We start from the raw sequence: 144,179 nt of genomic DNA, 5'->3' as shown, positions 1-144,179 counted from the left end.
ACAAGTTCTTTGAAATCCACACACCAACACGTGCTCTTCTCCTCAAATCTGTGCTAGGTATCTCGCGGTGGGAGAATCCTCTTCTATTGATGATGATGATGGTAGTTGCTAGGAGACATGGTGCTACTAGAGAGCTTGGTGGTGATGGTGTATCCGATGACTCGGTTCTTGAATCCATATCCTATATGGACAACAAACATGCCTTAACATTTTTTCCAACCATTAGTACCTTATCATTTCTAGCTATGAGAAATACTTTAATGAATATGAGATTCTATTTGAGTATGCTAGTTATACAAACCATACTTTGCATGCTGTAAAAAACACTTTAAGGAATATATAATGTATATGAGAATCTATTTGAGCATACTAGTTTCACCACCATTGTCTTGTACGTGTTTTCTCGCTCAACACAAATCTAGATGCACACACAATGCTAGACCGGTTGAACTTCGGTGTTTCAATAGACATTGTTTCCCCATATCCTTGGAACCTGGTTGACCTTAGATTATTTGTCTCTTCTACTCATTGGTAGTATACTAAATTTGACATACTAGGATAGTATTTCTGCACTGTGCTTCTCTCTATGCCGATCTGCTTTTCTACGCTTCTCCTCATGGTAACTTTAATAGTCTTGTATCCTTATTAGCTGGCCATTGCTGGTCTTTGCACACTCGACTGATATGACTAGACACTAGTTTGTTAACCACCTTTCATTACCTTGTTGTTGTCTTGATCATCAGTGCAAACTAAGTATTTTGCTTCTCTAAAAGTGTCGGATTAAGTCTCCTCGCCTTCTCCTTTGTGACTATTTACCCACTCCCATTGTACAAAATAATTTCTACTTGAAGAATATTTAATATTTAATGTTATTCTTTGTTATATCACATATGCATCTTGAAATTCATTGTATTTTTAGACATCACAAATGCTCAAACAATAAAAAATATTTGAGACATTTGATGACTCAAATATTTTTTCCAGATCTAGCATTGTTTAGCAACTCAATTTGTGTCGTTACTTGCATCATTTTATGACTAGTCCAATATGAATCTGGTAACAATCCAAATTCAAAAAAAATTTGTGCAAAGTTTGGTATCTGTAATATTGCTTCCTATCAGAGAACATGTACTTTGTTACATATGGATTTCCATAAATAACTGGTAGTTTAACAATATTATCATCAATGCATAGAAAGTTTTTCCTGAATTGGTTTGAAAGATACAGTTCAAACAACAGCTTACCAAGATAATAAACTTGTTTAATAAGCAATACTAATCTGAATTGCAAAATGCTATAATAGGCCCAAGAGAAAATGAATCTAGACAGACTCAATTTTTAATGAGTCTCAAATGAATCTAGATAGACTCAATTTTAATGAGCAATCTTCCAACTACTGTAGAGGGAAAAGGAGGAAGATTTGCAAAAATTTGCCAATTGCCTTAGCTTCCAAGATGGTGGATAGAGAAAGAGGTCTATTTGACAATTTAAGGTTAAAGTTGAAGGGTATTGAGTTACTTGTATTTGTGGTTTCCTTTTTGATGCTACAACCCATGTGGGTAAATGATGGCGTTAGCTTGTTTTGCTACTACTTCCCTATAAGGGTGAATAGCTTGTTAGAGACTCAATGTAATATCTTTTTGAAAAAGTAATATATGATCATACTTTATGACCCAAAAAAGAATTCATTGATGTACTCCTGAAAAGTCTCCAACATGAAGCGTTGAAATGTAGTTGGTGCACTTTTCAACTTGAATGGCATTACTTTGCTGAATATGCCCTCATTCAATGATGAAGGTCATCTTCTTTGGTCCTTTTTGGCTAGAGTGATTTGGCTATACCCGCTATACCTATCCATTGAGTGAGTACATTTTGTTGCCAAGTATCTAGTCAAGGATTGTGTCAACTAGTGGGAATGGGTATTTCACAGTTCGCTTCTTCGGCTTTTGGTTGTCAATGTCGCCTCATAGTTTGACATTTTTCTTTGGCACACTAACAATTGAAAATAACTTTCCAATTCATTTGGCATCACTACATCACCTTTTACCTTCATCACACCCATACCTTCTCTTATACCCCCCTTCTAAGACCGATACACCATGGATGAAAGACTTCATATCTAAGATTGTGCGTACTTTTTTCATTATTTTCCTTGGATTATACCTCTTTTGTAATAGTAAAGTGATCAAATTACTACATTGAGTGATAAAAGACTCCTTAGTTATACAAAGGCGGGAAAATCTAAGGAATTGGGAAGAAATGACTTCATATTTGAGTCAATATGAGGATTATTATAATGTGTAAACCACTGTATTCAGGTTGTTCACATTTATCGTATATATCAACCTCTAATCCCATGGTAGATTGAGAAAATCTAAGAGAAAACACAAGAATCTCCTCTTGAAGTGCAGTTTAGTTCACAAGAGTCACAAGGATAGATTCCTTCTCCAAAAGCACAAGCGTCTTTGTACATAAAGTCTTGAAAGTCAGGAACATCTGGTACAAATAAATCATGTATGAAACGCCTAACTTGGCTAAGCTTATGTAAAATGATAGGGCAGGTATTCATAGAAATAAGATGTTGCATAAACTCAAATTCATAAGTGAAAAGATAAAAGTTTGCTAAAAAGACGGCACAATTAGTGCCCATGGGGATTCCTATAATTTGTTGAAACAAAGAATCACCTATTGTGATGTAAAGATTATCTAAAAGAAAATCTATCCAAGAGCAAACATCTTCAACACTTACTACCTTTGTGTATCTTTTCTTTTTCGAACCGATGCCATGATCTTTATTATTTAGCCACAAAAAGTCAGAGCATCAATTTGTTTTCTCAACTTTTAGCACTTTGCATCTATCTTTATCAAATCTCAGCTTGAAAACTTCAGTCACTAGCTTTTTGATTCTAAACTTCAGGTCTTCCAGCTTGATCTTTGTGTAAAGCGCAGTAAAATCATAGGTTTGAAGGAGAATAGGAGACTCTTTTTCCTGAATGCTTCAAGAGGAATTAAAAACTTTTATAATAGAAATCACTCCTACAGAGTCATTTAAAATCTAGCTTGAGTGCGAGGGGACATCTGCCTCCTTTAATAAGTCCCTCCAAAGTTCATGGACACTAGGCAACATGGCTTTGAAGTAGTAGCTTAGCCATTTAGAGACATCCGTCAAAGTAGTCTCACAAGCAGCTGCAATAAATATTGGCTTTTTTAGAGTTTTGTGAAACTTCCAAGCAGCATAAAGAAAAGGGATATACTTGGATTGCAAACAAACCTAGAAGACTTGCAAAAACTTTGGTGTTTTAAGATCAAACCCTTTTGAGAAACTAAGGCAGGGGTGTAAGTTTTGGCAAACGAGTTCACTTCTCTCACAAGAAATTCTAAGTAAAACTTTTTGAAAAAAAAAGACAAAGTTATTGGAACATTCGTCCATATAAGAAATGACAAAATTCCTATGGAATTTTCAAAGAAAAGTTTCATCTTCTTTAGAAAGATGGCTACTTTGCTTTGAGCAATTAATGGAAGAAGAATGTTTAGGAGTTCAAAATATCTTATCAGAATGGAAAGGGAAGATTTTGAAGGAAAGCAAACTTTGAGATTCCCTTATCAATAGCTTCTAAAAGGCAAGACTCTTTAAAAGAGTACAATCAAAATTTCGTGCCTTTCATGAAAAGGTCTCTTAAGTTACTAGAAAGCAAAATTGAGGTATCAGCTATGACTACATGTCCTAAATCAGCATCAATAAAGCTTTGAAATCTCTTACTTTACAACAACAAGGTTCTTTAGGATAGAAGATTTTGAATGCTCTGAAAGCCTTTTACCTATCTCTCCATAGTCGAAAGCCTTTTGTCCTAAAGTTTTTGCATACTTCCAAGCTACTACTGGATGCTTTCAAATTCTTGTCACATAATGAGGGAGAGAATCCATTACTTCAGGAGACTTAAAAAATGAGTTTAAGCCTACCTTGTCAAGAGAGGAAGATGTAAAAATGCAAATCAAGAAATCCTTATTTAGATAGACTTCTTTGCTTCGAAAGGAAGCTTTTACTTTTAAGAAGCGATCCAACGAAGTTTTAAGATCACACTCCCTTTTGGTGGACTTATCATTAATTTTTGAAAAAATCTCCAGTCTATAGCCTTTTTTTGTTGCTGTAGGTTTTTCTTTTTGAATAGGAATACAAGTTTGAAGACATCCTACTATCCAGAAGAAGTATACCTATGGAGTAGTTTTTTTTATTCTAGATGTAATGATTTGGATCATGTGTATATTTTGACTATCAACACGAAACCCCTTTTAACCAAAAGAGAAAGAAATCTTTAAGATTGTCATATGAGGGCTCAAAAGAAATAGAGGATAGATGTAAGAAGAAAATGAATGATGGAAGAGGGTAAATGCAAGAAGCAGTGTGAGTGATAAACTAGGAACTCACATGATTTTTCCCTTTAGTAATGGGGGTTCCCCCTCACCTTAGGGTTAAGGATGGCATGGACCATTGATTGATGACCACAAAGGACAAAAGACAAAGACCTGCTTTTTGTGATTTTTGGGCTAGTGAGATACTTTCATACTTGCAAGTTTGTAGTTGGGGAAGAGACTAGCATGATTTCCAAATGGATTGAGTTAACTGCATGATTCCCTCATGATTCCTTACGAGTTTCTTTGTTATGAAGAGACTTGATAATTTTTCTCCTTCAGGATCCTAGGCCTTTGTGATGGGCTAGGAGATTTTGTAAGGTGTTGCTCATGCTCTCTATTAATAATAACTTTAGTGTTTGGGTAACTCTCACATACATGATTTTTTGCAAAATCCTTCTAGAAGTATATGGGACGCAGCCTCCATCGCTTCTCAGAGGATGTTATGGGGTGTTGCCCATGTGATTAGCCTTGGGGCATAAATATTCTTGTGAAACTCAACAAGAAGTGTCTCAATAGAAGTTGGGAATTTGCAAATTGTGCATGAGAAGAGTTTGTGCTCAAGAACGTGAATTGATTAGTACCAAAAATGTGAGTGCCCATGTAGTGCTATGATTTTGTTTGGCTTCTTTTTAGCTTTGTGGCTTTCTTTATACCTATGTTGTCCTAAAACATGTTTGTAGAGTTAAAATTCTAATTGACCTCTTTTAGTTTTGTGGTTTCTATATATACATGTTAATTACATCCATTTCTAGTGTTAGCATGTTTCTACCTAGGTCAACCACTTCAGTGATATGTACAATTGGTACCAAAGGCTTAGCAAGCTTTTGCTCTATGATGCTAATCAATATGCATAACTATATACCTTTGTAAGACTAGGATATATCCAATCGTACAAATTCAGATTTTGGTCGTTCTAAAAAATTATACATTGAAATTAAAAGAGAAAACGAGAGAGAAGAAAAACTAGCTCCCAAACTTTTTGAAGAACAAAAGGTAGAGATATCTAGCTAATCAATATATATAGCCATGCCTTCGCTAGCTTATAATCAATTTAGGATGAGCTCGGCGACATTGAGGGGTTTAGATCTTTCTATTGTAAAAGATTGAAGCTTAATGGCTCCATTCTTTTTGGTGGCCTAGAAAGGGTTTGAATGGCTCCATTCTTTTTGGTGGCCTAGAAAGAGTTTGAATGGGTCTGACTATATTCTTAAAGATGGTTATATGAACTTGAAACAAGCTGAACCATGATAGTGTTTGTTCCTCTTAGGTATCCATTGGAAGTTGATATTGTATTTTCCCTACTTGTTTGCAAATTGAAAAGACTTGGTAAGAGGATGCCTTCTTGTTTTACTCCTTAGTTTGATTGGACCACCCCCATACTTGGGTGTTGAGTTTGAAAGAGTTTCTTGATGGAGGAGGGGATTCTGTTGTAGGATGGTGGCCTTCACTTCCTTTCTTGCAAATGAATTTTCAAAATCCATATTGGTGCCACTTTTGTTGCTATGGCTTTCTTAGCTTCCATCAAGCACTTAGGCACCCAGTCTTGTGCTTCTAGTTCCCACTGGAACCTGTCCATTCAAGAGATCTTACACCACCACCAAGGAGTATCCCCCCCATGTGGAGTTCAGGATCGATGATCACCAATTACTTTTGTTTTGGCCATCAGTTTACCAACTTCCAATTGTTTCTACAAATGAAATAGATGGAGTCACCCTATGATGGCTAGCATTGAAGGCATGCACAATTCATTGACTTGGAGAAGATTATACCCCATGCTAGAAAAGCATAGTCTGCAAATGGACTCCCAAATGGAGGAACCTGAATGGCGTGTCCATGCTGCCCTTTGGAAACAATCCCATGTCCTACAGTTTTTTATCTTCTCCATCTTTGAGGCACTCCTAGTCTGTTCTACTTGAATGTTCTTCTTCATTGGGGCATTGTTAGTTTGCAATCCACTCCAAAGACAAGCCATAGCCATAACCAAGTCTCATCTGATCTTGCATCTACTTGCACCAAAAAGTTCCTTTGAGACTTGTGGATTGGATTGTATGTTCTTCCTCCAAAAATCAAGGAGGTTGGAAAAGATAATGATATTCAACCTCTTCTAGTCTATTTGATTCCTCAACCCTAGCACCAATAAGAATGCATCTTCTCCATCTCTGAGGCACTCTAGTCTATTCTCCTTGCTTGCTCTTTTTATTGGGGCATGGACTGTTTGCAATCCATTCAAAGACAATCCATAGCCATAGCCAAGTCTCAATCTGATCGTGCCTCTGCTTGCAACAAGAAGTTCCTTGGATTATATCTTTCCTTCCTCCAAAAATAGAGGTTGTAAAAGCTAATGATACTCAACCTCTTCTTGTCTTATTTCACATTAATGTGAAAACAGATAAAAGTGAAAAAGTTTTGACAACAAGGAAAAGGTGTTACGCTTCAGCAGAAAATGCATAGCTTTGGGTCCTTCCAGATTATCAATCCTCGCCGCGCACCAGCAAGCTTTGACAATGCCTTGAATGCCAATAACGGTGAGAACCCACAGTAGAACTACACAACTTTATGTACCTCTACCTGCTCCAATGTATCAATCCACTATGGCCTCTCTCACCAGCAAGCTTTTTCATTTCTAAGAGCGGTTGCTGCTACCATTGATGCCTATTTTTGCAATTCAGGCGCTAATTCATGGCAGAATTGCACTACTTTCTGTATTCTCCACAATCAATTGACTCAATAGTGTAGTAGCTAGCCATTGCATAGTTGCCTACTTTCTCTCTGAGGGCATAGGCGGTTTGGGTGTTTGCCCAATCGACGTCATTGCTCGCCTTCTATTCCTCAAAACATATCTTTGTTGCTTGTTAGTGTAGGCAACGGGCAATTGTGCCCCTTGTAGATAGTGGCTTAAATTAAATCCAAACGTTTTGGTCAAAAAATTTGGCTTCTTCTTGGTTTTCCAAAGCAAATTGCTTAAATCAAAGACAAGAGATTTCAAAGTTGTGGTTTAAGAAATGAGAATGGAAGAGGAGGATAACCATGCTTTTGGAACCTAAATTTGGGCTCATGTTGTTGCAACTATGAAAAGAGGAACCACTTGATGCAAATAAAATTGGTTATATGAGCATGTGGAGACAAATAAGCACGAGTAAATATGGTTATAATGAGCATGTGGAGACAAAGAAATGATTTATAAAATTGTTTTGGGGTTTAGCTTTTTTGAAAAAATGATGGATTTAGAAAATATAGCAAGACACCATCTTGCTCCTTATATATTGGATGCGACTATAGCTATGGTGAGTAGATAGGGGCAAAAATACTATATGGGTGTAACATAAATGTTCATCACTTTCAAGCAAGCCGTGCTTGTTGTATAGAATGCAAGATCTAAGTAGATACTCTCACGAGGAGATTCTCATGTCTTGTTTATCTATCTCAAAACATGAATTGGAATTTCTTCCTTGGTCACAGGTCCATTCCTACTCATGGCACTCAAAAATGCACCTCGCTTTTCAAAGAACTCTTCTATTCTAAAAGAACCCACAAAGGTTGTCAACTACATACATGGCCTTGATTGCTATTTTCAAACTTGAGCTCCCAAAGTTGGTTAGGCGTCATGATTCATCAGGAAAGATGTCATTGTAATCTCTTTTATCCATTTTTAAGTTTGTTTAATGCAATTTATTATACCAATAGAGTAGTAGAGTGAGTGGTGTGAGAATGTTCATGGATTGAAGGGGCACATGGACCATTGTGTGACAATTTACCTTATTAGAAAATGGCAACACGTCTTTTCATGCGAGGAACACAATTTATGTACCAATCTCTCTCGTCACATGATAGAATACTTTATGTTTTGTGCGAGAGCATACTTTATGTGCCTATCTCCCTTGTTGCATGATAGAATGGTTTACATTTTTGTGCCATTCACATTGTGTCATAGATTGGACATACATGTCTTGATGCTTGTAAACTAGTTATTGGAAAGTTTGATGACTTGATCAATAAAATTTATCTAATGTATTGAAAATTTTTGTTGTGATATTTTGAATGGCTTTATGAGTCACACTGATTGTTAAAGAAACAAGTCTCTGAAAAGGAAAGTTTGTTAATAGATATATAGTTATTATATCAATGATTGGGATACTTATTATGATGTTCATGTAAAAATATATCATGATGTAATGACATGATTGTGTTCGATGATCATGTTCTATTTGATTGGAATTGGTTATTTCCAACACGTTATGGTCAACTCTTATATTGCATCAAAAGTAGGGACACAATTCTCATATTTTATGCTTTGCTTAGCTCAAGTTGCTTCAAGCCATTTCTCATAGCAACAATAATTGTACAATTTGATATTCTAAAAAGTTTCCTACATGCGACTTTTGAGATACATGCCATTGTTTAGGGACACTACACAAAAGTATGTTTGACCTAGGCAAAAAATCACCAAATTGCATATATGGTGTATAATTGCCTTGTCATGATGGATCTCCTCTAACTTTTAACGTTTTAAAACATGTCCAAAGATGTGTCAAGTAATTTCTCCTTGCCTTAATGCCAATTCTCAACAATGTTTGTCTATAAACTATTTACAACATGATTAGGTTGACCACGTTATAAACTATTGAAAATTGAATTTGGTAGAGGTATGTGGTACCATGATTTATGCAAAGTTTTAGATGTCTAAAATTGAAAGAATAAGTGAAGTCTCAATCATATAATATCAAAAGAGGCTTTAGAATTTACATGTTCCTTTCTCAAAGTAAAAAATATGTTATATTTGGTGCTTGAGAAATAATAAGAAACACTCCTCAAATTGTGTGAAAGGGCATTCAAAATTGTATGAAAAGTAGCATTGCTTTACTTTAGAGCCTAATGAATGCAATTGTTTTACATAGGTGGAAGCATCCTACAATATTGCCTCATGTAGTGCTTGATTGCATATCATTCAACTATAATTACAAAATTGGCATAAACCTTCATAAATTTGCATGCAAAGAAACATACATGAAACAAAACAATGCCCTCCCATGAAACCCACACAAACCTCACGTGCCTTATACACATTGCATGAGTCATACCGTAAAAATTCAATCAAATGGACAAGAAAATTTAAATTATTTTACTTTTCATTTTTAATCATTGATGTGGTGAGGACATAATGTGGAATATCCATGTAGATTAGGATAGTGAGGATAAGAAGAGGAGGGAGAAAACCACATCTAGAAATTGTTGGAAATATAGATGTTGTGGAATATCCATGTAGGCTAGGAAAAGTGATCATTAGAAGAGGAGGAAGAAAATGCTTTCTAAGGATTATTGGAGATGGATAGAGAGAGAGAGAGTATTCCCACACTCATAGGTGTGGTGGCAAATTCTGCAGAAATGGGCAGTGGTGGATCCCCCGGAGCGTTGAGGAATTCATTTGGCCACCTAGGTGGCACACTCGAGACATTCTCAAGCACCTAGGTGCGTGCACCCAGTGTGCATGGGAACAACTAGAGAGAGAGAGAGAGAGAGAGAGAGAGAGAGAGAGAGAGAGAGAGAGACGGCGCACACACGACTCTCCCAGTGAGGTTTTAACTGTAGCTTCATTTTTGCTTCTTGGAGAACCAAGGTGGAGCAGAGCTCACTGTTTAGCCTATGCAAATTCTGTAGTCTACCATAAATGAAGCATCCTAACGAATCCATCCAATGGGAACATGCCAAACACCTCCTTATTGTGTTAGTTGCCTTCATTGAAGGCTTACGGCACCTTTAATCCATTGCAAGATTTACAATGCTTGAACATAAATTTAATTTCCCTGGAAATCTATCATGCATGAGTATGTGTACCAGCCCTTACAGGCAAACCATATGTAATATATGCTACACCACTGAATTGCCTTACCAATCCATATGTATGGCATGCTATACTACCAGATTACCTACTAGCAGACTAATGGGATTAATGGTCACTACCTTGCATTTCATCGCCTTTGCAATGTGACTCAAAGCACTTGCATTTACCACTTAGGAGGAGGGGTTATGGTTGCTACACAATTGCCATGAAATTGATTTAGTCTTCCTTCCATCCTTCCTCCTTCCTCCTCATCGCCTCCAAACCCTTGACACTAGTTTGAAGCGTCTAGAACTTGTCACAAGGCATTTTACCCTTCAAAGAACTTAGTGGCAATTTTTCACCTTTCAAAAAAGGGCATTTTACAAAAGATTCCTTATGGCACCCTTCTTTACAAAGGAGGGCTTGGAAATTGACTTGCAAATGAATTTTCTGGTCTCCCTTCAAATTTCATACTTCACCCTTGGGTCCTTCACTCTCCACCTAGGAGCTATTTGTATCCCTTTCAATACTCTCTCCCCCTCCTTCACCCTACACTGAAAGCCAAGCCACACACCTAGTTCCATGCATGGCCAAACTTTGCACAATTGGCTGAGTAATACTCTAGCGATGCAATGAATAAGTAATCCCAATAAAAAAGAATGCAAGATGCCTAAGTCACTAAGTTCTTGGCACCACGAGGCAAACATCAAAACTTTATGAGTGATTTAGGTGGATGTTTTCATCGCGGATTGCTAGGTAAGATTCGATGTGTGGTTAACCGCCATGCAAAATACACTAAGGGTGTTTACACACTTAGCCTATTGTAGGCACGCCGACGGATCGTTGGGCAAGGTTGCCCGCCTGCGTCCAAAATGCATTCAATGCACCATGGGCAGGCATAAGCACCCTAAGAAGCTGTTCCCATGAACTCGAAGTGCGAGCACCCAAGTGGTGCAAGAAAGCGAAAACTCAAACGTGTAAGGTGGGTACCCAAAACGAATCCCTCAATGCGGTGGGAGGGATTGGATTGGCGAGCGGTGCTGATGTCTCCGGAATCTGCCACCGAACTTGTGAGTGCGGAAAGAGTTTCTGGTTTGTTCTTGGCACGCATTTCGAGGTGCGGAGGTAGAGGGTTTGAGTCTCTGTGTTTGTTGGTTTGTGAAGCTGGGAATATGAAGAATGCAGGTGAGGGGTCAAAGCAATTAGGTAGCTATTGAAGGTCACGTAATCTAATGCGAATAGGTAGGACGTTCTTTTCTGTGGCAATCAATACGAATCCGACGGCGGGAAGAGGGCCCAGATCTAGATGGACGGAGCAGAAGCGGCCACGTGCTGCGGAGGGAGAGGTCGGTGGCACGTCGGTACTCAAAGAGGAAATTAGAGTGGAATGCAGAGAGGGCTTGGAATGCGGGAGTTATTAAATGAGCCCAAAAATAAATAGGAAAAGGCAATAAATAAGAAAAGAAGACGGAAAAATTGAGGGAATCTAAGGGCTCACTCTCTCTCTAGCCGACAGTATTCTCTCTCTTCGGCTTTGGCCTGTTTTGGCCTTCTCTCTCCTATTTTGCCACTTCTCTCTCTTCCCCCTGTACTCTACGAGTGTTCTCTCTCTTCTGCTCTGGCCTGTTTTGGCCTCTTTTGCGACTTCTCTCTCTTCCCGTGTACTCTTGGCAAAGAATTCTCGCTCTTCCGCGTTGGCCTTCTCTCTCCTCTGTTATGGGCTCTTTTGCGATTTCTCTCTCCAGGTTTGCGACTTCTCTCTCTTCCCTTTGTCTTGAGTTTCTCTCTCTTCGGCTTTGGCCTGTTTTGGCCTTCTCTCTCCTCTGCAATAGCCTCTTTTGCGACTTCTCTCTCTTCCCCTGTCTCTACCATACACATTGCGTCTCTCTCTTCCTTGGCAGGGTCGTCTCTGTGTGTCTTTCTGTCTCTTCCTCATGGGTTGTTTCCAGTATTCTCTCTCTTCCTCTGCTGGCCTCTGTCCACAGCCTTCTCTCTCATCATCTCTCTTTTGGGTCCTCTCTCTCTTCCTCTGCTGGTCTCTTTCGAGCCTTTTCTCTCTCTTTCGCTTTGACGTCTCTTTTGGCCTTCTCTGCTTCTTTTCTCTCTCTTCCGGAATGGCTCCTTTTCAGGTTTCTCTCTCTTCCTCCTCGTCTTCCTCCTTGCTTTCTCCCAACTTCTTCTTCTTCTTCTTCTTCTTCCTCCTCCTCCTCAAGCTCCCAGCTCTCTGGGCTCTCTCCCCCTCAACAGAGCCTCCTCTCCTTCCCCAACAGTCGCTGCTTTCCTCTCTCCTTCCTTCCTGTTTCTGGGTTTCCTTGTAGCTCTGCAGAACCCCCCTTTCTTGCTTAATTCCGTTTTGGGCTGCTTGATTCCTTCTTGCGTTGCCCAACTTCTGCTGCAATTCTATCCTCTCGCTTGGTTTTGCTCCATCTGTTCTGCATCATTTTGGGCGAGCTTGCTCACAGCCACCACCCGATGGTTTGATTAGCCCAAATGTACCCTGCATCTTTCATCCGCGAATCTCTCCACAGATGCTTTGCCCAATTCCGGTTGGCACAGGGGTGCAATCACCTGCTCATCAGTTCTCGAGTTGCCTCCAAAGTGAGATGTCTGCATTGTTCCAAGGCCCTGGAGGACTGCAAGGAATCGCATTGCCTGAGGTGTAAAGTCAGCGTGCCCGCGGAGTTTTAGTGCACCACTTTATCACCGTCATTTTTCTGTGTTTGCTTCTCTCTTTCGTACTTTCTTTGTGAGAAAGGGGCCGATCGATATGAGTAAAGAAGGCTATCCGAAAAACGTTTTCGGCGGCAGCTCAGGCAATGCCGTTGGATCTCTTGATTGGGAGCTCCGGCCAGGAGGAATGGTGGTCCAGTTACGGGATCCAAATGTCGACGCAGCGTCAGCAGGGCCAATGATCAAAGTGAAAGTTTCATATGGTTTGTCAATTCACGAGGTGTCCATCGCGGCGCGTTCTACCTTCGGTACTGCTCATTTCTATGTTGTCGAAAAGGCAACTTTAATGAGATTCTTATGGAGTCTACAAATCGCTTCTTTCCGATAATTTATTCTAATTGCCTCACAGTAACTGTAGCTGCCTGCTAACCCATTAATGCCAGCGCAGGGAGATCAGTGTGCACAGGGTTGTTTGTCTGCCGTATCTGTTGAGAGCTCCAGCATGGGTTGGGTTGTTGCTGCATGAAGAGTTTTTTATAATGTGCGCTAGTAATTAGAACAGGTGTCTTCCTGACCATCGACACCTTTAGAAATGCCTTGATTCCCTTGATCCACGAAAGACGTATCACAGACGTAGCTTTTCATATAGGGACATCAGTCTTTCAACTTCTTGTAGCTTAAAACTTTTTGAGTGATGAGGGGACTATGAGAGTCAATTTCTTTGCGTGGCACTACCAAACGATGTTTGCGGCTTGGTCATGACTGCAGGGAAGGATACATGTTTCATAATTTGCGCTGATAAGAACATTATTGCTTGCATTTAGTCTGAATTGCTTTTGCCTTGTGCTGATTTTCTAAATGCATTATGTGGAGGTTTAAGTATTGGTTGTGGTATTTCTCTTCTCATTACAACTTTGAGGAACAAGATGTGCTTGTGATGAGTTCAGCTGTGCTTTTACTTATTCCAATGGAATGATGGTGCTCTTTCATTATATTCTTTTCTTCTGGTTTGCCCAGGACTAAGATCTTTTCCGAATCAGTAGTTAGATACAGGGGCAACTAGTGGGCATCTCATCTAGCGGTATCAATTGCTTGTTGATTTTTTCTTAGAAGCACTATATTTACAATTATCGATTCAAATGTCTTACAGGCGAATTGAAGAAGATCCTGGTCCAGGATACTGGATTGCAACCAAAAATGCAACGCCTTCTCTACAAAGGAAAGGAAAAGGACAGTGGTGCTTATCTTCACGAGGCTGGTGTAAAAGACAAATCCAAGATCATACTTGTTGAGGACGCTGCTAGCCGAGAGAAAAGACTAATAGAGTTGAGGAAAAATGAGGCTATTGCAAAAGCACACAAAACCGTTGCCGATGTGAAACAAGAAGTAGACAAACTTGCAGAAAAGGTAATGCCATTAGTAGTATGTTTTTCTGCAATGTCACTGAGGTATCTCTTGTTGTGTTGTTTGAATCTTTTACACGTTCGATCCTGATCAAATGATACCTATTGCAGTCTGTCTCATTTTAATGCTATGTTCCAGTGCATGGGAAGCAAAAGTAAATGCACTTCGTTTCATTTGTGTTGCATTACTGGACCAATTGTGTCCCCAATCGCTTTCTGTGTCTTCTGCAGCCAAGTTTATTAATGTGAAGACTGTGAAATACCTTGTTGGTAAATCTAGGTACTTTGACTCTGGTGTAGGCTCATAGAGATGATGCATATGCATATGAGATGTTTGGTCAATAATTGTGTGCATTGTCCTGCATGTATGCACTGTGTGCATGCAGGCGGCCCCCTCCATACTACATCATGCAGTTTATGTATGACAGGCTTCACCATTTGGGACCACCATTTTGAATTCATCAATATCATGGACAATGATGAATGCTTTGATTAGTGAGATGGTACGGCACATGTATGCTGCATCTGTATGCATTGTATTTATCCAGAGTCAGGCATTCTCGAACACATAGATATATGGATGTCTAGTTTATGGGCTTGCCAGTTTCATCTGCGTACTCTTGTTATTTATCGTCATGAGGCTTTTACGGGTCTGATTGGCCTGCTTGCCATTCTTTTAATGGTGCACTTTATTCCCCTGAAGTAAGAAGTTGGAATGTGAAATTGCAGGTTTCTGCTGTTGAAGCTGCAGTCCTCAAAGGAAAGAAGCTTGCAGATGTTGAATTTACGGGACTAACAGAATCACTGATGTGCCAACTGCTGAAGTTAGATGGAATCAAAGCCGAAGGAGATACCAAATTGCAAAAAAGAATCTTGGTTAGTATTCCACGCCCCCCTGGAAACCCCCCCCCCCCCCCCGCCCCCCCCGCCCTCCCTCCTTTCCCCCACCCTCTATCCCCATTTTGTAAAATGTTTGCATGTCTCAGATGCATACAGTTTCTTCCTGGTTGGACTGCTTTATTGCTTTGTAGTCTGGGATGGTTCCTGCTAAACTCCTGATTGGCTCTAAAGTTATTTGGGACCATTTCTTTCTTCTTGCATTTGTACCTGTGTTCAGTGCCTGCTCTGGTGCACGTCTCCTGAAATGAAGTCTGTCATGCAGCAGCACTCCCTCCATGGGACTGCTTTTGCTATAGCGTTGATTGTTGATCAGAAGATCTTTAGGATTCATGCAAACAATTATTCCGCTGATTTTCTCTTGTATAACTTTCTTGTTTGTATATTTGGACTTTGGGTTGGGCTCTTTGGAGTCTGTGCTGCTGGTCGCACTGGGTGACTGCCTGTACAATCACTTTGAAATTCAAGAAAGGGTATATAGCACAAACCCCATGCATTTGTGTGAGCATAGTGTTAATCGAAAGCATATGAAAATGCATAAAAGTCTATGAACAATGTGAAGTGCTATGTTACAAAGGGAGGTACCTCGCGCTCACCCCTCCTTTCCAATAATTTTTTTGTTGGGTCCCTCTCTCCATGCTCTGTGGGGCCTGGGCTTAGCATGATTGCAGAAGCAGGTCTCTAGTAACATAGTTAAAGTTCTCGGTCTAAGCGCACAGGTTTTGGCACAAGTGAGGTGCTTGAAAGAGGTGAACTCAATTCTGCAAATTGATTGCAGATTTGCAATGCTAATAGATCAACCTTGGTGGCAAGATGGTTGTCGATCAAATCCTTTGACATGTCTCCATCAAAGAGACGTAACCTTGCGTCTCCTTATCTGGGCATAACACATGAAAACATCTATAACAGGGTTACTCGAGGCGCTTCTTGTGACTGCAGAGATGACGCTTGGAACTGAGAAGATCTTGCTAGTGGTGGGGCTGTGCTGCTGATGGAGATGTCCGGGTTCAACCTCGCTATAAGCCTTATAAAGTCACACGTTATGCAGGCCACCTCTTTGTTGGAGCCATCTTTCCATCTCTTTGTTGGAGCCATCTTGTCTATGTTCAATATGTATGATCTTGTTAAGAAGCCATTTTTTTTAAATTTGTCGTGGCCATCTTCATGGCAATGGTAACAGAGATATTCCTCGTCATTTCTTTAGTTTTCGTTCGCGTCAAGGAAACCGCCATACTTGCTATTTGCCACCACTTTCCTTTCGAATGTGTTGCTAGGCTTGTTACCTCTTGGGCCTATGGAGGCCTTGTGCTTTGTATAGAGTGGTTCTTGGATCCTTGACCTTGCTCATGAGCTCAAAATTTTTAGGGAGCTCACATTTTGTATCATATTCATGTTGAATGAAGCTTCAGACATATCATCGAATATCGAATTTGAGGCCATGGAGAAACGTACTGGTTTTATTCCATTGTTCCCCTGCAACCACATTGCCAATGCAGGAAACTATTCTCATGGTAGTTGACCGAATTTGTTGCCCCTTGGGTCGTCTCCAAGATCTATGCCTTCAATTGGTCCAATTACTGTGGTGGCAAGAATTTGGCACGGATGTTTTCGAAGAAATCCTCCCAATCATAGTAAGTAATCTTCTGAATGGCATCATAACAGTTTGTGCATCAGTTATGGCACTAGGTGTGTAAGGTGCCGGTCCCGAGAGAGAGCCAAAATCCCAAGTCGCTAGCCTTCAGTCCGAGTGCACGCCGATGAGACCCACCTTGGACGCGTCGCGCTATGCGTAGGAGGGGTCACGAACCCTTGCGACACCGTCGTCCTGCTAAGCCGAGGTCCAAGATGGTTGCCGAGGGGTCGCGAACCTTAGTGAAACACCCTCGTGGCCGACTCCGCGTCTTGGCCAAGGTCTAGCCTACGCGACTAGTACCTCGCAACCCGAATGTTGCAACGAGCTTAGACTAGTTTCCTAGAATGGACCCATTCGATCCGTTGTCCCGAGCACGAAGAGCTTGTCGTGCCCTACGCATTGGCATAGGTTTCATCCCAATCCGAATCCGTATGAGCAAGATATGACCAAAAACGTAATCCGGGGTCTCCGCGACCTGTGTCACCTTGTCTGTCGAGGTCACTAGGCCGTCACGCCTTGCGCGTCGCGTCCCGAACCCAAACACCCAAGCCCCCACTTGGACGTTTTCCCCCGATCCCCCTCTCTTCAACGTGCGCTCACCCCACCCCATGCGTGAGAATGCAAGCAGAAAACCGTAAGAGAAAGCTCGGGCGCTGAACGTTTGTCTGTATTCCGAAACGTCAAGGCGTCACGGTCTCAGTGGTATGGCAGAGGCAAGCAACTCCCATATACTCTCCACCGTTCGAAAAGAGTTGAAGTCCGCTTCAACGGTACAATCAACTTAGACTGCCGCCCCGGGAGACCTGGCTACGACACACACTCTAACCTAGCACACACATCTAAGCTAGAGTTAGTACCTCACGTGCAGATTCAACGTTACGTGCTTTTCCTGAGACTTGCTGTCTTGGGCAGATTCGGCGTTGTCCTTTGTGAGAGAAGGAAGGAGCTTCCACATTCAAGCGTTTCAAGTTAGGCTTGCAGTATGGATATTAAAGGGCCAATACGTCAGGTCATTACACCTTGCCATGGCATCCAGTTCAACCATTCCAAATTTTGGTGAGGCTGGAAAGTTGATGGAAGCAACAATCTAAAGTTTGGAGCCCGCTAGTAGCAGGAAGTTATGGAAGGTGACGGAAGGAACGGAGCTGAGACAGGCTGATGTCAGGGATTCAACAATGAAGGTTATGATTCTGGCAGGACTAGACAAGGTGAGAGAGTGGAAACTAAAAGATACAGTTACACTCTCCATGGGTGATTGCGGATGCGGAAATTCCCCGTATTCAGTTAGTAGAGACGGCACATGAAGCATGGGAGATAATGAAGGATCTCTATGAAACCAAAAATCCAGCGAGGATCATCACACTTGTTTACCATATGTGGACAACCACCAAATGGTCATGCTCTCGGTCAATGATCTACAGAGGGTGGTTGGTAGCAACCATTGCAACTAGAAAACGATTAAAGAGGATTACCTTTGGAGGAGTTGGATCCGTTGTTGCTTCAAGAGGAGACTCAGATGAAGCTGCAAGAGGAGGCCCAGAAGGCATTTATTGGCAAGGGCAAGCCTCCTGGGATGATTAAGCCCTAGAAAAAGGATGCGAAGGACTCGTTAAAGTACGATGACTCTTCAAATGTTGAAAGCTTATTGAACCGTAGAATGGACATTTCAGGGATTCAACTAAGGCCAAAAGCGAATGCTTTGAAAGAAGAGTGAACTGGGCGAAGCAGTGATTGGGCGAAAGGCGAGGGCTTAGTGTGAAGCAGCTCTTGCCCCCCCTTCTACCTTCTAAATCAGTAGGTGCTTGAATCTTCTACCTTTCTACCTTCACAAATTAGTTGTGAATGCGATGGGTAGTACCCATCGCAAATGTCAGAAAAGATCATGTATATAGAGTCCTAGGAGTTAGTGTTGTTCTTGCTACCAAAGCAACATGGGTGCCTACACTGCGGCCTCTTATTGGGTTGTATGTGATTGCTGATTTGTAATAGAAGAGAGCTGTTTCCCATTCGTGTGCATACATCTCTCTCTCTCTCTCTCTCTTTGCTTTCTAAGTTGTCATCTCTCTCTCTCTCTCTTTGCTTCCTAAGTTGTCCTTCCCCTTGCCACCACGCTATGTATTCACTGCAACTCGATTTACTTCGTTCGTCAAAGAGCAGACACCCCATTGGTCATCTGGAAACGACAATTGTCCCGCATACCCAAAGCGAAACGCAAGGCAACGGGACGAACTGAAGCATCAGCATGCAGTATCACGATTTGGCGATCTTGCTTGAGATTGTGAAGTGGTTTGCACTGGACAAACCAGTGGAGTGCTGACGTGCCGACTTGCAATGAATGTCGGAAACAATAGACGCAAGAACACGAGGTCAACTAAGAGACCAACAAAAGAGAAAAGAGCAGATCGTCGAAATCAAATCTCAGGCGAGAGGACTTTGGATGATGACTGAAGAAGCAGCCTTGATTGAGGGAAGTTAGCAAGCTGAATGGTTCGCCAGCATCTTCGTTGAACGAAGAAAAGAGGAGGAATCGATTAAGAGAGTCAAAGAAACCCACCTCCAACGAATTGGGGGATTTGGCAAGGACTAGGAAGCGGATCCTCACAACCATCACAAGGGCTAAGACCTGGAACAAGCAACAATGGACAGATTCGGATCCAGCTCACCCATGAAATTCCGAAAATTCATGGGAGTCCAGGGAGAGAATTTCCGATCTCAGCTGCATAATTTTCTGCAAATGGTTGCAATTCTACAAGTCAACGCGGAGGAAGAGTACTTGATCTACTTCCCCACCACGTTTGTAGACAAAGCCATCGGGTGGGATGACCAGCACCCCGAGGAGCGATTCGCCACATGGGATGAGTTGAAAGCTGCGTTTCCTGAAAAGTTTCCAGCACGAACTCTGCAAGGAAGATGTATTGCCCACTTAACCAATAGCATATTTTATACTATGTTCTACCCCACTGTTGGGCACTGATGACGTTACCCCACTGTTGGGCACTGATGACGTCAGTGAGGTAGTTCCTGCTATGGGTGATGGAGCCTATGGTTTTCAACCTTATGAGTGACTATCATGAGATTGAAACTGCACTGAGTTGTGTTTTTAGAGGATGAGTTTGGGAATGTTCCTGGATTCATCTAGGTATACCAACAATTACATGGGACAAATTGCTCAACAGGTAGATGGCGGTCAAAAGGGGGAACATGGAACTTCGAGAAAAGAAGAAAGTGTTGTAGGTGGATAGAGATGAAGAAGACGAAGACAAAGACAAAGACGAAGTGATGATGAAAAAGGACACCAAAGAGAGAAGGAGCTAAAGAAGCTTTCAAAGAAAATGGGCATAAGAGATACCCCAAGAAGGGTGAAGCGTGGTGCCATAAGTGCAAAGTGGACGGCAAAAAATAGAACATGACACAAGAAGACTAAGCCATGACCTCAACAAGCAAAAGGAACCCTTCATCTAATAAGCTGGGTAGTCATCCGATCGGCAACCAACGAATGATTGATCGATTGATTGAATGAACGAATGAAGGACGGCAATGAATCCGGGAGCGAAGACAAACCCAACGGACCAACAAGCAAAACAGATTAACTCAACCAAGGAGAAGTTCCGAGAATTGAATGTGACGAGCTCCATCGGCGAACTGATGGAACTTGCTCACCACTGCAAAATCCTTTCAAAGTCCAATCATTAACGAACGACCGTGGTAGCACCCCTTATGATAAGGATTGAGGAGACCGAAACGACGATCTGGGACGTGGTCAACGTCAAAAGTCCGAAGTCACAGGAGTGGACACCATAATGAAAAACTTAAATTTTATGATTCAAAATTTGTATTGCGGATCAGAGGTTGGTAGTGCCCATAGGCATGCTTAAGGATGTCTGCATCAAGATTAATGGAGCATAATTCACGATCACATTCATCAAGGTCAAAATGGAAAGCAAAGAAGGGTACCCGATGCTGTTGGGACGACCTTGGTTGAAGGGTGCCAAGGTTCCCACAATTGGGGAGGAGAGATCCTCGAAATCGCTCAAGACAGAAAGGACATGCAGAGATGATGGGCAAGAGCACGATCTAGAAAGATTGCAAGCCCGAATGCTGGGAGGTGGAAGACGCCTACACCTCCGACATTGAGAAAGGGCTACTAGCCCTCAACATTGTGTCCGTCGCAATGATTGACGCAATGTGGATAGCAACCGAAAGGCTCATGGCCTTTCCAAAAGGCTTCATCGAAGATGAAGAACAAAAGATGTCCAAGAACAACCAACAAACCAATTTCAGCTGAGTCAGTGGGCAGAAAACGAATCATTGAAGGTCTGGCAATTAGAGAAATCGATGTATGATACTTTGAAGCATTGAAGTTGATCCAAATCAACGAATAACTTCCTCAAGGAAGCCGACTAAAGCATTCGGCACTAGCGATACAGAATGAACCCTAACCTTGTCCTGTAAGTGAAGGCAAAAATCGACCAACTGCTCAAGACAGGTTTCATCTACCAGGTTAACCGAAGCGATTGAGTATTTCCAATCGTCATCATACCAAAGAAGAATGGCAAGTTGCGAGTCTGGATAGACTACCGGAAGTTGAACGAGTTGACCATGAAAGACCTCTTTCCGTTACTGTTCGTTACTGTTCATAGACACCATCCTGGACAAGGTAGTAGGGCACAAGATGTATTTGTTCGTGGACAGATACAATTGGTATAATCAAATCATGCTAGCCAAAGAAGACCAAGAAAAGATGACATTCATCACCGTATGAGAGGCATACTCAAGTATAGTGATGCCGTTTGGATTGAAGAATGCACCGGCCATGTTTCAATGCTTCATGGCATAAACCTTCCAAGCAGCAAGCACACTTGGAATGTTTGCAAAAGGTGTTCCAGAAATGCTGGGGGACCCTCGACCCATACAAGTGTGTATTTTTTGTGTTCTCAGGGGTGTTGCTTGGTCACACAATTGCTAGCGAGGGCATCATGACTGAAAAATTTAAGATCCATGGAGCTGAACAATGTCAAGCAAGTACACTCATTCGTGGGTTTCCTTAGCTTCTACAGATGCTTCATTAAAAACTTTGCTAAAGTAGTTCCTCCTTAGCTTCTAAGGATGCTTCATTAAAAACTTTGCCAAAGTAGTTCCTCAGCCAACAAGAGCATTTCATTAAAAACTTTGCCAAAGTAGTTCCTCCTTAGCTTCTAAGGATGCTTCATTAAAAACTTTGCCAAAGTAGTTCCTCCTTAGCTTCTAAGGATGCTTCATTAAAAACTTTGCCAAAGTAGTTCCTCAGCCAACAAGAGCATTTCATTAAAAACTTTGCCAAAGTAGTTCCTCAGCCAACAAGAGCAGATACAAAGTTTGAATGGAGCGAAGCATTCCAAATCTTGCAAGCGATGACCTTGCAAGATGTCATAAAGGTCCGAATCCTCTCGAAGCCAGACTTGAATTTAATCTTCCATGTGCATGTGGATGCATTGGAGATGGCGGTTGGGTCCATTTTGGCTCCGCCTGAAGGAAACTTGGATTTCTTGATCTACTACATGAGCCGATTGCTCTCATTGGCAGAGATGAACTAGTTGGTTGTTGGAAAACTGCCACGCATGGCCACGTGGCACTACTTGGGATGCCAGCCGGATGTGAGTGTCCCTCTCCTTACCCCATAGCCACGCAATGCCTTTCCTTCACCCAAAAAGAGCCGGTTGGGATGAAGGTGAGGGGTTATTCCCCTTAATATATCCAAGGTTCACAAATTTGCACCATTGCCTATGGGATTAGTCCCAAGGCCTTCCGCCACGTGTCATTGGGTGTACTGATGAGGCTTCAAACTCCCCAGTTTCACATAGTAGCCAAGGTGCCACGAGGGGGTTAGGACCACACACAAGGCCACATAGGTCTGTATTTCCAATAGTGGTGTACAATTCCAAAAAATTTAGCACTATCTACTCAGCAACCCATTTGTCTTCTATGTGGATCCTCAAACATTGCTCTTTTGATCAACAAAACTATTATGAAGCCACGATTGACCTGGTGGATGCTATTGCTCGGGAATTCGATTTCAAGATCATCCAGAATTTGGGTTCATCACATTGTGGAGTTGATTAATGGTCTGGCACTGAAGATAAGAAATCTTGCAAAGGGATTGATGATAGTCTTCATGATGCTAGCCTATTTATGGTGTCGATGTACAAAGACAAGCACAAAGAGATCATCCAATATTCTTGACGGCAGCAAAATTTTCCAAAGATGCCAACAAGGACGAGCAGCGAAGGATCATGCTCAAATCTGAGGAGTATTAACTGATCGACAGCCTTTGTACTTAAAAGAGGGGACATGCGATGCGTCTTTCCACACGAAAGAGCATCATCATGGATGAAGGACATCAAGGGGTAGCCAATGGTCATTTCTCCATCGAAGTCACGGTAAGGAAAATCTTAAGTGCTCGATTAGTGTGGAGCACATAGACACGCAGATGTTGCAAAAACTGCAAAAACTATGGTGCTTGTCAAGGAATCGGAAGTTCAACCTTCCAAGACCAGATGCCACTGCATCGGACCTACCAATGGGAACCGTTTAAAAAATGGGGATTGGAATTTCATTGGTTTGTTCAACATGGCCATGCATCTAGGCCAAAACAAATGCATTGTGGTGGCGACTGATTATGTCATGAAATGGGCCGAAGCAAAAGCCCTCAAGGACAACTAGCTTGAAGCACCGCAAGATTCTTGTACGAGAATGCCATCTACAGATTTGGGTGTCCCATTGAGATAATATACGACCAAGGGGTGCACGTCATCAATTTGGTCATCGATGGGGTTTCTCATTGGGATCACAAGCTGCAAAGAACACTATGGGCCTACTGAATGGTATTCAAGGTCACAACGAAGCGCACACACTCCAGCTTTGGAGCTGTCGTACCAGTGGGGCCGTACAGGTCCGTACACACACACACACACACACATTATATGCATATGTGTAGCTCCAAGGGTATTGGTCTTGAAAACTGTAGGGATAGGAAATTCCATGGATAGAACATCTTTAACCCTTTTGTAAATTAAGCCCCCTGAAGTAGAGATATCCTACTGCAAGATCTCTTGCAATTTCAAGCTGTAGTTATCAAAGTACTAGGTTATAATTTGGACTTTGGTTTAATCCAGAAGTGTTTTTTGCATATTAAGCGTCTTGTGCCTTTATTTTGGACATGTGACTTCAAGTTTTAATCAATAATATGAGCATATGAGATAAATGTCTGCATATCACTCTCCAAGCTGTATTTATTTTCAGAAGTTCAAAGTTATGGTCTACTCAAGGTATTCTTTGGGAAAGAGCTTTGAAAGAATGTTATCATGGGTTTCAAGTTATGTTGCCATTGTTTATTAACTTTCAGTAATCATGGAAGCAGGGCACGTTGATGGGTGTTGAAATGTGAACGTTGAACTGGGGTGTATTACTCTGTTTATGAGTGTTGTGACTAGGAGCATTCTAGCTTGCATATGATGTTAGGCATCATGGAGGTGCTTTAAGTGCTCGTCTATTAGAAACGCCAGTCCAAATCATTTTGGTCACCTGGACTTGGATCTTTTATTAGCAATAATCCGTTGTTGGTTTTAATTTGGTCGTAATGCAATGGTTTCTGACTAGAAGGGTATGTGCAATGCAGATTAGGAGGGTACAAAAGTATGTGGAGGCCCTGGATGCTTTAAAAATACGAAATGATACGCCAAATAATGCCAGTAGCACAGTAGTAACCACCACATGGGAGACATTTGATACTGGTTTTGGAAGTCTCAGTCTCAGTGTTCCACCACCTTCCACGTCTGCAACCTTAATGACAGACTGGGAACAATTTGACTGATCCTGCAAGGACGTGCTTACTGTATTCTCGATGCAATGGTACGGAGTTTATTCAATGTGATCTGGTGTTTGCTCTCTTGGTTATTTCTTCTCAAAATAAGGGGCTTCATGATGCCTCGTGCTCAGAGCAAGTAGAATGATGCCTTATGCTCAGAGCAAGTAGCATGATGCCTTGTGCTCAGAGCGTGTAGATTTCTGGGCACTAGAATATCTGAGAATGCATTTCAGATCTCTGGCCTGCAAACACTTTATTCTTAAACGGTATATTCGATGAAATTGATGTAGCACATGTAGTTCTGAAATGCTTCTTGAAGCCTTGAACATTTCTGGCCATTTTCACTTCTAATTAAGGGTGTAAGTGGATTTGATGCCATTGATATTTTTATTTCTGGCCAACATTGCTGGCGCCCTTCTGTTCTTCCGACATACGAATTTGAGTATGTGCCTATGTAAAAAGCTGTTCTGTTATTCTGCTTCAAAGTAGACTTTTTTTGAAGCGTTCCATCCCTTCATGGAGATATGAGCTTTGTAAGATTGTGACAGTTTGTAAGGTGTGCAGCTATTAAAAGGTGTCTCCTTAGAGAAGTTGGAGAGATCACACTGTTATCGTGATTTAATGAATATGTGGTGTATGCTAAGGGTATATGGAGGGATGGAGAAGGTTCATTGTTTAGAAGTTAGCTCATTTGGTCAAGTTGACCATGTTCATGGCATGTTAATGGGTGTCTAGTGTTAGGATTAGTGGTATTTAGGCTATTGTAATGAGTTTTAGGTTTAGGTTTTTGGGTTGCTCCAGGATCCATTCTGCACCAAGCTTGAATTTTCTTATACTCATGGTGCAAAGAGTGGGTCAAGAAGTTCAAGATTTCAATTCCTAAAGCTCAAGCTATGTTCATTCAAATCTTGTATATAATTTTATTGCGAGTTATGTGCGTCGGAAAAAAGATTTGTACAAAGAAAATCATGAAAACAAGCTGAGTCAAACTCAAATTTGAGGTAAAAATGAAAGGTCTCTTGAGTTTGTAGTAGAGATATTCTTAGCATCCTATGTATCCAAACCTCAAGGGTCTTCTTTCAAGCTTTGGAGTATTACAACTTGCTACTAAGCTCTAAAAAAGAGCTTCCAAGGAGCCAAGGTATGAGCTCATAACATAGTTGATGAAGCCACATGATGTTCAAGAAAAGCAAAGCAACCCAAGCATTCGATAGCAATTGAGGTGGAAGTAGGTGGAGATAGAAATTCTGAAGCTTTCAACCCAAATGAAATGACAATTTGAACAAAATGGTCCAAGTAGTGGAGGCTCATGATGGAGCTTCCTTTTCCCATGTGATGTTTAGCAACCCCCTTATCAAAGAATCACGTTTTACCAACTTTTAATGGAGATGGATGACTTTATTTGCATTTAGAAAAAGCAATCTCTTATTTATAACCAAAGCAACATATCAACGCATCGTAAGAATAAAAGAACCTCTAAAAAGAACCCTTTGATGTGGAGAACTCGTATCAAGCCCTTTAACATTCCTCTTTACCAACAGAGTCATACACCTAACCTCATATGGAAACCTAAAGTTATGTTACGGTGTTGTCTTAGCTCTCTTGCAATCTCACATGTTGTTTGTGAGTTGCCTCCCTCACTTCGTCTTCCTCCACGTCCTCCTCCTTCAATTCCTATAGCTTCCTCAGTTCCAAGAGTTTTTGCTTCTCGAGGCTATAAAAGAAGACTCCTTTACCTAGATAGATTAATGTCTCTGGGTCTTTTTCAATAAAAGTTTTCGAAATATAATGTCAAAGTTCTTTTTAAACTTCAAATACACCTTGGAAAACTTCTCTTTTGAGGATTTGAATCTAAATAAGCTCCATTATATACAACCCTTCCAAAAACCTAAGGATATCCCACCAACAACAAGAGACAACCAGTTGATTTGCTATTCTCGTGTAAGCGGGATATCCTACCCTATGCCTACTTGACATATATGCTGGTGAGATTGATAGTGCTCCTACATGCCTTGCATTAGATTTGGCTAGTTGTCCATTAAACACCTTGATTGTTGCATCAGCTTGGCTTTTACCTATACAACCAACATACAAACATTTAGGATTAAGAGCTGAAAATTTAAATTGAAAGTTCTTCTCAGAAACCAACCATATGGCAAAGCATGTGCTCTCAGAAAAGACCATTCGACCCACTTGGTTTTAATTGAATTCCCTAGGAGGATAGAATTTTAGCTAATGGGCTCTCCTTTGGCCATTTGGAGAACTTACCACACCCTGTCCTCTTTTTGTCTTAGGCATTTCTTTCATCTCCCATCATCTTTGCCTATCCTTTCCCCTCTGGTGTTTGTCTTTGCCTATCCTTTCCCCTCTTTTTGTCTTGGACATTTCTTTCATCTCCCATTGTCTTTGCCTATCCTTCCCCTTTGATGTTTGTCCAACCTACCTTGTGAAGGATGAGCTAAAGCAATGTATATATATTTTTGGGATGTCTTTGTGCCAAATCATTGAAAACCTTTTCATCTAGGCCCAAGGATTATAAGAACACTTCCACCTTTGGTTCAAGACCATGATAATATTCCTAGTGCCAGACTTGGGGTTGGGATAGGCAACTGAACTTTTTTCAAAGAACAAGAAGTTCCCTCCTTTATGACTTGTGTTGCCCTGCCACAAAACTATCTTGTTCATGTTATCTCTTATCATTATTGGTGAGAGAACTAATTCTCTCATAATTTCCAACCACATTTTCCATTGAAGCTACCGTTGCACCACAATTGGCCCATGACTGAAGGCCTTTCTTGAAATATCTATTGACCTTGATAATATTAGTATAAGTCCATGTTGCAGTTGTGAATATTGAAGAGAACCAAAAGGATTCACTACACATAAAGGCTTCTTTTCTTAAGAAGTCAATTTGGGATTTTATGGCTAGAAAAGCTGACAATGTTACATATCACCATTGCAAGGTTTATGGTTACGAATTGTATCTAGTACCGATTTAATCGTTGAAGTGTCCCAATGTAGGAGTTAGGCCCACGTAGTGTCCCAGTTAACAACTACTCCAATAACCCGCGAGGCTGAAGATTTGTGTTTGTCCATGAGGATAGAGGAGGAGGAATGGGGAACGTGGATGGGGGATTGTAAGAGTGCAGCAAAAGAGATGGTGATTGTTGTGAGCAGTGTTGCAAGTGGCAGCGTTTCATTGGGTAGGACAATCTATCTTGTCAGGTTTGGAGTGCTCAATGCGCATTGAAGACAATGGCAGCGCCAAAATGGCAAATTTTGATTCATTGCAAGAGCATTGGTGCTCTAGTGCTTCAAATGGCAACCTCCAAAATGGAGGTGCCAATCTCAACACCAAATGCGGTTTAAATAAGGCTCAAAATGCATGCCAGCCTCCAAAAGCCACCACCAAGGTTGCATTTCTGGCTACATGTGCACTGACCCCTAGAGACAAGGGGATCCATGACTACTTTCACACACCCACGGATAAATACTAGGGTAAAATAGACAAGTGGTTGCCTTCAAAATGTGGTAGCACACACTCTCGTTTGACTTGTTCTTCAAGTACTAAGATTCTCGCAATTCTCACGACATTTTGTATCTTATTCTATCATTTTTGGCAAGTGGAGGGCATTAATGATACAAAGACAAATATCTTCTTAATTTTAAACTACTTAGTCTATAAATTCTTCTTAAAGAATACATGTTTACTGAAGGGTCGAGCATGAGGAACTTGGTGGTTGAAGAGAAGGGGATCGAGAACTCTAGAAGGACTTTACACATAACTACACCACTCTGTTTACAATTGTCACCTTCAAAAATCTCCCAAAAATAGACTAGGCGCCATAGTTGTTGACATTTTAGTTTTTATTCTTTGGGTAAGATTCGCACAATTCTTAAGGTGGCTATACATAAAGACCACCCAATCTAGTATGGACATGAGTCATTGTCTTCGACATACATGCAGTTTAGAAACTACCCAAGCAAAGAATTTTTGAAAATGTTAGCATTCACTACATCCCATCCTCTATGCAAAGTATGGTCATCAACAGCTATAGATCTCATGCAGATACATTTGATATAAGCCATACATCCCACATTTTTAGACAATTATGAATCATGCATGGCCCAATTTGACAAAATACACATGTTTGACCAGACAAACAATGTAAACTTCCCAACTACATCCACATTTTCCTTAAAAATTATAGATGTACTCATCCTAGAATATTATATAACTTTCTAAAAGAGGGGGAAGCAAATATGAAGAAGTGTTGTCTCATTATATACTTGTTTTCATGCACTAATGGAAAAACTTGAATTATATTCATGCAAAATATTTTTTACTATGAATTATAAGGTTTACCTCAATAAGATTGAATTTTCTTTCTCTTATAACTGATGCATGTACTCATCATTGAACATATTGTTACATTATATAACTTTTCTAAAGAGGCGGTAGCAAATTTTTAGAAGTGTTCAAAATCTGATTGATATTTATTATATGAGAAACTCTTGCAATTCCTACCTTATTTTCTTTGTCCTTATTAAGTATTGAATGAGTTGAGCATTTCTATAATTTTTTAGAGGGCTATGGTTAAGGAAACAATTCCAAAATAATTTGTATTTATAAAAAGCTCTATTGCATTTTACTACAAATTTATTTGCCTTTTACATCATGAGGTTAGTAGTTTCATTAAGAGTTAATTTTTGCTTAGGTGTGGCCATTTTTTGTGAGGATGGGATTCGGCAAACTTGGTCTTCAAGTTGTAGTACACATTCCAAACATAACATGAGAACCAAAAAATGTGGAATAAAGATTTGAAATGAGATCGTTAAAGCATTAAACATGCATCGTGAAGAGTATAGGATATAACAATTTATTCAAAAAAATCAAAAGTTTGTTCTATGCATCCATGTAACCAAGTAATCATTCAAAAGTACACTATGTGAGCTTCTTCTCAGTCAAAAAACACACCTAATTAAGAACATTGGATGTGGTTTAAGGAGCCTCCAATGTTGTGCTAAAATTATGCACACCCATTCGAGGGCACGCTCTATAACTTTTTATTGATTTGTTAAAAATCAAAATCAATTGAAAAAATGGAAGCCGAACTAGTGGTGGATCAATGTTTGCTTAGGTGTAGCCAATCGTGGAAATATTTTTGGGGATGCGATATGATGCGCTCTTGGGTGAAATTTTAAATTTTGTGCGAACCCGCACTCTCACCGCAAATTTTCCCGACGTCATGATGTCGCATTGGCGTAATAATGAGATGCAATCTATTTATTCTGAACACCGCAGAGCTCGACACATGGAAACTCTGCATTTCTCCGTTACCTATTTTTACATATTACAGGTAGAGGTCTATGATGAGCAAGGCATTGGCAAACAGAAGGAGATCTATGATAGCCACCGCGTTGGTTCTTGGAGTTATATATTTGTGTACCAAGAAAAATGTATTTCCTTGTGCAACCAAGCAAAATGCAATTGACAACATGGCCCTTGAGGGGTCCCCTCGAGGGGCAAGGGCCATATCGACATGCCATATATGTCGAGTGGCATCTTGGTTATTGTATAATGCATGTTGATATGGCCCTTGCCCCTAGAGGGGACCCCTCAAAGGCCATATCGTCAATTTCATTTTTTGAAAGTTTAATTGTATTTTTCTAGATGTATCTCCATGCAACCATAATGGTGGGTTATTGGAACTATTTTATAGCTCTATTTTGGTCCTAAACCAAGGAAATTGTAGTCCTACTTTAATGGTATTTTAGTCTTTGTTGCAGTAAATATAAATGAGGGAAAAAGTATTGTGAGCCACCGAGGTGACTGGAGGCCCGGTGGTGCCATCCAGATAATCAACTACAATTCATCGAGTGAAAATTGAGCAAAAGAGATTACAATGTACATCTACATCCAATAATAGGTTATATAAAAATTAACAACTTATACTGAGAAAAAATTGAACATAGGATCTTACATTTATAAAAACTCTGCAATTGCTGAGAGCCTTCAAGGCCAAAAGATTACAGCTAGTAACCATAACCATTCTATATAAAAGCTAACAATAGTGCATACTGAGAGCCTCAAATTGAACAAAAAGAGATTACATAAATGTAGTAAAAACTCAGTGATTTTGCTGAGAGCCTTAGAGACCAAAACATTACATCCAGTGAGCCAAAAGATTGTTGAGAGCCTTAGAGGCCAAAAGATTACATCTAGCCATTGCTAAGTGGTTATGAGCCTCGTCTGAGCAAGAGGGAATTTGTACAACTTAGTATTTCCGCCAGCCTAGCTTGTTGCATTAAAAAATTTTAGGGAGCTAATGGAGGAGATGATGGAGAGGTCGAAGACCATGCACATTGCCAGGACTCAGATTACAACCCTCCCAACAAGTCGAGAGTACTCTACTGTGAAAATACTGAGGCCTTCGTCGACGTCTAGGGGGAACCCATACATCATAGCCATAAAGAGGCCAGAGGTGAGCATGTCATCTAAGGTGGTGACATGTAAATATGGGAGGAATCGAGTGTAGCCACAAAAGTAAATGATGAAGCCTAATAACCTGTAATTATCTCTAATCACTCATTACCATGCACTCTAGTAATTTCCACAAAAGTAAATCATGAAGCCTAATCACCTCTAATCAATCATTACCAGCACTCTAGTACTCTACTATGAGCATACAAGCCTAGTGATTGGTAATTTACTGCACTCGTAGTGATCATGCATGCTTAAGCCCGGTGGTGGTAACTAGCAAGTGAGTAATTGCAGGCGATTACGGTGGCTGGTGGAATCTTAGCCACAACAAACGTGGCTAATGAGAGCCACCACCACCGGGCAGTAATAACCACAAAAGTAAATCATGAATTCTAATCACCTCTAATCACTCATTACCATGCACTTTAATACTCTACTGAGCATGCAAGCCCACTGACTGGTAATTTACTGTACTCATAGTGTTTATGCATGCAAGCCCGGTGGTGGCAGCTGGCAGGTGAGTAACTACGGGCTATTGCGGTGGCTGGTAATTAACTACAGCCCAATGGCCATAGACGTGGTTGCTGAGAGCCACCACCACCGTGCAGTAACTACCACAAAAGTAAATCATGAGGCCTAATCACCTCTAATCACTCATTACCATGCACTCTAATACTATCCTGAGCATGCAAGCCCAGCGAATGGTAGTTTACTGCACTCGTAGTAATCATGCATGCAAGCCTGATGGTGGTAACTAGAAGGTGAGTAATTGCGGCCATTGCAGTGGGTGGTAATTAACTGCCAGCCCAGTGGAATCTTAGCCGCCACCACAGACGTGGCTGTTAATGTTAGATGCCACCACTCTAATCACTCATTACCATGCAAGGTAGTACTGCCGCCTTGAATTAATCAAAAGTTGGGCCAGCCACCATGGTGGCTCTCACCTTGACTGTGTAGTCGGGCTATAAACTTAAGTCTCTGCTATTCCATTCCCTTAATTGTTTTGTCTTCTATCCCTCTCGACCGTTTCTTTCTCCCTTGCACTCGGATTGCAAACTCAAGCCTCCACTATTGCATTTCCTTCACTATTTCATCTTCTATCCCTCTCCACCATTTCTATCTCCCTTGCACTCTTCCTGCAACTTCTATCCCCTCTCGTAATGGACCCTGCACAGTCCGGGAGCTCCTCACACAATCTTTTCTCCCCCTCTGCAGCACAGTGTGAGAGTCTCTCCTCCCTTGATCTTGAAATCATGACATATGGGAGCTCCTCACTCGCTCTTTAAAAGCCCAATTTGGATGCTCTCAAAAACTTCACCAAGTTGGTGGTACAAGAGGTGAATGCGACGGAGGAGCAACTAGTCTATCAAGGCCATAAGATTACCATCATTGAAAGTATGTAGGCATTCCTGGAGGCAATTTGCAAGCACTCTTCTTCGAGAAGTAGTGGAAGAGACATGATATTCTAGATGTATACCCCAATGCTCAGATTAGTAAAGATGGTGGAGTCAAGCTTTCTAGCTTGCCAACAGACCTCCAAGATGTGCTGAAGAAGACAATGCACTTCTTTCCTAATACTAGAGAAACCGTGAAGTTCTAATAGGTTCAAGCAGCAGTAGAGCAACTGAAAGGACATGATGTATGTTTCTCAAGGGCGATCTCCAAGAGCATGATAAACAACCTGAATAATTGCATGGATGGAAAATCCCAATTATTAGCTCAATCCGCTCGAGTTGCAATGCACCTGATGGCATCTACCCTCAAAGGGATTTTTGAGAAATACGATAAGAAGATGTCTTAGAAGGTGACTTTTCTACAAGAGAAAGCCACCAATGCAGCAAAGGCAGCGCAACTTGAGAAAATTCTTAGGAAGGGTGCAGAAGCCAATGTAGAGGAGGCACAAGTGAGGGCCTTGTAGGCACAAGAGCAAGTTGAGGCTGTTGCAAAAATGGTTGACAAGGAAAGGCATAGAAGAGAAGAAGCAGAGAAGCGCATCAAGGAGCTCCGAGATAGGCTTGAAGAATTGAGAAGTGATGGGGACATCACAGAAAAGGAGCTAGCAATGACGCAAAAGGAGCTTGAAGCTCAGAGAGCCAAAAAGGGGAGTGTCTTAACAAACGGCTCTGCAACATGCAGAACTTATTGAACATTGAAAAAGACCAGATGACAGAGGAGATAAAAAGTGAGAATGTAGAAACCAGAAAGGTGATGCAGGAACTGCGAGAGAGCTTCAAGGCCACGAAGGATGGGGTAGAGAGCAAGAAGGGTGGAGAAAATAATGAGGTAGCTCTCCAAGCCAGGAAGGATGCAAAGAGCAGCCATGGTGGAGCAAGTTGCAGCAGCCACCACGGTGAGGGTTGTTTTTCCAAAACACAGTTGGAAGTTCAAAAGCAGTCCATTGTCCTGAGAGATTTTCAAAAGAGAGTGGAAGTCTTGGAAACGGCCCATGTTGATGTTTTTGAGCAATTTAAGTAGCTTCAACAGATGTTGAGGGATTCAGATGAAGCTGTTGCACAGAGTGAGCAAAGAGTGAAGGAGATGAAAGAGAACATCCACGGCCTTAGGATGATGGAGAAAGGAATCAAGAAACAACTTCATCATATACAGAGCAAGACTATGGTATTGACGGCCACAATAGTTAAATCGCATGCCTATCTTGCTATGCAGTAGGGTCTGAAATGCATGGTCTACCATACCCCCATCATAGATGACTGCATGATTCGATGTTTTGCATGCTACCACCCTATGCACGTTTTTTGCTTTGGGGTGTTTGTGCATGCAAGATTGACATGTAGAGAATGCCATTTGCCATTGCCCAGGTCATGGACAAATCAAATGTGCCTGCCTGCTATAGCTATCTATGATGAGAAAGTAGATGCTACAACTCAATTTGCCATTTGGGCAAAAAATGCAAAAGACAAGGAACTCGAATTGAAGAAGTCCAAGACCGAGCCTAACTATGAGGAAAAGGATCTTGGAGGAACCATCCCCCTTCAGGAAAGGACCAAGAAGGGCCGAGCATGCAACCAGAAAGCTCAAATCAAGGAAAAAGGAAGTGACATGAAGGGAGGGGCCGGGCCCCTGAAGGAAGAAACTAGCCCCCTTCTAGAAAGGAGCAAGGAGGACCAAGCCTGCAATCAGGGAGCTCAAAAAGGTGACTTGCTCACAGCAATGTGGAACCAACCTCCTAAAGAAAAGCAGTTTTTGAAATGTAATTTGAAGAAAAGGAGTTTTTGAGATGTAATCTATGTAATCTGTGTGTAATCTATTGAATTATTGAACTTCTCCAGAGTTTACTTGGGCAATGTTTTCTCAACTATGTGACTAGATAGTGTCCTTTGACACGCCAAGGACCATAATATGAGATGAAAGATTTTGATTAGACAAATTATGTGAGACAAAAGATTTCAATTAGACAACTAATGTGAGACTGAAAGATTTCTATTAGATAACTAATGTGAAACGAAATATTTCGATTAGACGACTAATGTGAGATCGAAGAATAATAAGGTCAGGCTCAATGAACTCTCTCCCTATTTAAGTGCAGTGCAGACACAACTAAGAGCCCACGATGAAATCTAGCCCCAAAACTCTGTACACAAATCCACCTACTACGAATCTATGGCATACCCAAAATACTTTGGAATCCTTTTGTTCTATCTGAGAACGATCTTGGATGACCTCTCGACAAAAAAATGGACCTGGGGAAGAAGGAGGAAGATAGCTACAAGGAGGACATGCTTTGGTGGTGGGTGTATTACTTGGAGTCGACAAAGACAGTGAATATTAATTTCCATGGCTATTGTTTTTCTTGCTCCTTTAAGGTACTGATCAAGCTCATATGTAGGTTTCTTTTGGTAGGATGCGCGAAGTTGTATAGAGCGCAAATATCAGGATGAAGAGGATCCCAAGCAAAAGGAGGAGTTACTCTAGGTGCACAAGTCGATAGAGGCAAGCAAGCAGTTGGTGATCCGAGTGTGTGAAGAGGTTTGCTATAGTTCATCAGATTGGCCTAAAGGGCTGGGAGATGCTTGCTATAGAGAGGTTGATAAGATAGTTGGGAGTTTGGAATTTCCTTGAGCCACAAAACGTCATCGTATTTTTGAAGGAGAGAGGGAATAGCTATAGAGCACACCACAAATGACTAACTATACACTAGATTTAGTTGAAAATGTAGAATATATACAAACCCTTTTAGGGTTAGGGTTAGGGTATCTAACCCTTTCCTTTATAGCACTCTATTGGGTTAGTGCTATGCACATATCTAACACATGATGTTGAGATGGTTTCTCAAAACCTTCCCTAAAGATCAACATCATGAAGTAGGCCTTCTAAGAAGGATTGAGCATTACATTCCATCATACCCCTTTAATGGGAATGTCCTTCCTTTGCATCAACCAAGAGCTTGTTGGTGCTTCTCGAAAAGATCTTTGCTAAGTGGTTTGGTAAAGATGCCTGCAATATTCTCTTTGCTATAACAATGCGGTAGTGTGATGTCACCAAGTAACACTCTTTCTCTGATGAAGTGCATTCTGACATCAATGTGCTTTGTCTTGGAGTAATATACTAGATTCTTGACTAATTCTTGAGCCGATTGATTATCACAGTATATTGTTGTTAGCCTTGATTCATCAAAGTAATCTGTTTTTTACAAGAGTCTTTTGAGCCATATAGCCTCACATGCACGAGTGCCCTATATGCTACTTCAATTGAAGGCAAAGAAACTATTGGTTGTTTATTTGACAACCATGATATAGCACCTTGATCAAGGAAAAATGCATATCCTTGTGTGGATGTCCTGGTCTCATGATCTCCTGCATAGTCACTGTCACAGTATCCATACAACCTTGGATTGCTTCCTCTATATTCTATTCCAAATTGTCTTGTACTTCTGATGTATCTCAAGACTCTTTTGGCTGCATTCCAGTGAGACTATTTTGGATTTGCCATAAACTATGCTAGTGACCTTACTGCATAACAAATATTTGGCCGTATGATAGTTAAATATATAAGAGATCCGATGAGCGACCTATAGTACCTATCATTGACTATAAGATTTTTTAAATCTTTAGTAAGTTTCAAACTCTATTCCATGGGAGTGGCTACAATCTTGTAATCTACCGTATGAAACTTATTCAAAAGACTATCAACATATTTTAGTTGACTCATGAAGGTGATGTCTGTGTCTCTCGAGAAGTCAATACTAAGACAATAGTGCAAAAGTCCAAGATCTTTCATGTCAAACTCTGTAGATAAGTCTTGTTTTAACCTTTTAATAAAGCTATCATTACTTCTGTCAATTTTGTTGTACCAACATCTGTGTGCTTGCTTTAAGCCATAGAGACTTTTCTTGAGATGGCAAACCTGATTCTCTTTTCCTGGTTCAACATAACCTGATGGTTGTTGCATGTAGACTTCCTCATCTAGGTAACCATTGAGAAAAGCATTGTTGAAATCTAGCTAGTACACTTCCATCTGTTGAGTGTTGCTAGTGATATCAAGAACCATATGGAATCCATCTTTGCTACTAGATCATAAGTCTCATCATAGTCTTGACCATATTGTTGTGCAAATCCTTTTGCAACTAGTCTGGCTTTGTATCTTTTAATAATTCCATCTAGATTATACTTCACTTTGTAAACTCATTTGTTTGCGATTGCCTTCTTTCCAAGTGGAACATCGCATAATTCCCAAGGGTTATTTTTGTACAAAGCTTCCATTTCTTCATTCATAGCAGTTTGCCATACACTAGCTCTTTTGTGGCCATGATGGTAGTCATAAGATCATAATTGGTTCTTTCAACTTGAAAAGCTTTTCCTTTTTGAGCATATGTCAATCTAACTGCCGGAAGATAAGGGAGCTTTGATACCATGACAAAATATGAAGAGGGGAGAGGAGAAGAGTGGACATGAGAAGAGAGGGCACATCTAGATAGCACACCACAAATGACTAATTGTACACTAGATTTAGTTGAAAATGTAGAATATATATACAAACCTTTTTAGGGTTAGGGTTAGGGTATCTAACCCCTTCCTTTATAGCACTCTATTGGTTTAGTTCTATGCACATATCTAACACATGATGTTGAGATGGTTTCTCAATACTTTTGGCCCTGGACCTGTGGCCTCTTTGCCCTAGACTTGGAGATGGGTGTCCTCTACCCCGTGGGCATGGACGCTATCCTGTGCTCTCGGCTTCATCCTCTTCTCCCTCCTTTGCTCTTTCTCTTCCTCGTTCTCCTCCTCTGTGCTCTCTGAGTCCTTTATCTCTATGTCTTGATCCTCTTGTGCCTTTCTCTCTCCCCCTAGTTGTGGCCCTATGCCTTGCTCCCTCTATGGTTGCCTCTCTGGCCTCCGAAACTGCAGTTTCTCCCTTTGAGGATGATCATCGAGGGGAGAGTCGTATGTGCTCTCACTCTCTATGTATGGGTCTGGATGTGGGTTTTGCTCTTCCAATCTCTTTGGTGCCTTGATCTTAGGCCTGGCCATGGGTTGGAGGATGGAGAGAGTGTGAGAGAAAGGGTGAGGGTGCAAGAGAAAGGGCAGAGTGTCAGGGGCAAGTGGGAGGGGGTGTGGGAGTGGAGAGCTCTTCAGGATGGAGAGGTGGAAGGAGCCTAGAGGATCAAAGGTAGAAGTGGAGGATGGAGAGGTTACATGTAAGAGAGGATGGAGAGAAGAAGAATGGAGGTATGGAGAGCAAGCTGCCAAGTTGCAGCTTGCAAGATGGAGAAGATGGAGAGAAGGATGAAGAGGATGGAGAGAGAAGAATGGAGGTCCGAGGAAAACGGGATGGAGAATCCAAGAGCGAAGGATGGAGGGATGGAGAGAGCAGCAAGGATGCACAGAAGGAGTGCACTAGGCAGGAGGCGGCAAAAAAAGGAGCCAAGCGGCGAAATCGCGATTTTGGGGGTCTAGGTCAAAAACAGGTTTTATGAAACGGCGGGCGTTTCTTGAAGAGACGCCATTTCCGTTTTGCCGTTTCCGTTTCCTACCAAGAAACGGCCGTTTCTAGCAAGAGTATGGGAACCCACCAAGCGTATTCAAGGGCCCTTTGATGTATGGCCAAGACCCAAAGTGATAAAGATAGACATTGCATGAAACTTACATGTCCAGAGTACAGAAATCAGCTTTTAAAACTTTCAGGTAGCCTAATCTCCGTTTTCTGCTATGCAACAGTTTAAGAGCAATATTCACAAAGCACTCTCTCTCTCTCTCTCTCTCTCTCTCTCTCTCTGTGTAGCATTCACACTCTTACACCCAAGGTATAGTAAGAGCACCGTTAGTAGCACTAGCATGCAAGCATATCTTCGCAAAATCATTATTTTCCTTCACCTTTCTGCATCCCTATTCAAATAATGTAAACAGAATACTATGTTTGTTATACTCTACACATGCCCTGTCGTATGGCCCATTTGCAAAGGCCATGGATGCAAGCCCGCTAAATCTCATTACATCTGGATGCAGCCATACATTGAAATGCTCACAAAAAATTGCTACTGCTCAGTCCTCCCTAATGGAGTGGGCTTCAGAAAAGGTGAGACCTTCATATTTGAAAATGGCAAGGATTGGAAAGAATCCTGCATTAATAGGTCTGGAATCACAGACTCTGTATCCGACTTGTAGGGAATTTTATCATTGCCAAATACAGAACACCAAAATTTAGACTGACTCAAATTAAAAAAGCTCAGCATTCCAAATTAATTTTTATTACATCACTAGCTTACAGTCTCATTCGGAAAGGACGCAGTTGAACTTAAGGGGCAGTATAATGCAGCAAACTCTTCAACAGAATCATCCTGAGGATAGATGCCAACCAGAGCATTCCTGACACTCCAAAGCAAAAGCACGCAGACACGCAGCCAGTAGCAACACCAGCAGTTCACCAGCGGTTGCACATAGGTAAAGTTGCCTTCAGCTCCCAGTAATGTTGTTTGACATTTCCTTTCCAGAGAAAACCTCCCCACCAACCCCACCTTTGTCTGTTCTGCTTTACACCATAAACTATTGGCCACTCAGCACCAGCAGAGTGAATGGAGAATATCTTATTATCCAATCAACCACACCCTCAAACGTCAACATTGATGAGTAGCAAGAATTTGAACTTGCCAAAAGTGTGCCTGCTTCCACAAAGCCATAACCTTGGAATCCACCATCTTGAACTTCCAGAGAAAACCTCCCCACCAACCCCACCTTTGTCTGTTCCGCTTTACACCATAAACTATTGGCCACTCAGCACCAGCAGAGTGAATGGAGAATATCTTATTATCCAATCAACCACACCCTCAAACGTCAACATTGATGAGTAGCAAGAATTTGAACTTGCCAAAAGTGTGCCTGCTTCCACAAAGCCATAACCTTGGAATCCACCATCTTGAACTTCTTCACAACTCCCAGATACGATTCAAGAAAGTCACCAAATACAAAACAACAGCAGATCCCAGAGGCGCTAGCCCTCTTCAAACAAACATACCCAAATTCCACTGATCTACTCTCCTCTGCTTCAAAGCCACAGTATTAGTAGGCCAATCAACCCCCCACTTTCAAAAATACATCTTGCAGGAGAGCCCTGTCTCTAGCATTCAGCTTGAACTTATGGCAAGGCTCCTCAACAGAGCACTTTCATCATCCCACACATCTCTTGAACAGACCGAACCTTTATTATTCAACTGCCAAGCATCCCTGATATTCAATCTGCAAAAGCCTTACCATTGACATGGCACCCTCTGCCGCACCAAATTGACTCAAACGGGCTAGCATCCTCTACACCAACTGCGAATCAATCTTACAGTAACTTACCACCATGGATGGTGTTCTACTTGATTCTCGCTTTGAGCGCATATGTTGAGTTCCAAGGTCCACCATCCCGTGCATAGTAATCCATTGGATAAACCTGCTCTTCAACTTGGTCTTCAATCACCTGCCCGTCTTCCGCATTACAGCAGACGCAACTGCCACGACTAGCATTTTGCTCCGCTTCCCTGCACGTACAGGGGCGCTCTTGATCACTCCACCAGGGTTTTGTGAAGCCAAGGGACACTTCTATTTCATAAGGTGTAAGCAGAGGCTTGCAAAAGGCCTCTCCCCAATCAATGGAGAGACGTGGGCAGGCAATTTGTACCCACGCATCTACTGACTCTTCAAACAGAGCAATCTTCGCAGGTGAAAGCTCGGATATCAGGAAAACGGTGTAATCGATCCCTCTTGAAGCTAAACGCTCTTCCACGTGATTCAGAACTTTAGGGTTTCCCTGACGCCCGAGCGTCCCTAGGACAACTCCCCAGTGTTTTCCGCCACGAGCTTTCTCTATCGCCTTACGCCGAGCTTCTTTCATTCCTTTATGATCGTATTCTTCCAAGGTCAACACTTGCGCATAGGGGTCGTACCGGAAGGCCCGAATTGAGGGATTAGCTATCATGAACGCCTCAAGGTGAAACCTGCCGTCTGCTACAAACACCACCACATCTGCAGCATCGCGAGGCAAGGTAGGAGCTGTGCAGCCCAAAACCTCGCCCCCAGACAGAGGCTTCGACTGAGGCACTAAAACGCCCGCAAAATGGTCCGCCAAAGAAGCCTTGGCCGCGTGCACAGCAGCGGAAAACTGAATCGTCCCAGCTAGTGCGATCTTCTCCTCCTTGCGAAAATTCAATTTAATCGTCTCCACCAGATGCACGACGTCGATCTGGATCTCTACGAATACATACATACAAGGAATGCGCGAGAAGTCGATAGGGACGAGGCAACTGTGACCGTAATGTACCAGAAAGTCGGCGCCCATGGCAGCTGCCGAGAAATCATCGACACAGCAAGCACCATAGGTGACGTCCCCGAGAACGAAGCACTCCTCGACGCCGGCGAAGCTCTGGAGGATGTCGCAGAGGGTGAGAGAGAACATGAGGAGGCCCTCGGGGAGCTGCAGAGCGACGCGGGTGGCGTTGGCCTGTTTGATTCTCCAGATGGTTTTAGGGATTTCGAGGTTGTAGTTGGAGGGCAAAACGGCCATGGCAGCTTGAAGGGAAGGATTGTTGGAGATGGAGTCGGGAACTTGCTGTCGGAAGAAGCGGCGGGGAGGAGGTTTGCGAGACGAAAGGGAGGAATTGACGAGCGAAAGCTCCCGATCCGCCATAGCCAAAAAGCTTCGTTGAAGCTCACACAGAAGATGAAACTACCATGAAGATGAAGAAGATTATGATTATCAAAACCTATTTGAGAAACTAGATCCAGTTGTATTGACTAAGAATATGCTTTATTTGAATTTTGTTATCTTAGTATCTAACCACACATTTTGATTTTAGAAAATTGAATTAGTACATACCAATTTGCATTCAACACATAGCACTTTACACTCTGCACATAGTACTTTGCATTTAGCGCATGACCACACTTTTATGTGGGGGAGAGTTACCACACTTTCTCACCAAAATTATAAGACTAAGGAATGAACCCTTTTTTGGGTTCATTTCAATTTACATTTAGCACAAGGCACTTTTAATTTTGCACATAGCATTTTGAATCTGGCAGATAGCACTTTGCATTTGGCTTACAGTACTTTGCATTTAGTACATACCCACACATTTGTGTAGGGGGAGAGCTGGAACACTTCCTCTCCAAAAATTATAAGACCAAGGAACGTGCCATTCCTTGGGTTCATATCAATTTGTGTTTAAGCACGTAGCAATTTTCATATAGAACATAGAAATTTGAGTTTAGCACATAGCATTTTGCATTTGGTACATACTTATCGAATACTTCTACATAATTCATATTCTTATTCATTTCAATTTGCATTTGGCACAAAGCACTTTTAATTTTGCACATAGCTTTTGGAATCTACTTTGCATTTAGTACATAATCACACATTTGTGTGGGGGGAGAGTTGGCACACTTCCTCTCCAAAAATTATAAGACCAAGAAACGTGCCCTTCCTTGGGTTCATATCGATTTGTATCTAACACATCAATTTGAGTTTAGCGCATAGCAATTTGCATTTGGTACATAGCACTTTGCACTTGTTGGATACTTCTCTAGAATTAGTCTTCTTATTCATTTCAATTTGAATTTGTCACAAAGCACTTTTAATTTTGCACATAGCATTTTGAATCTGACATATAGCACTTTGCATTTGGCTTATATACTGTGCATTTAGCACATAACCACACATTTGTGTGGGGAGAGAGTTGACAAACGTCCTCTCCAAAATTTTTAAGACTAAGGAACGTGCATTTCCTTGAATTCATATTGATTTGTATCTAGCACATAGCAATTTGAGTCATTTAGCACATAATTTGACATTTGTGTGGGGAAAAAGTCGGCACACTTCCTCTCCAAAGATTATAAGACCAAGGAACGTGCCCTTCCTTGGGTTCATTTCAATTTACATTTGGCACAAAGCAATTTGAATTTTGCACATCTAGTTTGAGTTTGGCACATAGTACTTTGCATTTGGCTTATAGGACTTTGCATTTAGGACATCACCAAACATGTTTGGGGAACTTCCTCTCCAAAAATTATACAACCAAGGAAAGTTCCCTTTCTTGGGCCCGTAGCACTTTAAATTGATTTTGCATTTAGCATATAGCAATTTTAATTTGGTACCTAGAACTGCATTTTGTAATGTTGCTTTACATTTAATACGTACCACTTGTAGTGTGGGAGGAGAATTGGCACGCATATCTTTATGCATCGCTAGCATAAACAAGCTAGTTTCATGGCTTCCATTAAAGGCCATTCACCTATAAAATTGTTTAGTAATTCTTTAAGACTTTCATACAAAGAGCTAGAGCATTTGAAGCATAAAAGGAATGCAAATTAATCTTTCTGCCTACGTAAACATTGGAGTAAGGAGAGCAAAAAATACTTTTAAAACCTTTGTTTGGTCTAATTTTGTTGCATTTTGAGGTTTAGGCTCCCTGAGATCATGAGGGCCTTTAGAAGTAGGGAAAGTCAAGAAAAGAACACACAAGGAACTAGAGAGAGCATATGAAGTTGTGTAATGCACATGTTCTATTGCCATAGCATGTAACAACAAAGGAATATGCCAATGAAACAAAAGTGGCAAATTGATTCAATCAACCTCAAACAGAAAAGGATTGAATGGGAAGATTACCAACCAAGAAACTTGTTTTTAAGGCAGAAATCCACATCATTCTAGCAACTGACTCTTTGAAGACATGATTCGCACCTCTTGTCCTAAGAATCGAGTAGCCAAAGTGTAGGAAATATGTACGACTCGCTTAACCAATGGAGCTTTTGAACATAATAATCCATTGTGATTTTAAAATAGAAGAATATGAATAAAATTGAAGTGTTTGATGTAACTAACGCTTCTTACCAACAACACTTGGTACATAATTTAATTTATACGAGTGCAAATTGAATTGCACATGCATGCATGCATGTGTGGGTGTGCTACATAGACATCACGCTCAACATTTGGAGACATACCATCATGATTGATAATTTGACTATCTCATCCTCCATATGAAAGGATAGGACCATTCCATGAAAGGCTCCCAACTCGAGCTGAGTGACCTCCCATCCATCGCACCTACATTTGCCAGATAATTGTATTTTTATTATTAATTTGAGGCAAGATAATATCGATACATAAAGAGAAAATGAGAAAAAGCTGCAATTGTTAGTCGTACTTTGAAACAAAATACCACCTTATATAATGAGAACTATGGAAAACAAGAATGGCACCTGGTTACCCTTATAAGCATCCCATATTTGCATATATATTGAGAACTATGGAAAACAAGAATGGAACCTGGTTCCCCTTACAAGCATCCCATATTTGAACTTTGACTTGTTTAATCCTGCTACAATATGTTTTCCATCTGTTGTCTGCATCAATTGGCTGATTGCATTGGACTTTACATCCCAAAGGTACAATGTTATCCATAAAGCAATTGTAGAACATTCTTGCAACTCTTGTCAAGAAGATTCAAGTAGTAGTCATCCACCAGTACGGGGGCATCAATAATTATTTTTGGTAAATGCAAAGCTCAAAAACAAACATTTGTCTTGAGCTGAAGAATGAACAGGAAAAGACAATTATCCAAAATAAACCTGGTTGCAAACTTGATGGGATAAACTCACTCTCCATGCACTTTGTTGAGTACCAATGTTCCAAAGAATTGTCACCAGTTTCCTGTGTATGATTCATATAACCCACTCTGTGATAATTTTTTGCCAATAGACCTTCTGCATTTCAAGTAAGTGGGCCAGGAGTGGGCCTCAAGCCTTGCAAGGACTATGCTTTGTTCAAAGCCTTGCTTATCATGAGCAAGCTCTACAAAATTAGCTTTCAAAAAGCCAATAATGCCTCTAGAGTGAATGAAGAAATTTGGGGTGTACATGGACATGATCCATTGCACCTTCCATGGATTTTCGCCAAGCTTGGTCAATTTCATAGTGGCTTGCTTTCCAAAATTGCCTCGAAACTCTGGTTGTACTTCTGCTAGGGACAAAATTTGCTAAGGGCAATGGCCCCAATGCACATGGAGCAGTCTGAAGAGAGAAACTTCCATGGGGCTCCATAGGTTCCAAAAAATCAATTGGAAGATTCAGACTCCTTGATTCTTGTAGTTGATTGACAATTCCTTTTTGAAGGAAATTGTTTCTTCTATTGCCCGAATTGATTGTCCCATTGAGATCCATCTGCTACATCCTAGGCCTTTTCGGCCAGGAAGCAACCAAACTATTTCCATTCGTGCTGTGCAAGACGTCAAAAAGATTCGATCATTTGGATTGTGGTGCCCTTTACAACTGGGAACATCACTTCTTCGCTGCCATCTCCGTTATTGAAGCTCTTCTTGCCACTATTGTTGCTACTAGTCTCTACGACATGCACGCCATCAGTTGCCCCATCGTAAGTAAGCTTCTAATTCCACCGTGTGCAACTAGAAAGGTTTTTGTCGAGGACTTAAATCCTCTGTTTATGGTGCCCATCCAAGCCGTTATGAGTATGCACAAAATTCTTATTTTGCACAAGAACCAAGATGCACCCGAACCTTATGGAGTTCATGTAGTGATCTAGTTTGTATTTCAAGTGCCAGGCCTTGTGGAAGCAGGCATTCATGTCCATGTGTGCTCTCAACATCCTCAGGATCATCAGCTTCCTGCCTCGAAAATATTTTGTAGACATCAAGTTTGCTTTCTTCTCCACTATCAGTAACCCTGCCACCAGTGCTTGCATCTTCAGCCTTGCAATCCGTATACGCCAGAAGGAGCATGCAGCATCGACTCACAAGCTCCTTACACATCCACAAGACAATTGTCTTACTAGTTTAAACTCAATGCTTTTGAAATACTATGCTTTTGAGAACCAATGGATATTTGATGTTGGCATTGAAGAAATACCACCTTACCACATGGGATTGAGGTGGGGGGTCTCACAAGGCACCTGGAACGAGGTGGGAAAAAAACACTAACTTTTTGGGGGAAGAGAAACCTCAGCTTGCTCTTAGAGAATTGGGAGGCTTTCCCTTAAAAGTGATTGGGATGGACTGAATAGTCAAATATGTTTGTCATGCTTGTGGGTAGGCTTCCCAGTTGAAGCTTCCAAACCAAGCTTGGGAAGCTAGCTGAATATATCCCCCTTTCAATAGAAAACTAAAAATAATTATATTTAATTATTCCCCCACCCAAAAAATGACAATTTAGTGTATGTTGGAAGGAAAAATTAATCCACCCTCAATGAAAAATTAATTCCTCCCCTCTTGCGTGCCCTTGCCTCCCCGTCTCTTGCCCTTGGTTACCCTTGCCTATCGTTGCTCAGCCATCTCTCCCTCCCTCCCTATGTAGCCCCTTCCCTCCCCCTCATTGTCACTCCCTCCTCTCCCCCTTCTCCAACCCCCCTGTAGTCACCTCCCCTCCCACCTACCCCCCTATTGTTGCCTCCCATCTCTTCCCTCCCCCTCAGCTTGCCCTCACCTCCCTTCACCCTCAACCTACCGTTGCCTCCCCTCCTTCCATCTCTCCTTCCCTCTAAGCCTACCATCATCTCCCCATCTTCGTGTGCCTACCCTTGCCTCCCTCTCATATCTCCCTCCTCCTCAGCTTGCTCTCACCCCCTTGTTGCCCTTCCGCCACATCTCACTCCCACTTGCCCTCCCCTACTCTCCTTCCCTCACCTTTCCCCTCCCATCTCTCCATCCCCCTCACCTTGCCCTCACCCCTCACCTTGCCCTCCTCTCCCCCTCGCATGCCACTCCCACTTGCCCTCCCATCCTCCCCTTCCCTCACCTTTCACCTCCCATCTCTCCGTCCCCCTCATCTTGCCCTCACCCTCCCATCTCTCCATCCCCCTCAGCTTCCCCTCACCCTCTCACCTCCCCTTTCACCATCAACCCCCCTACCCCTTCCTTGCCACTCCCACCTACCTTCCCATCCTCTTCAATGCACGTAATGTTATGTCATGTGAAGTTAGCTAAGCAATGTTAGTCATATTAGGTTTTTGTAGGTTATGTTAGCATTAGGTTAGATCAGGTTAAGCTGTTAATTGACATTAGGTTTGGCTATAGTAGATTATGTTAATTAGAATTGTCCTTAGTTAACATTAGGTTTCGCTATAGTTGCTTATGTTAATTAGAATTGCCATCATAGGAGGAGCCGTATAGAGTTCCAATAATCCTCTCATATTAAATCTATTTGCATAGACGAAAAAAGAGAAGAGTTTGGTGAGCCCCATATGAAATAGCCCTCTCATGAAATAGCCATCAGTATGCAAAGTAGATAGCTATGTGATCACATTAAGAGCAAACCTTTTAGAGCCATGATTGATAGGATAGCTCTGTGTAGGGTAGTTAAATGCCTTTATAAGTAGGAAATCGCTAGTTTGGACACCATTTTGAGTAGTAGTTGAGCAAAAGCTTGGGTTAAGTAGTTTGTGAAAACATGCAAGATAGAGACCTTTGGAAATTCTTGTGAAAGAGCAATCTCAACTAGAAAAGTATGGAAAAACCTATGCATGGCAAGGGTGTGCCTGCTCTAATACCAATGATGTGAGCTAGGAAAGCCAACCAACTTTGTCATGCCACTCATGGTGATGTGAGGAAGAGAACAAGGAAGTGGAATAGTAAAAGCACAAGAAAATGCCAAAGAATGCATGTAAATATAGCTTCTATTCATCCATAGAGAAGAAGATACACATATAGAGTTTCCCTAAGGGTAGGTCACGACAATTTTCATAATGGGGTGTTCCATTGATATCAATCTCGTTATTCCACTATCATGGGAATCTATCCATTAATGTAAGTGTTTGCCATTATTAACCCTTTCTTTAATAATTTATCACCCTATTTGCTAAGGGTTGCTTTCACAAATGGACCATAGCCCTTCTTGGATTGCTTAGCTAATTTTAGCTTGATTTAGATGGTGTCAACCTATGGTTGATCCACAGTCCAGAGTGCATGTCACTAATAATAGTAATATAGTTGCCTTCAATCTGCTAACACTTGCAAAAGTTTTATCAAAATCTAGTTTTTCCTATTGAGAGCAACATCTTACAAACAAATATCTTTCCATCTTTTCATTATTGCATCTATATTTCTAGACCCATTTGCAAGCAAATATGTTCTTATTTGGAGGTGAATGCACAATTTCTTGTGCCTTGTCTAGAGGTTAATTTCAATTTATAGACTCGTTTGCAACCAAACATGTTCTTTTCTAGAGCAAAATCCACAATTTCTCATAACTTCTTCTTCATAGTGCCTTCATATTCTTCCTCCATGGCTTGAATCCCTAAGTTGCACCTTCATAAGTTTTTTGCTCTTTGACATTTGTCGGTAAGCAATATAGCCCTTTGGGGTGCCCATTTTGACTCCTCTTCATCCACTAAAAGCTACTCTCCTAGCATCAATGGTTGCTCTATTGGCACAAAAGTTCATGGCAAGTAGCATGAATTCGATGTCCAAAGCGAATGCTTCCTCTACTTCCAAATAGTTGGGCATGCATTCTTTTGAGATTGTGATTTTCAATCAGTATTTGCATGTCTTTGCCTTTATTTTCAGTTTTGAGCTATTGTTCCCCCAATCGTGGACCACCTTTGAGAGAGGGAGGGAGGGAGGGAGGGAGGGAGGGGGAGAAAGAAAGAAACAAAGCTATATTAACATCTTCAAAAGGCCTCGCAGGCCTATGAGACAAAGTTCAATCCAAAAATTAACTCATACAAGCCACTGTGAGTAAAGCAAAGGGCTTGCTAAGGCCCTTGTTGAGTATTAAGCTAGTAATCTCAAAACTCTAGACTCCAAACTTGGTTAGAGCTCCAAAAATATATGAGCGCCATCGTGGCTCTTCAACGGGAGGTGAACATCCTGTGAAAATGTCTTGTATTTGCGTCTAATGAGGCGTCTCTAGCTGTTGGCGGGTGTGTGGTCTCCATGATATCTATATCAAGTGGGCCACATCAAGAGTGAGACCCTCGCTTTGACAGTCTCCTTCAAGTAGAGCAATGGTGGGATGGACCTCTAAGTCTTAAATCAATTGAGGAACTCATAGGAGTCCCACCATTGGCATCAACAAAGCAAGTGGAGTAGCAAAGTGATTGAATTGGGTGAACTAGGTGTGGGTGGAGCACCCACTCCCAGCTACAAAAGTTGATGTGGAGGATTCCGCATTTGGGCTCCTCAATTGCTTTAACTCTGCTCCAAGCATCATAGCAGTACGCATTTTTTGTGGAGTTGGAGACGCTTGTATACGCTCACGATTGACTATCCTACGATCATTGATACAACAAGTTGTAGGGCCAAAATGATTCTATCCATTAATACTACCCTTGGCTACATAGGCACTATGTGTATATTAATATCAAGAATAAGTTTCCTTTTGCAAGGCCCTTGCAATAAGAATAGTACATATAAGGTTAAAGGGACTTATTTGGATTAGACTACATTATGAGTATGGAGGGTATGAGATATAAGGTTGTTGAGGTTCTATGTTGTACTATACGCAATAGAGGTAGTCTATATACAAGAGTGGTAGAAATGGGCATGTCCCACACGTAAAGAACAAGTGTAGCTACATAATAAAGGTTAGTATATAACCTTGTAAGTCATCTTTTTGAAATCAAGAATTGCCTTTAGACTTGCAGAGGCTTCCTAATCTCTCCATCCTCTCCTCTCCCTTACCCTTGTTGACTTTCTCAGCATTGTATTAAAGCTCTAATAGTAGCTCTTTGCCACTCTTCACATCCACAGTTGAGGTTGATTAATTGAGTTCCAGACCATAGCTGCTTGCTGAGGACATTTACCTATACTTGACAATCTAGATGTTGTTTTCCTAAAGTTTTTAGTATTTTTAGCTCCTCAAATAGAGCCTTGTAGCTCAATATATGTCTCGATCAATATTTTCAAATTAAAGTTAACCTTTTCATCAAAAGCACTCTATTTTACAATACTTAGAATTATTTCTCTCAGTTTTGTGTCAGGTAAGGTGAGACGTGAGTTGCTTTTGTGAGCTTTCCATAGGCTTGAGAGGGGATAGAAATCTTGTTCTCTTCATTTCAACTTGTAGTAAGCATCTACAACCTTATAGTAGGATCACTATAGCTCTTAGACATGTCCAACCCTAAAGATGGAGAAACAAGCGCAACCATTCTATAGTACCTCAAAGGCTAGTTTGCCCAACCAAAGGGCCATTCAAGGCCTTGCCCTGCCTCAAAGAGGGCATGGTAAGTAGACAACAATAAGGCTAACTTTCCTGGGAAAGAGGCAAACATTGAGAGCTCAGTGCAAGAAGCTTCAATTGGACAAGTGTGAAGGCTATGTAGAAAAAGAGCACATACATACAACCTTAATTGTTTTGAGTACGGCAACTTCAATATTTATACGACCATTCAATGGCTTAGGTCCTCTCGCCTTGACCAGTAGAGCTCTACCATCTAACCAATTGGCCAATGACAAAGGGTTGATGTTTCACTTTTTTGCACCAACTCTGATGGTAAAGGCCCTTGCATCAACCTTTGCTATGGCCACCTTCATGTCATCCACCGTCGAATCCTTAAATCTCGTGATGGTACCTTTTTCTTAGAGGCTACAACTATGCCCACACTGATGGATATTGAGCCTATATTACATGTGACGACTTCTACTCAGAGAAGGAATCAGAACATGAAAATAATATGCGACAGACTACAAAACGAATTACAAAGAGAGCTCTTCGACACTTATCTTAATCAAGATTGAATTGATAACAACTCATGAGATTTTGATGATGGACTTCCTGCTCACACCGATTGGTTTTGTTGCAGATTACAAGATAATGAAATACCACACGATTCTATGGGCCCTAGCAACTGCAAGACTCTGAAAACACTGTAGGCACAAAGCTTGGACAAAGAGACAAGACTACAAGAATGTAATCGTATATGTAGATCACCACTTCCTCCACGCTCACCTCATGAGTCACCGCCTCTCAAAACCCTCCGAAACACACATCCCTTGCATACAACTGACAACCTCTTCGCGTCGATCGACCAATCACGTAGAGGACCCTCTGCATGACGAATCACTGAAGTGGAGGTGCGCAATGTTCATAAACTAACATATTGCCTCTTTCAAGTGGGATGACACAAGAACAACAAAGGTGACAAGTGGGATGACACAAGAATGATAGGGGACAAGAACCTAAAGCAAATAATGGCAAGAGGCGTTTGATAGGTTACAACACACATGCTAATAGGAGGGTGGGAAAATTAGCAACAAACCAGGTTGAAGAAGCAACTTATCAAGTGACGCAAGGTAAGCATGAAGAGGACTAAAGAAGCGTTCCACTTGGGACAGACTGACGTCAAACATGCAACAAGCTCATAGAATGAGCCATGGGTGAGAGTCTAAGTCGTCTTTTTTTTTGTGCAAGAAGTCTTTTGATGCAAGGAGCTCGGGAATTTGTTAGGCATACACTCTCCTTACATTTTGAATAGGCAATGGATTCTTGATGTTAAACAAATCGTCTATGTTATGGATGAAGATCGATCATCATTCGTTTCCCGATTAGTGAAACTAAATTGTTTTCACAAGGACAGATATAAAACAAGTTCTTGTTGTTACTCGGTTCCACAATCAAAGCTCTCATTTGGTTGTGTTGGGTTCTTCTAAATTCAAATTCAGTTACCAACCAGCCAGGTTCGGTACATGTTAGACTCTGTTTGGGTTCCAATTCACTGTTGAACCAGGACCCACGACTCTTACAGGCGATGGACCATTTTCAACAAACCCACGCTTGAAACAAGATCAACACAATTGTGAGACAGGGTATGGCTTGAGCACACACATGATCACTTTAGTAGACAGCCCTCTAAACTCCCTTCAACGGCAAACTCGAGCCCAAGAACTGCGGGCAAGGCTATCACATCTCCTCCCTTGGGAAACATGCACCTTGGTTCTCCCCCATGCATTCTTTGATCCACAGAAGCAGTATACATTGGGACACATACAGAGGGCCCGCACACTAGTACATAGACACAAAAAATGGCACACCTCACGATGTAAAACATGCTTTTCGAGGTAGTCTTTGAGCATGGGATCTCCTATGTTTGACAGAATTTGGGTACAGATTTTGATTGACGTATATCCCACCGGTTATTTTCTTACCATCCCACCCAAAATTATAGGTGCAATGATTCTCATACATTTGATTGCAGAATCCCATATCCTGCTTTGTTACGAATGGACGCCAAATAAAGTATAAGCTAGTGCAGAATCCCATAACCTGCTTTAATGTGGTATGAACTATTGTATGAATAATTTGGTAACAAAAGTAAGGTTGGCATTGATGAGAAATCTCAAGCAGCTCAGTACCTCAGTTCCTCAGTTCAGTACCCTTGCCAGTTCCAACGTTAGAGGGAGCATCAACTGCCATCAAGCTCGTACATGTGGAAGTACAGAAATAGCTTCTTTGTCTGAAAGAATTGGTGTGCATAATAATACAATTAATACAGAATCATTCCTGAAAGAATATATCTCGTGTATTCGTGTTCTGCACCACTAATTCGTTGGTCAGAACAAAAGAACCCTATGCCTATGGTCTCACATGTTTGTGAAATGCATTTTACAAGATGGCAAAACCATTGCCCTAGGATGCATATGGTTCTGCTAGTAATGCGACAAATAACCTGGGAAGGGTAAGGGTAAAAAAGCCATCAGAGGGCCTTTTTGTTAAATCTACACTCATTTGGAGTGGCATGATTGAATCTTCTTTTGCTCATTTGAAGAGATTGAGCTTTGAGTCCAAGGCTGTGAAAGTAAAACTGAGTCAGTTGATGCCGCCAAGCCTTCCTTGCCATCCACTGCACGACTGAGAACAGCATACTGTTCCTTTACTCTCTCCCAAGTGGATTGGGAGAAGAGCTGAGATGCCTGCATGACAAAAAACCGTAACAGCCACTTACAAAGGCTCCTCGCATCCTCAGAGAAAAATGGTGCAAAAATCACAAAGCAAGTGTAGGAGTTCGTCAGAACTCTCCAACCACCTCGTTTTCCTCACACAGGTATTTGTCCCAGTATTAATGGTCTTCCAAATGCAAAGGAGTATCCACCACCACTCGTCCAATGAAGAGCACTATGCATGCATGATATTTCTGAGAAGAAAAAGTAGCCTACTACTACATTCAAGGGTAATTTGTTACCTCCTCCAGAGATCTGCAATCAGCTGTAATCTCCCCAAAATGAAGTTCAGAAGCGATCGACATACCCACCCCAGAAAATCCAAGGAGCCGCTTTTCTCCAATCTCCTTTTCAACCTATTTAACACACGAAATCTTAAAAATTATTTACACTGGACTGAATAACAAAAACTTTTTTTGCTTTACTCACAACTGAGGCTAGAGCAATAATTGAGCTACTCTCATCCATTGTCACGGGAAGATAGACAGCCCTGCTAACCCACCTTACTTGGAGGGGGCATGATATCATAACAAAGGAGAGCCAAAGGGTACATGTGTCCAGGGGCTTTCGAGTGTTCAATGAGTCGTCTCATGCTCTCAACTGCACCAGAATCAAACATAGCCTGTCCAAAGTAAAGCTACAAGTTACTAATATACTTCAAGAATCCATAATGCAGACCCTTCAGTGTTTCATGTCCCCAAAGCACCACCAAATGTACATGAAATTTTAAAAATCAAACCCAACCATGACAGCAATATGAAAACTAGGGAGGGATCAATTGCATTTTGCCAATCTAATAAAGCAGGGACTCTTGAAGAGACCAATCAGTTGTATAAGAAATGCAGGGAGACCACTACACCAAAGTTCTGAAGATAGATACAGCCTTACACGCCCTCCTTTCTCTTTAGAAGACTAGGGCATAAAAAACTTCTTGCAAAACCAGTGTAAGACATTCCTCAATCTGGCCAGTCAATCGATTGATCTTGAAGAACAGGCAATATCCCAGCTACAGTGACCCTGATACTGCAAGCGTCAGCGAAGTAAAGAACACCTCTCTATATTGGGCCATTCCCGCATGCACCCTTCCAAGAGATTAAAACATCTCAGCTATCAAAACTGACTCTTTCTGCAGATAGTGTTCTTCAACATATCAACCAAAATCTCAGCTTTTGCTACATCATGCACCTCTCTCCAGGCCTGTGGCAAAGGGCTTTTAGAGTGAGGCTCACACTTCTCATAGAGATATCAAGAGGCCCAAGCAAGGATGAAAGTTTCGAACACTAGAAGCATACCAAAGAGGAAGTCAATCTGGGTAAACAAACACCTCACAAATCAAACACTCCCGAAGGTGAATTTGAATGTGTAATGCACAAGAGGGGAGCAAGGAGGTCTTCATAAAATGGGGCAAAACACTTGCAGTAAATAAGAAGGCACCCAAACACCAGGCATAGGAGCTGGAGCCCTTCTGATTGTCAATATGGAATGTTCAAGGTTATCTCTGGATAATACTTGATGTCGATCAAGATACTAGCTAGAATTGAGGTGCTTGAGGCTTTGGAAACATGGGACGAAGACATACCAGCACGCAGGATGAATCCCATGACAACGATTCCATAAAGGCCTAATGCAATGCATGACTCAAGTATATAAGGGATTGCATGTCCTCAAGGATTTGGCTAATGTAGAGTTCCGCATGGATATGAGAGCTATTGATGTGAATGTGGAGGCCATAAGAGAAGAAGAACATGAGGGGGAGTCTCCTCCTGCACCCAATCTGACAACAGAGGTTATGCTGGGCCTGAATAGTGTGCAGGTGCACCTGTTCTCAGAGGCATTGGGATGTGGAATTTAGAGTTTTTAGTTGTACTTCATGTACCTCTTTGCATGCCCATGCAATTGCACATCTTTCTCTCTTTTGTCATATCTTGTGGATTGAACTAGTTTATTGTACTCTGTTTCTTAGAGAAGTACGTAGTTTCACAAAAATCTCAAGCTTTCCTTTTTCTTCAGAAGACTAGGGCATACAAAACTCCACCCACTAGTCCCTAGTGTACAACACCCCTCTATCTGGCCAGTCAACCAATTGGAAAGGTAGTATCCCAGCTACAACAAGAAACCCTCACACTGCAAGTATCAAAAAAGTAAAGCACACCTCTCTATCTTGGGCCACTCCCACATGCACCCTTGCAAGAGGTTAAAGCATCTCAGCTATCAAACAGTGACTCTCTTTCTGCAGACAGTGTTCTTCAACATATCAATCAAAATGCAACCTTTCACTACACCATGCACGTCTTTGTACCTCAGTGGCAAAGCACTTTTAGAGTGAGGAAGAAGAAGGAAGGCTCACATATCTCATAGAGATATTTCAAGGTGCCCAAACTTCAGAGTTCATCAAATTAGCGGTATTGGCAATCTGTTGATACAAATGCTTCATTAAGATGTAATCATGTATGGAACATACATAATGTCCTTGTGATTGTCAATATGGACTGTTCAAGGTTATCTCTGGACAATACTTGGTGTCGATCAAGATACTGGCTAGAATTGAGGTGCTTGTGGCTTTGGAAACATGGGACGAAGACATACTAGCACGCAGGATGAATCCTATGACAACGATTCCATAAAGGCCTAATGCAATGCATGACTCAAGTATGTAAGGGATTGCATGTCCTCAAGGATTTGGCTAATGTAGAGTTCCTCATGGATATGAGAGCTATTGAAGCGAATGTGGAGGCCATAAGAGAAGAACATGAGGGCGAGTCTCCTCCTTCACCCAATCTGACAACAGAGGTTATGCTGGGACTGAATAGTGTGTAGGTGCACCTCTTCTCAAAGGCATTGGGATGTGGGATTTGAGTTTTTAGTTGTACTTCATGTACCTCTTTGCATGCCCATGCAATTGCACATCTTTCCCTCTTTTGTCGTATCTTGTGGACTGAATTAGTTTATTGTACTCTGTTTCTTAGAGAAGTACATAGTTTCACAAAAATCTCAAGCCTTCCTTTTTCTTTAGAAGACTAGGGCATAAAACTCCGCCCACTAGTCCCTAGTGTCACGGGGGCGTGAAATTCTAAGAACTTTAGTGTACAAGACCGTGACAACTTTGGTTTTAAAAGTCCAAGTGTGGGCTTAATAATGTGTAATTAAACGCAGCATGGTGCCTAGCACATAAGCGTAATTAATCCCTAGGCCCAAAGGCATTCCAAGGAATTAAAAGAGTGGTTGTTGGGAAATGATGATGTAGCATTTTTAATGGGCCCCCTACAGGGCCACAATGTACCTTCAGTGGCCCCCCTAGAGTTCCACGTGGCTCTAGTGCCTTCTACATGCTCCTTTGCCATTCCTGGACCTTCCTAGGCCTTCTAAACTTCACATGTGTGGTTTTCTCTCTCATCTTCTCCCTTTGTTGAGATTTTGGACTGGTTTTTCAGCCTCCTTCAACTGAATTCCGTTTTTCTTCATAACTCCTCACCCGTTTGGATTCCTCGACTTCCGTTTGGCCCGATGGCTTCCCCTCTGCCTCCCCTTCGTAGTGATATGCTTTTCCCTCCGTGCGTTTGGTAGAACGGGCAAAGCTGAGCACTTCTTTTGCTGGTCGACTTTGCAAAAGTGGCTTTTTCTAGACCTTTTTGCTTCTACCGCCTCCCGGGCCTCTCCTCTTGCAAAGCTACAACTTTCTGTTGAATTTCGAGTGGTCCCACGCGCTGGTTGACTAGTTTTTCTCAGTTTTGGAGGACTTTCCGACGATGAAACTTCTCCAAAACCTTCTCAATGCATTCCTCTCTGAAGCACGCTTCTTTTGAGCCCAAGAACTCCCATTTCTTCGCGACAGAAGTGCTTCTTTTCGCATTTTTCAGTGGAGTTCTTGCTTGTCGGCTCTTGTAAATGCTCTTTCTTCATGCCTTTGCACTCCTCTTTGGCTGAGAATGCAATTGGGCATCGGCTACTATGTCCTCTTGGCGATTGAGGACTTGGTTCGAGTTTTCAGGGCTTGGTGAGTTGTGATTTTACTGCTGCAATTTCTTTTCGCCATAAACTATTGGTTGGCCTCGTGTGCCACCTCTTTCTTGGCTCACAGGTGCCCAGGCAGTGCTATATGAGTCATTCTTTGGTTGGGTACTTTGCTGATTTTATTTTGGAGCTTTGAAAAGCTATGTGTGTATCTTGGGCCACTCCCACATGCACCCTTGCAAGAGGTTAAAGCATCTCAGCTATCAAACACTGACTCTCTTTCTGCAGACAGTGTTCTTCAACATATCAATCAAAATACGAGCTTTCACTACACCATGCACATCTCTGTACCTAAGTGGCAAAGCACTTTTAGAGTGAGGAAGAAGAAGGAAGGCTCACACATCTCATAGAGATATTTCAAGGTGCCCAAACTTCAGAGTTCATCAAATTAGCAGTATTGGCAATCCATTGATACAAATGCTTCACTAAGATGTAATCATGTATGGAACATACATAATGTCTTGTATGTTCCAAGTCTCAAGGAATATCATCTACCTTTCAATGCCATCACTAAACAAAATAACAAGGTAGAATTTGATGAAAGAAATGTCTCATTCGAGACAAGGTTGATACTTTCAAGACCATAGCCAAAGGAGTTGAAGAAGAACATCTGTATAAATTAACATTCAAGGCCTATATCTCTCAACTCAATAAGAAAGTAGTCCTATTGCATGAAAGGTTTGGTTACCTAAACATGCAAAGCCTAGTTCTTATGAACAAGAAAGGCTTTGTTAGTGACCTGCCCCATCTTTATCAAGATAAGATGATTTGCAAAGCATGTATCAGGGGGAAACTTGATAATAAAAGTCATACTAAACAAAACTCCTAAACACACCTTTATAGATGCATGGCTTATCCCTGTATCTTTGATGCAAATAGAAGGAAACTTGATAATAAATCACTTAAAGGCATATACCTAGATGAATCCATGAACATTCCCAAACGCATCTTTGACACAATAGAAGGAAACTTGATAATAAAAGTCATACTAAACAAAACTCCTAAACACACCTTTATAGATGCATGGCTTATCCATGTATCTTTGAAGCAAATCACTTAAAAGGCATATTTGTTGGCAACATTGATGTTAGACAGGCTGCCACCCTTCCAGTACAGCATTGACACTCCGTTTGTCCCGTTTCGGGGCAACCAGTTCAACCCAATCATCCGAGAGGATCTTCTAGAGCTACACACATTCAGGACCTGGTTGGCACAGACAGAGCTCCTTGAGAAGCTCAGCTTCTATCGCGACCACTGTCTACTCATCTCCGAGGAGGGTTTCATTATCCCACCAGGGTGCAATCAGATCCACCTACCACACTCATTCTTAGGATTGCCATTGGACAGTTCCGTAGGTCATAATTCATCGCACCGACTCCGTATCAAGAGTGGACGAGCAGAGGGAATCCCCAGAGAGAGTTGGGTTGCGTAATTTTTACGAGCAAAAACATATGAGGAGGTTTATCTGAGCGTGTTTTTCAAGAGATTTAAACAATTGTATTTCTTTAGGAGACATGGTTTTAATACTTTTATTTTCAGTAGAACTATATCTCTTTATCATAACATAAATTTTCTTATTCATAGACATCCTTTGTACCCCTGTTATTACCTAAAAATGTGTTGAAAAACAATTCCTTTAAGAAACATCCCTCATGATCACTATCAATGTAATAATATTATACATATATAATTATTTATTAAACACATTTATATCAATATGAGCTTTCTAGTGTTTTTATAGCATAAATAATAAGATAATGATGGATACGTTTCTAAAGATGTTTAAATTACTATAAATAAGTATTAACTTGGGCATATATATCACTCTCATAAAATAAATATAATATTTAATACTATATATGCAAGATTTTCCAAAATATAACCCCATAGATGTGCTCCAATGGGGTTTTTGAAGGGCCCTGAAGGGGGAATGAGAGCAAGAGGGAGAGAGTGAGAGAGAGAGAACTCCAAGATGTGCGGGTGTGAAGTGATGAGCCATACCACAAACTCAGTTGTGTTTTATTAGGATTAGGTTTACCCTATGACTGTCTTAAGACAGTCATAGGTGTCCTATCTTTTAATGAAGGGTTGGCAATGTGCCTTTACCCCAACAACCTCCCACCTAAAGGCCAATGTGCCTAAAGGGGAGAAAAGAATAAAAATTACAGCAATATACAGTTACTGTATACAAGACCATAAAATAAGAATGGTCTCATCCTAATCCCATGATGTGGCGGCAATGTGCAAACCGCTCTGTAGGCAAGCTCTTAGTGAGCAAATCTGCAGGATTATCATCAGTATGCACTTTCACAAGCTCAAGTCGCTTGTCTTCCAGTACCTCCCTGATGAAATGATATTTCACTTCTATGTGCTTGGTCTTCTGATGAAAAAACAGTAATTTCAGACTGCTGCAGCTGCTCAACAAGTGCTTAACAGTGCATAATCATCTGACAAAGCACAAACACTGCTGTAAACACTGTACTGATCACTTCTCCCACCTCAGATGAGGTATTGCACTGAGTTAAATTGCATAAACCACTTGGCAAACACCCAAAAAAAAATGACACTTCAGCCTGTCACAGAACCTGCAACAGAAAATGGGATAAATCCCAAGCAATCACCCTTATACCAAGGGGAGAAAATGCATCTGAAGATCTCCAGGTAGCATGCAATATGAAAATCTCTCTGACAAAATCATCCACCAGTGTAATGCATGACATACACAGATCCCAACGTACAAACACTCAATGAGGAACCTTTTGAGCACTGTCAACGATGGACAGTTAGGGACCGAGTAAACTCGATGCGCCCTCGCCAAGCGTGGCTCAACTGAGGTTCTCTGAGTGTGGCACAAGAAATGTGACCTGCAAGAAAATGTCACCTCAACACTGCGGAAATCAAGACAAATGTGTGCACTCTGGCACCACACTGCCTCAAGGCATACAATGCATCACCTTCCGGGTAAAAGCCCTATGATCTGCTCACCTGTGAACTGAGATTCAAACCCAGTAAAAGCATATGTCCTCTTGTAAAATCAAGGCATTACATTCCCAGAACAGAATAACTGTGCAATCAACCACACACTGTGGTTCTCTTCACCTCAAGCACGAGATGAATGAAAGTACTTGCTGTACTTTCAAGATAAGACAGTTTTGTGAACTGAAAAATGACCCTGAATCAAGAGGAATGAAGAGCAGAATGCTATTCCACCTCTCTTTCTTCCCCAAACAAAAATGCCTTTTGTACTTTCGTACTTGCTGTACTTTTACAACAGCCAGATCCAAGGAGAAAAAAAAATTTCTTCTCACACAGATCCCCCCAAAAAAAACGAAAAATGTACCTCCCTGCTGCACAAAATCAGAAGCAGCTCCCTGCTGTAGGACCTGTCAACGTACAGTACAGTAATCTGTACCAGTTGAAGAGGGCCGTCCGTACGGATGTACGGACGTACGGCCACCGTACGACTGTACGGCCGTACAGATGTACGGCGCGCGAAGGAGGCCTGCGGCAGCTCCTGCGCGCTGCACCGATGTGCTGCTCCCTGCTAGGTGGCGCGATGCTGCGCCGCCCTGACCTGCGCAATGCAAAGAAAAACCGGCGCCTTTGCTGCTCCACCGCCGCCTTTGCTGCTCGACGCGCTGCTGCCCTGCGCCCTGATCTGCTGCGCCGCCTGCGCCCTGATCTGCTGACCTGCGCCCTGATCGACGAAGCTCGTCCGTACAGATGTACGGACGACGTACAGCGCTGTACACCTGCGCTAGGTAGGGGTCGAGGATGGTAAGGGCTAGGCTAGGGAGTGGAGGGGAATGGCTCTGATACCAGTTGAAGGGCCCTGAAGGGGGAATGAGAGCAAGAGGGAGAGAGTGAGAGAGAGAGAACTCCAAGATGTGCGGGTGTGAAGTGATGAGCCACACCACAAACTCAGTTGTGTTTTATTAGGATTAGGTTTACCCTATGACTGTCTTAAGACGGTCATAGGTGTCCTATCTTTTAATGAAGGGTTGGCAATGTGCCTTTACCCCAACAGTTTTTCGATCAATTTGAGTGGTTGAATGATTGACTATATTTGGACATTGGATGTGAAAGTTATGTAACTTTTAAAAGTGCTGTCCAAAGTAGTTTGCCAACGAAACTACCTTGAAAGACCTACTTCAAAGGAATTTCGATGGCGAAACTACCTTGATGCCTTGCTTCAATGAGGTTGAGAGAGGGTTTTCAGTCACCCCCTACTAAGTAAAAGTTGAAAGAAGGATCATAAGGGAATTTTCATAGAGAAGTCTACTCTACATGTGGGTTTCTTCAAAAGCCATCCCGTTATGTTACTTACCATTCCCAAAGATTCATGTAAAGATTTGTGTATAAAATAGGCATTGTTATAATACTTTCCATATTTCGAAGTGGAACTATGTTTTCTTCCGATCCATTTTTGCCATATTTTTACATGGTTAGAAGCTTTATTTTTTCTTTTCTCAGATGCTCAGAAGATTTCGCTCGAAAAATGGTCGTCCCCAAAGAGTTGTATCTACACAGTATGTGGGCGGCATGAGATCGAGTCAGAGGAGCACTTCGCCTTCAGTTGCCCAGTCTACTACGAGATCCATGGACGATACCGCTACCTTTTCAGAGGCCTTTTCAAAGACGGATTCGAGGGCCTTTCCAGACTTCTCTCATACCCAGATCAGAGCTGCCTTGTCGCTTTCATTCATGAGGCGGTCCAGTATAGAGAGCGCCTCATCAGATCACAGAGACATGGGCGGGAGGCCGTATCTGACCCATCTCAGAGTGTGATCACAAAGTTCTTCCAACCAGATCACGATGTCTCCCAATCACAGATAGCGGGAGAGACATAGACCCTGACACCGAGACGCGGCACACTCGACAGAGAACAGACGCACATATTACGCTAGCTGACATCTAATCTATTTTCAAGCCTGGGATATAACCGACAGGGGTTACTGTGGCACTGGTCACGCGTAGAGTGGCCGCCAAGAGGGCACGATGGACTACTCCTCCAAGCAGTAGACTGTGACCTATCACAGGTTTCTTGCCTACACTGCCTAGCCCACCACCGGGCATACCATGACGTTTCTTGCCATGAGTGTGATGTATTGTATTGTATGATATCGGATAATTTTGCATCTGTTGTGATGATGATGATGCCAGAGAGGACTATGACTATGGTGATATATGTATGATGACGACACTAACTATGTCTACACAGTTTTCTAGCATGGGTTAGGATGCTCACTTAGTAGCTCCACCCTCTTCCTCCTTGTATCAGGTTTTCTATCAATCTCATAGACCCATCATTCTTTAGTAGACTTTAACAAACTTTCTTTCTTTCTTTCTCTATCACTTGCTCAATGATAGAATTAAAAGGCATATCCTATTATGAAGTATAAACAATGCCTCTGATCCTTGCTAGTGATGATGTTTTGAGCTTCCAAATTCCAAATCTGATAGGCCTTGTGATCCACCTATTGACTAAGAATCTTCCTTAAATATTACTTCGAATGAACTTGAGTCAAGGATCTTGCCAAGATGGTATTATGAAACCATCAAAGAAGGTGAAGTTTCAACTAATTGATAAACCCTGTACAAGCGCAGAAGGATCATAAGATCTCCTAGGGTCCAAAGGATAGGCGGTAAGCTCAATGTGAGTCATGATGTAATAAGCACAATCAAAGATAGATCTAAAAACTAAGTAGAGACACGAGGATGCAAGGACAGCAATCCCAAGTGGAAGAAGCCATAAAAGATAAGTATGACAATATATATAAAAACTTGGGAGCTATTAAATCTACACTAGGTAAGAGTTCCATTGGAAATAAATGGTCTTATCGAATTCAAATGAAGAGTGATGGGAAGTGTTGAAAATACAGGTTGGTTGCAAAGGGTGATGCCTACAAGGAAGGCTGCAAGCATAGACTATCTCAAGACTTTTGCACCAATAGTATTGTAGCCAAGCACAATACTATTAGAGTGATCATAACCCTTGCCAATCATTATGGCTGGCCTCTTTACCAAATGGATGTTAAACCCTCATTTTTTTATGGTAATTTGAAAGAGGTAGTTTATATAGACCAAAAATGTGGATTTGAATTTAAAGACAAGGTCTATAAGTAACGGAAATCTTTATATGGATTAAAATTATCATCTCATGCTTGGTACTCAAAGATACACAAATATTTCCAAACAAAAGGGATTCAATAAAAGTTCATAATCTATATAGAGAGCGTGATTCTCCACAAGCACATATTCGCAAATAAGCCTATGACAAAAAAATGTTATCATGCAAATAAAAAATTAACACCTTCTTTACTAGTCGATTTTAAACTAGATGGTTTGCCGCCTACAAAACCTTAGTTCATCTTAGTTTCCAAATACAATAGACAAATTTATAACAAATTGCATTGTAAAAAGCATTTACTCACTGGGCCCCATTCATGCGAGACGGGATCAGGACGATCTCGACCTCCACTTGGAGCAATCCAAATAAGTTGACTTCCCTTCCTACACCAACAGGAGGCAATTGGAAACTTTTGGTCTCATTCTTTAAAACAATACAGCAAATGGCATTTTCTTTGAGCACAATCATATTCTCATGGAGTATAAAAGATACTAGACCGGAAACCCCCGCAAATAAAATGGTTGGCCTACACAAACCAAAATAGGAAGAACCGCATTTGCAATTTAAAAAAAATGCATAAATGAAAGCGAATTTCTAACAAAAAGTTTAATAACAAGCGAGTACAAATACTCATGAGCACTACCCTTAGAGGGACAAGTTGATTTGGGAAGAGAGAGAGAGAGAGAGAGAGAGAGAGAGAGAGAGAGACGGACGAGTTGATTTGGGAAGGGGGAGGAAAGAGAGAGAGAAAGAGAGAGAGAGAGAGATCACTCTCTCTCTCTCTCTCGACATCGCCCTCAACAGCCCCCTCGCCATCGCCCTCGACAGCCCCCTCGCTCTCGACAGCCCCCTTGCCATCGCCCTCGACAGCCCCTCGCCATCAGCCCGCCATCGCCCTCGACGCCACCTGCGCCATACTTCTCTCGCCCGCCATCGCCCTCGACATCACCTACGCCATACCTCTCTCACCCGCCATCGCCCTCGACGCCACCTTGCCCTTGACCTCTCTCGCCCACCATCGACCTCGCCGCCACCTGTGCCATCAGCCCGCCGTCTACCTGCTCGCCATCAGTCCCGCCATCGACCTGCTCCACCAGTCCGCCCTCGCCCTGCTCCATCAACCCGCCACTCACCCTGCTCGCTATCAGCCTGCCATCGCCCTACCCGCCATCAGCCCGTCACCGACCTACCTCGCCACCTGCGCCACCATCTGCTCGACCTCTCTTGCGCCATCTGCTGCTCGACCCTCGTGTACCTGCTGCTTTTCCCCTTGGCCGCCTGTTGCCTCTTCCACTCTAATCTGATCTGTAGGCCATAGCGAGCTGCAAGCTTTGGCTTGCCACTGGCCCTGCACAGGCCTGCGCACCCTACAGCAATGAAAAACGCGCCCAGCCTCTGCAGGACCCTATCGTGCACCGAAACAGGCCCCCACCATGGCCCACAAACCCAAACAGTCTCCGAAGCCAATTGTGGGAGACCTCACACCTACAAAGGCATAGCAGACTATCACACTTTATGAGGCTTGGACGAGTCCTAAGCCTCGCATTTCCCACATGAGGACTTTTGGATGCTTAGCTTATGCTCATGTGCCTTCACAGAAACGCACTAAGTTGGATGATAAAGCTATAAAATGCATTTTTTCTTGGGTATAGTTCAGAGAGCAGGGGCTATAAGCTATATCAGCCCCGCACGGGCAGTGTTTTGTCAGTCGGGATGAATCTTCCACTATGCCTTTGCTGGACTGTAAAAAACAGCCCATTGTTGATACCTTTGACATATTTGACAGCTTGATGTCTTTGTTTCCATCCAATGCTCGGGATGATGTTCCATCTGAGGTTGTCCCTCCTTCATATGTTGGTCATTTGCAGCCACATGTGCAGCCAGAAATTCAGCCTGATATGCCTATCATTGATCAGGATCGTTTGCACAGGGCTCTTGACCAAGAAAGAGCAGAAATTCAGGAGCCCAAAAAGATACCCCGTTGGCTCCTTGACACATTAAAAGACAGCAAACAAGATACTACTCTGCCAGCCCGTACGAGAGCAGCTGTCCGGAAAGAGCATGCTAGTTTTGTTGCTTAAGCTTTGGTTGCTACAGCATGCAATGAAGAGCCCTTATGTCATCAAGATGCCTTTCAGAATGATTGTTGGATGAAGGCCATGCAAGCTGAATTGGATTCTATCCATCAGAATGACACTTGGGAGTTGTGTGATTTGCCTCAACGAAAAGCTGATGGTTCAGTGGACCGTTACAAAGCCCGTCTTGTTGCTAAGGGCTATGCTCAGCAGCATGGCATTGACTTTGAGAAGACTTTTGCTCCCACTTCCAGGATCACTACCATTCGCATTGTTATTGCCTTTGCTGCCCACTTTCATTGGGAGATACATCAGCTTGATATTAAGACAGCTTTCCTTCATGGGCATTTGCAGAAAGAGGTCTATGTTTCCCAACCTCCTAGCTTCGAGGTTGAAGGTTCTGAAAGCAAGGTATGCCGCTGGAAAAAGGCCCTCTATGGATTGAAGCAGGCACCTCGGGCTTGGTATTTGAGAATTCATTCTCATTTGCTCACACTTGGCTTTTAGAACAGCCCTAAAAAGGCTACACTTTACATTAAAAAGGCTACACTTTACATCCGCAAGCGTGGGACAGATTTGCTGATTTTAGTCCTTTATGTGGATGGCATGCTTGTGACTAGGACACATACTCAGCAAATTGCAGATTTTAAAATTGATTTGCAGCAGACATTTGCTATGTCTGATCTTGGTCTTCTACACTACTATCTAGGCATCCAACTTGCTAGCAGTGAGGGGGGCATTTTGATGTCACAATCCAAGTACATTGAACAGCTTTTGCAGCGTTTTCAGTTTGAGGATTGCAAGCCAGTCATCCACACCATTAGAGACTGGTTTTCACTTCTCTTCTGAGGATGGCAGCGGTACATGTGATGTCACTCTCTATCAGCAGGTAATTGGTTGTTTGATTTACCTATGCCATACGAGACCTGATCTACAGTATACTGTCTCACAGATGAGTAGATATATGTACCATTGGCATGCCGTGAAGCATGTTTGTTTCAAGATGAAACCCTAGGCAAAATCTCAGAACATTTCCAAACGAAACCTATCAAATGTGTTTCTAGAAACATTTCTGGTGACACTGTCTCCATCATTTTGTAAGGGATTCTATGCTGTCCATGTTTTTCAGTTTGACCATATAGGATCAAGAGACATATTGCTTCACCCTCAAGAGGTCGCATTTTCTATAAATTAATGTGATAGGGAGTTTGCACTCTTGCCCCTAGCTCTTCTATTAGGAAATTTTTCTGAATTCTCTCTATTCTTTCCACATCTCTTTTCCTAGCTTTGTGCCATACCTAACTTCCATACAACACCATTCGCTGCACGAGAGTCTGAAAAAGGAATTTTCTCACACTCCAAATTCCGATATTTGATTCCTGCATTTGTTTTGTAAGCTGGACAAAGCTTTTAGGCCTCCAAGTATCCTCTTTCTACACATAGATCACTTGTAGTTGTCCACAAATTTCAGTCCTAAAGACTTGAAAGATTTCACCACTTCTAGCTTGCTTCCATCAAACAAAATAAAATTAGACTTATCTTTTTTCCCAATGATCATCACCTTGTCAATATTTATAATTATACATATGTCTTTGCAGAAAGCTGAGAGAACATTGCATTTGAAGCTGAGCTGCATTTTTGGCACTACAAAGATAAGCAATAAAACCACATATCTTGCAATCTCGATGCCACCTGCACCTTTTTGTCATATCCATTACTCTAGTTCGTCTATGTAGGGTCCAAAGATTGTGCGGGAGAGAGGGCAGCCTTATTTCACTCCTATGTCACTGATAAAATAGGCTTTAGGGGTGGAGTTTTTGATGCCATGTGTAAGCTTGGGCACAACCTTTCATACAATTCTGATTGTAGCAGCCCTTACTTCTAAAGGGACTTTAGTTGATCCATTCTTTCCCATTCCTTTTGCCTTGGTACCATATCAAAAGCTTTCTTGAAGTCTACAAAGCAACAGTACTTTAATTTGTCTTTGCCCTTAGCTCCCTCTGTTATAACCCTAAGAGTAATCAAGTGATCCATTGTGGAATGTTTTGGGTCTAAAACTAGCTAGAGGGGGGACTCTAACATTTGAAATTTCTGCCCATATACCTATTCTTTTCTCAAATAGCTTCCCAAACGGTCTTGCCATGAGACTGCTTACCATAATTGTCCTTTAGTTCTTTGCTGCCTCCTTGTTTCCACATTTGAAAATTGGGACCAAAGCATCTATTTGTCAACTGTATGGGTAACCCTCAGTCATAGCCTTATGCAAGGTTTCATAGATCTTTTGGTGGAGATTATCCCCTCCCCATTTAATTATGCCAGCTCTAAGACCTTGTGGGTCTTTGGCTTTTCATTCATGAGATTTTGTATGCCTTTGGACACTTCTTTAGTTGGGAAAAAAATTTGTAGAGGGCTATTGGAGGACTTCCAATTCCAGCTGCTACATCATTGGTCTCATAAAGAATTCTCGTGGTGCTTGTTTTTTAGGAAAGTCCTTTGTTTTTGTCCTCATTGATATCCTTTTCTTCAAGAGAGGCTAAAGCCTAAAAACCAGTCCACTCTGGCGTTTTTGCATCCTTCATCAAAGCAGCCATTGCATGCCATCCCTTTGCGTCTTCCTTGTCCTTTTCAAAATACTTTATGAGTGATTTCCTAGAGAACCTGACAGAGTACTTAATCCATTTCTTGGCATGTACTTGGCCACTCCATTTCACTGGCTGATGTTTGTATTTTTATACCATATATGTCTGGACTCTGATTTTTTGTAGTCCATCTTAATCCTGTTTTTTCCCATTAGCTCCTTGAGTGGCTAACTTGTGAAAGAGCAATTCAATCTGAAAGCAAGGGCCTGTGGGGGGACTCCATTTGTTTCTTGCCTGTAGGGGGCTCCATTAGTTTCTGAATTTTTTAAGCTGTTTGGTGTTGCAGGATTACATAGTCTACCACACTCCTCCCTTGAGGAGTTTATCATGTAAAGTTTGCTGATTTTGGGTACAAGATTCAGCCCACTCAAATATCTGTCCGATAACAAGAAGATTCCAAAGACAAGGAAACATCCTAGGAAAATTGTCAAGACTCAAATTGCCCTACTTGAACCATGATAACAAAAGATAGAGTATCTGATTACCTTAGTAGGACTGCTAGTTCCTTAAGAGCCCGAGCATTGGCCTTCCTCTTCATATCTACTAGCTCCGGTACATCATTAATGTGCTTTTTGGAGTAAACACAAAGAAGATTCCTGAGACCAATCAGCATTAGAGCTCAAAAATTTCCTAAAATGATCCACAATGTATCACAAATCTAGAGCCTCAACAACAGGCTGAGATCTTAAAAAGGGACATAATCATACCTTCCCATGCTAAAAGGTTTGCAAAAAGGATCTAAAACAACCCTGTCTCCAGCTATGTAAGTCTGTCCAATATGTTCACCATACATTCTTGTCAATAGATCCATCCAAAGAAAACCGTGGCTTAAAATATTCCAGTGTGCAAACAGATTAACTCAGAAACCAAATTTAATAGGCCTATATACATGCTCCAATTAACTAAATCCAAGCAATACAGAAAGATTGTTGCATACATTCTCCCTCTGAAAATATATTAGCATTACAGACCAGGTTTTCAGCAAGGTATGGATGATTGCTTTCCAAGAGAAGCACCATGACTGCTGGGTCTGCTTCCGTCTGATGATTTGCAAACAAGACTACATTGTGACCCTGCCAGTATAATACATGTCATTTTAACATGAAAGAGTAAAAATGCCACTAAAAGACTTCTCTGGGTGATAAATTCCATTCAGTAACAGAGTTTATATTCAGACAACATGGAGAAGCATGACTTCACCTGCTAGTAAAGCACAAGGACAAATGGATCATGCCAAAACTTCCACTCAAATGATGCACAACAGACCAAGAAGTAACACAAAGAGGAAGTCCCCAGCATAGGCAAATCATTGTAGTATGCAAAAGTACATATATATCTAACTCATCCTTTATAAACACAACAGATAGTGCGGTTTCAATCTCAAGATAGTCATTCGTAAGGTTGAAACCATAAACGCCATCAAGAATAGCAGGGACTAGCTACTATGACATCCCCATTCACGTCATCAGCGCCCAACAGTGGGTGTAGACCATAGTATAAACATATGCTCTCACATTGCAAATCCACACACCCACATACTTGAGCATCCATTTATACAAAGTTTTCGTACTGAGTTTCTGTCGGCACTCCGGTTTGGTGAAGGGCAGACTCAGCCGTGACAAAGGCTAGCACTAAAAGGAGTAGGCTAATAAATAAGAGGTCCACATTCTCTTCATTCAAGCTATGACCGCTTGTGCAGACTATACAATTTCATTTTACTCTCCCAAATGAGCATCTCACATCTAGTTGATAGGGCGACTCAATGCTTAAGACAGTAAGACTTTATCACAATATCAGCATAAGTACATAACCATAACGTACAAAAGTCTGGAGATGTGCACAGTTACATTAACATACGCTTCAACCACCAGTCAAGTACAAGTTCAACTGCAAGATAAATCTGAAGTGGATCATAAATTGGCATAAGGAGATCGAGTGGGGTAATTGTAACTGCTAGATTGGGTCGAAATCCCAAGATTAGTAGAAAAACAGGCTGATTGGTTTTTTTTCACCAGATCACATCCAAGTTTGAGAAGAAGAATAATAATTTATCCTTTTGCATGATGGATGAAGCCTAATCTGCACCACACATGCCCTCATGCATACTTTAAGGAAGGTGGTACATGAATTTGAAAGCTACATATCCTTTCACATGCATGGCCTTCCATCCCATACATGAGCATGCAAACACTTAAGACCAATGCATGGTGCAAGAGTAAACCTTAACCCATGCATGCAGCCCAAATGTACTCATGTATGAACTCCACATGTCACGAGCTGCAGTGTTGCTGCCATGCAGTTGCATGCAGAGCCAACAATGCATGCATGTGCATGTAAGGAAACCACCAGCCCTGAGTGCCAGCAGATTCGTCAACCTGCTGCATATACCTAGATGAGTCCAATACCATGCGCAAACTCATCCTCTAAAAGCACAACATAGTGCAGTTTCAATCTCATGATAGTCACTCATAAGGTTGAAAACCAGCAGGGACTAGCTACTATGGCATCCCCACTGACGTCATCAGCGCCCAACAGTGGGTGTAGACCATAGTATAAACATATGCTCTCACACACACAAATCCACAATCCCACACATACTTGAGCATCATTTTTTCATACTGAGTTTCTGTCGGCACTCCGGAGGTGAAGGGCAGACTCAACCATGACGAAGGCTAGTAGATTAGTCAACCTGCTGCAGCCTATGGAAGTGTCGCCTATCCAAAACAGGTCCTGGTGGTTCAAGATTGCCGTACAGCCCAAATAGATGTTGCATGCATACCAATATAGGGTCTTTTTCACATTCCAAATCTGGACAAACCAGCACATAACAGCAAAACTCTATTTGCTGTCCTGCTCGCCACCCAAAACACAAGCTTCCTCTAAAATCTGCTTCTACACAAAGTTCCATACATAACAGTGCCAGCTCTAAGTCACTCTGAAGTGTGCAAAGCCCAACGAATACTTCCACCTTTAACCTCGGGCCATGGGAAAAAAATTGTCTCCTGCCCTTTCCATTCGTCCATAGAGCCTAAGCTCAACTCCCCTCCATATGCGTGTCCTTTCTCTCCCATCTAGATGGTTCTAAGACAAATCAAACCCACTACTCATTAACAAGAGAAAGGGATTTGAGCGCACAAGACACCAAATCTCCAGCAGGGCCTCAACAACCCAGCACACCTAATGGAAAATTTCTAAACCAGGCGAGCACGAAACAAACAAAGGAAAATCCTCATGCAAAAGAGGATTGACGTCCAAATTCTGGCAACAAAGTGGCTCCAATACCTACTGAAAAGGGCACCTACTGACCAAACATGTGAGTTTTCTTTGAGTAAGTTTTTGTGACAGGACATCACCCCCCCGCCGGTTATCTTTGTTGGCATATTAAAGGTCACCTGACATAGGGTTTCAGGGAATGCCACATGGGCAGCATCCTAGTTGCCATGGGGGCATCATTCAGACAACAATAGGGAGAAGGGTGGGGCTACCACATGGGCAGCAAACAGGCTTCCATGAGGGCAGCATGCCTCACACCATACTTGGCTGGGAAGGGAGGCCTGAGGGTGGGTGTACGGAATGACCACACAAGGAATACGGAAGCTGCAGCACACATCTGGTGGCTGCAGGACCATGCTGAGGTGGCACAATTGTACGGCTACAAGGCAGGACCCTCACATCAGGTGTTGGATCAGTATTTGGGGCTGACATGCCCTGGATAGAGGAGGGACCAGCAGGGTACAGGAGGCTAGAAACAAAGGGCTGAAGGGGGCAGACCCTTGCCCTTATATAGGGCCTGGTTGGGCTGGTAGGGCCCAGCCAAGCAGGTCGGCTGATGGACTTGCAGAAGTCAGCCAGGGGGGGCTGCATGAGTCGGCTATTTCCTCCCACCTCCTGGTCGGTCCACTTGGAGGGCCTTGTGCCATATAAAAGGGCGGCCCCAAGGCCTCACAAAATCATCTGGAGCAGCCCTCTGACAGCAGACAGGAGCAACAAGAAGGGGACCGTTGGGCCTATCCACAGGAGCTGAAGGTGACCCTGAAGGAGCTGCAGACTGAGCTTGAGTGGCAGCCCACCTAGGCTGAGGTTCCGGACAGAAAGAAAGAAAGAAAGAAAGAAAGTTTATTAAAGTCTTCAGAAGACCGATGGGTCTATGAGACTGTGAAAAACCTGATACAATGAGCTGTGGTAGTGGAGCTACTAAACGAGCATCCATACCAATGCAGACTGCAAAACAATGCAAAATGGCAGTAGTAAGTCCTAAGTACAACATAGTCATATCCTGACTATATATATATATCAATCTCAGCATCATCGTCAGCATCACCATAACCATCATCATCATCATCATCATCATCGTCAGCAACAAGACATCAAGATGGATGAGGCTGTGGAATACGGAAGCTGCAGCACACATCTGGTGGCTGCAGGACCGTGCTGAGGTGGCACAATTGTACGGCTACAAGGCAGGACCCTCACAGCAGGTGTTGGAGCAGTATTTGGGGATGACATGGCCTGGATAGAGGAGGGACCAGCCGGGTACAGGAGGCTAGAAACAAAGGGCTGAAGGGGGAAGACCCTTGCCCTTATATAGGGCCTGGTTGGGCTGGTAGGGCCCAGCCAAGCAGGTCGGCTGATGGACTTGCAGAAGTCATCCAGGGGGGGCTGCAAAGTTGCCAGCCGAAACGGAGTCGGAAGAAACGGAGTTTCCGGCCCCCGCCGAAACGGAAACGGAAGAAACGGCAATATGATACAATTTATGTATAAAAATCTATTTTTTATACATAATATAATTATCAATAGAGTGCAAATCATACATAATACAATTATCTATACTTGAAGCTTCAAGCATCAATGCATCATTCATGCTTCTATGATTATAAATTCTTGAATGATGCTTCAATAATCTGAAGACTGAAATCAACATGTATCATGACTAACAAGTTTGATGTTACAAGAATCTGAAATTTAGAAGTTTGAAGTACTTTAAACTTAGGACACAAGTTGAAACTTGAAAGCATCCAATGTCCAGACTCCATAGATGATCATGATTCATGATCCACAAATTCCATGATCATGACTCATGAGTCATGCAAGACTCAAAATAAAAGCACCCATGGATGATATAAAAAAAAGCAATTGCCACCTGGCACCAAGGTCCAAAGTATACTTAGTAGTAAGTATTGTATCTACTATAATAAAAAAAGAAATAACATAGTCTAGGAATCAGGATGCATCATGCTGTAGCCTACAGGCTGCATGCATGACGCATCTGAAGTGTCATGACTAGGAGTAGGTTAGCACTGTAGTTTGTACAGTCGTAGTCAAGTGACAAGAACCAAGGTACATCACCACTAATCATCTGCATCATCCATGGAATGGACTCCACTTCATTGTCATCCTCTGTCTCCTCACATGAGCCTAAGGCATCTGTGTCACTGTCTGAAGAAGAATCATCAACATCAGGATCAGGACCATCGGGTGCAACTGAAGCACGAGCACCATCTCAAGATGGTTGAGTGTATGATCGTGTGTGGTGTGCTGGTGCTGACAGCTCCTCATACAACATGATGTATATGTCCAGCTCCTCCAGTGGGATATCTAGTATGGCCTTCATCTTCTCCACGTCCACCTTCTCTACATTCACTTGGCGAGGTTCAAGGCAGCCGGCGGTGAACTCAAGGAGACGGAGGTTGGAATGACAAAACACCAACCGCTCCAATTGAGCTGTGCTCAATCTGTTCCTCTTCTTTGTGTGAAAGAGAGCCCAAGTGCTCCAATTCCTCTCACAAGGACCGGAACTGTAAACCAGTGAGAGAACACGTATAGCAAGGCGTTTCTGCCATAAACCAATTAAGCAGAGATAAGTATCGGGAACTTGATAACTTTAAACATATTTGTAGTAGATAAAACTTCAAATTACTTAACGACTAACCTCTAACTAGTGGCGTTGTAACTTGTCTCTTACCAAAGTAGGAGTACAGTTGCCATATTTCTCCCACCAGAAGACAGGCTGCAACTGTGTCTCTCGAAGCCTAGCCATAGGTCGACCAAAGGAGAGGTTGTGATTGCGGAACAATAGAAGTTCATCCTCCATTCTTCGTTGCATCTCCAAGTCACCACCCGTCCAATTTTGTAGATACTGTTGCATCCCCTCCTCCACCTCGTCATTCTCATATTGCTCTTGACTGCGCCAAAGGGGATGCAATACATGTGCCACCGCATGGATTGGGCGGTGGAACCAATTCCACCGCTTATTCCATCTAGCACTGATGGACTCAACCCTAAATCATGCCACAAGAAATTAGAATGCATTATGCATGCAAAATTCATAGACTATAGATAATAGTACATACATAATACATATCTGAAAATTCCAGGCTTCATGATAACAAATTGCAATTTAGTAGGTGGGACCAATATGGTAAACGATAAAAGATGGTCTTACTTATTAGGCAATAGGGAAGTGTTTCTATTGAGAGTCTCTCCAATCTTGTCCATAAACTCGTACAAGAGCCCTAATGTGCTTCCCTCCATGTCCGTGATGCGAAGCACCATGTAGATAGGATTAATCGATTTGATTAATGCCTCCGCCTGATTCCACCAAGACTCATCTATGATCATGCGGACAAATTTGGTAGACTTTGCTTGGCCTCTATCATCCCAATCTCCCCACTCCCGAGACACAACCGTGTGCAACAAGCCCGGGCGCACTCGCACAAGCCTCTCCACCACTATGAACATGTAAGCAAACCTTGTGGCTGGAGGTTTCAGTAGCTCAAGGTCACTGTAAGCCCAATAGATGCTGAGGACCTTGGGTCTCTTCGTGACAAACTTCACGATACTGCGAGCTATGGAGAAGATGGCATCAATCCAACGTATCTTCCCAAAGTCCTCGATCAAAAGATCAAGGCAATGTGAGGCACAGGGTGTCCACACAATCTTAGGGAACTCATCTTCTAACATGGCACCCATTGACACACAATTGCTGCCATTATCTGTCACCACTTGCACCACATGCTCAACACCTATCTCCATAATGGCTGCCCGTAAATGCTCCCAAATATACAACCCTGTAATCACTGTACCTGCAGTGGAAGCGTCTATGGCTCTCAAGAACATGGTTCCCTTGCAAGAAGACACTAAAATATTGGACACACTCCTCCTGCGTGTATCTGACCATCCATCGCATAAGAGTGTGCATCCATATTTTTCCAAGTCTCTTTCAAGGGCTTTATTTGGTCTTCCACACATTTCCTCTCTCTTCTTAGCTCTCTTATCCGCAAGGCCTCATATGTAGGCCCTTCCCATTCATACCCAATGCGGCTCATGGCTCTCATGGTCTTCCTCCATCGTGTAGTCTTCGCCACATGGAAGGGTATTGCACATTGTATGAAGAGCTTTGTGAGCTCACTAGTGGCCTTCTTCACTGCTTGCTTTTGCAAGCGTGCTTGAATGCTAGACCTTTGCAATGATCCTCTTTTTCCCGCACTAGCATCCACACTAATTAATCCATGTGGCAAGGGTGTTCTTGTAGCACTAGGACCCGCGCTCGATGTAGTTGATGCCCCTCTACTTCTCTTTGCAGAACCCAATGTGCTGGCATCATCCAATGGCTCAGTGTCAGCAGCCTCTTCTTCATCTTGCAGCCCTTACCCTCCACTTTTTGCAGCCAAGGTTGCCATGCGCACACCATAGTTACTATCAAACGCATTTGATTGGCTTACCAAACGTTTGAAAAACAGGCGTTTGGAAGCTTCAATCAAACTTTGCTTTCAGTGCACAAGTTTGAAATTTTTCAAACATTTGAAAAACGTTTGAATAACCCACGTTTGAAAAAACCCTAAAGTCATAAAATATGCAAATTCACCTCTTTTTCCATGCCCGTTTTGACCCATACCTACGCTACAGCTTCCGTACCTCCTGCGTTGGAAGCGACCTAGGCCCTAGGGAAACGGGTTGCATGCTGCATGCTGCAGCCTGCTCTAGCCTTGAGCCTACAGCCCAAGTCATACAGCCCACTGGTCACTGCTCTACACGCTACTCAAGAGTCAAGACTAGAGTCTAGACTGTAGGCTCCACTGGACTGTGCAGTCCCAGGCTCCAGCCCCCCCATGCTGAGTTCTCTCCTGTAAGGTAATTTTCTTGCTGCTGTAACCTGTTAGAATCTATCTTTGAAGCTTGAAAGTTGGCAAGTGAATGCTACAGCCTGTTGAAACTTGAAAGTTGAAACTTCAAGCTTCACTTATAAGTTATAATTATTTTTATTGTCTTGACTCTTGTTTGAACTTTGCCGTCTGGAATCTGCAGATAGCTTCAGACCTTAGCCTTGCATTACTTTCAAGGTGCAAATTGCAATTTGCAGATATATCATATACGTTATAAGCATCCTTGCAAGCTGCAAGCTCTAGCCTCGAGTGAAGAGTCTCGACTCTCAAGTCTCTACCTCCTCACTGCTTAGGTAGTTTTAACTTTTAGCCTTTTAGAGGCTTCAGCCTTCAAAGTTCAATACCTCTATTTGAATTTTGCAGCTTGCTTCTTTAAATCAGCCTTGAACCTATTACATACACGTTACAGGGAAGTGGCAGTTATTTTGAGTCTACTAATTTATAAATTCTAACTTCTAAGTACTTGTAATTTGCAAATTGCAATGTCTTGCAGTTTCAAGTTTCAACTTTCAGCCCTCATCATGGGTAGGATCAAAGGAGCTGAGTGGGAGTATGTTGAGATTGAAGGTGATTCTGGAAAGGGGACAAGTGGAATGAAGAGGTGCAAGTGTGTGTATTGTGGTCATAGTTACCAAGGAGGGCCACATAGAATCCGTGGGCATATTCTTGGCATTAAGTCCAGAGGAGTTAACCCTTGCCTAGCTCCTCCACCTGATGTGGTAGAAATATGCAAGCGGTTAGATGCTGCAGCTGGTGCAGCAGTTTTGGTAGAAGACAATGGCGGTTTTGTGGAGATGGAAGGAGCTTCCGATATTGGGCACGAAGCAAGTAACAAGCGGCATAAGCTTCCAACCTATGGGAGCAAACAACATACTCTTATACAGTTTTGGCAAGTGGCTGCAAGAGAGAAGGCCATGAGTGCTTGCAGGAAATTCTTTTTTGCGGAGGATTTGTCTTTCAATTTAATTCGTAGCTCTTTCTTCTTGGACTTTGTCAAAGCAGTTGGGGAGGTTGGACCTTCATGGAAACCTTCTTCATATGAAACCTTCCGCACTAAAGACCTTAGGGAGGAGGTGAAGTCCATTAAGAAGGAGCTTCAAGTGGTGAAGGAGAAGTGGCCAAAGTATGGTTGCACAATAGTGTCCAATGGCTGGTCAGACTGGCTGGTCAGACACTAGGAGGCAACCACTTATCAATTTCATGGTAGCTTCTATCCATGGGAGTATTTTCATGAAAGCAGTGGCCACTTAAAGACAGGTGAGTACATCTTCACCATCCTAAAAGAGGTTATTGAAGAGGTGGGGTCAGAAAATGTAGTCCAAGTTGTCATGGATATTGCTTCCAATTGTGTGCTTGCTGGAGATATGCTTGAGGAGGACTATCCCCATATTTTTTTCACTCGTTGTACTTGCCATTGTCTTGACTTGCTATTTGAGGACATCGGCAAGTTAGATTGGGTGAAGCCTATGCTTGACATAGCACAGATGATTGTAACATTCATCACAAGGAAGCAAAGAGCTTTACATATGTTCCGCTCTTTGAGTGAGCATGAGTTGTTAAAGCCTTGTGACACTAGGTTTGCCTACATGTACATAGTTTTGGGCAATTTACTAGATGTAAGTGTTGGGATATCTCAAGGTGTATGCCCCAGGCACACCTTGGGTTCCTTGTGTGTGTGCTAGAGGCACAGTTAGGTACCCATAAGCACTGTTAGGTGGTGGTAGATGCCACATACGCTGATTGAGAAATTCTAGGAGCTGATTGAAGAGATGATTGTGGAGCTTGGTGGCTCATGTAGAGGTGCCTACATATGGACCTCACCCTTCTTCATTCTATAAGCATTCTCTTGTTTTGTGTTCAGCTACATGCTTCCCTTTCACTTCTCCAACAGTAAGGCAAGCATTGAGGAGGATAGTTGTTGTTATGCTCTAGCCGAGATAGCATGACCTCGGATAGATCGGTGGGCATTTTCTCTTAGATGACCAACTTTTGTAATAGTTAATGTGCGTAATTGAAATGGTCAAGAGAAGTAATTGCCAAGGTCCTAGGTGAGGGTGGAATGGCATTGACTAGGTAGTTCTGAGTGCTAAGGCCTAGGTGCACCTAAATGTGTAATAATGCCAAGGGGCAAGTGGGTTTTAATGTGCCCCAAGAGAGGGGTAAAAAGGTGCACCAAGTGGAGAGGCTAAATTGATGACATTTGGCAAGGAGAACTATCTAGGGAATTGAGGGTCTCATGGATAAGCATGAAAATAACGAAGAAGCGTAGGTATCTGACGATCTGCTATCCACGAGAGTTTGGCTGCGTGGAACAATCGATATGCCATCGCCCGTGATTGATTTAACGTAGGAAGAGAAAAGAAGAGAAGCCAAGAGTGAAAGTCGTTGGTGAGAAGGAGAAGAGAGTTCAAGAGTGAAAGTCGTTGACAGCTGGTATCAGAGCTGAAGGTAAGGGTAGGGACGTGACCGTCAACTGATTGACGCGGGTCAATACTAGCAGGTTGATGGAAGCCCGTGAGGCGTTGCGCGATGGCCTGGGAGAAGAGATCGACGGAGATGCTGGTGACGCCTAATTGACGGCGTTCTCGACTGTCGTTGTAAAAGTGGTGGTGAGGTCGTCAAGGTTGACGTTGTTTTCCCAAGCGGAGCTTGAGTGCAGGGGACGCAGCGCATTTTGGCGACCGTGGCTTATCAAGCATTGAAATAAATGGACGGCTGAACCAAATGGACGGCTGAACCAGGGAGCAACGTAACGGTTCGGCAGTCGACGGGAAGGAAAACCAGACGGGTTTTCTAAATTGAGAAATTGTTGCTGTGTTGTTGGGGTGTCTACCGAGTTGGGTGAGGTGCTCAGATTGGATCGCCTCGAGCAAGAACTTTGTGAAGACCCGAGGGCTACTGGCCGTCGCACAATGAATCTGTCTGTTCCGCTCCTGGAGTATGGGCTGGTTGCAAGGCTTCAGCCTTGGTGACTATACCGGTCTATAGTTGGCGTTGTGGCCACAAGGCCTAGCCTTTGTAAGGCGGTTGGTTGGTTGTGGGCAAGCAGAGATGGGTCGTGGAAGCACGAGCGTGGAGTAGAGACGAGCAACGCGCATGCCTGAGCAATGAGCAGATTTGAGTCGGCAAAAGCTTTCATGCCATAAGTGGAGGCGGAAGAGAAGACTCGAGTTTAAGTCGACGTCTATATCGTCATCTGCGCAGAGTCTGCGCAGAGAGCAGGATGGACGCCGCGACCTTCAAACGTGATTTTACTGGGATCGCTATTCTCAGTGAGACCATAACCGCGAAAGTCAGGAGCGTATGAACTCGGATTGCGTGGAGATTCCAGGGAGCATTTTTTTCCTCTTTTATAAAAAAATTCTGAGTTGCAGTGGATTCGTTCTATATAGCAAGGATTGTCGTTTATCTTTTCTGTATTAAAAAAAAGGAAATCCACCACAACAAACAAACCCAAAAAAAAAAAAAACTATTTTCCCTTTTGAAACTATGGAGGCAGAAGGACAAGATTCTAGGGTGAACCCTAGTGAGTCTAGAGTGCAGTCTACACAATAGAGGTCACATCATGTAGCACCTACTTTGATTGGTAGGATTTCGATATTAGAGGATCCTTTACAGCAGATTATGAACCAGCAGCTTCAAGTGAATGCTGGTCAAAATGAGATCAGGGAGATGGTGCAAGCCTTGTCGGCTAGACCGTCTAGAATTGATAAGGGCAAAGCTCCAGCAGAGCCAGAGCCCAGTATACATTCCTTAGAGCGCGCAAGGGTCAAAGTGCCTAATATCGCTAATTATAGACCAGAGAAGTACGCTGGTCGGATGACCGAGCGCAGCTCTGATGTGATCGAGGTTTGGTTACACAAGTGGGAAGAAGCCTTCGCCATTTGTGAAATTAGATCCGATCTAAAGAAAATCCGCGAGGCCACATGTTTATTGAGGCAGCGGACAGATGGTGGATAAAGCAACAGAAGGATCAAGTTGCTCCAACCACCTGGGAAGGGTTTAAAGCTGAATTCAAGAAACACTTTCTCCCACCTGATGAAGAATCCCGAGCTTGGGATGCTTATAGAAATCTTCGTCAGAGGAGTCTGTCAGTGGCAGAGTACACTGACAAATTCAGGGAATGTGTCATGAAAATAACAGACCCTCTCCCTATGTCGGTTCAGTTAAAAGACTATATCTATGGACTGAACGACAAAATCAAAATGGAAGTTCGGGCTAAATATGTGACTACATTAGATGAATCTATAGCAGTAGCCCTGAACTATGAGGATGCCAGAGAATCTGATGGATTTGTGCAGGCAGGGACTCAGTATGAGTACCCGAAAAAAGGGGGATTTCCGAGGAAATGGGTTTCAAAGACCAGTGTCTTGCAGCCAAGTGGCCAAACCAAGCAGGTGAAGCCGGTTGAGGGACCAGTAAAAACAAGTACCACCGTTGGGGTGAAAAGAAAAATAACTCCAATGGCAGCCCGGGCTTGCTCAAAGTCCTCGTTGACCCCTGAACAAAAAGAGAAAGCTAGAAAAGAAGGATTGTGCTTCGGCTGCCTTCAGCGACATCAGTGGAAGGATTGTCCACTGAATAAAGACCGTCGCACGGCTAATATGATAATATCTGAATGCGACGTAGAAATGCAGGAGAGTCCCAATGCGGAACATATGCAGATGCAACTGGCGGGACCTTCTCAGAGGTTAGTACCTTGTTTGTTATGTGTATCTGTTGCTACGTTAGTGACGAGTGCACCTGATAACATCCTATCTAAGCCCGCAGCAACGGGGTATACGGCCTTTAATGATACGGAGTTAATTAAAATCAAAGGGCAAGTGGCCAGTCATGATATCATTGTGTTGTTTGACTCGGCGTCAACTCACAATGTGATTAACTCCAAGCTCGTGAAGAGGCTGAAATTAAAGACAAGTCCATCTGACTATGCGTATACAGTCAGGATGGCACATGGAAGTTCAACTAAAGTATGGGACCAAAGGGTTACCCAGTTGGAACTTCGGATTCAGGACTATGCTGAGAAGCTTGATTTTGAAATGACCAAGCTTGCTCATGCAGATATAGCCCTGGGTATGCCGTGGCATTCTAGGAAGAATCCAGCCATTGATTGGAAAAAGCACGTATATCAATTCAAGATGAATGATGTGCTTTATGTCTTACGAGGAGAAAAAGATATACCTCAGGGACCGTTGGTTTCCGTGATGGAAATCAGAAAAGCTCAAGTAGAGTTTTTATTCCTTTGCACAGCATCGGTAGAGCCGGTGGATGATTCTTCGGCTAGCACTGATGTTACGCAAAGTGGTGAGATGTCCAAGCTGGCTAATCTTATAACAGAGGAGTTCTCTGAATGTTTTAGGGATGAACTACCTTATGGGTTACCTCCAGAGCGGAAAGTTCAGCATAAGATTGAACTGATCCCGAGGGCAGAACCTGTAAATAGACCTCCCTATAGAATGAGTTTTGCTGAAGAAGCGGAGGTGCGTAGACAACTGAAAGAATACCTCAAGTTGGGGCAGATTCAACCAAGTTTCTCACCTTTTGCTTCGCCAGTGATATTAAAGAAGAAAAAGGATGATACGGTTCGCCTCTGTATAGATTACAGAGCATTGAATAATATCACTGTTAAGCACAGGTATCTGATGGCTCGGATCGATGATTTGCTAGATGCATTACATGGAGCCGTGATTTTCAGTAAGATAGATCTTAAGTGTGGCTACCATCAGATCCGGATTAGAGCCAAGGATGTGCATAAAACAGCTTTCAGGAGCAGGTTTGGTCATTATGAGTTTTTGGTAATGCCCTTCGGACTTGCCAATGCTCCAGCGACCTTCGTCATGCTTATGAACGATTTACTACGTCCGTATATCGGAAAGTTCATAGTACATTTCATTGACGATATCCTGATATTCAGTAAAAGTATTACTGAGCATCGTGAACACTTAAGAGTAGTGTTCAGTACATTGAGGAAAGCCAGTCTCTATGTAAATAAAAAGAAAACTATACTGTGTATGGTTAGGCTTGAATACTTAGGGTTCATAATAACTACACAGGGGGTAGAAATGGATCCGAAGAAAGTGGCTGCGATACTAACTTGGCCAATCCCTCAGAGTCTGAACGCGTTGCGATCATTCTTGGGATTTGTCCAGTTTTATAGAAGGCATATCAAAGGATATTCCGGAATAGTATCGCCATTGACTGATCTGACCTCAGATAAAGTACCTTTTATTTGGGGACAGAATCAACAGGAAAGTTTTAACACCATAAAACAAGCTGTGGTCTCAGGACCGGTGTTAAAAATAGTTGATCCCCAGAAACCGTTGTTCCTAGAAACCGATGCAAGTGGCATTGCGGTAGGAGCAGTCCTCCTTCAAGAGGGAAGGCCAGTAGCCTTTGAAAGCAAGAAGCTTTCTCCCTCTCAAAGGAATTGGCCAACTCATGAATTAGAGTTGTATGCTGTCATCCATGCTTTGAAAACATGGAGGCATTACTTATTTGGTTCAGAGTTTTATGTGGATGTGGCTCATGATACTCTGAAACATTTTTGTAAACAGCCTGACTTGAGGGGCCGCCAAGCTAGGTGGGCAGAGCTCATGCAGGAGTTTAATCTAACGATTCGGTACCGAAGAGGAAAAGACAATAAGGTTGCTGATGCGTTGTCTCGCATTATGCACAACCTGAGTTTCACGGTATTAGAGAGTGCTCTAATGACCGAGATAAGAGAAACTCAAAAAGTGGACGAGTTTGTCCAGAGCTTATGGCCTAAAGCTCATGTGTTAAAACCCGGGGAAAATGAAAAGGATGACCTGGCATCCAGAAAAGGCCAAACTTATGCAAGATATACCATAAGGGATGGTATGCTAGTTAGAAATGGCAAGGTTGTAGTACCTAGTCAGAATGATCTCAGGCAGAGAGTCATTCGACAATGCCATGATAGCCCGTGTGCGGCACATCCAGGAGTCGAGAAGACATATGATCTCGTGAAGCGAGATTTCTTTTGGCCAAAGATGAAAAAGCATATTCATGTATATGTGACACGGTGTTTCTCGTGTCAGGTAAGTAAGGCCGAGCGGGTGAAGCCACCCGGACTTTTACAGACCTTGGAAATACCACTAAGTAAGTGGGAGAGCATTTCCATGGACTTTATTGTAGGGCTACCTGCAACACAAGGAGGGTATAATTCTATCCTTATGGTGGTTGATCGTCTAACCAAGATGGCTCACTTCATTCCGACTAGAGAGTCTATTAGTGCCCCGCAAGTGGCGAATTTATATTTCGTCTGCATGGATTGCCTAGATCCATAGTGTCAGACAGAGATGTCAGATTTACCGGTCTTTTTTGGACAGTGGTATTTGAGACACTGAGGACTGAGTTGGGAATGAGTAGTGGGGATCATCCTGAGACGGATGGTCAGACGGAGAGAGTCAACCAGACTTTAGAGGATATGCTGAGGGCATATGTGTCATTGAGACAACATACATAGGACAAGTGGTTGCCATTGTTGGAGTTTGCCTACAATGATAGGAAACATTCCTCTACCAGGTTCAGTCCGTTTGAGCTGAACTATGGTTATAGACCAGCCAATCCAACTATAGTTGGAGTACCTCAGAAAGTGCCTAGTGCCGCGAACTTTGTAGTTCAGATGCGGGAGATGCTAGCGCTTGCGAGAGCTAATATCCGCCAGGCTATGGATAGGGCCAAGGTATATGCGGATGAAAATTGATCTATAAGAGTATTTAAAGAAGGAGAAAAAGTTTTTCTCAAAGTTCCTTCGCACTCGAAGTCGTTGACTTCAGGAGAGTGTGCTAAGTTATCACCTCGATACTGTGGGCCGTGGTTAATTCTAAAGAGAATAGGCAGTGTAGCCTATAAATTAGAATTGCCACAGGGGTGTAAGGTGCACCCGGTTTTTCATGTTTCACGCTTAAAGAAATTTTTGCATACAGGTGACTCACTAATCGAAGGTGTGGTTTTGTTTCAGGAGATAGAGGATATTGCAAGGCACAAGCCAACAAGAATCCTGGACCGAGGAACAATGCAAATACGAAATCGGAAGATACCCACGGTGTTGGTTGCATGGCATGGTCAGCCTCTATTGAAAGCTACCTGGGAATCCGTATACCAGTTACGGAGAGTGTTCCCAGATTTCATCATCGAGGACGCTGATGCTTGAAGAGGGAAGGAATGTTATGCTCTAGCCAAGATAGCATGACCTCGGATAGATCGGTGGGCATTTTCTCTTAGATGACCAACTTTTGTAATAGTTAATGTGCGTAATTGAAATGGTCAAGAGAAGTAACTGCCAAGGTCCTAGGTGAGGGTGGAATGGCATTGACTAGGTATTCTGAGTGCTAAGGTCTAGGTGCACCTAAATGTGTAATAATGCCAAGGGGCAAGTGGGTTTTAATGTGCCCCAAGAGAGGGGTAAAAAGGTGCACCAAGTGGAGAGGCTAAATTGATGACATTTGGCAAGGAGAACTATCTAGGGAATTGAGGGTCTCATGGATAAGCATGAAAATAACGAAGAAACGTAGGTATCTGACGATCTGCTACCCACGAGAGTTTGGCTGGGTGGAACAATCGATATGCCATCGCCCGTGATTGATTTAACGTAGGAAGAGAAAAGAAGAGAAGCCAAGAGTGAAAGTCGTTGGTGGGAAGGAGAAGAGAGTTCAAGAGCATGTCCTTGACAATGTATTTTGGGAGCAATGCCTTATCATAAAGAACTTGTGTGCTCCCATCTTGAAGCTTCTCCGTCTTGTGGATCGAGAGGGTGCAACCATGGGATTTGTTTATGAACTCATGGACAAGATGGTGGAGGAGCTTGATGTTGGGGTAAAGGCACATTGCCAACCCTTCATTAAAAGATAGGACACCTATGACTGTCTTAAGACAGTCATAGGGTAAACCTAATCCTAATAAAACACAAGTGAGTTTGTGGTGTGGCTCATCATTCTTCACACCCGCACTAGAGTGTCTCTCTCTCACTCTCACTCTCTTGCTCTTCTTCCTCCTTCTCTCCCCCTTCAACTGGTATCAGAGCCTACCTAGCCTCCTCTCCCTAGCCTACCCAACCCTTTCCGTACGGACGTACGGACAGAGCCGTACGGCCGTACGTCGTCCGTACAACCGTACGGACGGACCTCGACAAATCTGCGCATGGCAGCGGACCAGGGCGCAGAGCCGTACGACGGCGCATTTCGCCTGCAGGGCGACAGTGCGGGCGCGGGCTGGGGCGCGGTCACGGGCACGGGCGTGGGCGCAAGCTGTGGCGTGGGCACGGGCGACGACGCGAGGCGAGTCTACATCAGCTACTCTACGCAGCAGGGCAGAGCTGCATCAGGCAGCTGCACAGCAGCTGCTATAGCTGCTAAGCGGCGCTGCGCAGCGGCGCAGCTACTCCAAGGCAGCCGTACGGACTGCCGTACAACTGTACGGACGACTCCTTCACCCACCTGCAGGGAGTTCCATCAGGGCATTCGATTTTTTTTTGCTGAAAAGACTCGACAGTTTTTTTTGGGGAAGCGTGCCTACTGCAGTGACAGAAAGTACAACAGGTACGCTGCAGGTACAGAAAAGTACAGTAGGCACACACATTTTTTTTGGAAGAGGAATAGTGCTGAAGCACTCTGTTTTGTGCATGTACGCGCAGTACATGAAGCATTCCTGATGCATTCCTGAAGCATTTCAGTTGTATACTGTGCATTTGTTGAGGTACAACAGGTACTCTCGTGTCACTCACGCTTGAGGTGACTTGTGCCACAGTGGTGGTGTTTGCGCAGTTACTTGTCTTTTAGGAAGGTCAGATGCTTGTTTTGCAGAAGCTTCTATGCATTTACTGAGTGCAATTCTCAGTTTTGGGTGACCATTTCAAAGGGCTTTTGCCTGGATGTGTTTGCAGTATATGCCTTGAGGCAGTGTGTAGCCGGGGAGCACACATTTGCTTTGTTTCCGCAGTGCATTTGGTGACATTTGTTGCAGGTCACATTCTTTGTACGCACTTTGAAAATCTCAGTTGAGCCACGCTTGGTCAGGGCGCATCAAGTTTACTCGGTCCCTAACTGCCCATCGTTGACAGTGCTCAAAAGATTTTCTTCCTGGTGTTTGTACTTTGTGATTTGTGTTGTTACTGAGTACACAGGGGCAGTCTATGCATTGCACATTGTCAGGTAAAAGTGTCAGAGAGATTTTCATATTGCATGCTACCTCAGTGTTGAGGTGTTCTCCACTTGATTCAGGTGTCAGATCAAGGGGCTTTTGCCCAGACTTTGTTTGATAGCACTTGGGTTACCGACAGAGATCTTCAGATGCATTTTCTCCCCTTGGTATAAGGGTGATTGCTTGGGATTTATCCCATTTTCTGTTGCAGGTTTTGTGACAGGCTGAAGGGTCATTTACTGTTTTTTGGGTGTTTGTCAAGTGGTTTCTGCAATTTAACTCAGTGCAATACCTCATCTGAGGTGGGAGAAGTGATCAGTACAGTCAGTACAGCAGTGTTTACAGCAGTGTTGGTGGTTTTGTCAGATGATTGTGCACTGTTAAGCACCTGTTGAGCAGCTGCAGCAGTCTGAAATTACTGTTTTTATGCCACTTTGAGCATAGTACAGTGTGTCAGAAGGTACAGTATTTGCAGGGACATTTACTGTTTTGCTGCAGATTTTACTGACAGTAAAAACAGCACCATTGAGAGTGCAAGTTTTTTTTTCTGAGAAATCAGATTTTTTATTCAGTCTTTTTACTTCCAGGGAGTCAGGTACTTTCCTCATCTGATATGGCATCAGGGGGAGGTGATTCTTCAATTCTAAACATAAAGAAACTGGAAGGAGCACACAACTATGCATTATGGGCAGAACAGTGCTTGAATGTACTTCTGTTAAAGAAGATTGCTAAGCCCATAAGGGTGAAGGGTGTCAAGCCATCTGACATGGCAGCTGATGACTGGGAAGAGCTTGATTTGTCTGCGAGGGCAGCTATCATGCTCACTATTTCAGACACTCTTGTGTTCAATGTACAGGCTGAAAAGACCTCTTATGGTCTATGGCAAAGACTAGAAGAATTGTATGCCCAAAAGAGCTCAGCCAGTAAGGTTTATTGGCTGAAGAAGCTGGTCGATCTTCGCATGAAGGAAGGTACAGCTATGACCTCACACTTGAGTGAGTTCAATGCCATCTTTACACAGCTGATTGCACAGGGGTTGAACCTTGATGAGGAGTTCAAGGCTACTTTCTTGCTGTGTACCCTCCCTGAGAGTTGGGACACTTTCAAGACCACCCTGTCAAACTCGAATGCCACTCTTATTTATGCTGATGTAGAGAGCTCTCTCCTTATGGAGGAGGTACAGGACAGAGGCAGGACTCAGCAGAAGGGGAGATCTGCTAGTAAGTCCAAATCCCGCAGTCAGTCCCGTGCCAAAAAGGACATTGAATGCTTTTATTTTGGCAAGAAGGGACATGTGAAGTCGAAGTGCTTCAAGTTCATACGGGATCAGAAAGCCAAGAAGGCTGAAACAAAGGATGCAGGAAATGCAAGCAAAGGCAAAGGCAAGGCCAAGGCAGATGACTTGGATGCAGTGAAAGTTGCAGCAGAGGACAGTGACAGTGACATACATGATGTTTTATGCTCTTCTGCTGTAATAGCACATGCTTTAGTTATTGATGGCCATGACATGCACACCTGGCTCTTGGATTCAGGTGCCTCTTTTCATGTTACTCCTCATAGGGAGTGGTTTACTTCCTACACAGGTACTCATGGAGTTGTTCATCTTGGGAACAACTATGCATGTCAGATTGCAGGGATCGGCAGTATACAGATAGTATTTCCTGATGGACAGTCATTTATGCTTGATGGTGTTCGCCATGTGCCGCAAATCAAGAAAAATCTGATTAGCACTGGCTTATTGGATGACAGTGGTTACCACACCACATTTGGGGATTCCAAATGGGTGATTACTAATGGCCAGACTGTAGTGGCTGAGGGTTTTAAGAGTGATACCTTGTACCCTCTTTATGTTTCCAGTGTGGGTAATCATGTTGTTGCCATAACCGAGCTGCCAAAGGTTTCATTGTGGCATAGCCGGTTGGGACACATGTCTGTTAAAGGAATGCAAGAACTGTCACGTTTGGGTTATCTGCCGCCTCTTTCTTTTTCAGATTTGCCTACTTGTGATCATTGTATATTTGGCAAGCACTCTGTCACTCCTCATAAGAGGAGAACTCCCCAGAATAGAGCACCACTTGATCTAGTGCACACTGATTTGTGTGAGATGCCACAGTTATCACTAGGGGGTGCAAAATATTTTATTACTTTCATTGATGATGCCACACGAAAGGTGTGGGTCTATTTCTTGAAGCATAAGGGAGATGCCTTAGATGCTTTCAAGAAGTTTGTCGCTCAGGTTGAGAATCGGACAGGTCGCAGGCTGAAATGCCTCAGATCCGATAATGGGGGTGAGTATGTGTCACATGCTTTTGTGCAGTTTTGCCAAGCTAAGGGCATCAAACAGGAACTCACAGCCCCTCATAATGCATCTCAAAATGGTGCAAGTGAGCGTATGAATCGAACTATTCAGGAGAAGGTTCGATGTATGTTGTCTTATGCTGCATTACCCCATGGCTTTTGGGCAGAAGCCGTGCAAACAGCAGTTCACATTATTAACAGGTCGCCAAACAAGGCTTTGGAGTTGAAAGTGCCAGAGGAGGTGTGGTCTGGCAAGCCACCTTCATATAAGCACTTACGTGTATTTGGCTGCGAGTGCTTTGCTCATGTACGCAAAGAACTGCGCACCAAACTGGATCCAAAGTCTATCAGATGCATCTTTATGGGTTATGGTGACGAAGGTGAAATGGGGTACAGGTTATGGGATCCCGTTAAACGGAAGATTATACGCAGCAATGATGTCATCTTTAAAGAAGATAGTGTACACAAGGAACCCGTGCAACCTGTGGAATACAGGAGGGTTATTTATGATGATGTTGGACAGCAAAGAATGCCCATTTATATGCAGCAGCAGGCTGCTGCAGATAACCCTGTTCAAGAGGGTATACAGGCTGAAAATCAGCCAGATAATTTTGCCAATGATGTACCACTGGATATGCCAACAGATGGGGCTGTAGATCAGCCAGATATGGTGGTACAGCCACCCGTCATGCATGAAGAACAGGCTGGACAGCAGCCTAATCCGGAACATTTTGTTAGGAGGAGCACCCGTGCACAACGGCCTCCTGCCAGGTTTGTTCCAGGAGCCAATAATGTGGCTGATTTTATCATGCTGACAGATTGTGGTGAGCCTTCCAGCTTCAAGGAAGCTATTGGAAGAACAGAGAAAAAGAAGTGGGAGAAAGCCATGCAGTCAGAAATGGACTCTCTACTTCAGAATGATACATGGGACTTGGTGCAGTTACCTGCAGGCAGAAAGGTTTTGCCATGCAAGTGGGTTTACAAAGTCAAAGTGGATTCAAATGCTTTACCGAGGTATAAGGCCAGATTGGTTGCCAAGGGATTTAAGCAGGAAAAGGGCATTGACTTTGATGAGATCTTTTCCCCTGTAGTCAAGATGACTACTTTGAGAGCAGTGTTAGCTCTTGTTGCTCATGACGACATGGATTTATGTCAGATGGATGTGAAGACAGCCTTTCTTCACGGAGATCTTCATGATGAGATCTATATGAGTCAGCCAGAGGGATATGCTGTTAAAGGGAAAGAGCAGCTTGTGTGTAAGCTCAAGAGGAGCTTGTATGGACTCAAGCAGGCGCCAAGGGAATGGTACAAGAAGTTTGATGCCTTCATGCAGTCCCAAGGGTATCATCGGTGTGAGACCGATCATTGCTTGTACACCAAACGGGCAAAGGATGGCAGTTTGATGCTACTCATTCTATATGTGGATGACATGCTTATTGCCAGTAAATCTCAGCATGAGATTAGTGCTTTGAAGAAACACCTGCATAAGTCTTTTGACATGAAAGACTTGGGTGATGCAAATCATATTCTTGGCATGCGTATTACTCGTGACAGGTCCAAGGGACTTTTGTTTCTGTCACAGAAAGAGTATATTGACAAAGTACTGCAGAGGTTTAAAATGGAGGGGGGGAAGTCCATTAGTACCCCGTTGCCTCCACATTTAAAACTCAGCAGTAAAGACAGCCCCAGATCAGATGATGATAAGGCTGAAATGGCCAAGGTTCCGTATGCATCTGCAGTTGGATCTTTGATGTATGCCATGGTTGCCACTCGTCCGGATATTGCTTTTGCGGTGGGAGTCATCAGCAGGTATATGGCAAATCCAGGCAAGCGGCATTGGGAAGCAGTGAAAGGTGTCTTGAGGTATCTCAAGGGTACCAAAGACTTGTGCATATGCTATGATAGGCAAGATGCATTGGTGCATGGTTTTACAGATTCAGACTATGCAGGGAATGCAGATAACCGGAAGTCTACTACCGGTTATATTTTCACATTTGCAGGAGGTGCTATATCATGGGTGTCTCGGTTGCAGAAATGCGTTGCACTGTCAACCACAGAAGCTGAATATGTTGCAGCCACTGAGGCCTGCAAGGAAGCAATATGGCTTACTCGGCTGGTGGGAGATTTGGGCATTACAGGAGATATGCCAGTTTTGCATTGTGATAGTCAGAGTGCTATCATGTTGGCAAAGAATCCGGTCTTTCATCAGAAGACCAAGCACATAGAAGTGAAATATCATTTCATCAGGGAGGTACTGGAAGACAAGCGACTTGAGCTTGTGAAAGTGCACACTGATGATAATCCTGCAGATTTGCTCACTAAGAGCCTGCCTACAGAGCGGTTTGCACATTGCCGCCACATCATGGGATTAGGATGAGACCATTCTTACCTTATGGTCTTGTATACAGTAACTGTACATTGCTGTAATTTTGTATTCTTTTCTCCCCTTTAGGCACATTGGCCTTTAGGTGGGAGGTTGTTGGGGTAAAGGCACATTGCCAACCCTTCATTAAAAGATAGGACACCTATGACTGTCTTAAGACAGTCATAGGGTAAACCTAATCCTAATAAAACACAAGTGAGTTTGTGGTGTGGCTCATCATTCTTCACACCCGCACTAGAGTGTCTCTCTCTCACTCTCACTCTCTTGCTCTTCTTCCTCCTTCTCTCCCCCTTCACTTGATGCCATGAAGAATATTTCAGCGGATCGCGTGAAAAAAGTACACGACTTAAGTGTGTCAAGGTGGGCTTTTATGAGTCACTTGTAAGTTGTAACTGTAAGTTGTGGTATCATTTTTGTGCATTTTTTAAGTAGATACTTGATAGTTATTAGTGACTCATATACATCAATGATATTTTATAACTTAGGTGGAATATGATGCACTCTCCCTTGCATGCTTTTGCATTCGTCCTTCATCCAGTTTGGAGAGGCAAGGGTCAGGAAACTGATCAAGAGGTGCAAAGTGGTTGGATGACCACCATTGAGCGGTATAGGGGGCGGAGCAGGAGGCTAGGAGAGGAGGGGGCGGAGCTGCAGCAGCGGGCGGAGAGGAGGAGCAGCGAGCGGCCGAAGAGGAGCGGGCGGGGGGGGGGAGAGAGAGAGAGAGAGAGAGAGAGAGAGAGAGAGAGAGAGAGAGGCTAGGGAGCGGAGAGGAGACGGCGGCGAGGCTGAGAGGGATCTGAAATAGACGAGCAGTAAAAGTCAGGAGCGATTTGGACAGCAAGGTGAAGAGATCCTTAGCACATGGAGTCTACATATGCTCATTGGAGTGCGTGGTCTCAAAGATCTAGAGGTACTAGGAATTTAGTAGAAGAACCTTTTGGTATTGTATCTTGTCCACTAGCACGTTGCCCAACGAAAATATAAAGTGTTGCTTCTATATTTGTCTCTGAGCACAGTCTATTTGCTAGTCTGCACACACATGAATGTTGTGAAGTACACACAATTGATGAAGCACTGATTCCATAGTAAAACACTTCCGTGTGTAGTTCCTGGACTAACTATCAGTCTTCCACTGCGGGATACCCTCTGTGTGAGAGTTCACTTTTCTAGTAATCTTCCACAAAACCTGTGGGCATGGTTATTCGCAGTTCAAATCTCTTACCATGGCTCATCACCATGTATGGTATCTTTAGTGTAGCTCCTGTGAGTTTCAAAATGACCACATTATGTAGAGTGCAAGCACATGACACCTTCAACGTCTCTAAGTCACCTCTAGTGTGACTCTATCACCTTCAAAGTGATCTATCATCTTCAGTGTGATTTGTCATCTTCAATATGACTATACCATCTTCAACAAGGTTTACTTTTGCCGTTTCAGTACTGTCTTGATTACAGCATCTTCAGTATGGTAATGATATCCAGTGATAGGATGCTAGAAGCTAGCGCATGACTTACATTCATGAAGTTACGAGTCATTTGACTATTTCCTACCGGATCACCCTCCTCTTGCTATTAAGTTATCAACATGCCGTACAAGATTGATGATGCTTCGCACTTTCACAAGGGTTTTCTAACACTCGGATGCCGTACAAGATTGATGATGCTTCGCACTTTCACAAGGGTTTTCTAACACTCGATGGGTCTTCAATACCCATGCTTTATTCCTAACACCTTCAAATTGGCTTTGGGGGTGAGCCTTGGTGTATGGGGCAATGATGCTTAGCCTAATGAGGGCAGATCAAGATCATGTGGTGTTTAACCGTGAGGAGGATGTGATCTTCAGAATCCTTAATGTTTGAGTGTTAGGTTTATCACTGTGATCACTGACATGCACATTAGGTAGAGCACGTCGAGGTCTAAAGGATGGATTCAGTTTGGGTGAATTCTGAGTTGCGGGTCAAGTTATGAGCCAACCTAGGATGTGCATGTGTTCGAGGACTATTAATTGAATTAATTGTGTACATGGTAGAGGGGTCATGGGGCAAAAATTTTAAGAGACCTAGTTATGGGATTAAAATAATTCCAAAAAACTATTCTAACCTAGAATAACCAATCAAATACTACAATTAGAAATTATTTTTTCAGCTTTTCATGGGGCAATGATGCTTAGCCTAATGAGGGCAGATCAAGATCATGTGGTGTTTAACCGTGAGGAGGATGTGATCTCAGAATCCTTAATGTTTGAGTGTTAGGTTTATCACCGTGATCACTCACATGCACATTAGGTAGAGCACGTCGAGGTCTAAAGGATGGATTCAGTTTGGGTGAATTCTGAGTTGCGGGTCAAGTTATGAGCCAACCTAGGATGTGCATGTGTTCGAGGACTATTAATTGAATTAATTGTGTACATGGTAGAGGGGTCATGGGGCAAAAATTTTAAGAGACCTAGTTATGGGATTAAAATAATTCCAAAAAACTATTCTAACCTAGAATAACCAATCAAATACTACAATTAGAAATTATTTTTTCAGCTTTTCATGGCTTTTTCAGCCTACTTTTGTGAGTTCTCAGCTTTCTATAGCTTTCTATTTTCACCCAAGGTCTATAAAGTTTGGGATCAGTTCTAAGCGCGCTCTCTTGCAAATTTGCACCCTCTCCTTGCTGCTCTCTTTGCAAATTCGCCCTCTTTCTGGCCATCTTCCTTGCTATCCGCTTACCCTCTACCAACTTTGCTTCACTCTTCTCCCACTCCATGATCTCCTCCTACTGTCCAACTTGATGAATTGCTGGAATTTTTGCTTCAGCCTATATTTCTTTCTTTTCGACGCCCAAGAAGAGGCACGAGGCAAGTATTCTTCGCATGCTTCAATTCTATCAATCACTACACTTTCTTTTACGTGCTGTTTTTCTCAAATTCTACCAAAAAGGGATTTTCAGATTTCGTTTTTCACTCGTGGGGCTTTCTAAAACTGATTTTATTTATATTAAACATGTTTGCTTCGAATTCCAAAGGTTCTAATCTCATTTAGGTTGAAAACGCTAGCCGTTTCTGTTGTGGACTATATGTTTCAGAGTCTACGAGATAGGTTGGTATCAGAATAACAATTCGAAGAACTTTTGCATAGACTAGCAAGTCTTGAGTCTCTTTTCGCCCTGGTTTTCACCTAGGTCTAGGGTACGTTCTCTACAGTTTCCTACAGTTCTCCCATTTTTTTTCATTGGGGATATTATTGTACATGTTTTGGACTACTTATTTATGTCCTAGGATTTCTAGGTTACCTCGGGTTCTGTCTGCAGGTCTGCATTACTATTGTAATTGAAGTAGAGCATCATTGTAATATATACCTAGGATTAGCCTAGGTAGGGGGTGCACCTCATTCACACCCCATCGGGAGACGGACTCTTTCCCCTTCTTTTCCCGTTTCTTTTTGTGAAATTTGAATGATATGTGTCTGGATGTTCATCTCAAAATAATGGCTATAGAAAGTTCTAAGTTTATTGAGTAATTTAACTGAAAATTGTGCTTCCGCATAAGCACGACTCTAACAAAGGAATTGCATATCCACTTGCTGGCTCTATAGGCTTTCAATGAAAGTCGGAAAATGAATGTCGACCTTGGCAACACCAAGGTAATGATCTGCACTACCAGTGAGGCTCAACTTTTGCGTCAGTCATTCACCGTTGCTGATAAGTCGGGTGACATAGTGAGATCCCTTGAGATGCATTTCAATGAAAGTCAACACATGAAGATCAACCTTGGTAAAACTAAAGTAATGCTCCCCAATACCAACAAGGCTCTACTTCTCCTTAAGTCATTCACCCTTGCAGATAAGTTGGTTGACGCAATGAGATCCCTTGAGGTGCATTTCACAGGTCTTAGTTCAATTTCTAGTAAATTAATCAATTAGATGGATAAAGTCTCAATAATTACACTAAATAGGTAGCAATGGAAAGTATTTTGGGGGAGCTTAGATTACTCATGGATGACACGTGATAGGAATGACTCTTGACACATGCAAATAATTCCTACTTCTACTTCCAATTTCAGTTTTCTACATCAAACTCTTGTAGACCACCCTCTACAGAGGTTTTTTCCCATGATGTGATTTTTACTCCATCTCATACACCTCTCAAGCCTAATGCAGAGGCAATACCCAAGCATAGGCTGCCACCATTATAAACTCGAAATATCCACGAAAAGAAGCCATCTTTCAAACATGCATTGTGTCTTCACGACATACCTTCCCTTCAGCTCACCATTAAAATAAAGCACTTAACAGATCAAACAGACCTAGAACAAAAGTCTAAAACACACGTGCATGCACTAGTATGATGAAATCAAACTATAGGCAAGTAGAACTAATACAAGACATAGATATCCTACCAAAGTGAACTAATCACCTGTTTGAGTTGTTCTTCAACCTCGGCAAAGCGTACCGCATTTCCCAAGAAAGAATTCCTGAAAGTAAAAATAAAACAAATCTCTCTTAGAAAGTAGATCCATGCATGGACAAGACCTCGATATACAACTGATGAATGAAAGATGAATGATAAAAAGAAATTCTGAAATCAAGTTATCTACCCATATTAAATATACTCTCATGAAGTTGTTATATATGTCTCTATCCTAGCCGCTTAACATGGAGTCCTTAGTGAAAAAAGTAAACTAAACTAAATTGATGCTTTGTACTATCAAATAAATAATCATTTTAAAGCTCAAGAAAGGAAACTAATTCTGTAGCAATACACGAAAGCAAAAGTCATGCCGGTTGTTAGCTTGCAATAAACTCAATTCTTCCAGGTGCCCTTAAACACAACGAGAGCCAACGAACTTCATCAACGCTTTAAGAATAATATTATCGTGTGGTATTACAGCCCCTTCACTGATTTGGCTATCAAAGCTGGAAAAATGCTATCAATAAATCCAAAAGTAGATCCGTCCAAAACAATGTATATATGAACTTGAGATACAAGCTCCTTTGCAAACAAATACGAATCAAATAACAATCTCTCCCTTCTACTTTAGCAAGTTTGTGAGAGTTCGATTGTTAAGACCATCTTTTATAGCCAAGCATTCTCAAGTTTGAATGCTTTGCATCCTGCCTTTCAGACTCTAACATGCAAGCAAAATATTTTGATCAGTCCAAATGACAATAATAATAAACCAACTAAAGCAAGACGCTGACTCACTTAATAAGACCTCACTAGGACTATCGTCTTAACATTTCAAGCCTACTTCTACATTTACCTAGGTTTTTCTTTAACACTCACAAGTACCAGTATCTTTGGATTGAAAAGTTACAAAATGAGTTCATAGCTAATAAGATGTTATTACCTACCAAAGAAACTTAAAAGGCAATATATAGGAAAGTGTATCAAAAACAAGGGACTATGCTCATATTGCATTAGAGGTTTCTTTGGTAGTTAATAAAATCTTGTTAGCTATGAACACATTATGCAACTTTTCAATCCAAAGGCACTTGTACATGAGACAGTTAAAGAAAAACCTAGGGTAAAAGTAAAATGAGGCTTGAAATGTTAAGACGATAGTCCTAGTGAGTTCTTATCAAATGAGTCAATGTCTTGCTTGAGTTGATTTATTATTATTGTCATTTAGATTGGTCGAAATGCTTTGCTTGCATGTCAGAGTCTGAATCAAAGCATTCAAACTTGAGAATCCTGGCCATAAAAGATGGTCTTAACAATCGAACTCTCACAAACTTGCTAAAATAGAAGGGGGAGATTGTTATCTGATGGTTACTTATAAGTAAAGGGGCTTGTATCTCAAGCTCATACATACATTGTTTTGGACGAATCAACTTTTGCAAGTAAATATCCCAGTGAAAAGCTCGAAAAAAAGCATTTCATCATCATTAGATAAAAACCCAAATTTTAAGAGAAGCTTACAACACATTACTGAAACTCAAGAGTACCTGAAGTCTACCAGGGGACGAATGTAGTTTTGCCCAAATGTGTAATAATCGTATGGTTCCCTAATTGCTCTGTGATAGGAAGGAAATGTGAATGGATCCTAAGAACCAATTGCAAATCACCATTAGAATGCATCTGTCCTACCTATGATCAATCATCAATAACATAAGTAACTATATGCACCAACCTCAAACTAAACTGAAATTTGGAACAAACCTTAAACTGGACTAAGATGCGGTCCAAAACTGTAGCCATAATCTGTACAATTTCCCCCTTTCCATAAGAGCCTCCACCTGCCAAGACCTGCAATTGTGGTCTCAACCTATGTCAAAAGATCAAAGAATTGAATAAAATTTATGCATCCAATCAACGTCCCAAACATAAGAAAATTAAAAGTTGGTATGGTTTATAAGTCATGCACGTTGCTTACCCTGAACCACTAAATAAGAGTACATGTGACCACAAGCCTGGAGGAAAAATAATAATTGCTACATTCTACATATAGAGTGAAATCAGAACCAAAGCTTTACGGATCCAATTTAGACGTGACACTCGGTTAGATTAGTGTAGGCCCTTCAAGATACAATTATCTATATCTAGATGAAAATAGAAATATGCCCAAACTCATCTTCTGAAAACATGACAGTTTCAATCTCATGATAGTCCCTCACAACATTGAAAAATCCATCACCACGTAGCAAAAACTCGCTACTATGATATCCCCACGGCATCACCAGCACTTAGCATTGGGTGTAGACCTTAGTATAAAAAGATGCCCTCTCTCATAAATACATATCAACACACCTACACACACTTGGGCATCGATTTATACAAAAGTCTTTGTACTGAGTTTCTTGTAGCACAAATGGCATACTCAACCGTGACAACGGCTAAATACTAAGGGAGAAGGCTAATCAAAAAGTAATCCACATTTCTTCCTTCAAGCTACAACAACTTGTGACAACTACAGTATTTCATTAAAACAAGTTATTCATCTAAAGGATAAAGCTGTTTATCTAAATTATAATTCAAAAATCTTGAAATGATGTTATGATATAACATCCTCTAAACAACAAAATGTAGAACATTATTATTTTGCAAAACAATGAAATTAGAAGCTCCAAATGACCATAAGACAAGAAACCAAACATATCAAAGAAAAATGGAACATGACTCCTTCGTAAGGAAGCTAATGGAAAATTAACAAACAATACCAAACCTAAAGGTTGACAATCTATGCTTCATCTTGCCTGAAATAGCTGCCTTACACATTGTGAATGTATCTTAGGGAATCACTGTCAAACTCAACTTTCATTTGCTGATCATACAGATAGCAAATTCATGCATGAGCCTGGCACATAAAACACATTGTGAAAGTATCTCAGATCATCATTGAGCAAGGTAATTGAAATACCACTAACCATTTCCATACGTCGTTGTGGTGAAGGTATTTGTTGCATTTGACATACGGGTGCTTTTGAAGGATTATGGATTTCATTTAGCATTTCATCTGAACTTAAAAATGGCTTATGCATTTGTGAGGTGCATGTGGTCATTATGGTATGCACATCTAACCAGTCATATGGCAGTTGCAAGGTGACCTTGGATGAGGTGCTGTAATAGGGTTTACTTGTTCTATGCATGAAGACCATTTGGTAGCCTTGTTGTGTACCGATATAATATGTACATATCACATGCTATGCACTATTCTACTTCTATACATGTGTGAACCTTCTGCTTTTTCTTCCCTACATGATGAGACGAAGTGAGTGAGTTCTTATAAGTATCTATGCTGGGATTATGAGGGCGGATTAAATGAGCTGTGCTAAAGAGATTAAGAGACAGATTGGATGAGACCGTGGAGTGAGAGGGAACTTGCTCAAGAAGAAGTAAAATCGAGGACTCATGCAATTGTGGAATTGATCATGATCATGGGCTTCATTATCTTGAAGAAATATATTTTGTTAAAGTTGTGTATTCTTTGGAAAGTTGCCAAGGCAGATAGGGATGGCTGGTTAGGCAAAAGGATCCAACTGGGGATCCTTTTCACGTAATTGTTTGTAATTGTATATGTGTGTCCTCCATCTTCGTGAGATCTTCCCTCAAGCATGGACTTAATGATTGCTTTGGAGACTATATAGCTCTAGGAATGAATTCTAATAGCAACTAGCAATTGTCGCCAATGTCTCTAATCGTGACAAGGACCATCTTCTACAGGAGTCGTCCACTTTGCGAAGTGGGGAGGTCATAGTTTCCACGCGTTTCGGAAATGGGGGTGCGGAGCACGGCGGGAAATGGCGTTTCGGAGTTTCGGCCTCGGGGAGGAAACGGGGAAACGGAGTTAATAAAAACATTACAAAAGCTTGAAAAATAGTAAATACATCTTTGGTCAAGTTCAATATAAATCTATGATTTATCACATCAATCATTCAAATTTCAATGTCAAAGACTCAAATGATAGATCAAAATTCAGAAATGACAACTATAGGCTCAAGGCTCAAGCCTCAAAAGAGTCAATACAAAACAAGATCCATCATCTATAATCCATATGTAATAGACTATAGTAAATACAAAACATGATCAAAAAATATCTCTGTGGCTGGCAGCAACTGCTCGATGCTGGAGCCTGGCATGACAAAATCCTAGACCTAAGTGCTCCAAAAATCACTCATCAAGATCATCCATGGAGGAGTCACGTGTCTCCTCCAACTCATGAGAGTCAGCCTCACATGAAGAAAGGGTAGGATCGTGGTCCTCTGCCTCTACTAAAGTGGAAGCGATGGATCCCCCCCTCTACCTCTGAGAGCGGGTGGTGCAGCGGGTGTTGTGGCTCGGCACTGTCAGCTCCTCATAAAGCAAGGTGTACATATCACGCTCATTCCGTGGGATCTCTGGGATGAACCTCTCCCTCCTCATGACGATCTCATCCACATTCACTTGCGAAGGCTCCGGATGTCGGGCATTCCTCTCAAGGAGCTGGAGGTTGCAATGACAAAACACCAACCGCTCTAGCTAAGCGGTACTCAGCCTATTCCTCTTCTTTGTATGGAAGAGGGCCCAAGTGCTCCAATTCCTCTCACATGGACCCGAACTGCAATCCTGTGAGAGCACTCAAATGGCGATGCGTTTCTGTTATTGAAATGCACATACAATTAGAAATTAGAAGTTAGAACTAAGTGGAAAGTTGAAACAAGAAAGATGCACATTGTACTATGTAGACTGTAGTTAAGGGTAGTGAATTACCAGCGTGGGAGCACAATTTCCATACTTCTCCCACCATGAGACAGGCTGTAGCTGAGTCTCTCGAAGCTTTGCAGTCTCTCGACCAAAGCTTCACGTCTGGTTGCGAAAGGCCAAGAGATCATCCTCTATACATTTCAGCACGTGCACATTACCACCTGTCAAGTTCCTGATGTATGTCATGAAGCCTTCGTCTAGCTCCTCGTTCTCATATTGCTTCTCATCTCGCCACAAAGGATGCAATACATGTGCTACTGCATGAATCGGCCTGTGAAACCAATCCCATCGCCGATTCCACACAGCCTTGATTTCATCAACCCTTTAGAGATCAAACCATAAGATAAAAATGGACAAAAAACAAGAGTCAAGAGTCAAGACCAATGTAAAGACTCAAGAGTGAAATAAAGATAAGAAGTAAAGCAAGGGTGGTCGGGAATGAAAAGACTTACTTCTCTGCTCTCAAGTAGTCTTGCTTGTCGAGAGCCTCCCCAATCTTGTCCATGTACTCGTATAAAAGGCCTATAGTACTGCCCTCCATGTCTGTAATGCGTAACACTGTGTAGATGGGGTTCAGAGTTTGGACCAACCCCTCAACCTCTACCCACCACTCCTCTCTCATGACATCACGCACAAAAGCTCTTGCCTTGGGGCTCTCTCTCTCATCCCACTCTAGCCATTCATTTGAGTAGACAGTGCGTACCAACTCTCTGCGGACTCGCAGGAGTCTCTCAAGCACAATGAACATGTATGCAAATCTGGTGGCTGCAGGCTGCAATAGCTCAAGAGTGCTGTAGGCCCCATACATGCTCAAGACTTTTGGCCTCTTCTTCACAAACCTCACGATGCTTCTCCTGTGCGAAAGATGGCTTCAACCCACTGTATTTGACCTATGTCCTCAATCAATAAGTCGAGGCTATGTAATGCACAAGGGGTCCACACAATGGCTGGAAATTCATCCTCTAGCATAGAGCCCATAGACTTACAATTACTTCCATTATCTGTCACCACCTGCACAACATTCTCAGGCCCAATTTGCTCTATATCCTCCCTTATATGTGTCCAAATAAATGCACCTGTAACTGTGAGACCTGGGAGGGAGGCATCAATGGATTTCAAAAACATAGTGCCTTTGCAGCATGACACCAAAACATTGTATACATTTCTCCTGCGTACATCTGACCACCCAATTCAGTGCAGCCATACTTTTTCCATGTTTCCTTCGAGGGCTCTAGCTGCACTTCTATGCATGATTTTTCCCGCTTTAGCTCCCGTGTCCGCAGAGCCTCTGATGTAGGGCCATCCCACTCGCATCCAATGCGGCTGATGGCCCTCATGGTCTTCCTCCATTGATTTGTCTTGGCCACATGAAAAGGAATGGCACACCGTATGAACATCCGGGTGAGCTCCCTAGTTGCCTCTGCAATTGCTTGCTTTTGAAATCCTACTTGGATGCTAGCCCTTTGTACAATATTTATTGTAGGGGTGTCTTGTGAATGTGATACATCACCTGGCAAAGGAGTCCTCCTTGCATGCACACCCGACACTGAGGTAGAGGAGAAATCTCATCCTGTGTCTCTACCTCTGGCCCTCTTTGCTACTGCTGCTTGACTTGAACCAGCTTCCTCTTGACCACCCATTGCTATAGATACTTCCTCTTCGGGAACGGCCAAACGCTTACGCCTCCACATTTCAAGGCTTTCCCGAACATCTAGAGGAACAGAGGGGCATATCCGTCCATCTTTGTTTGGAACCTAAGCAAGATGGTCCTTCACACGGGTGACACTCCCCGTTTTGACCAACCCACAGTACTTACATCTCCATTTCCTGGAGCCACCACATCCTGCATAACCCCCCACTTGCTCCACATGCTGCCAAAAAGGATCTGGAGTCCGAGCCATGTTACCTGTGCGGTTCGAGGTCGGGAGACTCGAAGAGATTCGAGAAGTGGAGGCTGTTTTTTTGGTCCTGCAGCCCCTTCTTGCTTGGTAGAGCTAAGAGGGGCCAGGGCAAAGGTGGAGGCCGGCGAGGTAGAGGGCTGAGGTGGAGGTAGATGGGTAGAGGAGGGCAAGGTAGAGCAGGCTGCAGCTCCAAACGGATGAAAACACTGGCGAAACACAGCAGGGGAAACGCAGCGTGGCGGAAAAAGAAGACAGGTTGCGGCCCGCCGGCCAGGTTATAGAAACCCTGGAAAAAACAAAAAAACGAAAACGCCGTTTTCGGGGACGGAAACGTTTCGGCGTTTCGCCCAGGCCGAAACGGCGTTTCTGGAAACTATGGGGGAGGTGAACCTCATATTCCAACACCACTGGGGTATCATTCTATGCAATAGAGCAAGAACCAATGAGATATCATTTTACGCAAATAGTCCTCACTAATATTACATAGTTGTCCCATAGAACACTTATTCTCCAAGGAAGATTATATTTAAAGATATAAATGGAAAATGGAATAGAGCTAGGCCACTAGTACGTTTCAATTTTAATATCACAGCATGGTTCATGAACTGCAGAAAAGAGGTGAGTCAATTAGTCATTAATTTCAAGTCGCAGGGATAGGGAACATTATAATACCCTTTTTCTTGATAACAAGACTATAGTCAAGGATAATTAAGCAACTACGTACATGTTCCTTCAGCATATGGTGAGATCACTTACCTTTCCGAGGAATATAAAGTGTTAGAAAAGTGGACCTTTCTCTCACAGGGTATCCCACAACGGAAGACTGATAGTTAACCCAGGAATTAAACGTGTAAGTGTTCACTATGGAATCAATGCTTCATCAAGTGTATGTGCTTCACAACATTCGTGTGTATGTGCAGAGTAGCAAATAGACAATGCTCCGAGACAAATATAGAAGCAACACTTTATATTTATGTCCGTCTGGCGTCCACAAACTAAACAAGATACAATACCTCTACATCTCTGAGCCCGCGTGCTCCACTGAGCGTATGTAGACTCTCTGTCTGTCAGTGCTCTCTCCACCTTACTACTTGAGTACAGCCTAGATGGGCAGCCTCCTGTGAGCTAGGTCTACAACTTCAAGGTCTCTTTCTCCTCCTGAAAATAGGCCCAAATAATAGCCCTGCTCCTGCTCCTCCTGTTAGTGGATTGGCTGCTCTGGAAGATGAGTTGTGAGGCCCAAAGCCTCTCCTTATATAGGCCCCAAGGCCTGCCCAAACAACCAACCAGGAAGGCCAAAAATGGCCAACCAGACAGACCAACCAGCCCTCTCCCTACCTCGACCTGGTCTGCTCCAAAACCATCCCTTATAGGCTCTCAAAACTAGGGCTGACTGGCCCACTTTCCCATGCACAGCCTTGTGCCCAGCCTTGGTTGGCTGGCTATACCTAGCCCAACCCCCTGTCTAAACAGGGCGACACCTGCCAATAGACCCTCAGCATGCTGCGCCATGTGTGCTGCTCCAGATCCGCCTTTTCCAAGACAGATCCACGCCTCGTATGACCTGCCATCTACTTTGTACATAGGCGCCATCTATTGCAAACTCATCCCCTTCCTCTAGAGCTCCATCCAGCCACTGCCCTGCTCCTATACATGCCTTTTCCAGTCGCCTACTCCACAGTGCTGATCCAGCTCCCATAAGGCTTGCCTTCCGGGAGCAAGTATTTTCTCAAACCCAAGGTTCACCCCCCCAAGTGCTCTCCTCAAATGGGGGCTTCATCCATACTCATGCTGAACAGCTCTATCTCAAGGTCCAAGATTCTCACCCCATTGTCGAGCTATCAAAGTTGTCCAGGCCTCGTAAGAAGTGTCCGCCATCTGAATATGCGGCAGCACCGCATTAGCCACCATACCCACAATGATAGCCAAGGCTTCCGCATCTCGGATTTGCCATGCTCTCACTAAGACAGGGTCTGCAGGCGTTGTCACAACGTCGAGGATGATGTGGCTGAAGTAGTCACAGTGGCCCGACGTATCAACTCCGTCCCCGTTGCAATCCCCCATGACTCCCTCAACACCAAGTGGCTCTAGACCTTCATCTTCCACAACGGGTAGTCGGTCCCGTCAAGCTTGCCTGTCTCACCAAAGTTTGGGATCTGGTATCTATTGCCCATGATAATGAACTAATATAGGAAAACCATGATAATGAACTAATATAGGAAAAATGTTTAGAGTGGCGTACAACTGTCCGAACCTGAGCCTCATGTCTGGGTACAATCCTCTTCAGACTCCGTCAGCTAATTCCTCCAAGCAATGAATTAAGGTCGTCCTTCAGCAAGGTCCTTGCCTTCAAGCTCCACTTCCCAACGACTTCCGTCAAGGCTCTGATACCATGTTAGAAAAGTGGACATCTCTCTCAGAGGGTATCCCACAGCGGAAGACTGATAGTTAGCTCAAGAACTACACGCAGAATTGTCATTATGGAATCAATCCTTCATCAAGTGTGTGTACTTCACAGCATTCATGTGTATGTGCACACTAGCAATTAGACAATGCTCTGAGACAGATATAGAAGCAACACTTTATATTTCCGTCCATCCACAAACTAGACAAAATATAATACCTCTACATCTCTGAGAGCCCGAGTGCTCTAATAAGCGTATGTAGACTCTCTGTCCGTCAGTGATATCTCCACCTTACTGCCTGAGTACAACCTAGGTGGGCAGCCTCCTATGAGGTCTACAGCTTACTGCCTGAGTACAACCTAGGTGGGCAGCCTCCTATGAGGTCTCTTTCTCCTTCTGAACATAGGCCCAAGGATAGCCCTGCTTCTGCTCCTTCTGCTGGTAGAAGGCTGCTCCGGAAGATGAGCTGTAAGGCCCAAAGCCTCTCCTTAATAGGCCTCAAGGCCTGCCAAAACAACCGACCAAACAGGCCGACCAGCCCTCTACCTGCCCCAACCTGGTCTGGCTTCACGTATTTCCACAAACCCTAGGTTCACCCCCCAATGCTCTCCTCATATGGGGGCTTACAAACGGGGAGGTGACCTATCCATTTCCAACATAAGGAAGTATAGGACACCTCGTGGAAGTAGGAAACACCGAGTAGCCTATGAACTTGAAGAGGGTTCGGAGACTAAACAAAAGCTATTATCGCTTTGCTCCTGCCCTGATCCTCCGGAATTCTACAAATAAATCTGCAAATGTAGGATTTAATTAGTACAATACCTTTTTGATGTACCTGTTGTACCCGCATCAACACTTGATGGCAAAACCAGCATTTTGAGCTTTGCAACTGATGTAATCTACTCATATTGGAGAATCAAGAAGTATATTGTCATTATGATAATCCTGTGCCAGATAGACTTAGTCGATTATACCAACATAGCCTACTAGTGTTGCAGTGAGACGATTCCCTCCTATATAGACGTAATTCTGCCCAAAAAAAGTTACGTTTCTATAATGGTCTTCGGTTTGTGCCAAAAATTGGCTTCATTTAGGAAGTCCAAATCTATAGAATTCAAGTCCTACTAGTCTCCCAGTCCTATCGTTGTCCTGCAACCTTGTACATATAGAATATTTGTCAATATCAACATGGTTGTCCCCTTACTGTTGGTGAAAAAGAAAATATTTTTTTTCTTCTAGTTATAAATTCACTGGAGTATCGAGATTGAAAAGGAATATCAGCCTTAGACAGGAAATACTTAGTGTGGAGGAGTCGCCAAACATTTATGATCCGAGTAAGACAAGGGGTTGGAGATGGATCTAAATCCATCCCTTAAAAGACAATGGTAGCCACCTCAGATCTCATAGTACATAGGGCAATTGAACGCCAAGTGCTCCTCTAACTCAATCTCCTATAGGTCATATAAAGTGCAAACACAGGGCCCTCTCTAGGTATGCCCTTAGCCCGCCCACTCGCAATGCGTAGTCGGTGGGATGAAACATGAAACTGTCCGATCGATATCCTCAAAGAGTTGGGGAGGTGGATCCCTATATAGCCTGGCGGGTTCATGAAGCCCTCCTCTAATATCCGTAAAAAGTAGTGGTCTCTGTAGAAGTTGAGCTTCACAGAAAGCTTACTAGGGACTAACTAGGTCCAGAATGTATATAGTTGTATTAGATCCTCCCGAATAACCTGATTAGCCTCATGGTAAGTGAGCTGAACAGAGGAGGCCTCAAGACTATACTAAAAGGGGGGTAATCTTTCCATATGGAGGCCCTAGACCCTCAAATCATCTGCACATATGTGCATGGTAACACCTTTGGCCGGCTTTCTCTCAGACGCTACGTTCACCCCCCCATGCTCTCCTCATATGGGAGCTTACAGATGGGGAGGTGACCTTTCCAACAATCCAATCATATAAATTTATATTTTTTGCTGTTCTAAAGTACACAGAAAATAAAAGAGAAGAAAAAGGAGGTAACAAAAACTTTTTGAAAAACAAAAGGAAGACATACTTAGCAAGCAAAGCAACACTTATGTCGTCATCAGTGCCCAAGCATAAGCAGCTATACTGGATTTCTAGAGACCTGCAGAGTCTCTTGGGCAAACCCAGTGCTTACTAAAATACGTCAAATAAACAAAAGAGAAAGAAAACAAGAAATAAAGAAGAAAGGAAGGTGGTCACTAAGCAAAAATAAACGAACAAAACAAGAAACAAAACCTTCCAAAAAAACAGGAATAAACTCTCTCTCTCACTAGCGGACTTGATGATACAGATTCTACTATATGCAGATGACATAGTCCTCCTGTCATCTTTGGCAGAGGGACTACAGAGACATCTAGATGCCCTAGAGGTGTTGTTCCCGTCAGAAACTCGATACCAACTGATACGTACAATCAACTAACTACAGCAGATAAGCGGAACTGGTGGCCAAAGAAGTCCCAGCTTACGAGCTGTCTACGTGAGCTTGGAGGGCCAAGACTGCAATGGAACAGATAGCGATGTGAACCTATCGCCTGTTGTCACAGGCTCTCAGATCCCCCGTAGTCCTGCCTGCGTGTCGCCCTTGCACGAATCTCATCGAAGACCTCCGTTAACGTGAGTCCCTGTTAGTCTTCATTCCGTCGTAGACCACGGGCAGCAACACCTCGTAATTCGTTGATTAGCCCGTCGCGTGGAGGTCACGAGCAATTGCGAACAGACCCGTCGTATATCACGCCCACGCCATTCGTTGTCGCATGTTGCGACAGCAGCTGCACGTTCACCATTTCGACTCTCTCCATAGCTCACGACGCACTTCACGTTCCGTCACCCAGGTTCTCTCTCTCACCTAGCCTTGAGCTCTGGTCTTTCGTCCACCCCTTGATCTCTTCCTAGCGCTCTGATACCAATTGTTAACTACCTTCTCTATTTCCTACTGCAAATCATGGGAGTAGCACCGATATTGTTCCACCCAGCCTTTCTTGCTAAAACATGAGAGCTAGCTGAGAAAATTCAAATTTTTTAACATACGTCAAAGCTCATTCTCATCTCTCACTAGCTTCAACAAGCCCCATCTCCCTAGATGGATCTAGATGCCACATGTCATCATCATAGGGCCTTTCTAATGCAACATTTCACCCCTCTCTTGGGATGCTTTAATTTCCTTTGCCCCTGGGCACATTTTTTGCATTAGGCCCTTAGCCTTAGATCCACCTAGTCTGGTGCTATCAACCCTCACCTAGGACCTTGACATTAATTCCCTCCCAATCATTTACATGAAGCGCAAACAAATATATTACAAATATAGATCCTTTAAGGAAAATGTCAACTGATTCTTACAAGGTCATGCTACCTCGGCTAGAGCGTAACATTCCATGCACCTGGACCATTAACACTATCTCACCCATCCACAAGGCAGGGGATCCCATGAGCCCAGAGAACTATAGGACCCTGGACCATTATGATTGGACATGTCATGTCCAAGGTTTATGCATCAGTACTTGATTCCGAGGTTGATTCCGAGGTCAGCAGATTTGCGGAGTGTCGAGGACTTAGAGCAATAGGACAGGCCAGATTCATGCATGATCATGAAACCATGCACCACATTCTCACGCTCAGATGTATCATCGAGGAGACAAGGGCACGAAAGCAGAGGGTTTATTGTTGCTTTGTGGATTTCCGAAAGGCATTTGACACGGTTCCGAGAGCCCGCCTCATACGGCGCCTACAGGACTTGGGTTATGAACAAGAGATCATCTAGACTGTCATGGCACTTTACGAGAGAGTTTCAGGCAGAGTCCGAGCAAGATCTGGGTGGACAGACAAGATCACGAGGACTATCGGTATCAAACAAGGGTGTCCATTATCACCTACCTTGTTTGGCCTCTACATTGACGAGCTTGAGACAGTGATGTAGACACCAGGGGAGGTAGGTTTCTCTCTGGCGGGCGCGCTGATCCGGATATAGCTTTACGCAAATGACGTGGCTCTCTTGTCTTCCTCAGCAGAGGGGCTCCAAAGACACCTTGACGCACTACAGTCCTTTTGTGAGTCTCATGATTTGAAGGTCAACCTGGGTAAAACCAAGGTCATGATCTTCAATACATCTCGAGACGTCATGCGCCAGGGGCAGTTCACATTTGATGGGTCACCTGTTGAGGTAGTTTCATCATACACCTATCTTGGGGTTGTCTTTTCCGGACCCATCTTCACTATGAGACCCGCGATGCAAGCACGCTTGAGCAGAGGATATGCTTCATTGGCCAGACTAGAGAGGCAGTGCTTACACTCGCACTTCCAGGATTCACGGACCAAGGGGTTGCTTTTTAACTCCTTGGTCTACCCAGCGGGAATGTACAGCATTCCATGTTGGAAGCCAGACTTGTCAGATACAGAGTGGGCCCGTGTGGAGCGGCTACACGTTCTCATGTTATCACGGATGATCACAACGATCACTTCCTACATAGATCATAGCGGAGGGTTTCATTTCTTACATATCACAGCGAAGGGTTTCATTGACCCACTAGGATACATGCAGATCTACCTACCCCACTCACTGAGGATCTCTCTTGAGCAGTTCCGGGTCTCTTCACACAGACTTCGTATCAAGAGCGGCAGAGAAAAGCAACTACCTAAGGAGAGGCGCATATGCACATTGTGTGACATGCAGGAGGTTGAGACAGAGAATCACTTCATCTTCCATGTCCTATTTACTATGAGATTCGAGAGTGTTTCTACTGCCTCTTCAGAGATAGCTATGGGATTTTGGCCCGATTCCTCTCCTACCCAGACCAGCGGTGTTTGGCAGGATTCATTCATGAGGTACTCAAACACCACGAGAGGATACTCTGAGCAAGGAGACAGGAGCAGACTTTTTCCTTGGCTGAGCAGTGTTCGGCAGGATTCATTCATGAGGTACTCAGACACCGCGAGAGGATATTCCAAGCACGGAGACAGGAGCAAACTTTTTCCTTGGCTAATCCCTCTCAGAGCTCTATCACGGAATTCTTTCAGCCAGATCACATGGACCCCCACGAGATGAGGCCTCGACGTGACCGTGACCCTATGACCCGACAGCTCAGACAGAGGGTTGACACACAAATCACACTTGGGGACATCCCCTCCCTGTTTAGAGTCGGAGCCCGCCCGACCGACGAGGGTCACAGTAGCCCTGGTTAGACGTGAAGCTACGACTAGGAGACGTGCCAGGACTGCATCTTTGAATGGCCGACAGCAATGTATTGCCGACTTCATGCCCCCATTGCCTCATCCACCCTGATGTATTGTTGCTGCTGCTGATGATGATGATGGGATTGATTTATAGTCGACCATTGACATGACTATGTTGTACTTAGGATTTAGTACTACCATTCTGCATTTTTGCATTTTGCATTGGTGTGGATGCTCGTTTAGTAGCTCCACTACCACAGCTCATTTGTATCAGGTTTTTCATAGTCTCATAGACCCATCGGTCTTCCGAAGACTTTAATAAACTTTTTTTCTTTTCTTTCTTTTTTTCTTTCTCTCTCTCTTATTTATGGACCCTTGGGCCCTTACACAGTACCTTATTGAAGCTTTTACACAATTACACTCATTTCCAACAAGGCCTTTGGGAGCGGTGTCTACATATGCTAGAATTTGCTTATATATTACCAATGTGATTCTTCCATAGGCAAAGAACCACCAAAGATTATTTATGATAAATTGTTGTCTTGTCATCTTCTTCAAATAAAAGACAGTTTTTTATGCAGCAGATAGGAAGACTACAAATCTATATACCTTTGTAAGACTATAATATATCCAATCATACAAATTTAGATTTTTTGTTGTTCTAAAGTCCCAAAAACTACAAATCAGCTAATGACATGGTAAGGAGCAGACTCTTCAAGCCTAGACCCATCAAACATGGCTGCAAAAGGCCGCACAAGATAGTCAAATTCGAAGGTGATTGTGTACTTTCTTCCTTCAGCAAGGCAAAGTTGAAGATGAAGATTTGTAATAACACGGAGTAAGTTAAGCTATGTTTACAAGCATATGGTCCTTTCCCGCTTGCACAAAGGATCAATGATGTATCATTTTGATTACACTTCTTCTCATTGGCGTACACATATAGCTTTTCGAGCTTTTAAAAAGAGCAATGTGTCCATCCTGACAATAGATCAGCAAACAATGGGACGACGATAGAGAGACTAAGGGATCGCAAAGTACACAAGATGTTCAAAGACTCTTAAGTAATAAGTCCAAATAAAGAGCAATGAGCTTACAGCATCTCTATAGGTGTAATAAAGCTCCTCCATGCCATACCCTGCTCGTGGAGGTATCCTCTTTGCTTCAACTTCTTTCCTTATGCCCAGAAGCAGTGCTGTGACAAACAACATATTCTTATTCACAATTATCTACAACTGGAAACCACGCAAAACATGATTGATAAAAGAAAAGCATTTCAATTCCCAGGTACTGTCAAAAGCATTGCTGTGTCTCCCTGTTGATTAACTAGAAGAGATCTCCTTATTCCAAATATAATCTGCGTTCTAAAAACAGTCATTAATTTACAAGACAAGTGCCATCTTTCCAAGTAACACTGCATAGCAGCTAGCTGATGGCAAAAAGAGGTATCCACTCTCCTCTTCAATGCACATAACTTTTATTTATCTGTCTCCTTATGGAGCATGCCTATTCCATGCGCAACATGATCCAGCAGACCTGTCAGTGAAAAGCACACAATTTCCTCAAACAAACTAGTACTCAAAAAATTATGTCAGTGCCTTTGTAACCACATGTAGGCTTTGTAACCAAACAAAAAAGGTGCAAATTCAGCCGAACCCAAGAGAGACATCAGGACTTGCCTTCTAAAAAGAAAAAGTGTCTACTTGTGACATATTTGTCCCTATCAGCCTCGATGTCATATATATGCCATGCTTGACAATTGAGAGAAGACAAAAGACATTTTGTTTCGAACAAATTCAAACATTGTGAAACCCGAAAGGCTTCAAAACATTTATAATAAGCATCACATAAAGCCAAAGGGATGATAGCCCAGTGGCTCATGGCTTCCACGAAAAGTGCCGAGTCATAGCTTCAAATCTCGCAGCCCCTTTGGTGATAGCAATTGCACACGCAAATGAAGACTCAAACGTGAAAAACCTACCAGAAAGTAGCCCAAAAGAGTTACCAAGTCAGTACAAAGGCCCCCGGCACGGGGGGAGCACGGCTATTGAACATAAAGCTCTCATAAGCATGAGCCTGGACAACAAGGAGCCTCAATGTTTTAAGAAGGAGAAAAGTCAGACAAATGGATGAATGCAGTGAAAGCTGAACATGAAGCCGTGAAGAATAATACTTGGGGGCTTGCGAACCTACTAGCATGTAAAAATATTGTTGGTTGTAAGTGGGTTTACAAAGTAAAGTACCAAGCTGATGGCAACACTAACAAGTATAAGGCAAGACTTGCAGCAAAAGGGTATTCCCTAGAGGAAGGATTCACTATTTTAAGACCTTTGCACATGTGGCTGAACAATACACAGTATTGATGATAGCACAAGCAGCACACCATAGTTAGGAGTTCTATCAAATGGGTGTTAAGTCAGCATTTTTGAATGGCCACTTGGAAGAATTGTACATGGAGCAGCCAGCAAGGTTTGTGAAGCAAGGGCAAAAGAAGGTGTGTGAGTTGAAGAAGTCACTTAATGGCTTGAACAAGCACTGAGCTCTTAGAATTCGAAGATTAATATTTTCTTTGCAAGCATCATGAAGAAAAGGCAATCCGATCCCAATCTTCATCCACTTAGAGATCAAGGCAACTTTGTCAGTGTGGTGCTCTATGTGGATCATTTAAATATTACGGGCATTATTTCTTGGATATTGAAATCAAGCAAAAGAACAATAGTATATTTGTTTCAATGCAAAAGTATGCAATGGAGCTACACAATGAAGGATTGCAGAACATCTACCATGCCAATGGAGGACTACTAAAGTAGCTCCCTGATGTACCAGAAGGATCACGTTACTCTCTCCAATATAGCAGCTCGGTCACCTAGCTTCCACTACTGCTTGCTTGACATCATCTGCTAGCCCGCCTCTCCCTCATGCCACCGCTTCTCTCTCCTTGGTCTTCTCTCTCTCCCTACCATCATCCTTCCCCCTCCCAGACAACTTCGTTAAGAATCACGTGGGCTAGCGCTTGGCAATCTTGTCTAACACATGATGGCATAATCACATGGAAACATTGCGAGCCTTGACCGCTCCCTCCTGGCACACAGTAGCCTGATGCCCAGAATATATTACAGAATCGATGACAACACTAAGGCCTGCAACGCTCTGGTGACAGCCCGCATGGCTCAGTCAAGTGGATGACAGTGGGAGATGCGCTGTTGTAGAGGGCTTGTAGATGAAGCGGTCGCTTGGGGCTCAGCCGTTGTTGGAGCAGGGTGCTATGGACGTTGCCATTTGGCCGGCCGGCTTTGGGCTCATTTGGCTATGGCGTTGGTGGACGGGTTGGCCTTATGTTGAAGGCACCGTGAGCCGTAGGAGTAGCTTTAGTTGAAGAGTATGCCACATATATGTGATATGCTGCAGTTCGTAAATTTCTACACTAGATGCACATAATCATCAAACACATATTTCTACAAACTACATTCTGCAACCTGCCAATGATCGTTAACGGTGACTGTCATGTATGCGGTGTCCAATGGGCTATAGTGATCAACTTTGAAGTTTCAAGTTTATCACTTAAAATTTTATAGACCCTGAAGTGGACTACGCCACGATATAGAATATATAAAAGTTAGAAACTAGGCGCTAGAGGCATGAGAAAGCACTCAAAATAAAAGCAAGAAGCAGTCTAGAAGAGAAGAAAGGTAAAAGAAATTCCTAGCTATTCACAAGGTTCAGAAAATGCCCTTGACAAAATCACTCGAAAACGGTTACACAATCTAGTTACGAGTTGAAAGCGAAGGACACTTAGCTTCCAAATTATCACTGTGCCAAAATTCGTTCACAACCCCTTGAATTCGTTCATGTAAACTCAGTACTGTCAGTTGATCACTGTCCATTCTGAACGCGAGACGGCCGTTTCAACAATCCAAAACCTTTATTGATCCAGGATTCGTGAGGTAGAACAGACCGACGTCTTAAATGAGCACAACGAGCCCCATCCTACCTTTTTCGGAAGCCACATTTTGAAACGATTCCGAATGGCCGGAGGTGACTTGAGGCAGCGAAGAGGGCGTGGAAAGGGAAGAAGCAGCGGGCGGGGCTGCGACGGTTCCCGCTTTGAGGCCGGGGCTGTTCTGGGCGACGTGGAATTCGGCCGAGATGCGGAGGTTCCGGGGGGCATAGGAGGAGCTGCAGCAGCCACCGCGGCAGGTCCTGCTACAGGTGCTTCGGGGGGGGCAAAAGCAGAGGAAATCGGGAGGGAGGGAGTGCGAGAGGGGGGGTTTGAGGGGGGGGAAACGGAGGGGGAAAGCTGAAGGGGAAGGGGAGAGGGAGGGAGGGAGGGTGAGGAAGGGGAAGAGGGAAGCCATGGAGAGAGGGAAGAGGGAGGAGAGAAGGGAAAATGGGAAGAGGAAGAGATCAAAACGCCATAGCTGGAAAGCTGGAGAAGAAATGAGGCAATGGAGGAATGCAGAAGACGAGAAATTGATCTGAAAAAGGTTTGCGAGATGAAGAAGAAGAAGAAGAAGAAGAAGAAGAAGAAGAGATACAAAGCATGTTTATTGTTGTTGCTGTTAGAAGATAATGAAGAAATTTGGCTATGGCTTTCAGTTTTCTCTCAGTTTTCCATTTAACAACTTTGCTTCTTCTTCTGGTCCTTCTTACGTTTTCGGATCAGCCAGCCCCTCCCATTTCACCACCTCCCTAATCCTTCCCTTTCCTTGCTTAATCCGCCCCCTAATCTCCCCACATCAAATGTGTTGCCCACAATCTCTGCCCACACTACCTCACTTGTTGTCGCTCCTTCTGCCGCATTTGATTCCCTCGAGAAATACCCTCGTCTGTGTGTATGTGTGTGTGTGTGTGTGTGTGTGTGTGTGTGAGAGAGAGAGAGAGAGAGAGAAAAGTGTGAGTGTATGTTTGTATGGGGAGGGGGACAAGGAGTGGTGTGTGTGTGGTGGGGGGGAAAGCGCAAAAAGGAGATCTCTCTCTCTCTCTCTCTCTCTCTTCTAAAACACATATATGTGTAACATTGATAAAGCTTACCCATACTAATTATTTTGTAAAGCCCACATGTATCCATTGGCAAGATGTGACATATTGTGCTTCAAGTTCTCAATGTCTCTTAGCTCAACCACACACTCTCTTTTGCTGCGAAAAGCATTGTTTTTTGCTTATGGAGCCATAAAAGAGTGAGGGTGAAATATGTCATAACAAGTGCAACCTCAAGGGTACACTTTGAAAAACCTTTCAAAGATTCAATAATGAACAACTTAGTTACTATTCTAACATGATGGTCATTCAAATTCATTGATCACCTTCATAATGATACAAAGTGGTGCACCATTCACCCTTCATCTAGCTAGGTGTTAAAATTCAGCACTAGACCACCATGATGGCTTCTTCACGACACTCCAAAAAGTGCACTTCACTGTCTAAGTCCGATTATATGCTAAGGAATAATGGTATTCTCAATATTTAGGGCCATGAAAAGCTTTGATCAAGTATTTCACTTTTGTGAAGTTGATACAAGTATTCCATTTCAACTATTGAAAGAGGGGAAGACCAACTCTTCAATGTTTGTGCCTCTCAAAGGCCTTCAAATATTCGAAAGAGGAACCTTTGGTCTTCATTGGGAATTCTGGGAAAGGGCCCTTAAACTTAGCTCAAAACATCAATTGTCATCTCTAGAGAGCTAATGCATCCTCCCTTGCTATCCTTTCTCCATAAAGAAGCAACCAAACATGTCTACATCTGGAAAAAACCATTAGCACGTGTGAACAAGCACAGATTTAAAATACCCCTATATTAAAACTTTTAGATTTTTTTGTATAATTGTTTTCCCCTCTTATGAACATATATGTGTTGTAGTTTAGATTTTAAATGTCCCCTCCGTACATGTAATTATATTTAGATAAGTACTTAACCCCCTCTTGTCCATAAATGGCGTGTAAGTGCTCTAAATTTAAAAATCCCCTTCCATTAACATGTTATGTGTTCTATATAGTGACCACCCCTTGAGTCTAAAATAGCTCCCTTGAACTCACAACTTCAAACATCCATCCCATAGCATGTATGAGATAAGGCTGGGTGTCAATTAACTAATGGAAAGCTAATAATCTATTGAAGCCGTGGGATTTATGAGCATTAAAATGAAGCACTTTGAAAATGCATTAGAAGATGTTTTACTAGGCTTGTTGCAATTTAAAAAAAATCATGAGCTCCTTGATTGTGAAGTAGCATGTACATTAACAATTACACCTATACTAATCAGAGTACTTGACAACATGAGAGACTGAGAAAGGGGGACATGGGGTGTAGATTTCAATGTTTAGTTTGGCTCTTTTACTTGTATAGTTTATTTGAATTGTCTTTAAATAAAATATTGAGAGAGAGACAACATCCATCAAATCTTCACACACACACACACATATCTTATTTGAGTTCTCTTTAAAGCAAATATTTTGAGAGAGAGAGAGAGAGAGAGAGACATTCTAATCTTGCTAAATATATTTCACACACACATGACTATACATGTATTCAAAACATAACAATGTATAAAGAAATCAACGTCATCCAAGACTTTATTATCGGGCGACAACTTACTTATTCCTTTTTTTGTTTTAACAAGCCATGTGTAGTTACGAAAATCGCTTGATTTAATGTGTTTATGTTATATCAAGCTATATAGACTCAAAAACAAGATAAATTTTGCTTTTCTGCCATTAATTACACTAAATCATTAGATTAGGATTCCCCTTTAAAGAAGATTCTTTACATGGATATATGTGTCAACCAATCTCTTACAAGGAAGTAAAGTAGGGACTCACAAGGGGTATATTCTTTTTAAGGCCCTTTAAAGGCTTCAAGATAGACAAAAACACATGCAAGTATGCTTATTATTGTACCCATTTTGTGCATGAACAAAGATTTGCACCAAAAAGGTAGTCAATCAAGCATTGAATGGATTTGCTCACTCCAAGATAAACTAGAACAAAATTAACTTATGTGGAATCCAAAACTTTAAGTTGAAAGCTCATACCTCATGAAGGATGTGATTTGACACGAGCTCAGCATCCCCATCAATATGACTATTTACTCTTTGACTCCCAAATGAAAAACTCTTAGGATGTAATTTAATGAGTTACTTTTATTTCATATTACTATATTTGATATCCCTAAGACTAATATAATTTATGTGGCTTTTATATGACTATATTTGTTTTCCCACGGAACATGTGAAATCTATATATAGCTTTCATTTACGACAATAGCAACTCGAGTGCCTAAGGGCATTACATTCTTCTTTTCTATATATATACAACATTGCCTTCCTTTATCAATGTTTAAGGCCAATACTTGTAAAGAATATTTTTTTCCCCAATTTGAATTTGAGTCATACAAGTAAGATCCCTCGACTATCTTTGGCTATTCATGACATGCAGCTAAATGATTAAGATATATCTTCCTCCACAACTAAGGTAATCTCATCTTTATATTGTTAAATACTATTGCATATAGTACAAAATTTATAAACCATGATCAAGTATTGGATCAAAAGAAATGGCACAAAAGTTTTTGTATTTGTAGACGTGTAAGCTAGGAATGCAATTGTGTTAAACATCAAATTTCATAGGTTTTTATCCATAGAGTATAAATTTCTATTGATATGAGAGCCAATAATGAGCTCAATTATAGATCATTCTTAGTTCAGAAAACAAGATGTTCAATTTTATAAAGATCACGTACCTACCTTTTACAAACTAGAGCCAAAACGATGTAGAATTCTTGGAAGATGCTTCTAATGGGCTTCAAGTTCGGAGAAAAGCTTTCACGTATGTATGTAACAATATGTAAAGATCGTGTACCTACCTTTAAAAACAAATATTACGTATGTATGTAATATATAAGAGGGGTGGTCAGCCCAAGGAAGGACCTTTACAAAAATTGGCCTATAAGTGGGTGAACGGCTTTTAATAAGCAAGCAACTTGATAAAGATCATGTATCTGCCTTTAATAAGGTATAGCCAAAATTATTTGAAGCTAAATGTATTTTTTTGTGAAGATTTTCAAGAGATACAATCATGTATGTATGCATTGCAGTTTCCTTTTGAAGTTAGCTCAATGATTTCTCCATAACTAATGTTTTTGCATACTACAAGCAACAAGTTGCTTTCATTTTGTTTAAGTTGAGTTAAACATCAAGTGTACATTGCCCATACCATATATTTTACCCAAAAGCTCGATAAAGTAAGTAGTAGTATTAACTCAATATTAATACTAGTAAAGGACATACGGGTTAGTATTAACTTAATGTTTTTAGACACCATGTTTGCATCTTTTGATAGCACATGTAATAACGTTATTGAGAGGTTTACCAAGATTTCCGTACTCAACAAACCATACACGGCCACCACTTTAGGGTAATCCACATGTTTTAACCATGCATGTTTGGAGTTGAATACCTTGGGTGCATCATTTGAAAAGCTTTTTAGAGCCTTTGTCTGGGCGGAGGAGAAAGGTCAAAGGAAGATGCAAACGGCCCTCAAAGCCCTAAAAGTCCTAAAAGCCCAGGGGTGCTTTCGGTCTCCCAGACATATGGGTGAAGAATGCGGCGCTGATCTGTAAATGGCTACCCAACCTCTTCTCTAACGATGCGCCTTGGATTGAAATTGTAAAATTCATCCTTGACCAAGGCCATAGCCGCTACGCAGAGACATGTCCCAACATGTCCTAGTACTCGAAGATCTTCTGGACACGCATAATAGGGTCAGATTTAATTGCCGGACTACTTTTCGTGTGGAAGGAAGGGATAAAGTTCCTCAATTGGAAAGGGCGGAGCGGATTGAGGGGAGATGGTAGACTTGATGAAAGCATTTGGTGGTCGGCTGCCTTCCGCCCTCATGACAAAGTGTTCATGCTTCATGATCTCTCGAAAGCAAGGCGTCTCCATAGAAAGGGTTTGCAAGTGTTGGGGGACTTGTGGGATTCCCAGCGCATAGATTGGATTCCAATGGAAGCCCTCCTCCAAAAATACAAACTCAAGGAAGGGGAAAGACACATGCTCTAGGCGGTCTTTGATAGAATCCCGGCGGAGTGGCCACTGAACATGCAAAGGACCAATGATGACAAGATTGGTTTTTGGGCTACAGGCAAAATAAGCCTTGCAAAAATTTCTACCAGGATCATGTACAAAAGAATGATGGGGAGCTCGTCTGCGCTGCTTGACCTCAATAGAAAATGGAAACTTAGGTGAGATCTCAAGGGTGGTGGAAGAAAAGATTCGAGGGGGTTTGAAGACGGTGTGAAGCAAGCAAGGCCAGCTTCCTCCTTTGGAAGACCCTCCACCAGTGGTCACCATTGCAGGCACGGCTGGAGAAAACTCTACTAATGAACCCGGTTTGTCCCCTCTGCAACAAATCCTTGGAAAACGTGAGTCACCTAATGTGGACCTAAGTTTTACCTTGGCATGTGTTGGCATTGGGTCCTGGGGACACCCATGGGCTCCCCTCTGGGAGAGTTTCTTCTCACCTCAACCATGTGGGTGTCTTTTAGACCTCTCACAAAACCCCTATCATTTTCTCTGAGGCTCATCCATCGTTTGTAGGCCTTACTTCTATGGGAAAGGCTCGCTTCCATGGCAAGACTTTCAAAAGGGGTGTTCTTGAGTTGAAGGAAGTCTAGCCATTTTTGCAAGAAACATATTTATCATGTCCTTGTTTCGTTATTTCTCTTCCCCATTGAAAATTGGTGGTTCTAAGCCTTAAGAATGTTCAAGGTTTCTTTACATCGAGAAGGAGACCTTTCAACTTGATTGGGAGAATTCAATGATTTTTCGATGGAAGTTATTGATTGAAAATCAGATAACTTGGGTATGGCTTCAATTAGGGTCTTCGATGTATCATTAATAGATCCTAATTGTTTTTCTATATATTTTGTATTCAATTTTCTAGTTTGATGAACTTTGAATATGGAATTCCATAATCACCGTAATCTATATCTTCCATCCATAATATTCTCATGAGTTTGCCCATGTATTTCTTCTTCAACTATAGCCTTACCCTTTCTAGCCCTTTCCTCACTTTCCCTAATCATTTCACTCTCTCTAGACTTGTCATTTTTTTTTAAATGAGGCTTTTTTTCAAAAAATTATAAAGCAAAAAGCTTTATAAGAGGGAGAAAAATGAAATGCCCACTTCATTGGTATTTTGTTTGAGATCTTGGAACTTGATTTCAAAGTTGTCTTGCCCTTGTTTTGCAACCCTTGCTTTCAATCTCGCTCTTTAATTTACCTTCCTTGATCTCAAAAGTCCCTTTCTTTAAGTTAGCAAGGCTAAAAGAGCTTCGGCTCTTGGAGAGAGGAATGCACGAAAGGATGAAACCTTTGGAAAGAGAGGGGCTTTGGAAAGGGGTATAAATGACAACTGATGTGGGCTTTCTCTTCCTAAGGTCTATAGGTCCAGGTTGTTTACTCTACTAGTCGCGATGACGAGTGTGACATGCCAAACTCTTTCTTGACATCCAATCTACCTTTGGTCTCTTCAACACCTTTTGTCCTCTTTTAAAATAGTTGGCTTGTGAGATTGTAGTGACTCAAATAGCTGAGTGGTGGTCAGATCTTGTATCCAATGAGACCTATAGCTCAATCAAAGTAATCGCATAACGAAAGGTAGGAGATCCCAAATTTGCAATTGCATAGAAGTCTTAGATCCTTCACTACATGGTCTTTCTCTGCTCTGTGTATTCATGTTTTGTGGGAGATGTTGCACTCAAATTTGTGATATCAAGGAGACTACCAAGAATTCCTTGGAGTCTACAGCTCAATCACAACTATGGAGATAGATAGAAGACTCATAGGGAGGATAAAAGCTAGCTTGCTGCTCATGTTTCGAGTTCTTGGAAGGCTTGCTATGGTGGTTGATAGCATCAGCACTGGGGACTTTTGACAATTATTTTTTAACTCAAAACTTAAATTGTAAGATGGTTGTGGCATTATATGCTATGCTCAATTCACATTCCGTAGTTGTTATCTCTCCTAGCACAAACAATGAGCTATATAGCACACATTTTGTACCATTTCTATGTGTACTTGAAATTCTCTGCTGATTCCATGGCTTGAGTAGCACAAATAGTGAGCTCTATAGCATACAAAATTCCACATCTATGTGTGCACTCAAACTATGTGGGGCAAACTATGCATGTTACCCATATAACACATTGTGATATATGGTAGCGTTTCTTCTCATGTGGCATATTAAAAACTGCAACATGCAAAATGCACTAAACATTAAAAAAGATGAGCATTGTAGTATTAATTATACAAAAGGATAATAAACAAACTAGAGCAATGATGGCATAATTGGCAAGGCATGACATAAATTGCTTGTTTTATCAATGAGCTTTGAAATTGTGAAGTTTGGGATGCATAGAGCTAAGTTATCTGGCACATTAGAAAAGATTTTGTAAAAATAATAATGCAGCTACCATGAGAAACCATGAGCATCCCATGTCATCAATTTATTGGCAATTTGCATCTAGTCAGATTTCAAGAAAAGGAATATATATATATATATATATATATATTCATTTATAACATTTATTTTCCCATATACATAGAAATCCATTTCTTTTTCAACAAAAAGAGAAAGACCTCTATTTCACAAAAGTCTCTTGAAAGCAAGGATATATGTATGTATAACTTTTAAAAGAGGCCTTGTTAAGGGCTTTAAAGTAGCATCAAAAGAGATCTTTCCATCTAAATATTGGTCAAGCAAAAGTGAGAAGACACTTTGAAAATCTCTTCACAACAAAGGTGGAAAACACAGCTTTATTTGAATTACATCAAAATCAAGGAAGGAATTTGAAACCACAGAGAAGCCAGGTGATGAATTGAGAAGCACTTGGGCATAAAGGGGATTGGATACAACACAACTTCAAGAGAAGGATATTTTACTCTAGTGCAAACATCACATCCCATGTGGGATAAGTGTTTTTCTTTCATTTATTCTACTTCATACACTTAGTATCCTTCATTATATGCCTCTTTTACATACATCCATAGTGCATGAACATTTATTATTTGTGAATATTTTCATTCCTATTTCCATTTATTGCACCACTATGGGGGATCGACCACATGCACCTATCCAAAGACAATTTGGTTTTTTCTGGACACTTTTTTTGTATGCTTTTTGAGCACAATTAGAACATGAGTGAGTGTAGGGAGTTTCGGAGAGAATATTTAAGATCTAGAAGAGAAAGAGGCATTCATGTGATAATGATTCATCCAATATCGATAGCCAAGAAGATCATCGATGTAGGACTATGAAACTTATACTCAAAGCACAAAACTCTAGCAAAGGGGGAAAAAATAGTATAAAGGCCTTTACATTCCAAAGTTTTGATGGAAAGAAAGATGCATGCATTATTGTTGCCTGTATTAGTCAGCTATATAATTATTCACTAAACAAGACAAAATCAAATGTGCTTCTAATCATTTGGTAGAGAATGCCCTCTTTGGTGGAATTACTAGCTTCCAAAGTCTTTTCAAGAGTTGATCAAGAAATATTTATTGCTTGCGTAGTTTGAGGCTAGGACTAGACAACACTAAGAAGCCTGTAACAATTTGAGAAGGATATTTCTCAACATATAGTGATAGCAATTACAATCTTTAGAAAAATTCAATGAAAAGGATAAAAAGAGAAAATCCATAGTAGGAATAAAGTCAAAGCTTAGGGCAGAGAGTAATATGTACCGCCTGTACTTACTTAGTTCTGCCATATCCTTTGCAATGAATTATGAGAGGAAGGAAGAAAAGGCAAGGATAGTCCATGCCATTCCTTATAAAGAACAATTTTGATAGAAACCTAAATTTGGCTTGTTCCTCAAAAGATAGATTCTCCACCCAGGCTAATGGAAAAATAAAAAAATAACGCAATCAAGTGCTAAAAGTGCAATCAAGAAGGGCATATAATCCCAAAATGTCTAGAAAGGAAGAAAAATCCAATTGCAAAAGTATATATGATCAAGGACAAGGTGTCCAACCAAGAGGGTAATACCAAAAGTAGCCATTCCAAAAGTGAATGTAAGTACAATTGTCATGCATTTTTGAAAATGAAGGTTTCATTAATGGAAAAGAAGAAGTTCTCTTGTGTGATGATGGTTGTATGCATGATTTTATTTGGAAATTGGTTATGTTGTCATTGAAATTAGAGTCAATCCATTCCGTTAAAGTGAAGGCTGCATTTACAAAGACAAAGTACAATTGTGCTAGAGGGGTCAAAAATTTGGAGATCTCAATCAACACCTATAAGGATAGGGAAGGCTTCCTACTAGCACCCCTATAACAAGTTCCAATTATCTTGGATATGCCCTAGAGGCATTAGTACTCTCCTAAAATGTTTAGATCATTCCCCAGATTATGACGCTTTTATAGGAAGTTTGTTAAGGACTTTGTTTTTGTTGCAAATCCATTAACATAACTTCTTTAACAACTCAAGCATTTCCATTAGATTGTATGACAAAACAAATCTTTTGAAGCTTTGAAATAAGCCCTTACAAAGGCTCCTCTATTACAACTATCTAACTTTTTTATACCATTCATTATATTCGTTGACTAATGCTAGTGGTTATGGGATTGGAGCAGTTTTTATGTAGTATGAACATTCCATGTGTGTGCACATGTGCATGTGCATGTGTGTGTGCGTGTGTGTGTGTGCATGTGTCAGTGCATGTTTGTGTGCATGTGCATGCGCATGTGGATGAACGCGTGCATGAGCTTGTGCTTGTGCACATGTGTGCATGTGCATGCATAGAGGTGGACATTCAAGGCTATTAGGTTGCCTTCAAGTTCCAAATTATGCATTTTGACAAAACAGATATTGTTCTTGTTCAAGAGTGGTTGTATAGTCTTGGACATAGCTTGCAGTGGAGTTATTTAAATAACTCTATTATATTTGAAAAATATGGTAGAGTCTTCCAGATTCATAGAGAACATGATGTACTAAACTCTCCCTTGTTCGATAGGAATTGGAAGACTTCTACACCAACACAAATGTGAGGTATATCTTTGTGAACTTATTTATATTGGTGATTTTATTTTTGCTACATTTGAAAATAATAGATTTTCTCTTGATGTTGTTAAAAAGAATGAATCTTATTTTAATGATTTAATGGTTGAATTTAAATATGTCTTTTCATCTGATTGCCTAATGGTTTACCTCCTCAGAGAGATGTAGATAATAAAATAGACGTAAATTTTGGATCTACCCTTGTTTGTAAACCACCATATAGACTTAGTTAAATGGATGAATGTGAGGTCAAAAGACATGAGTGAATACCTTAGAAAGGGCCAAATTCAACCTAGTAAGTCACCTTGGTCTTCACCAATTTTACAGGTAAAGAAAAAAGATGGTACTATGCATTTATGCATAGATTACCGTGCTTTAAATAAAATCACAAAAAGAAATAAGCATCCTATCCCTCACATCTTTGATCAATTGCTAGGGGCAAAATATTTTACCAAAATTGACTTAAGACTAAAATATCACCAAGTGCAAATTAGAGAAGAGGATGGGCCTAAGTCATCATCTCATACTAGGTACGGGCATTCTCAGTTTAGAGTAATGCCATTTGGGTTAACAAATGCTCCAACAATGTTTATGAAACTTATGAATAGTGTCTTGAGGCCACATTTAGGAAAATTTGTTGTAGTATTTTTAGATGATAACCTTATCTATAGGAAAACAAAAAGAAAGCATTTGGAAACATTTGAGAAAAGTTTTCCAAATGCGTAGAGTTGTTATGGAAAAGAATCCAAGTGTGAACTCTTTGCAAAAGAAGTGAAGCACTTGGGACATATCATATCCCCAGAAGGGGTTTGTATGGATCTCAAAAAGGTAATGGCCATATTGGAATAGCCACATCCTACAAAACTACAAGAATTGCTGACATTCTTAGGTTTGTTTGCGTTTTATAGGAGATTCATCCAAGACTATGCTAAAATTATTGTTCTGATGATGTACCACTAGCTTAAGGATATGGGATGAACCTCAAAAGAATAGCTTTGGAGAAGTTAAAGTTAAAGGTGATGGATCCCAATGAACCATTTGTGGTTGAAACAAATGCCTAGTGATTTTGTTGTTGGGGTAGTATCTTACAAAAGGGTTAACTAGTGGCTTTTGCAAGCAAAAAGTTTGACTGTGCCCAACGACATTACTCGGCATATGAGAAGGAATTGTATGCTATATTCTATGCTATGAAGAAATGGAGGCACTATTTGTATGGTGCCAAATTCGATATCATTTTTATCGAGAAAGCATTAGGTGGATTTGCAATTACCCAAAGCTTAAATGAAAAAAAGCTAGGTGGGCTAAAATAATGTAAGAGTTTGATATCCAATTCACATATCGGAAGGGGAAGTTTAATGTGGTAGCAGACTCCCTAAGCTGAATGACAATTATTAATAAATTGAGTTTTACTCAATTCCAGAATGATTTCTTAGAGTCCTTGAAAGGAAAATGTGAGTTTGATCCTCACTTTTCTGAAATATGGAAAGTAATGAGGAGGGATACAACTAAGCAAGGAGATTTCACTGAGGAGTCACATTGGAATGGTGATACACCATAGATTAGTGATAAAGGACTCAAAGGGAAAAAATATAGTATTGAAGAGGGTTGCCTGCTCTATAAGGACGAGGACTTTTCACATTTTGGGATCAAGTTGGGTATTGTAGAGAACAAAAATGACTTTGGCAAGGTGCTTGGGTATGATGTAGAGGTCTTGCCAAGATTTGTGACCCTATTAAATCACTCGCTATGCCCAAGCTACTCATGTTTGGAGTTCATTAAGCTTGGTCAATTGATCAAGTCTGATTTACATAGCTTTACATCTATCGATTTTGTTCTCTACTACTAATAGATTTGAAACAATGAACTCAAGTGAAACCACAGCTTCTAGGGTTGGTGTGGTGGTAGTGCCAAAGCACATGTAAAGCTCTACCAAAGCACATGTAAAGCACTCTTCAAATAGAAAGTAGTGGACAAGCAGCCACAAATCAATGTTAAGGAACTTTCAAAGCAGTCACAAAGCACTTATATAGTGGCTATAACCAAATGCAAATTGCTCATGTTGACCAATCAAAAATAACATTTGCTACAGAATGGGGTATATTTGCCTATAGAGTAAAGCCCTTTGGCCTTCGTAATGCCCTAGCCACATTCCAGAGAGTCATGTTCATTGCTTTCAAGTAGTTTCTAAATAAGTTCCTACAGGTGTTCATGGATGATTTGTGCATCCACTCAAACAAAAAAGACCACTTCAAATGTCTTGAAGTAGTTCTAATCAAATGCAAGGAGTATGGCATCTCCCTAAATCCAACAAAATGCCAGTTCATGGTCACCCATGGAGTTGTTTTGGGACACATTATTTCTCATTATGGGATTGCAACTGACATGGACAAGATCAAAATCATCATGGAATTGCCTCCTCCTACAAATTCCAAAGGCATGGGACATGCCGACTATTATAGAAGATTTATCTTGTGGTATGCCAGTTATGCACTTTTGAAGAGGGAATTCTTTTGGCCTGTAATAGATAAGGACATCCAAGACTATGTGATGAAGTGCCAAAAATGCCAGGTCAATAAGGTTGAATGCCTTAAGGTATGAGGTCTCCTACACCCATTGGAGATCCCATCTGGAAAATGGGAAAGTATCTCCATGGACTTATTGTTGGATTACTTAGGAGAAAAAGGGGGACACAACTCTGCGTGGGTAATTGTGGATTGATTGACCAAGATGGTTCACTTTATTCCAACCAATGAAGGCTGAATGCCTTAAGGTACGAGGTCTCCTACACCCATTGGAGATGCCATTTGGCAAATGGGAAAGTATCTCCATGGATTTATTGTTAAATTACCTAGGAGACAAGGGGGACACGACTTTGTGTAGGTAATTATGGATTGATTAACCAAGATGGTTCACTTTATTCCAACCAATGAAGAGGTTAAAGCTCTAGAATTAGCTAGGCTATTTGTGAAGCATATTTATAGATTGTATGGGCTACCAATTGGTATGGTTAGCCATCGGGATAGCAAAGTTAAGAACCATTGTGGAAGAGCTGCATTTATGAGGTTGGAAACTTCTTTGAATACGAGCACCGTAGATCATCCACAGAGTGATGGTGAATGGGTCAATCAACTCATTGAGGATATGCTTTGAGCATATATAAGTAAATGACAAACTAATTAGGAAATGTATTTGCCCATATTAGAATTTGCATATAAAAGTGCCAAACATTTGGCTATGAGTTTTAGTCCATTCATGATAATGTATGGATTTCAACCTAGAGCCCCAGTTGCAGAGGGACTCAAAAAAGAGAGAGTTCAAGCAACTAAAGGCTTTCTTGAGGATACAAATCAAATACTTAAATCAGCTAAAGACAGCATCAAAAGGTCTCGAGATAGAGCAAGAAGATATGCAAACCCCTATCATAGAAGGTTGGAGTTTGAAGAGAATGAGAAAGTCTATCTCAAGGTACTTGAATCTTTTGAATCCTTAAAGATAGGTATATGTCATACGTATTGTGGACCATTCGTAATACTTAAGAGAATTAGCCTTAGCAGAGGGATATAGGAGACATCAAATTTTCCATGTAATTAGACTAAAAAGGAAGTTAAGAGATTTAAAAAATCTCATTGAAAAGGAAGTCCTAGCTGAACTCATTGAGCCTGGTACTTGACCACATGACCTAGAAAGAATTTTACATAGACAAGAAAAAAAAAAGCAAGAATGTCTAGTTAAATGGAAAAATAGGCCTAAAGAGAGTTCACCATGGGAAAGGGCAAGCAATCTCCAAGAAAGGTTTCCCAAATTTTTTCTCAAGGACATAAACCATTCTTAAGGGGAAGGGAATGTTACATCAATAATAATCGTGGAAGTCAGGACCTTGGTTACAGCAGGAAAGAAACCAAGAGGGCTTGACAATGCAAGGGTGACACATGAATTAATGTCTAGGATAATATAGGCCTAGCATTGGAGGGCATTAGAGAGGTAAGCCAAGAAGGCTTAAGTGATTAAGGTCCTTTGGAAGGACACTTGGCATTTAGAAGGTCCACATGGCGTGCATTGGGCTTTGGGGAGACTTCTAGAGAGAGGGCTCCACATAGAGAGAACCTTATATAAGGTCTAGTAGCATGAGCCAAAAGCATCAATCCTCCTAATAGACTAGCATTTGGACAATGTTTCTATTGCCATTCACCATCATTATGTAGACTTTGCTCTTTTGACAACTTAGTATATCTGGAAGCAAAGAGTCAATTGTGGTTTGCATTTACTAAGTCAAATTTTTCCAAAAGATATTTGATTGTGAAAGATACAACCAACCATTCTTGTGATGTCTTTTGATTTGTAAACCCAAACAAGAAATTTCTCCTAGATCTTGCATCTAAAAACCTAAAGAGGTCTTGTGCTTTTATTATCCAAGAAATTTCATACTATTGGAGATCAATATAATATCATCAACATAAAGTACAATCGTGACAAACTATTCCCAATACATTTCACATAAGTATTAGAATCAGCCAAGCTTGGTAGAAAGCTTTGTGAAATCAAAGAAATTATCAATCTTTTTGTGCCATGCCCATGATGCCTTCATTAACCCATATAAAACTTTCCTTAAGTGTGACAAACGAATGACTCTTTACCTTTTACCTAGAGACCAAGTGGTTGTTTCATATAAATCTCTTCTTGTAGATCTCCATTTAGAAATGCTATCTTAACATCCATCTGATGTATTTTAAGATCGAATTGATTTGCAACTAGTAAGAATATACAAATGCTTGTAAGTCAAACTACTAGTGAAAAAATCTCTTCATATCAACTCTAAGAATCTGTAAAAGGCCCTTTGCAACCAATCTTTCTTCAAACTTATCAAATGAACCAGATGCCTTTAATTTAGTACAATAAACCCGTTTGACTTGATAGATTTATGGCCTTCTAGAAGATCAACCAACTCCCAAGTACCTTTAAAGATGCATACTCAACCTCCATAGCTAGCTACCAATTGGTAGCTTTGATCTAATTCAAGGGCTTGTTCATATGTCATGGATTTAGAGATTGTTGATAAGGCAATATGATATTCAACAATCTTGTTCATGGGTTTCCAAGATCTATATAGCCTCTTTGTAGCAGTTGGAAGGTGAGATGTAGAAACATCAATAATATTGTCAATGTTTTGAGTTATGGGTTCATAATCATCATCATTGGATTGAAGACTAGCATCTAAATAGTCATCATTTGTATGATTTTTCTATGTACTATCCTCAAAATTCTCATTAAACAATTTCAGCAAAATGCGTATCAGTGAAAGGATTTTGACATTTGCACTTCATCAAAGGTTGCATCTCAACTGTTGATAATCTTTTGAGAAGAAATATCCAAGAATTGATATCTTTTAGCATTAATGGCATATCCACAAAATATAACCTTTGTAGAAACTTGTTCAGTCTTGTACAATGTTCTTTTGGAATATGAATATATCACAACAACCAAATACTCAAAGATGCTCAATATTTGGCTTAATTCCCATCTAGATTTCAATAGGCATTTTATGATAGAGTAAGAAAGTAGCAAGTTGGTTTTGCACATAAACTATGTAGCCACAGCCTCTAACAAAAATTCATGATCTAATTTTGGATGGAATAGCATACACCAGGAAGGACGCATAGTATATCCTCAAATAATTCTAGCCTCTTGACAAAATTGATCAAAAGTATGAGATTTGAATTCATCACCATTATCACTTTATGGTCTTGGAATTGAGTGACGTGTTTGATTTTCTTGAATGAATAAAACTTCTCAAAGACTTTTGAATCAGGTTTTTTGTTAAGAAATAAACAAATGATTGTCAAGAGAGTCATCCACAAATAGAATATAGTAGTGAGCTCCACCATGGGAGTAAGGTAACGGACTACATAAATCAGCATCACAAGTTCTAATACTCTTGTAGCTCTTGTCCCTTTTGTAGAAAAGAGTAAAAAATGTTGCTTCCAAGAGCACACCCTTCACATACTCCCATAGTGTTATCCAGATCAAACAATAAACCTTCCACAAGATCATGCTTTTCCATATAAAAAATTGTTTGAAAATTTACACCTTCAAATTGTTGATGCCCTAATATGCTTGATCTGTGGCCTTTTGTAAAAAAGAATCAAACACAGAGGGCTTTACTAACTCAAATCAAACGGTCGTGATTTCTAGAGTGCTCCCTCTTTCGACATGAACCCTCTCTGTGAGTTCTTGCCTCTCTCTCAAATGTTGCAAGTACACTCAGTGATTTATGTTAGCCTTAGGACCAAGCACATTGGAATGTTGCAAAGGGGATATTGAGGTATCTAAAGGGAACATTGGAACAAGGGTTGTTATATACAAAAAAGAAGGTATCAAACTCATGACCCTTATTAAAGGATTCACCGATGCTAATTGGGGAGGTTGTCCTGATACATCAAAATCAATGTGTTGTAGTATCAACCACACAGAAGCTGAATATGTTGTAGCTACAACCCTTTAGCAGAATATGTTGTAACCTCTTTAGCAAGTTGAGAACTCATATGGTTGAGGTGACTATTGAAATGTTTGAAGTAGAATCAAAAGAGATCGTCAGTTCTTATGTGTGATAATGAAAGTATCATTTTTTTGACAAAAGATGACATTTTTCATTCAAAATCCAAGCATATTGATATTCATTATCATCTTGTAAAACTTGAGGTAAAGAGAAAAATGATAGTGCTTGAATGTTGTGCAACACAACATATGATAGCGAATATTCTCACTAAACAATTTTGGTAGGTATATTCAAGTTTTTTCCTTTAAGTCTTCGCAAAAGTTTTTTACATCTAAATATTGATCAAGATTCGGCCAATTTTATAAGGGGTGATAATGCATTGCAGACATAGGCTCACTAAAAACTTTGCAAATTTTTGCTTTCTTCTTCTCTCTAGTATAAAGAGATATACAATTTATGAATGAATACAAGGTTTTGAGGCTGTCTCTTTGTCTTTAATAAATTTATAGTTTAATCTTGATTCTTGGGGACTCACAATAATTGAATTTAACAGATACATCAAGACTTCACTTTTTTGCCTTAATTAGTCACTAAGGTTTATAAATACACGCTCTACTCCCTATGTGACATTCTTATATAGTCTCTTGAGGTGTAGGTTATTTTTGCGAATGAGAATAATTTAGGTGTCTCTAATTCAAACTTCCAGTAAGTAGGTTTATGTTTAGCAGTGCTTACATCATGCTACATGGAATACTGATTGGTATTCAAAGTAGAAGTTTGACAGTGGTAGATCTTTTGGTTGATTGGATATTTCTTAAGCACATTGTTATTCAAATAACAAACATATCATTGTATATATAAATATGTTGGTATATACATATGTTTGTGTGTGTATGCATGTGCATGTACCCCCCTATGCACACAAACTTGGAATAGAACTTGAAGAACCACCAAGATGTTGAGAAACCATGCTCAACATCATGTGATCATGTGTGCATCGATGATTGAAATTATTTGTTTTATAGTAGTGAAATTGTTTGGTTTTCTATTAGCTTTATTAGTTTAACTAGCTTGATTAGAGTGTTTTTTTGCACATACATGTGTGTTTTCCTCATACTAGTGCAAAAAACATAGTGTTTGTTTCCCCAAAACTTTATTTTTTGCATATTGGGTGAGTACATGGAGTTGTATCTAAAATTTATGGCTCAAAACCCTAACCTTTTGATTTGGCAAAGGAGTTTTCAGCATTATAAGTGCTGGTACATTAGGAAACTCAAAGATAGGAATATCTGTTGTTGTAAAACACACATAGACTTTGACCTAGCATGGCAAGGTTTAAATGACTTGAGATCTAGTTGTGTTGGAGCATTGCTCCATGGAGATAGATACCCATGTCTTGTGGATGAATGTGCAGTCTATAGGCCACTCAGATCCTCATCATGTGTTGCGAGAAAGACCAAAAGTTGGTAGCCTAAGGTCTTTGTGGGAGCCAGTAGTTTGTCCAAAGGGAGACTCTGGGTAGTATTGCATTGAATCCATGTGTGACACATGCACGCATTGCAATCTGAAGAAGAGGCAATTTGATGTCTATCAAAATGAAATGAGGGAAGAAAACCTTGTTACTCTAAAATGGAGGAGGTTCGAACATCTTAATATTGAAGAATTATAGAAAAAGAGATGGCTACTATCGTATAAGAGCACTCAGACGAGGGAGCTTGTAGAGCATTTGGTTCAATCCATCCCAAAATATATGCTTCACAATTTCACAACCAGCGAGCAATATAAGCAGTGTAGGAAGTGCCTTGCCAATTTTTTCCATGACACTATTGTCTTTGTAATAGATTTTGTAGAAAATTATTCATTTCAAGAACAAGATGAGATATAAAGTGCAATCATAAAATAGCTTGTTTGTATAAAGGAGTTATAAAGGAAACTTGTATTTCAATGGCTAACAACTCTAGCAATAATTAAAGAGTGGTTTCATTAATAATTGAATAGATACATCTCATACATTGAGGTCTTTAAGCTAACAAGATTGTATATATTAACAAGATTATATACAAAAAGGTATTACAAACATTTTAGTCCATACAAGAAAGCACAGCTTATATGTCCCCCTGGAGAGCTTTAGATAAGAAATCCTATTATAAAAAAGCTATGCCTATATACAAAAATCTCAACCTATATATATAAAAAGCTATTACAAAAAGGTGTTTTGTCTACATAAGAAAGCTTAGCTCTGCTACTGAGCTAGGTACTAAAAAATGAACACTTGACACTACTCTGCTCTAGTGAGCTACCCAAATTTTCTAAAAATGATGTTCATCTCATTTTAGTTGTGATCACATCGTAAAAACTCCCATAATATCATTTCCATGGCCTAGTCAATCTGGTTATGTAGCCCATATAGAATCCACAAATAAATATCATCGGTGTAGGACTCAAATGTAGCTCTTAGGTGGTTGAATCAAGTAGATTGCCCATCCAATTAAGGTCCATTAGCATCTCATCCACTCTATGATCATGGGAGGAAACTGCCACTGCTTTGGAGATAGCTAGGAATAAGAATGGAATCAATTGAAGATGGGACATAGCCAAATGGTGGAGACAGGAACATGAGAAGTGTGGAGTAGGAGATAAGGGTGAAGCTATGTGAAGTTGACAAGGGTGGTAGAGATGAGCATAGAACAATGTGAGGTCGACAAAGGTGGTGGAGATGAGGGTGGGAGAAGATGGAGCAAGAGTTGAGGGTGGAATGAGGGTGGAGTTATTTGATATCAAACGAGGGTGGCAAAGACGAGGCTAGAGCAGTGTGAAGTCAACAAAGGTGGTGAATATGAGGGTGGGAGACAAGGGTGGAGCAATGTGAAGTCAATGAGGCTACATGGCACCTAAATAACCACTATCCTCTGAGCCACCTCGGAGAGTTTGTCATCCTTCTAGTTAAGCTATTTTGATCAAATTGAGGCTACATGGCACTTAAATAACTAGTACCCTCCGAGCCACCTTGAAGAGCTTGTCATCCTTGTAATTAAGCTATTTTGATCAAATTGCCTAGCAATTAGCTGCATGATCACTTCAAAAGGGGCATCCTAAGAAATTTTTTCCAACATGGCACTTTATTTTCATGAGGGAAAAGTACAAAACCCTGAACTCCCTTTGAAGAGAGTCGTAAACTTTGTTGATTTGATTGTCTTCCCATCATGCAAGCGAGGTGGCTATAGGAGCCCGATGGCTATTTATTTGGTTACAAGCCTGGTGGCTAAAATGTAGTGACATTAAGTGATCACACTTAATCCTAATTGAGCTCCTAGCACTGCCAATTAATCCTTACCACACCATCATTTTTCTCTCCGCTCCATCATTATTATAAGTCTCCAGGTCCCGCTTATTGAATGTTAGCATGGTGATAATTGATGACCAGCCCAGGGTAAAAGCATGTTAAGGTGGTACACTATTATTATCTATTAGCACATCTAAATCTCCTTTAGGCATTTCCAATGTTATTCATAAAAATCTAAAAGTTGCTATACCACTAGTTAAACTACAAAGAGAGTTAAAAGCACGTCATTTCTTTTCATTTTTGTTCAATTGTCACATGATAGCATGAATAATAGTGGTGGCCTGGACACCACTAATTGTACCACCTTAACATGCATAGACCCCCTAGTGATGCTTTGTTTCCAAGTAGTTAAATTAGTTTAGTTTACGAGTAGTTAAATTAGTTCAGTTTAATTTTTGGGCTTTCTGCTCCATCACTATTATAAGTCTCCATGTCCTGCCACCTATTGAATGCTAGCATGGTGGAAATTGATGACCAGTCTAGATGACTAGCCTAGTGATGTTGTGTTTCCAAGTAGTTAAATTAGTTTAGCTTATGAGTAGTTAAATTAGTTTAATTTAGTATTTGGGCTCGCTGCTCCATCATTATTATAAGTCTCCATGTCCCACCTATTAAATGCTAGCACATGGCATTCAAAATAATTGATGACCAACCCAATAGTTGAAATTGTTGTGTTTCCAAGTAGTTAAATTAGTTAAGTTTAGTAGTAAGTAAATTAGTTTAATAGTTTAGTTTCTAGGCTGTTTTAGTACATACACGGGCTAGCTTGGATTTTGTCTTATCCACCTTGCAAGTTCCATGTCTTTGTTCATGATAGTTACTCTCATGGCATGGACTGTACACATAAGTGAAACTAAAGCTCCTCAAGAAGGGAAACTAGCCTATCTTAGATGCATTTTGCAAGGTGAAAAGGAGATATCAATTGAATTTGTATGTTATCCTTGAATTACTTCATTATCTCTTTCACAATCAACAAAAGGAGCTTTCACAATCAGAGGCTTGATGTTATTCTAGTACTTCCTTACCTTGTGCATGCTTTCATTCTAGGCTTCTTGTAGCATTTCCTTATAGGATTTCCACCACCTCCACCTTCACCTTCACCTCCACCTCAAGCTCCACCACCTCTGGTAGGTCTTGATTTTCCACCCTTTGCTACTAAGAATTTTTCCTCGATCAAGTTTCTAGCTTGTGGAAAGTTTGGAACATAGTTACATCATGGTAGTGGCTAGATTCATTAGCTTGTTGTTGGAACCACAAGAACCTTGAGTCATATTTGTTCTTCTTGATGCTTCATCCATGCCTCCATATCCGATATCCTTCCTTTAAGCATGACATTTTATTTGAGAGTTTCCCTAGGGCCTCTTGCCTCTGCTTGTCTTTGGGCTTGTTTCTCTTGTGCTTGTTCTTCATCTCATTGGAATTTGTTTCTTGATCACTGGAGGAGCTTATATCTATGTCATTGTCTAGATTTTTATCTCTCATTTTTCATCATTCTTCAACATGCTTGTCATATTCTTCTGTAGAGAGCACTCTCCCCTCCTCGATTCCACTATTCTTCCATTTTTCTTCTTTCTCGCCATGCAGTTGCAAGAGATGGGAGAATTTTTTCTACTAGGTGGAAGAAGAAGGTACTTGGATTGAAGCTATTGAGAAAATAAAGGAGATTTACTAAGAGTGTAGCATACATAGCCACATTTATATTGAAAGTTTTATTGTAGCCATGTTAAACTCTTTAATAATTATAGGCCCCTATTTCTTGAAACAAGTATTATTATAGATGTGCAATGATGTTAACAAGTAAAGCATACTAAATACTACTATGCTATTCTTATTGCAAAAAATACTAGTCAACTTATCAAGGTGCCCTAAGAAAAATAATCCCAAAAATATTAAAATTTCCAATGATGAATTAACAACCTCGATTTGTACATGTCTTGTGTGGATCCAATGCTTTCCTAAATAGCTTCTAGTTGTGCTTCTTGTTGGGGTATAGACATTAAGCATACGGACATAGAGAGTGTGAGTCATAGGATGAGTTGGAATCTCTAAGGACCTAGTGTAAAGAGAAGAAAGGATTAGGGCAATCTTCTTGTAAAGTGAAAGGGGGTGTGTAATGTAGAAATAGAGAAGATGAAGATGAACGAGCTTTGTATGCACACACACACACACACACACACACACACACACACACACACACATGCGCATGCACACACACACACGTGTGTGTGTGTGTGTGTGTTTTAAAAAATAAAAATAAAACGTTTCAACAACATGACACATGAAGCTCAAATAAGGGTGGATAAGAAACATTTCATAAAAAGGTTACATATTCAATATGTGTTAAATCCATCAGGTAGTCCAAGCTCTGAGGTCAAGGTCCACTTACCTACCATGATCCAAATAAACCATATGTTAGAATAATATAGTTTAAATTGGGAAGATAGGTAATGCCTGTGCCTCTTGGCTTGTTATCGCTTTATCTAGGAACAAAGATAACCCTATAGTTAGGAAAACTTATTGAAATCCATAAGGGGGTTAATCTATTCCCAAAAAGTGACTACATATTAAAATAAATTAATTAAAGAAGAGGGGTAATCCACATCCTTATTAAATTAGTTTTAAAAAAAGGGGTTACCTCACAACCCTCAAGGAAAGTTAATGAAGGGGGGGTTATCACATCCCTTAAGGACAAACATTTAGTGAAGGGGGTTGTTCACAATAAAAAATGAATATAAAGATTAATTAATGAAGTGGGTTACATCACAACCCTTACTTGTATTAATGATGAGGGGTAATCCACACCCATGAATTGTACTTGAACAAATATAAAAAATACCATCACCATCATTTAAAGGAGTATTTAAGAAAAAGGAGAAGTAGAAGCTATAGATAGCTTCTCCAACAAGTTTTCTCAAATTAAAAAAATTATCTCATGCCGTAGTACATCATTTAAGGCTTTTAGATTTTTGAGGTAGAAATGGCCTAGTTCTAGTTTTGTGTCCAATAGTCTCAAATTCCATCTTTCCTTCCTCCATCTTTCAACAAATGATGGCCAGTTTGGTAGGATCCATCATTACCAACATTCTGGTAGTCCTATGGAACTTGCAAGTGTTCAACACCAAAATATCCTATCAAATTCTATTATCCCAAAAATCAAAAGGCATCGTCTTGTAAAAAAAGGAGGGTTGTTCCAATAGATTCTAATGAATTGCAAAAAATTACAGCAAAGTTCAACCAAAAAGGGGGGAATACTGCATTCAACAGTGCTGAAATCTAAAATAATTAACAACGTAGGGGGGTAATCCACATCCCTGCAAAGAAATTAAAGGCTAAACAAATTAATTGAATTACATCTAGGGGGTAGTCTACACCCATGCTTGGTAATTAAGGACTACATAATAAAATAATTAACTAATGCAGGGGGGTAATCCACGTCCCTGAATTGCAAATTAAGTGCCAAATATTTTTCTTGGGGGTAACCCACCATCAAGAATTACATCTTTTGGATAGAATAAGATAATAAAAGGTTTGAAGTAAGTTAGATCAATTGAATGAAATAAAAAGAAAAGGAATGCTTTAGAAAGGAAAATACAAGCAATTGATCATTATATAATTAACCCATTAAGTGCACTCTAAACAGTAATAATTGATGGAAAAAATTGACTATACATACTAGTTAAGTCCTTTAATTTTCACTAAAGTCAAGAATTCTCTTATATATAAATATATACATTAATTATTATTTCCAAGCTACATATAATAAAGCAAGAAGGATTTCAAGATAAACTAATTAAAGAGTCAACGTTTGCTTGGGTATAGCCAATCGCGAAACTATTTTTGGGGCCATTTTGGGCTCACGGTGTTCACCTTCCAAAATTTTAGTGTACCACATGCATTCAAAAAGAGGGATATTTTAATTTCACTTTTGGGAAAACTTTAACAGGTTTATAATAATAGGAGGGGCTTTTTAATTCAACTTTAGAAAAAATTCCGTTAGTTTATAAGGAAAGAGGGGTGGTTTTATTTGGGAAAAAAATTTAGTTGAGGGGTTTTTTAAATACCTGTTGAATGAACGTGATACCTAGGATTTCTTATTGGTGCACCCCCCGAGATTTTGGGGCTGTGACGCGATGCATTGGTGGATGAGATTTTGAATTTTTTGTGGACGTGCGCTATCGCCGAAAGTTTTTTCTAGCATCATGATTGCCACACTGGCATAATAATGAGACACAATCTTATCATTATAAATAGCGCAGAGCTTGACACATGGCACTATATGCATTTATTCATGAGCATAGAGACTGTTGCTCTACCTCTGGTCTGACTACATCACACAACTTTTGCCTTGCCACCTATCATTACTCATCTTCGCCATCATTGCACAACACAATCTTTTGTTGTGCTGACCACCGTGCTGGTTCGAGCAATGATGTTGGCATGGAGCGACCACCACATTGGCTTGACTACAGCCCATAACTTTTGCCTTGCCAGCTGTCACACTGTGCAGCTTTGCCATCTATCACTACACAACACAATCTTTTGTTGCACTGACCATTGTGTTGGTTCGAGTAATTATGTTGTTATGGAGAGACCACCACGTTGGCATGAAGACCACCGTGGTATGCCAATCCCTAAAGAGGACCCTCAAGACCCATATCTGCAACCATTGTGTTGGTTGTTGGAGCTATTTTAGTTCTAAACCAAGGAAAATATAGTCTTATTTCGGAGCTAGTTTAGTCCTATTAGTCCTTGCGCAATAATTTCTCAACCATTGCTGTGATCCTTGGAGCTATTTTAGTTCCAAGCTAAGGAGAATATAGACATTTGCAATTCAACCACTGCACTGGTTATTGGAGCTATTATAACTCTAAACCAAGGAAAATATACTCCTATTTTGAAGCTATTTAAGTCCTACTAGTCCTTGTGCAACAATTTTTGCTAGTTCTTGGAGCTATTTTAGTTCCAAGCTACGGAAAATGTAGTCTTATTTTAGAGCTATTTTAGTCCTTCTGCAACAATTGCTTGTGCAGCAATCGCACCGATTGCATTGGTTGTAGTAAATCCTAAATGAGGGCATTTGTGAACCATTTTCACTACAGTAACAACAGTTTTTTCAATAGCTTCTTGTGCAACTATCCCTATGGTTGTAGTAAAATATAAATGAGGGTAGAAATATGCCATTTGTGCTTCTTTAGAGCCATGTTCACTATCGAAGTAATAGCAACAATAGTTTTTATGATAATGGTACTACATTGAAATTGAAACAAAAGAAATTACATCCAATAGTTTTTCCAATAATAGTATTACATCAAAATTGAAACAAAAGAAATTACATCCGAATCAAACATTTAACAAAAGAGATTACATCCAAAGATGCTAGCACTTTGTCTTGACTTGAAACTTCTTGTATGCAGGGGACAATATGAGCACCTTATAATTGAATATAACCTTCTTCATAGCAACTTCCTTCAAGGCACTGGGAGAGAGATCTCAACCTAGTTGGTGAGCTCCCTGTAATTGAGCACAACCTTTGATAGTGGGAAGGAGAACTCAATCCGGTGGTTAGCTTCAGCACACTAATGCTCTTTGTGTGTTGGAGCTCACCACCACATTGAGTTCTCCTCTCCCAGTGTTGCCGAAGGTTGTGCTCAATTATGAGTGGCTCTCCACCAAGTAGAGTTCTCTCCTAGTCCTTGATGGAACAATGATGATATGCTACCAGTCTAAGTTCTCCTCTCCCCTGCCTATGAACCCCCAACCTGACAGAACAATGACAATTGGAGAGAAGAAAAACATCTTTAGACTCTCTTTGGTCAAAAGGAAATGGATAGGCATACAAAATGCCTTGTGTGCTCAGGTAGGAGCTGGTTCTTTGCCAGTATAGGCTGGGTCTCCACCTCTTCATCGCGGTCTCCAAACACAGCACCAATACCAGCTTGTTTGCCATCGAGCTTACTAACTAGAAGAAGGGCACGATGTCGAGCCCTTGTCCTGAAATCCTTACATAAATATAAACTCCTTCAAAGATCTCGGACTTGATCTCTTGGAATCTTGGATATATATTACTCGGGACTTTTTTAGGGGCTAACCACCCCTCTAATATAGTCGGCTTTTCAATAAAACTTAAGTAGTAAATTATCTTCTTTGGAAAAAAAAGGTAGTAAATTGTCTTTGTATTTATCCATCCTTAGATATGATGGTGGTCTCTTTTTGAAACATAGAAGAGTAAAACTTGGTTGTATACTACCAAGGTATATAACTTTAAAGGTTGACTATACATTTGGCTTTTCTATATAACTCCAATTTTAAAGTAATAATTTGCCATTTATCCGTCCTTGGATATGACTGCTTCACTCAGCTGGACTTTATAATTTGAAAATGTGGCATTTAGTTGGATTCGAAGGTTTTACTTTCTTATGACTGCTTCACTCAGTTGGACTTAATAATTTGAAAATGTTTCCTTGCGTAAACTTTATAATTTGATGGACATTATCCAATAATATAGTACGATTCTATAGCTTGCAATTCATTTAGGATTTGTGGTCACTAGCCCGGTGGGCTGAATTCTGTGATAATAGATAAAGGGAACCAGCCTAAAGGATTGTTTTAGTATAGCACTTTGCAATAATACGATCCATTTTAGGATAGCAAGGCAATAGGGTAGGATAAGTGGTCGCATGCGCAGTGGTTGGTTGCATACTAGGATATTAATTGCCACTAGCGCAGTGGTTTGCTTCTATTATTACAAGATGAATGGCATGCAATTCATTCATTTAGGATTTGTGGTCATAGTCCGATGGTTGAAATTTAACAATAGTCGAAGAGAACCAGCCTGAAGGGATGCCATAAAACAAATGCATTTTCTAATATTTCATCAGTCTAATGGTTGAAATTTGAGAATAGTTAAAGAGAACCAACCTATTTGTGGGAGCTATTTTCCTTGTGTGCAACCAAAGAAAATGCAATTAGATCCAATGAAGTGTGATTAGATGACTAAAAACAAGCATGGTGGTTATTTGGGATATACTAAAAACAAGTGTGGGGTTAATCTATCATTTGGGATTTACAAAAACAAGCGCTTTGGTTGTTTGGGACACATGATGAGGATCCAGGTGGCCTACAAGCTACACATTCATCGGGGAGACATGGGCATCAATCCCCATGGAGTAATGGTCTAATATGACTAGATATCAAGTCATTCATAGCTTGCTTACACAGGTCAAAGCCTATGTGTGTTTGGCAAATTGGCAACAACAAACATTCATGTCTTTGAGTTTCCTGATATACTAGGGCTTCCAATGCTCAAAGCTCCTCTACCCATAAAATTTTGATCCATAAAATTGTGATACAATCCGTCTGCTAACCCAACATGCAAGTCCCTTTTTTGTACTACTATGAGGAAGACAAAACAAAATATAAAAACATGCTCTAATTAAACTAATCAACCTATAGGAAAACAAAACAATTTTAACCCCTGGGCTGGTTTAATACAATCATATATAATAAAGTACTAACAAAAAATAATAATTTCAACCACCATAATCGGGCTGGTTTAGGACACAATCACAATTTCAACCACCGAGCTGGTTTAGGATAGTCACTATTTCAACTACCGGGCTATTTAGCCTAACAATTAGATAATAACAAATATATTGCTTTTCATTTCTGAATTTCACAATTAGAAATAAACAATATATTGCTTTTTATTTCTATAGCAATATATTGCTTTTCATTTCTTTATTTCTGTTCAACCATAATTTTAATCAAATATTGTTGTTTGACTTGAAATAGAACTGGGCTAGCTTAGGACAATCACATTAAGTCCAAGCCATCTTGGTCTAGAAATTAACTGGTATATGACCCAAATAATAGGAATTAAATTTAACTAATTTAAGTACTAAGAAACACAGTAATTTCAACCACTGAGTTGGTCAACAACTAATGTCTGTTCAACCACACTGGTGTTTGAGCTAAACCAGCCAAGGTTGCATGATGTTCCAACCAAGTTCAACCACCGGGTTGGTTTAGTAAAATAAAAGTATATTTCTATTCAGTTGTGATTGTGAAATATATTGTTGTTACTTTCTGCTCAACCACACTGGTTCAAGACAATCACATAATTGGTGTTTGAGCTGAACCAACCACATTTGCATGATGGTCTAACCACCGAGCTGGTTTAGGACAATCATATTAAGTTCAAGCTAGCCTAGTAAACTATCCCAAAGCTCAATCACAAACAACCAGTGGGCTGGTTTAGGCAACCACTGACCTGCGTTGTTCAGAGGTCTAGTTAACGATTTGGAAACAGAGATGACACTCCAGTACCATATCAACAGTGTGTGAATCACCATGTTCCTATTGAACAGTATTGAGAAGCATCATGGGTTGGCACAGGCACCACCTCACCATGATGAGCATGTGGTCCACCACCAACAAAGTTCGAACCGTGATCCATCATGCTGGTGTGAGAAGGGCATTGATGTGCAAAATTCCCAAGCTACTTGCATCAATAGCAGGCATCTGGAAAAACACCAAAGGCCACTTTGACAACAATCTCCCAACCGTTTGGCAATGACAAGGCCAACTGAGTCGGCGGCTCCTCTTGTCAATCCCACAAGATGCATAATTTGGGGTTAGCTTTCTTGGGTTGCATGGTAGTCCAATATATAACACCCCACCTAGTGCAGTTGCAATGCTAGAGAGCTCAGCCAAAAACAATTCGTGCATCCTCTGGAATCATACCCAAACCGGACAGTGAAGTTGCAAAACCTCATCAATAGAGAAAGTGGTAGACTAGGGCAAAGAGTATACCAAATTTCCTCAAAATCTAACAAAACTTATGGCATAAAAGGCTTGGCCATATCAATTATACAAGGTTGACTATGTGTGACATCGCCTCTCTCTCAAACTTGGTCTATCTCTTTGTTGGTGACAATGGATTTTATGCGCTCCCACATCCAACCTTGTGGATCATGGTAGGGACTTGCGTTGGCAATTACTCATGCCTCCTGTCTCTTTTTTGGTTGTAACATAGCATCAGCGACATACATTATACGTTTGATGGCTATCTTGCCATGAGCATTTTGGACTTGTGCCATGGTGACAAATAGCGAGTGAGAATCTAATAACCATGCCAAAAATGAATTAGCAAGATGGTGTTAAACGAAACATGAGAGAAACTATGCAGTCACAGAAAGACAGGCACTTGGTATGATTTATGCATTGCATAAGTTTAGGCATTATTTACTAGCTAATAATGTAAATTTTCATGTTGACCACTAGGCTTTGATTTATTTGGTCAATAAACAGCAACTAACAGGAAGGATTGCAAGATGGATGCTTTTGTTACAGGAATTTGATTACACTATGGTACATAGACCAGGAAAACAACATGCCATAGCTGATTATTTGAGTAGACTACAATCAGGAGGAGATCCGACTGGCATCTCAGATGGACTCCCTGATGCAGGTAGGACTGCTTTTTTTGCCCTTCACAAGGGCAATTGATGGACTTTCCCCTTCCTATTTTCTTGCATTTTGGGACCAGATTGGAGATGATTACCTCAGCCCTGCAGGGCACTTGGGACTCGGGTGAGATGCTAGACTCACAAAGGGTCTCATTCATCTTATCCCAAAAGCGGGTTACAGGAACCTAGTGTCTCAATGGAGACCTATTACTCTGTTGGGCACTATGTACAAGATTTTGGCGAAAGCAATCAGCCTACTTTTGTAGCCCTTCCTTCCAGATCTTATTCATGGTACACAGGCATGCTTTGTGCATGGCAGAAGCATATTTGATAACATCTTCTCATTCTGGGAGGCTTTTGACTGGGCCATGAACAATGGCCATAGGCTAGCCATTCCACTCTTGGACTTTGAAAAATCATATGACAGGGTAGATTGGGGCTTTCTAGAGGGAACCCTTGTTCGCTTTGGATTATCAAATGCATGGATTAGAGGGGTGTCCGATCTTTATAGATCAACCCGTTCTTATTGGTGGAGTGAGGGGAGACATGTTTTAAATTACCATATCAGTCTATCAGGGATGACCCTTAGCCCCATGTCTCTCGTTGAAGCTATGAGCATGTATATTAGAGCTCAAGATGATATTGTTGGGCTGAGGCTTCTATTGAGGTAGGAGGAGAAGTTGTTGGATAGTGAGCTGGCAGATGACAGGGTGGTTTTTTTGGATGGCACGTCAAAGACACTCACCTCTTTGAGGACATATTTGGATTTTTTTAATAATTATATATTAGAAGAAGTGGAAGGTGAGGTCTTGCGTGACTCATCTAGCGGTGAGGAGGAGGAAAGTACCTCGGATAGTAATGTAGAGAAGTATAACTCCTCTATTTTGGCATTTTTGTAGAATGTCTCCTTTGGAGACAAATTTTGTTTAACAATACTATTTTTGCGATATTTTTTTAATATGAAAACTCTTGTTTAACAATACTATTTTTTGCGATATTTGTTTTATATGAAAACTCTTTTGGATATAAATTGTCTTAAGTAAATAATTGTCTTTTCATAGTTTTAGTAAATTGAATTTGAGTTTCAAGCAATAAATTCTCTTTAAGTAAATTGTCTTTCTGCTTCTTACCCGCTCCTATGTTTTTTTTTAATTTTTGTGTTTGTGTCTTCATTTGTCCAATCCCCCTAGCTTAGACATGTCAGCACATCGCACGTCTGGAGAGTACAGAACCCCTTGTAGGAGGAGATGTCATGATCTGTAGGAAGAATCCAGCCTTCGTGCCATGGAAGAACGCATGACGCAAGCTGAGAAACAACAAACTAGACTCAGGGAGGGGTTTGACAGAGAGGTCCAAACCCTCCAGGATCTCCTAGCACAAGAGCGCGCCCTCATTGTCACCATGCAAGAAGAGAACGATAGCCTACACACCTCTAGTCATCCAGGGGAATCAACATTGGAAGACAGAGAGCAGTAAGAGTTCCAAATGTATCGGGCGGTCTCTGCATGACTCGCCACTTACACTCTCACCCCATGCACCGTCCCCCAAACAGTCCAAATGCACGTCGGCACACTCCATGTACAGAACCTTATCTTCCACATAGACCTCATCCCCCCCCTGTGCTCTAAGGGCCTAAGTTCTCTCATGGTCATAACCACCTGGTCTCGTTAATATATTATAGATAATTATTATGTGAACAAATGCAAGAAATTGGCATGCACTCGTAGAGATATCTATTCTCTCACTTGAAAATGGGCTTC

General features: G+C 41.6%; 3 protein-coding genes and 1 pseudogene across 3 annotated transcripts; 1 reads left to right on the top strand and 3 right to left on the bottom strand.

Annotated features, from left to right (window-relative positions):
• The first annotated feature begins 12,359 nt into the window (after positions 1-12,359).
• On the top strand, positions 12,360-25,215 carry LOC147887931 (BAG family molecular chaperone regulator 1-like). Its single transcript, XM_087393749.1, has 4 exons — positions 12,360-13,209; positions 14,052-14,308; positions 15,034-15,180; positions 24,489-25,215. Exons 1-4 carry the CDS (start codon positions 12,999-13,001, stop codon positions 24,681-24,683), a joined length of 810 nt encoding a protein of 269 aa, XP_087249875.1. The 5' UTR covers positions 12,360-12,998; the 3' UTR covers positions 24,684-25,215.
• Positions 25,216-39,326: 14,111 nt separating this feature from the next.
• LOC147887930 (diphthamide synthesis DPH2 family protein) lies at positions 39,327-41,317 on the bottom strand. The gene has a single exon (XM_087393903.1). It carries the CDS (start codon positions 41,281-41,283, stop codon positions 39,973-39,975), a length of 1,311 nt encoding a protein of 436 aa, XP_087250029.1. The 5' UTR covers positions 41,284-41,317; the 3' UTR covers positions 39,327-39,972.
• A 10,520-nt stretch (positions 41,318-51,837) lies between these two features.
• ATS1 (phospholipid/glycerol acyltransferase family protein) lies at positions 51,838-113,685 on the bottom strand. Its single transcript, XM_087393950.1, has 12 exons — positions 113,054-113,685; positions 110,160-110,257; positions 96,547-96,633; positions 96,333-96,430; positions 94,801-94,858; positions 68,370-68,471; positions 68,106-68,167; positions 67,884-67,994; positions 62,989-63,067; positions 53,046-53,165; positions 52,786-52,899; positions 51,838-52,516 (listed from the first exon to the last, which is right to left on the bottom strand). The coding sequence occupies exons 1-12, from the start codon at positions 113,415-113,417 to the stop codon at positions 52,328-52,330; spliced, it is 1,482 nt and encodes a 493-aa protein (XP_087250076.1). The 5' UTR covers positions 113,418-113,685; the 3' UTR covers positions 51,838-52,327.
• LOC147887929 (uncharacterized) lies at positions 99,124-101,468 on the bottom strand (annotated as a pseudogene).
• Positions 113,686-144,179: the final 30,494 nt, after the last annotated feature.

Source organism: Dipteris shenzhenensis, chromosome 22 (assembly GCF_047967505.1).
Source record: "Dipteris shenzhenensis isolate YYH24624 ecotype China chromosome 22, Dip_SZ_1.0, whole genome shotgun sequence".
Taxonomy (NCBI): domain Eukaryota; kingdom Viridiplantae; phylum Streptophyta; class Polypodiopsida; order Gleicheniales; family Dipteridaceae; genus Dipteris; species Dipteris shenzhenensis.
Note: the sequence above shows the minus strand (reverse complement) of the source record. Positions and strands in the feature narration are given on the sequence as shown.

Excerpts from the sequence above, each read along its gene's own strand:
- LOC147887931 (XM_087393749.1), top strand. The coding sequence starts at position 12,999 with ATGAGTAAAGAAGGCTATCCGAAAAACGTTTTCGGCGGCAGCTCAGGC. Across the intron at positions 13,210-14,051 it reads CGCGGCGCGTTCTACCTTCG|GCGAATTGAAGAAGATCCTG; the intron begins GTACTGCTCATT and ends AATGTCTTACAG. Across the intron at positions 14,309-15,033 it reads TAGACAAACTTGCAGAAAAG|GTTTCTGCTGTTGAAGCTGC; the intron begins GTAATGCCATTA and ends GTGAAATTGCAG.
- ATS1 (XM_087393950.1), bottom strand. The coding sequence starts at position 113,417 with ATGGCTTCCCTCTTCCCCTTCCTCACCCTCCCTCCCTCCCTCTCCCCT. Across the intron at positions 96,634-110,159 it reads ATTACACCTATAGAGATGCT|GTCTTGGCAGGTGGAGGCTC; the intron begins GTAAGCTCATTG and ends CCACAATTGCAG. Across the intron at positions 52,900-53,045 it reads TCATGCCCCCTCCAAGTAAG|GTTGAAAAGGAGATTGGAGA; the intron begins GTGGGTTAGCAG and ends TGTGTTAAATAG.
- LOC147887930 (XM_087393903.1), bottom strand. The coding sequence starts at position 41,283 with ATGGCGGATCGGGAGCTTTCGCTCGTCAATTCCTCCCTTTCGTCTCGC.